At 43.8% G+C, this 144,179-nt stretch overlaps 1 protein-coding gene across 1 annotated transcript; it reads right to left on the reverse strand.

The window, feature by feature from the left end:
• Window positions 1-9,021: 9,021 nt before the first annotated feature.
• On the reverse strand, window positions 9,022-99,456 carry CYYR1 (cysteine and tyrosine rich 1). Its single transcript, XM_059724339.1, has 5 exons — window positions 99,353-99,456; window positions 97,801-97,959; window positions 94,878-94,980; window positions 13,591-13,748; window positions 9,022-9,158 (listed from the first exon to the last, which is right to left on the reverse strand). Exons 2-5 carry the CDS (start codon window positions 97,832-97,834, stop codon window positions 9,022-9,024), a joined length of 432 nt encoding a protein of 143 aa, XP_059580322.1. The 5' UTR covers window positions 97,835-97,959; window positions 99,353-99,456.
• Between the last annotated feature and the right edge of the window lie 44,723 nt (window positions 99,457-144,179).

Genomic DNA, 144,179 nt, shown 5'->3' on the forward strand with positions numbered 1-144,179 from the left:
GCCTGCAGCTACAAACAGCTGCCCCATAGTAGGCAATAACCCACTTTAGTAACAGCAACAGCAACAATAGAATAGCCCAGCACTTTCTTGGGCTTTTACATGTGGCAAGAAATTCCCACTTCTCTAATACATGGTAGGGCACCTGAAGATAGCCACTCTCACATATAGACTATGCAGGACAGCTGCATACCTCCAAGGTGTAGTTTTACAGTACATCATACTGTGTTTGAAGAGAGTCTATATTCTCAGTGGTTTTGTTTTCCTTGTTTGTTTTTTTTAGTAAATGTGCATTTTAGTGTTTGATCCCCTAGCTCTGATTCAGACAGGTGGCTTGGCTCCCCTGCAAAGGGAGGATTTAGGTACAAGGTTCCTTCAGTAACAGTATGTAATATGGACACAGGGCTTTTCATTTGCACATCTTGAGACCACCTCTCAGGTATTCTTTGCCTTGCAGTAGCATGTACAGTGTCCCCTCCCCTAAGCAGGATCCAACATTCTGGAATCACACTCGGCCTAATGAAAATAAATAACAATTAGATAGCATGTTTAATTTTCACCATATAAATACTGCCTATTTAATCCTCATGGGAGATCTGCAAGGTACACAAGCATTATTAATTTAAAGCCGTGATTCTCAGACAGGGGGGATGGCACCTTGGGGTGACATGAGACTCTTTTAAGGATGCCATGGGATGCCACACAGTATTAGCATTCTTAGGTGAGTGTCCCAGGGGAGCTGGGGTTGCAGGAGGGCCCCAGGCCAAAGGAGAGCCCCACTTACCTCTCGCAGAGCTCGAAGAGCCAGAGGAGATGGGCGCAGCGAAACCGCCATTGCGGGTGATTAGCCACGCGTATATCCAGCTGTAGCCGAGCAGCATGGGCGGGAGACACCGCCCGGCGGAAATAAAAAGCGGCTCCGACGAGGTGGCGGGGCGGCTAATGAGTAGAGGCTTGAGGGGAGAGCCCTCGCATGGAGGGGATCAGCCGCCACGCCCGGCTGCATGGAAAGTCGGGGGCGGAGCCAGGAGAGGCTCCGACAGAGTCAGCAGCGACGCCAACAACAGAGCCGGCAGGGAAGCCGGCGGTAATGCTGACAACAGAGCCAGCTGGAAAGCCAGCAGTGACGTCAGCAGAGAGGCCAGCGGCGAGGCTGACAGCAGAGCCGACGGAAGTGGTAGGGACGTCGTCCACAGAGGCTGCAGTAAAGCTGGGAGCAATGCCGACAGAGGGTCTAGCAGCTGCACCTACAGCAGAACAGACAGCAGTACCCACGAAGGAACCGGAGACAGGCGCAGAGAGAGCAGCGTCGGGGCAAGCCGGCGCTGAGATCAAGGAGTGAGCCTTCATGAAAGCCTCGGAGAGGAGGTAACAGGGGGTGTGGCCAATGGGGCCTTGTTGGGCCGCACTGGAGGGCAGCCGAAGACCCAAAGCGGGGCTGGACAGTTGACCTTCGTGGCCCACAGCAGCCTTAGGAAGAGGCGGGGACTAAATACTCTAGTGGGGCGAGCCACCAGGGCTGTGGAACCCAGGCCCAGGGGAATCCATGCGGCCCATAGGCCAGAGGCACCCTTTGGGGCCTCCTGGCCCAGTAGCTTAGGGGCATTAGTGGTCACGGTGGTGGGATTGGCACGTCATGTCACAGGGTGATTAATATAGGACGGTGGAGAGTCTAACTTGAGGGACCAGGTCTGAGGACTTTATGGACCATACACCAAGGCCCGAAGACTCAGGCACGCAGCTGGCAAGCCATGGGTAGAGATTGGGGAAGAGCTGAGAACACCAAAGGGGCCCGAAGATCGGCAACCCAAGGTGGAGAGTGGCCGGGGTATAGGGGAGGTCGGAACCCCGTGAGTGTCTGCCGGGAGGTGTGATGACCCTGGAGGCTGCCCCAAAGGGGAACTCCTCCACTGAAGCAACATTCCAAGTCGTGGCAGGCCAGTTAAGGGGACCCCCTGACGTCAGCAGGGGTAGCCTGTGGGGTCTACCCACAAGCCCAGGACAGGCGCGGTCCATAGTCCGGGCTAATGCCACACGGGAACGCTTAATCGAACATAGGTGGGCACCGTGTACAAATGTGTCCACAAGATAAACACAGAGATTTCAAGTAGGAATTCGTAGCATCAAAATCATCCTACCCTTTTATGGTCTTTCTGAGTTCTTTGCAATAGAAGAATTTTGCTGTTATTTTTCCACAGTAAAAAAAAAAAAACAAGGGTAAAAGCTATGAGCTGGCACTTTCTGATGGGTTTAGTTCATAACGTGATTTTTAAGAAATGCCCAATAAAAATTAAATTACTCAAATGAGTCTGAAAAGGTACTGATCTAAAGATTGACATCTGCTTCATTTTGTTATCTTTTTTCCTGATTTTGATCTTTCCAGATCCCTCTTTGGACTATTGTCACTGTATCTTACAGCCATATTTTTCCATTTTGTTTTATCATCACAGTGTATATTAGGGGACTGTGCTTGATGGCCCAGGGGGCCCCTTCCAGCCCCATGTTTCTATATTACTTTTTCTTATGGATGAGATGTAAAAGCAAGATCTTGACCATGTGATTTCCTTATACCCCAAAACTCCTTTTGCAAAATGGGAATGATAGTGTCTCCTTTTTTTACCCTTTTTCTGCTTCATCTGCTTAGACCACAAAGTCTTAAGGGTAAGGGCTATTTTGGAGTGTAGAGAGACAAAAACTACCACAATAGGGTTCTGACCTTTGTTGAGGCCTGTAGGCATATGTTATTGCAATACGATCTTAAATACTATTGTGTTTTATTCCAGGGACAATTACATTTGAAAGACAACTGTGTGTAACTAGTTAGTAAAGCATTCTGGGACCTACTGGGATGAAGGTACTGTAAAATACTGTTGTTATTATTATTCTAATATATGGCCATCAGCAGTTTATGATCTCATTACATAAAAATTGTTGCTGTGGTTTAACAAAACCTCCTGGGAATATTTGCTTTAAATTGAAAAGATGTATTTTTACAGTACCAAGAACACTGTTTATATTGATCTAAGCCTTTTATGAAGCTTTATAATCTTTCCATAGTTAAATGATTGAAAATCTGGCCTCCTACTATGTTAAAATTACTAAATATTCTCTGTTATATCTTTCAAACTAATCAACATTAAAAAAGTAAATCCTTTCATTTTTCAATATTTAAAAAAGGTTTGTAATAGCATTAATGATCCATTCATTGTGGTGTGCCATTTAAGTCATAATATTCTAGTACATTAACTTCCCTTGGCTTTGCCCCAGCCTTTTAGCTCCAGTAACTGATCATTACCTAATTTGTAAAGTCCCCCAAATAGGTCATTATTGCTTAAATAGATTTCTCTGCTGTTTGGAATATATTCTTGGTGCAACAGAAAGCCTGATGTCTAATGGGAAAGAGGGGTGGTAGACAGCTTATTTCATGAAGAGATTTTAAGAAATATCCAGTAAAAATTAAGTTAGTGAAATTAATCATGGTTTGCAATATATGCTAACATGTGATTGAAGGATTGCACAACCTTCTCTCTCTTTCCACAAAGGATGATTCATTGTCTTTGGCTTCAGCAAATATGCAAGTCTCACTGATAATTCATAGTTTCCAGTGCATAGCAATAACCTTACTTAGGCATCATCTAAGTGAATGTACTAAATAGAAAAACCAAGTGAAAGTAGCCAATTGTACCACTGACATGGGTAACTTGCCCATTTGGCTAGTGCAAGAACTATGAGTCATAGTTCTAATGCAGGCTACAATGGCAAAGGTCAAAATATATCAACTCAAACTAGTGATACTGTCTTTTTGCCAAATTAGAAGACCAAAGGCCAATTATCTATTGTTATCCACAAAATACCTTTTAGTATTCTTTCTGTCATTAGACTGTAATGTAGGACATTAGACTGAAGAATGTGAAAGTAGATATGGTTTAGTGCAAGCTATCTCTACTTTAATTTATTCATCCATAGGTTAGTCAGAATAGGAAGAATTGCCTTTCTGCTTATATTGTACCAGCACCTCAGTTTGTTTTCTGAAGACTGTTTCCATTTAAGTTATTGTCAAAGCTCTAAGTGCCAAACTGCATATACATTTGGCACCATATGCTTTGAAAAGGTCTGCTTTTCAACTTATTTATTGTTAAAATTCAATCTGACTGGTAGGAAGGGAACAGCCTTGTGTTTCATTTGGCATTCAGGGATAGCAAGATAAAATATGTATCAATTATGAGACTTTGAATCATCCTCCGCTGTAGCCCCAAATACTTGTTGAGAATGTTAATTAATGTACAAGTATACATACTGAAACTCTCACCTGCTGCATCTCCCATCCAACAAAAGTGTCTTCTGTGATATGAGTCAAATGATGCATAAGACTTTTCACCCAAATGCCTTTGCTGACATGAGTCATTTATACAACTTGGATGTCTTAACAGCCATAATCTTGATAAAACTCAATAATCAATAAGTGTGGCAGCTTCTTGACCAATGATTTTTCATTATATTCAACAAATACATTTTTTCCTAAGAAATCAAAAGACACATTTCAATCCTTTGTGTGATTTCTGACTTGTTCTGATTGATGTTGCTATGAAAGGGATCCTTAATATTAGGGGTGCCTCACAAAGTCATTTAGTCCAGCTCCCTGCTCTTAGTCCCTGACTAAGCCATCTCAGGCAAGTGTATGTCCAACCTGTTTTAGAATGCTTGACCACCATCATAGTCAGTACATTCTGCCTAATCTCCAACCAAAATTTCCTCTGCTATTGCTGGAACAGCAATAGGCCATTATTCCTAGTTTCGTCTGTTATGGTCACAGAAAAATGCCCATTTCCATCCTCTTTGTAAAAGCCTTTCAGGTATTTGAAGACGGTTCTCAAATTTCCCCTTGGTCTTTGCTTCTCCAGACTAAATAACCCTAGCTTTTTCCTCATAAATCATGGTTCTCAGGCCCCTGCTCATATTTTGTCACTTTGCTCTGGACTCTTTCCAATTTGTCTGCATCTTTCTTTAAGTGTGGGCCTAAAACTGGAGACAGTACTCCAAGTGAGGCTTTACCAGTGCTGAACAGAGCCGAAGAATCATTTCTCTTGATCTGCATGTGACACTCCTGTTCATGCAACCTAGTAGTTCGTTGGCTACTTTTGATAGCAAGAGCACACTGTTGGCTCAAATTCAGCTTATGGTTTACTGTAACCCCCAAATCTTTCTCTGCAGTACTACAGCCTAGCCAGTCATTCCCCATGCTGTATATGTGTATGTGTGTATTCTGTCCCAGTGCAGGACTTTGCATTTGCCCTTGTTGAATCTTACCCGATTGATTGTGGACCATTTTTCCAGTCTTTCCAGGTCATTCTGGATCCTAGCCCTGCCCTCCAAAGTGTCTGTGTATGTGTATATGGACACTGCTGCAGGAAAAAAAAGAAATCCAAGAATGGTAGAAAGGAAAAAAACCACATTTCATTCATGCCTTACTTTGCCTTTGAAGTGTTATTAGATGCAATCTACTGCAAAAGCCATATAGTCCCCCTGTGGTATTCTGTTGTAAGGAAGGGGGTTCCTGCAGATAAGATGATGCTTGCTGCGTTATTCATGCTGATCACCAGCACAAACTGGCGTACTGGCAGCTGCCCCATAATCCCAACAGATGGCTCTGAGTGGAGGAAGCCAGAAGACTATAATCAGAACAAAAAATATACTTGGTGGTAGGATTCCAATCCAGGAATAGCTGTCTCTAGTGAGTGGCCACTTTAATGGCTAATGTTACTTCCTTCAAAATACTTATTTCAAAGAGTTACCTTTCAAAATAAAAACACCTCTGACTTCGTGTTCTTTGAGCTACAAAAAAAGAGAATTATAATGAAATCTGCACCGCATAAAAGACTCTAAGAGACTAGCTATAAACAAATTCTGGGGGATTGCCCAAAGCCTTCTATTGGGTTAAAAATTGTGAGGAATTTTGCACGGTTCTAAATTTGGCTAAAAGCACTAAGCATTCGGCAGAGAGCAGTGGCCTTTTATGCTCTTGCATGGGCTTTTCAGTAAGCTACGTCTACCTAACTTGGAAGGGACAAATAAAACTACAAAGCATAGTGGAAGGTAGCTAACAAAGCCTTGTGTTCACCATGGACTTAACTCTATGAATACCTGTAAGCATGTAAGTACTTTCAAACTCATGAGATCAATTACGTTTTTTTAATTACAAAATGCTGAAGTTTCTTACTGAATCAGTGTCTGAGTCCCTGAAATCTGTCTAAGGCATGAGTCAAAGCTCACTGAAGTCAAAGAGAGTCTGATCTAGGGTCTGAATCACATCATGGGAAAGACAACTTTCTTTTTACTAAACACAGGACTGCATATGAAAGTGTCCAGCTCAGAGAAAAACGTAATTATGATTCTTAGGCATCATGGCTAAGCAGGAGTTTATATGGATAAAAAAAGCCTGTTTCCACAGCATTGTGAATCCTATGTCTTGTAATTTTCCACCTTTACATAAGTTGTTGAACATACAAATAATCAAGGAAACCATAAAAAGGCCACAGAATAGCTGTTATTTTCCATAACAGTAAATTTACATTTTCTTTTGTCCTGGTACTTTTTTTCCCTAGCACTCTTTGATGAAAGACATTCATGATTAATGCCTGAAGAACAAGTCTGAAAGAGGAGATTGGGACCACATCCTGTACATATATACATACATACATATAAAATGAAGCATCTGTCTCTCTGTCTGTATGTTCATGTATAACCTGAGAATGGCTGGTCCTATCTACTCTAAACCTTCCAAAATCACTGAAAATTATAGGTGGGTTATATTTCACTTGACTCTTTGGGGGCTTCCAGTGACTAGGATTACTTCGCTTCTCAGATAACAAACTGGTACCATTTCATTCTGGATGCAGTGAATTCAGTTCAACTGTCATTATTATAAAATGAAGTGTCTGTCTGTCTGACTGTATGTATGTTTGCTTATAACTGGAGAATAGCTAGTTGTGTCTACTCTAAACTTTCCAAAATCACTGAATACCACCTGAAGAAAATTATAGGTGGGTTATTTTTCACTTGATCCTTTTTGGGGCTTCCAGTCACTACTTAAGGGAGCAATGCTTTTCACATGGACAGTTATATGTGGCTTGCTCCAGAGTTAGTAGTCGAAAAGGGTTGTATATACTGGCACCAACAGGAAACATCATGAACATTATTTACAAAGAAGTTCTATAATAAAGGTCATTAATTGGGATGTCATTTGAAATGTTGCTCCATGTTAAATATTAACTATTAAATATGTTCTTTAAAAATAAACAATATTTTTGACCTAAATATGTTGTACTAAGTTATTTGAAAATAAACAAACACTGCAATTACAAAAATAATAATCTGGGCAAAGAATGGGTCCTTCTGCTAGTAGACACACACACACGCTTATTTTGCTTCTGGGTATAGTTTTTAAGTTGGAGGGCAAATCCAACTCCGATCTACTTCCTTCCTTCCTTAGTCTAAGGAGCCCAATAACGGTTAAGTCATTAATAAGAATCACTCTCTCATCTTTCTTGCTGACATAAATTTCATTCATCTTGCAACCTATATGTAAAGCTGGGAAAAACTCTAGTCTTCTTATAAGACAATGAGTAAAATGGATACACTGGGCACCTATACATGTGCATTGAGGCTGCTCTGATGCACTGTAGGAGCAGACTTGATTAACTGAGTCTGCTGGAGTGCGGTAATTACTATGCTTCAGCAGAGTCCAGCATCATGTGTATCAGTGTCTCTGTGCTAAAAAATGGCGGCAAGGGCACTTTAACTAAATCGTCTGTTAAATGAACTTTAAAGTGCTCCCACTGCCCTTTTTCAGCATGGGGACGCTGATACACGTGACGCTCCTGGCGCTTTAATTAGAGCACCCCCTCCACCGCCTGGAGCACGTGTATAAATGTCCAATATTTTGGAATTTGCCTTGTTGCTGAATTAGTGTTGCTATAAGAAGTATGCCAGTAGGCATTTTAAAGGCTTTATGTAGGAGAAATGAAATGTTCTAGAACAATTTGTGACATGAGTGCACCAAATATAATTTATAATTTACTTTTTTAAAATTCCCAAGAGATCGTTAACAAATAAGCCCAATGTTCATGGTATCTCCACTTGTATTTTGCTTTAGGTTGGCTATTATCTTTTCCAGAAATGCATGATTAAAAAAAAGATCATCTTCAGACAGTTTAGTTATCAACAGAATTGTTGGAGAAATCTTTCAAGCTCTAATAATTGGTTGGTACTTTTCCCTCCAACACTTCTTTTTTTTTTAAATTTTGTTGAATTCGAATTTAGTCTCAAAGTGAAAGAATTACCTGGTAACCAAAAAGAAAAAAAGGGGGAGGGGGAGAGAATAAAACCCAGCACACAATATGCTCAGTGAATACAGTTTTTAAATCCACATAAAATATTAATCTATAAATTGTAGTGAAATCTACGTATAAAAATATTCCATATGCATATCTTTTAGGCTATATGCAAGTCTTGGATCTCCCTAAATGTAGGCACTTGAACTATTCTGTGATTTAGTCAATGGTAGCTGTTATAGAAGTCATATTTTGGTTGCTAAGTGCTTTTAACAAAATTTCTCCTTATAATACAGCAATCAGATCCTATCTATTCATAATAGACAGAACATCTTATACTCTTATTTTGGAACAGAAATTCATAAGTAAACATTATTTCAATTTGTTTTAACAGGTTGCTAAATAAAGACAGCAGAATTTTGGATAAGGCTAAGCATTTTTTGGTCAGATGCAAGTCCAAATAATTGTTTCTTTTATCATGTCCTAAATTAATTGTGAAACAGTGGCCTTAAATAGGCCATAATTTTCTTCATCCTTTAGAAGTCATCCTGAGCCATGGTAACTGTTCTCAGTTACATCAGTACATGGCTGTGTCTGTTGATGTGGGCCCCATCCTATTTCCTCCTGAGCCAAAAATATTTGTTCCTAGTATACTGGCTGATTCAACAGATTATCTGTATCCATTTAAAGTCAGTTAATATTTTCTTGAATATCCTGGATTAGGAGGGGGTGATGGATACTGTAGTGAAGTCTGTGGAACTGGAGTGTAAGGTGGAGGTAAGTCAGCTGGATATTCCATCTCACATTCATAACTATAAGGTGGAGAAGCCACTGAAATGGAAACAGAAGCTCGCTAGTTTGAGAAATGTGAATTAACCCCCAGATATGATTTGGGTTATGTGAGGGACGAAGCCTGAAGTCTGTCCTCGAGTATTTTTTAAGACTTAACCTAAGTAAGAACAGGATGAAAAACAGTAGAAACAACAGGGTTTGGAAAATATAGCTGAGGAAATATACTAATTGATAGAGCTAGTTAACATTTTTAAAGTTCTATTAGAAAAGTTTACAAAACAATATTTTAAAATCAATTCTAAATTCTGGTTATCCTGTTTGAACAAAGTCTAATCCACCAATGATTAATCTGTTCTTACTCTTATGTATATCATGCTAAAACCTGAAGGCCCCAACTGAGATCAAGGGTGAACCATACTAGTCCCTTTGCAAACTCAAAGAAGAATACACTCTATGACCTATCTTTAGTTCTTTCCAGCCTCACATCTTATTATGGAAATACCCCACCTGTCTGCATTTAGTGCTCTCAATGGAACATCAAGTGGGGTCACTTGGGAGTGTCTACACAAGTTGCTATGGCAATGTTGTTACTGTACCATGATGTAGTACTTCCTTTCAGAAGGAAGTAACAGCCCATGCTGCACTGTACACGTGGCGCAAGGTTATTTTTAGCAGCTACTTCAATGTAGCTGCACGCTATACCAGGGAAGCACATCACTATGGTGACGTATCTGGTATCTGCTGGTCATGCGTAGGTGCCTGCAGATACTACATCATCGGAGCACATTGCTACAGCGATGTAGCATCATGTGTAGGCAGATAAGCCCTTAGAGGACTAGATGCAGAAAGCCTCTTTGAGAGGACAGAAACTGATGCATTTTCTTGTTGGGGAAAGGAGATTCAGATCCAAGTATATACACCTCTTATCCAAAATCTGCTCAGAGCTAGAGTTAAGGATGAAAGGAAAGTTTTCCTCAGCTTGCCACCCATATCAAAAACTGTCCCTATCTAGACATGGGGAAATAGTGTTTCAGAATCTACCCCATCCTCTAAAGACTGCTCCTTCCCTCCATAGATATTTAAAGTGGGGATGGATAAAATGCAGAACTAAAGTGCCTCTTGCTGAAACTAGGTGGCCAGCAGATGAGTCACGGTAAGAACAGCTTTGGGAGGCTAGAGCCCCAGAGCCTTCATTTTGTTCTTGTTTGTACAGCTTCCAGTGATTGTTAGATACTAAGGAAGCTCTTTAGTAATTCATGGCTCAGAATCCCAATGAACCCTATAGTTTGTTTTCATTACCTCTCTCTCCAAATTAGTCAAAGCAATGTTGCCATAATGAGGGGATGATTACAGCTAGGTTTATTGTCTCTGGAATGCAAGAGGGTCAGGGTGAAGCAAGATACATTAAGAAGCTGATGACTGCAATAAGGATGCATATACAAATGCAAACTCTGTACTTAAATGGGAAGACTGCCAGAAAAACATATTGTCTGGATTTGTATTATTTTTGAGCAACATATTGCCCTACCTGGTGGACAATCTCTTTAGGGGAATCCTGAGGGCAAGAGGGAGGTTGTTCTAATAAAGCACCGTTGATTTTACTCCTTGAAGTTTGTGAAAGATGTAACTGAAAATCATTAGCACATTAATTTCAATTACTTTAAAGTTGGAGCAGACGGTAGGCTGGTATTACACTACTACCATATTTACCTGAACCTAAGATGACTGAATTTAAGACAACTCCCCAGTCATTAGATTCTAGACATGGGAAATTCTAACATTTAATTATCAAAACAATTAAACAATACACAAATAATTAATTATTATTATGACAGACTTATAACAATTAATTTCATGTTACAATTTCTCTTGTTTAAAATATAATCCTTGGTGGAGCATCTTACACTTGGCCCCCGCCCCACTGCTGCAGCAGGAAAACAGCAGAGAGGCAGCCAGGCAATGGGAAAAACAGACATGAAAGGGGTAGGTGGGGAAAGCGGGGGCAGGCAGGGGGAAATCAGGTGTGGGGGAGCAGACATCCTGCCCCTCATCTTTTGCCTCCCTGGTGACTACCATTCACCTCCTCCTCTTGTTGCTTTCCCCACTGATCCAGGCACAGCTGGAGCCCAAGAGCTGCTTCTGTCCCATGCTGCTGGAAGCAGCTGTACTGGGAACCTGGCTCGGCACCACTCAGATTTCTTCTTTCCTGCCCTGCTCCCTTCCCTTCTCCCCCTTCCCTCAAGTCTGTTGCTTTGTAAAGCATGGGGCAGACTGGAGATTCCTACTTCCCTGCCTGGCTCCCTGCCAGCAAGGAAGGGGAGGGGAGATGGAAAAGGTTCCGGGGAGGGAATCCAGGCAGAGCTGCTTCTTCTTGCTGCTGATCCTGTCCCTGCCCCAACTGGGCTTGCTGCTCAGCCATTTCTCACAGCTCCCAGTCATGATACTCAATTGTAAGATGAGGCTTAATTTTCCCCATGATGAACTGGGAGACTGGGGATGGGGACTTCCTCTTAAAATTGAGTAAATACGGTAATTGCTAGTTATATTATAAAAGTAGCATGGTTATACAACTGATTAATGAATAAGATGGTATTTTTAGCCTGTACAGGTTTCCCTCAATTTATACGGGTTCTTTATATGCAAATTCGCTCTTATGCAATGAGCATATTTAGACCCATAATTTGTTATATGCGAGGTAAATTCACTCTTATGTGATCAGCATAGATGCCTCCCCCACCCAAGCAGCTAAGTCTGTGGGGGAAGCGGAAAGGGCTGTAGTGCCAATCACCCCAGCCCTGGCTGCAGCGGTCCCAGGAGTGGCCAGTGCCAGCTGCCTGCAGCTGCTGGGCTGCACTGTGCTCTGCCTGTCCCCCCACGCCTGGGCTCACCACAGCTCCTGGACTGTGCTATGCCATGGTGCAGGTGGTTGGTGTCAACTGCTCCTGGGGTCGCTTCAGCATGGGCTGGGGTGAGTACAGACAAGCAAAGCCCTGGGTGGCATGGGTTACAGCACTCACTTGAGCCCGAGCTGCAGTGGCCCTGGGAGCAGCCGACACCAGGTGCCTGCACCAGGGCATGGCGCAGGCCAGGAGCAGAGGTGAGTGGGGACTGGCAGAGCATGGTGCAGCCCAGCAGCTTCAGGCAGCTGGTGCCAGCCGCTCCCGGGGTCACTGCAGGCAGGACTGGGGTGAGTGCTGCTCTGTTCCCTCTGCTTTGCCGCCTTTTGCAGCTCCGGGAGTGGCACCCCTCCCCCACCCCCTTCACTAGTCCCAGCCTCCCTCCCTCACTGCCATGGGAACCTATTCCCATTTGTTACATTGTAAAGTCGCTTCACTTTATGCAAATTCAATTTATACGCCATTCTCCGGGAACACATGTACAGCATAAATCGAGGGAAATCTGTAAACATCTTGGGACAGGAAATGTCTCATGTTATAGGAATACAAATAATCAACAACAACAGTAGCAAAGAATCATATTCAGAGAGCTCTCAGCAGAAGGGCCTCTCTCTGCTACACATCAAGGAGCACTCTTTTCCCAGCACCTTGCAGGTGGCACACAATGCCTTATAAAATCAGGGCTTTGAATCAATCAGAAGTTTCTACTGTTTCTATTTCACAGGAGCATTTTACCTAGCCATGACTGTGTTTGCAGAACTCCAGCCAATCTGCTAGATAAATATCAGTTATTTATTTTCTTTTAACTCTGTTTTTAAAGACTACTCGCAGAAGCCAGGCCCTTAACAGGATATTTACAAAACAGGACATTTACATCCTGCTGAATGTCTTGTATGGCCTGCTGCCATGATCATTATTCTTTAGAAATGGTCTTCCTGGTCAGCTGTTAAACTACAGTGCACAATTTGCTACAGAAATTAGAAGTACTGCTGAACAACCAAACATTCACATTTTCCAGTCTCAACCCCATTTGTAATAGGTTAATGTCTTTGGTAGTGTGCTAGATTAGTTGAGAGATGCTGCTATTATTAGGTTGTTAATTCCCTCACCTAACCACAGACCTTCTTTAATCCCACCCACTTCTTGATTATTCCCTTACAAAATTCTCAAATAGTTGATTGGAGGATAGCTTTTATAGGAGTAGGTTTGGAAGCATGTCTTCACGGTACAATGAGCTGACTTTGGTGCTTTAAACAGTACTGCCCTGCTAGCCTATCCTAGGCTCATTTACCCTGCTTCTTGACAGTTTGAATTAGCCTGGCCAGAGCCCTGTGCTAGCTCATCTACATTGCTTCCCATACCTCATTCATATATGGCTAACTTGGGGGTTGCTACATGGTATAGTTATTGTAGCAAATAGATATATCATTATTTTTACTGGGAATTGTGTTGAATCATCACAGTTTTATTTTACTAATTACAAAATCATAATGATGAACCAATATAGCTATATTAAAAAGCCTTCCCCAGAGAAAACATTGTAATCTTACAAGGTGGCAATTGAGCAGCCTCACCAGGATATCTGCTGATGGTGTTAATTTGGGTAGTTCTGATGACTCCCACTTGAGTCCCATGGTTGTTCTTCATGCACATGCAGATGCAGATGGCAATCCTGGCAATCACTACCATTATAAATACTATACCAAACACAATCCCTGCTATTACTGTGCCTCTGTAACGGGAAAGGAAACATGTAGCCAATCAGTTTCCACCAAAGAGTTTAAAAAAAAGTAATTCTTTCCTCTGTATTTTTTCTTTGTTACGACTTGTAAGAATGTGTATTGCTTATTGGAAATACAACATATATTGACCCATAGCAGCAGCTAAACAGACACAAAAAAGACAAAGTTACTCAGACCATGGAGCCAGAATAGTCTCTTGGTTTTCTGTGTCTTAAATACTCTTGTTCCACTGCACTGAGTTATTTTCTAAAATATTATCTAGAATGGATTTTTTTCCTTCTCCCAAATTTTGTTTCCTTAATGTATCACTATACTTTTATCTTTAGAAAAAGGTCAAGTCTCTTTGGTGATGTATTCCACAAGCATTCCAAAGTACCCGTATATTTCCACCTGCATGTTTTTGTCATCACTATATTTTTAGGTCACTATATTTTACTAACATGCAGCAATGTGTACCTGTCCAGTTTTAGAAGAATCTTTTGTACCAAGAAGAACAGGAAACAAATTAGATTCAGTCATTCTTTCACGTGTCCTTTACTGCATTGCAATCCAAATCCATATGCATATTTTGCATGTTAAACAAGGTTTTAAATACTGTTGTAGATAAACAACGTATCCAAGTTACCTCTTTCCCAAAGTGAACTGTGTTCCACAACTGTATAACAACATATTTAGAATGAAAGCCACTTGCTTATTAACTTTCCTTATTAAGTCTTCTCTTAAGTAAACTTGGGGACTTGAGCATGCAGAAGACAGAAAGTACCCCTTAAGGTAGGTGCTAGTGTTGTTGTTCTGCGCAAGCATCAGTGAAGTATGAATGGTGCATGAGATGGTATCAATAATCTATTAATTATACTCTATTTATTTAAAGAATAGAAAAACAGCTCAGTGATCAGTCAGAAGTATTCTTATTCTGTTTATCACAGTACCTCCAGACAAGAATTGTAGGTAATACATTTCTGGACATTTCAATACCTATTTTATACTTTCTAACTTGATAGATTGATAAAGAACAAATAAACTACCCTAGGGAGCACTTACAGGGCAAAGAATACAATAACATTTTAGACCCTGAATACTATTAATATAAATAGAGTTTAAAATATGTCTTGATTTCCTATCCAAATGCCAGGCTAAGTAACTAATTTGGTTTTCAAAATGTTGATTGCCTAGTTGTTTTTACTGACCCCAGTGGAAGTTCATCATTTCTACAAAATCAGACCATTTAGGAGCTCATTTTTAGGCTTCCATTTTTTTCAGTCTTGGCAAATGTATGCAGTATAATCATTATAGTCTACACTGTAAGTGCACAAAGACAATCTGCTGTGTTAGGCCCCCTCTACACATGCAGGTAAAGGCATCATGGGATCTAATGTGCGATCCACATAATCATGTCTCCTGACATGCCACATGTACATAGCAGGAGGTGTGACTGTGGGACTGCAAATCAGATCCCATCACGTTTTATTGCTGGTGTAGGAAAAGCCTGATCCTGGGTTCCTCCTACACCAGCAAGAAGTAAGTTCCTACAGCTAGAAGTTCCCATTGCTGACGGGGCTCCCAGCTTCAGGGACGCCCCATGCATCCCTTGGCTGGGACACCACAACTCTGCACGCTCTTGGCCGTGGAAGTGCATTGGATACCTTGTGGCTGGGTGATTACACCAGCTGCAGTCTCCCAGCTCTACATATTTACACACACACACACACACACACATATATAGATATAGATCTATCTATATTCGCTCCTCAATATATATATTTTCTCATGACATGGACAACTCTTTATCATTTGTCCTATTGAGAAAACCCCGAAGTTAAATATCCAGTAAAGAATTTCCCTGCATTTTATATTACAACATGCTGCTATATCTAACATGAAATTCACTCAACAACTAAGAGGATAAAAATATTTTTTTTGCTATCACCACTGCAGGGGTTTTCAAGAAAACTGTCTTTAAGGCCAAAGGGCATTGTAAGGCAAAGGTAGACATAGACACTACACAGCAGAATCACATAGCAACAAGGAGGATTTGAAAACAGAACTTTGAAATAGAACAATTTAAAGAAAAACATTATGTAATGTCCTTTACAACGGGAAAAAAGGATATATGTATGAAGGGACATATAGAAATGGAAAATAAGTATACAGATAAGTAAAGAGGGGAGAAATACACACACACACACACACACACACACACACTTTACAGTGAAATTTTAAGAGACCATCTCACAGTAAAAATCAAGTATCCAGAAAGGCAAGTTTCCTCCTGTAATTACTGCCACCCTGGAAAGAACAACAGACCCATTTACTGATTAACATTTTGCTGGCACAAGGGTCTCCTCATCCCTTCAGACCTTCCGTTGGACTGCACAGAAGACTGCCAATACAGCAGTGGTCCAAGTTATCTCTGAACTTTAGTGCACCACACATGAGTTGGAGGGTCTTTTTAACCACTCTACATGGGTTAGAACAGAGGAGAGGTAGAGGGAAGATCAGAAAAGCAATAGAATTAACCTCTATATAGCTACACAAATGGCAGAAAGGCCACAAATGTTGTGAGCTTGCACAAACAGCTTCTTTCAGCCAGCGCCTCCTGCACTTGGTGCCCTGGCTCTGGTCAGTGGGTGTGCAGCTCTCCTGGGGCCCCAGTGGAGGGTGGCTGCTGCTGTTACTGCTGCTGCAGCATGTGCTCCTGCTGCCAGTTGCCCTCCTCCCTCTGTGCCTTCTCCACCCAGGCTTTGTGAAACAACTCCCTTTCGGCCTTGCAGATGTAATGCAGCACATGGGCTGTGATGATGACCTGGGGGAGGTTGTCCTTGGTGAACTAGAGGTGGGCAGTGAGGGTGTGTCAGCACCCCTTGAGGTGGCTGAAGGCACACTCCACTAGGGTATGGATCCAGCCCAGGCACCAGTTAAAGGGGGCCTGGTGGGAGTCCAGCTGGATTGCATAGGGCTGCATAAGCCAGGGCAGGAATGGGTAGGCAGGGTCCCTGATGAGGAGGGGCAGGACCACCACAGCACCCAGCTGCAGGTCCAGCATCCCTGGTGCAAAGCAACCACTCTGCACCAGGGTTGGCAGGGTGGAGCTCCTGAAGACATGGGCATCGTGGGTGCTGCCCACCCAGCTGGCAGTCATGTGTGTGAATGCCTCACAGTAGTCCATGATGCCTGGAGCACCATGAAGTGAAAACCCCTCCAGCTGCAGTAGGGCCAGTCACTATAGGTGGGCAGGTGATGGGGATGTGGGTCCTGTCCGGGGCCCCAATCTACTGGGGGAATCCCAAGGCATGGAACCTCACCGCCACCACCAGGGTGTTGTGCACACCTCCAGGAAAGCCTCCCCAATGGTGGCCTTGACCACACCAAAGAGGTGGCCCCTCTAACACAGGCTGGCAGGTATGGCCAGCTCAAGCAGGGTGAGGGCCAGCCAGGTATCTGCAGGGAGGGGCGGCCACATACCAGTGTCCTGCCAATCCAGGTATGGCCACAGCTGCTGCAGGAGATCCTGGAATGTGGCATGGATCATCCTGAATGCCTCCAGCCACTGCTCATCATGCCAGGGGTGCTGGACGACATGCAGCCACCAGTCCTGACTGGCCCGGCAGGTCCAGAGGCACTGCGGCTGGAGTCCCAGGAAGGTGAGGGCAGCCCTGTCGGTGGCATCCAGCAGCCCATTTTTAGCATCCCTGCCAGGGTCCAGCCAGTCGGAGGGGGTCCAGGCAGCAGGTGCATGGTGATGGTGGCTCTGGAATGGCACATGGCAGCTGGGCAGGCAGTTGCTGAATATGGGGGAGCCAGAAGGGCCAAGATGGCTGTTGGTGTGGCAGGCCAGCAGGACCAGCGCGGCAGCCAGCAGAAGCTTGGGGCACTTGTCATCACTGCCAGGAGCAGGGGCAGGGGCTGGAGCAGCCATGGCACAGGGAGGCACAGGCAGGGAGGAGAGTGGTGTCACATGCTGCCCCTGCACTGTGCATGTTGCTTCTGGCCAGGGAAGTGGCTGGTCAAAGAGCGGATAGCAGGGCTGGCTTTTTAAGATGGCTGCTGGCAGCTGTAGCTAGAGCCTTGAGCTTCCCCTGGTAGCAGCAGGGGCCTATTGCAGGGCTGCAGTACATGGCAGCAGTTTGGTACTAAGAGCAGCAAATCTGCAGCCACACCCCTGCACATGTAAACACCTGCAACTTGCAACTAAACTGGTCCCACATCAAATGCATATGTAGATGCACCCTGAAGCATGCAAATGCTTAATCATCCACAGGATAAGTTTTCTTAAGAGTAAGTGCATGTATGAAACAGCTCCCAATTTGTCATGAGCTAGAAAATTTAAACCTGACCAATAGTTTTTGTACCACTTCACAGAAGGGACTTTGCCAGTCTGATTTTGGACTCTTGTTCACCCTTGAGTTCTTCAACAACTCTACCCAGGGTTTTGCTTTATACTTGAAAGCCTTTCTTGGAGGTCTGGTTTATTAGCACAAAGCTCAAAAGGCACCACAAGAGCTTCCTTCTAGCCTTCATTTCTGGTGTAGATCAGAGAAGCTGAAAGGTTCTTAGTGAAAAGTCCCAGCAAAGACATGGCTACTACATTTGCTAGCTTGGCTCCAACCTTTCTTGTCGGCTTTTGTTCCCTGAAAAGTCACACACCCTAGATCCTGTGCTTATAAGCTAAGCCAGATCTGTCTGCTTGAGCACTACACAGCCCTTCCGATGGCTTTAAATCTTTTCTTGAATGTAGGCTGCCTGTGTATTCTCAGCAGACCTTGATTTGAATCACATACTTGTACCACAAGAACTTGGACTTATTTCCTGGACCTGGGGTGCCGACAAAATAGCATAGGTGAATCTGAAACCCAATGTTTTTGCTACACCTGGAAATATTCAAAAGACCATCTTATCTTGTGACACAAACCATCAATTTATAAATTGATTAAATTAATGTGGTTCAATCCTGCTAGCTCAGATGCAGTCATAAAGACCCTTTTGTACTGGGCTACCACGTACATCTGCAGAAAGAAAACACAATGTCATGATATGGAAAAGTAGGCAAGCAGCACTGTTGCTCAAAGATATGTCAAGGCCTGTTTTCCTAGTGGATCTTTTCTCATTTTTGGTACTATTTCAGTGCAAGAAGGAGGTGCCATTTCCACAATTTCTGTCACTCTTCTGATTTTCCTGATCTGATCATCTGTTCCAATTTCCTGTACATTTTTAGTTCTTTAGTGAATTTGTTACGCGTTGTTGGCATCACTGATTTGCTGGCTTTGAATTTCTGGAAATCCACCAATAACAAACCATGTGACACACATTTTGGTATCCTGCTACTAGAACTAATAAATGTTCTTTAAGCATTTTCTTTATTATGTTCAAAAAGAGCTAAAGGGTTGTTTTTTTTAATATTCCCTGTAAACTATACAAAATCTTTCTTTGCATTTTCATCTTCTGGTCCAGCATAATGCTGTTTTAACAACATGACTCTTTTTACTGCTAATCAGGCCTGATTCTGCTTGGTCTTTTCTACAGACAGAACTGCCACTGATTTACTGGGATTTAATATGTGAAGGTTCAGCAGTTGCATTCTTTCTTCTGCATGCAGAGGCCAGAATGATGCCACTGGGTTGTGGGCAGGCAAAGCAGACCCTGGTGCCCTAGCAGGAGCAGCTGCTTTTGAGGGGGACGGCTTCCCACAGAAGATAGACAATGTACCTCCTGCTGCCCTCATACAGGGGATTTGCCATGAAGACCCGCTTTAATTTACGGTTAGAATATGCTGTAGAAGCCCCACTGTGAAAACATGCTTGGGAGAATAATTAAATCAACATATCTTCTGGATGCCCTGGGCACAGCTCCTTCCTGGAAGAATTTCTACCATACAGTTCTCATCAGTGGCAACGCATAGGGGGTGCATAGGGATGCATGTGCACCCCCTGACTGGCTGAGCTCCCTGCTTAGGCGACAGGTGGGGGGGGTGGCGGGAGCACTGGTGCCCCCCTATGAGCACTGGCCGCAGAGTGGGAGCACCGCGGCCACTTCCAGAAGTGCTGCGGCCACTTCCAGAAGCCGATGAGTGAGATCGGCCATGAGGGGTACCCCTCTCCAGTTGGCAAGATTGGTCATGGGAGAATTCCCCCTGTTCGCTGGAGGGGCATGTGCCCGCCCTGAATAAGGTGGCACCAGTCGCCCATGGTTCTTATAACCCTGAAACAGGTCAATAGAAATCCAGCATAACCTGGACTTAATACAAGTCCAAAACTTATCCAACATGGAATTGAATATTTGGCTAGCTGGTAGCCAGTGTTTACTTCAGTGATTCTCAACCAGGATGCCATGGTGGGGTACCTTGAGATCATTTCAAGTGGCACAGGGTGCCACACAACTAGGTGTACTACTAGGTTAGCACTGCTGGGTGTACAAACATGATTCACAACCAGAGATTTCAAATAAGAATCTACAGTGTTAAGAACATTTTGACCCATTGTGGTCTTTCTTAATTCTTTGGGACAGAAGAATTGCTCCGATATTGTTCTGTAGTCAAATATGAAGTGAAAACTAAGATGTAATGGGGGGGGGGAAGAGGGGGGCTTCTCAGGGCCAATTTGCCTTTGACCTGCCCACCTATTTCTGGACCAATTACCCACGTTCTTTCCTGTCATGCCTTTTTGTTCTCTAATTAATTATCTTAATTAGGCGGGAGGCTGCCTGTTTTCTTGCCCCGATGTCAGGGGGCACTATCTGTGGCTCTATTCCTTCCCTATATCACAGCCCATGCCTCGCACATGGCATCCACTGATGTTAATCTCACCGGCCTCGCACTGGGCCCTAGAATCCTCCAGTTCAGACCCCAACTGGATCCCTCCCCTCAGATGGCCTACCTCACCCTCATTCAGGCTGCCTAGCACCCTGAAACTATTTCCCCTCTTGGGCATGGTCCCTCTGGGATCTTTGGCCACACAGGTCCTGGCCTCACCTCTAAGGCCAGTCAGGAACCCCAGGCCCTCAGCTCTGGGCATCCCTCATGGTGGGCCCCTGGCTGTTTTGACTGTTCTGGTTCTGGTCCCAGCATTGACCAGTCAAGGGTACTCTTGACTGGCCTCTGAGCCTCTAGCCCCAGTCTTTCTCCTGGGTCTGCCATCTGGCCCTATTAGCAGGTGACCCACCTGGTTGTGGGAACTGGGGTTAAGGGGCCCCAACTCACCTTTCACTGTGGTGGTAACTGGCCTAGCATTTCCTGGGGGCTTCTGCACCACTGAGAGCCCCACCAGGCCACCCATTCCTGGCAGGGTGCAGTTTTAGGTCATGCCCAGGGCCAGGAGCCTCCTAGCCATCCCCTACAGCTCCTCCCTTATCTTCCATGAAGCCTTGCAGCCAGGCAATGTTACTGACTAGCCCACCAGCAGGGAACTGATCTGTTTATATAGGCAGCCAAGGGATTTAAGATGGCTGCCACAATCAAGCACCTGCTGGCTGCTTGGCTCAGGTCTTAAAGTGGCAGGCACAAACAGTGCCCTGCTACATAAGACCTGGCATTTTTCTGAGGGGTACCTTGAGTTGAAAATGGTTGAGAACCCTGGTTTAATTCAGTTATTGGCTCACAGAATAGCAAATGCAAAAGGGCTGGCATTGCTTTGGGGCATTATTTTGCAGACTTCACCTGGGCAAAACTCCTCCTGATACCTCTTTATATTTTACATTTTAAAATCATATGATGGGGGAAGTGTTTGATTCCCCACTTTCCTCTTTAACCTATAACATGTTACTTAGGATATATCCATGGAGATAGAGGGGAGACATGAGAGAGGTTTACAAAATAACAAATGGTGCAGAGAAAATAAATAGCGATTTATTATTTACTATGTTTAACAATACTAGAACTAGGGAACATGAAATGAAATCATTAGACAGTAGGGTGTGAACTAACAAGATGAAGTTCTTTCACACAGTGTGCAATTAACTCATGGAACTCATTACCAAAAGTTGATAATTTGATAATTTAAACCAGTTCAAAAGGGGACTGGACAAATTCATGGAGGAAGTGTCCCTCAGTAGGTATTGAACATGGTAGGTAAGGGGTGCAGCTCTGAATCTGAATGTCCTAAGCCTCTGAATGCTGCAACCTGTCATGGGAGAGGAGCAGAGACTGGAAAATGCTGGACAGTTCCTGTTTACCCTCCCCTTCTGCATCCACTGTGTCACTGTGTGAGACAAGATCTTGGGCTATGTAGACCTGTGGTCTGTCCCAGGAAATGCCAGTTCTATATAAGGGGGTTTCCATGAGTCAGACCATATATGACACAGCAGTCATGCACTCCCCTGCCTGCTCTGACAATACAGCGAGCACAAAGATGTCTTTACTTCACTTCCCCTCCTCTACTGTTTTTCTGCCCAACACAGCATCCAAGAAACAGGGCCACAACCCACCTCAGCTAGTGCTCCACAAATGGAGTTTCTTTTAAAACTAAAATTCCCAAAACAAACACTTGGAAAACTTAACACCGTTGTCAACGATGATTTATTAACGTAGTGGATTTCTCATTAGTTGACCTTATTTAAGTAAACCTACAGCTGATTTAGAATTTCATCTGTTCCCTCAGTGTACTTCAGCACCAGCTCTGCTATAATTAAGGTTGAGGACCCCTTTCTATTTAAAGGTTGGATTTTCTAAATGCTCTCAAGTCCACACACTTAATTGCATTGCCTTGAAATGTGCGGTGAATCATGTAAACTGCAGTAAAGTCAGTGATCCAAATTATGGGTCACTTGATCAAGAGGTTTTTGAGATATTGCCCATTTTACCAGCTTTTTTGTGCATACTTCTGGGTAGGGAAGAGATGTCAAACTCCAACATGCATTCACATCCACCTGATTATGGTTGCTTGATATTAATCCCAGTTACTGTGCAACATCTACCTCCCCTTTTAGGAAAATTTGAAATACTGAAAAAGTTACAAAAGGAGTTTAGTTCACCTAGGGTAGTGGTTTTCAGCCTGGATGTTGGGGCACCTTGGTGTGCTGCAAGACCTTTTGAAGGATGCCATAAAATGTGAAAAGATAAGCAGATGTGAGGAGGTAAGTATAGGCTCAGGCTCATGAATGCCTGGCCCACCCCCACTGCCTGACCCCTCTGCAAGAAGGTGAGTCTTCTAATAGATACATTAGTTTTTTAAATGAGGTGCTGTTCAATTAACAAAAGCTATGAAGTGTACTTGCATCAAAGGAGGGGTACCTTGGGTTTAAAAAGGTTCAGAATCACTGTTTTAGGGCTTGTCCCAGATTAGGAGGCTGTAGCCATGTTAGCAGAGCTGTGACAGCAGAGTCCCCTAGTGGAAATGCAGGATATAGTCACATAAGGGTTTTTCTGGCAGCATAGTTACACCATCTCCCTCAGACATTAGGCAAGCTAGCAGGAACTGTTGCAGGTAGGGGTTGGGGTGGGATGCTGTTAGAAGAGCTGCATTGGGGTTGTTGAAAGTACATGGGCAAAACTGTAGAATAGTCCAAGCACAGTTCATCATACCCTAAACACTCATATGTCAAACTACCTGTAATACATACTACAGATGGAGTCAGGGATAGCCAACCTATGGCACAGGTGCCTCAAGTACATGAGGCCTTCAACAGATTAGGGAGGGGGAAGCAGCACTGCAGCAAATATGGGAGGGAGTGGAAAGCAGAGCAGCAGAGCAGGTAGGGAGCAGAAACCTGAGCAGCAGGTCAGGTGTGGCAAGGGAACTGGAGTGGCACTTGGGGAAGGGTGCAGGGCTATTTATAGTACAACTGCCCAAAAGGTTGGCCCCTGCTGAAGCAGATGCATATGCTTTCATAAGCAACAGCTCACTTTGTCAGATGCTGTCTGACATCTCCAAATTAGTTTAAAAGGTGCAGGTGCTTCAGATTGGCTACCCTGCCTTCAGCCATGTCAGCCTGAAGTCAGGCAAACTATTCTTCTCTGTAACACATATGTGTTAGAGGCAGATCCAGAAGGGATGCAGTGGCATGGCTGTGCCCCCTTTCCACAATGTAGCTTGGTGGTTCCAGTTCCCCGCAGCCTTGCACACCTGGGTGCCTTGAATTCTGGACCACACTGTGGGAACAGCAGCCAGGGAGTTTTTTAAGTCCCTGAGGCAGATAAGAATTCCACATCCCTTCTGTGCTCAGCATCCCCCCACCACTCTATTTGTATGTCTGGGTGCAAGAAGGGGAAACTTTCCCACTCCTCCTGCTGTCACCTGCTGACCCAAAAGCGAGGGAGGCCCCAGAACCACTCCTGCATTTCTTCATCTGAAGCTGCGGGGAGAGGCTCTGCAGGGAGCTAGGCTCATCTGGGGACCCTGGCAGCGGTAGGCAGGGGGGTCCCCCTCCCCACCAGGTCCAGAGCAAGTGCAGGAAGGAGGAAACTGCCACCACTGCTGCTGCTGTTCCCACCTCCCCAAGACCTGGGTGGAGTGGTGTAGGAGTAGCTGGGACAGGGGTGGTGGCTGGTAAGTCTCCTTTTCATGTGCCCAGAGGCAGAAGTGGAGGCGGTGGGGGGGGGGGGGGGGTGGAGAGGGAGAAATGGAAAAGGAGGGGAGGACCTACTGAGCATGGCAGTGAAGGAAGGCGGTGCCAAGAGCAGGAGGGGTGGAGGATTCTTATCTGATTCAAGAGCTTTAAAAAGTCCCCAGCTGCTGTTTGTGTGACTGGTCTTCCCACCCCAAGGTGGTGGAGAGGCTGGGAGCAGGGGGTGCAGTGCCAGTCACTGTTCCTGCACTCCCCTTTTTTCAAAATTTTGGATCTGCTTACACTATGTACAGAGGGATTACTTAAGAGGCTTGCCAGCCATCCCGTTTTCACAGGATGGGGGAGCCCTGTACATCTTTGTAGAAAGCCTTGGAACAAGCACACTCTGAACGTGAATCAAGCACAGACCAGGGGGAAGAGCTGAAATGTGCATGCCTATTGCATGATCATCACAGACCCTCAAGCATTTATGTACTCAGGGGAATGGAACAGATTATACCTCTCTTTCAGCTGAGAGCATCACACTGAGATGAATATGCATGCTTCACACTTCTCCAGGCCTCTCGTGCAGTGAGGGATGAATACTGGGCCCTCCCTTCCTCAGAAATCTCCTTTTTAGGATTATCCTGCATGGGGGATTTGGATATAACAAAGCAGGTTGGCATGCAAGTGTTTCATCATTATTATACCAAATAAGTAACTCTTGTCTTAACAGGGTTTTAAAATGTTTCCCCAAAGGAGTTATGGGTGCCATACACTTGCTGAGAGAAACATCAAGTGTCTGCAATGCCCCAAGCAGTGCTGTGAGTCCAAGCTATGCACTTTTCGGTTGGCAGAAGCCTCTACTTAAATCCAAATTAATTTTTAATATAGCCAAACTCTAAGAAATGCTGTCTTTCATGGATAAAGGGTGGGGCAGCAAAAGAGTGCCCAGATGTCCACACCTGGATCACCATCCTTCACTGCAACCTGAGGAGGTAATACAAATTTCAAGGCACGTGGAGGAAGCATGTCAATTTTAAAGCACTTAGAAAAGTCACATTTGAATTATAAAAGCTTCTCACCCTCCATTAATTATGTTTTATTCATATAGAATCATGTATTTAAATATGTTGCTAATGTTTGATCCTCCTCTCCCCTCCTTTGATACTCACAAGTTTAGTTATTTTTAATAGCTCAGCCAACAAAGTGCCTTGAGAAGCACATGCACTATGAAAAAGACACCAATACTGCCTTTTGGCTACATGCTGCATGTCCTGACCTTCATTCGCCTTTCTGCTGCTGGCAAACAGTCCATATTGCACGCTGTCTTTGACAGCTCAGGACAGGCTTAACACAACAGAGGGTTAAAAAGAAAGCCTTTTGTTATTTCCAGCCCATGAACACTGGGTTGCATCCCACAGCTTGTTACAAGACTGCAGATCCAGTGAAGTATAGCTATGCCATTCTTAAAGAACCTGAATGGGAATCATATACATTGCAACATAAAGGGATACATAATTATAGCTTGTTCTGATTTCAGTATAATCCTTAGATGGGCTTTTTAGACAATTTATCTTTAGAGAAATAGGAACACAGTGTGCTTACTTCCTTTATGCAAATCTGCACATGCCTCTTCTTGGCACCCAGCCAGAGTAGATTGGCTTGGCACTGGAGAACTCTACAGGGGGAAATAATGCTGCAGAGTGCTTTGAGTAAGCTGCGCTAAAGAAATCTGTAGGTTTACAGGGCATGTCCCCATGAGCTGGAACCTGCATTCCCCGGGGAACAAAGGGCAGTGGGGCACATATTTGTGGTGCTGCTAATTGTCCCTGGGGAACGTCCCTGCATGCATGCTCTGGTGCATGGCAAGTTACCCTGGGTGGAGTAGGAGAGGCTGGGGCCAGCACCTGGGATGCAAGTACGTGTGGTCCATGGTGCTACAAATTGCACATACACGCTCATCTGGACATACCCTAGGAAGTAGCAAAGGATCTGTGACATGATACATCCTTCATCCTGCTCCAGAATTCCCTCCTGTGGCCACATAACAGCAAGCCCAAGGGAGTCAGAACTATACTGCAAAGGTTATGTGTGGCTCCTGTATACCCTCCCTGAATATTAACCCTTTCCCCTCCACAGAACAATGGGAAAAAATCCTCTTCTCTGTTCCATTAAAACAGGACCTACAAAGAGAGATCAGGAAGCCCCACTGAGTTTGTTTAGCACACATCTATAAAGGCCATTATTTTCATTTGTTTCTTATAAAAACAGAAGATTGATTAGGTGCTTTTGAAAACTTTTGGATTGTGCCGGGAAATGAACTCATCTACCAACAGAAAGAGCACACATCAGAAACATCAGGGCGAGTATCCCCTGCACCCTCTCTGACTTTTTTGAAATGGAACACCTCCAGGACATAAAGGCTGGATTAGGTTGAAGGCTAGACCAGTCAGTTCTTGGACTTTCTGTCCAGTTTGCCCAAGACTGGGTCTGATGAGGTCTGGACAACTGCAGGAAAACAAAAGAGACCCCAAGTTTCATAGAAGATAACATTATTGTTTGTGCCCCTTTCAAGAATGCCACTGCACAAAGTATTAAGAATATCCCTGCCCTAAAAAGCTCACCATCTAGTTTTGTGACTAGGGTGGAGGGGGAGGACAACTGGTGGTAGGAGGATGATGCAGCACAATAACCCATTTTGCCCAACAGGCAATGGTTTCAGGCCATGACTTAGCAATGGCTAAGAAAATAAATGTTGATGAGTCCCAGCCTATCCTATGTTTGATCCTGTATTTTCATTCATAACCTGTATTTTAGACATGAGTATGGCCTCAAACTCTTGAGAGAATTGGTTCAATACTTAAGAACTTTAAGACTTGTATTGCCTTTAAATGTATTTAGAAGAAAAGAGTAAAATTAGCACAAGGGAGATACAAAACATAGCTCGTGACACAGCAATATGGAACCAGTAATCAGATTTCCACTTATAAAAAACTCCCCATTATACTTGCTTTATCATAAATTAACTGAACACTTTAAGCCACCATATATAATTCAAACCACAATATAAGAAACCCACGGACCAACATACATATCTACACAGAACCAGCAATCACCCTAAACTTAACAAGAAAGCTGTACTATACAGTCAAGTTCTTGAATACCACTACATTTGCAGTGAGGAGAATACCCGTGACTGCTACCTCACAAATCTCAAAAGGTCCTTCAGCCACCAAGGACACTCCTCCAGAGACATAGACTCCTCCAGAGACATCACACTTTTGAAAGAGCCACCTGGGTGCCATATGAAAATGTGCTGAAGTACAAAAAGAAAATCCCCACAAACCACACACCATTAGTTATGACATATCACCCTTCCCTGGAACCTACACAGAAAATCCTCAAATAATTGCAACCCATGCTAGAAGAAGACCCAGTTCTTAAAGAGATCTTTCCAGAACCACCTTCAAACAAGTACCAAACCTCACTAACCTCATCACCGGAAGCAAACTCCCTAGGACCCAAACTACACCGAATGGGTCCAGACTATGACAGGACAAGAAATGCAAAGCCTGCCAACACATCTCTACCATCCCCACTATAACTACACCACACAACAGTATCATCACCATTCTTGGATCTTACACCTGTCCCTCCAGAAATATTATATATCTCATCCAGTGCACCAAATGCCCTGATGGAAAGTATGTTGGAGAAACCAAACAACAACTGTGCACCAGAATGAACATACACCGTAAATCTATCAAAGACAAGAATACCCAACTACCTGTGGGAGCACACTTCTCACAAGACAATCACTCCCTCTCCGATCTCTCAGTTCTAATCTTCAATGGGAACTTACAAAATACCTTCTGTAGATGAGCCTACGAACTTCACTTCATAAATCTACTGGATACAAAAAATCACAGACCCAATATAGACATTGGTTTTATGACACATTACAGCCTGTCTGAACTCTGACCTGACCTCTCACATTCTTCTTTTCCCTCACCTTTTCTTCCCTTCCCTCCCCTACTTTTCTGCTCTTTGTCTCCCTAATTTCCTAATATTTCCTTCTTCATTGAGTGCCTCTTTCTTACCCTGTATTATTACATCTCCCTTTGGCCTTTCCCCCCCTGCTTTCTTCCCCCTCCCTCCCTTGCTTTACCTTTTGTTTCTCCTTTCTACCTATTTATATTTTCACTACATCCTCTCACACTTTGAGCTTCTCTCATTCCTGTTTTCTTGATCTCCAACTATTTTCTTTTTTCACTGACAGCCTCTTTTCCACCCTGTATTCTATCACTGTAATGTCTCCCTTTAGCCTTTTTGTCCCCTGCTCTCTTCTCCCATCCCCACTCTGCTTTACCTTTTGTCTTTCTCATTTCTACCTATTTACATTCTCATTTACATCCGGCCACACTTTTAGCTTCTCTCATTTTTTGGAGTCTCAGACCAGCAGAGACTCCCTATGCCTGAGGAAGGGTGACTGCACCCAAAAGCTTGCTAAAAACTTTTTTCCAACTACTCAGTTGGTTTAGTAAAAGTTATCACTCAAAGAACCTCGACTGACTGAACACTGCACTTAAATGTGGAAAAGCACTGTACCTGGTGGAGGGCTTTTTTTTTCTTTTGCTTTTGATGTCTAAAGGTTCTTGGTTTCAGTTAATAGCTAGGAAGGGAGGTGGAGGTGCAGTATCTTTTATCTCTTAACAGTTAAGGAAGAGATAGGAGCTACTTCCCAACTCCCAGCCTGTAAAGCAGTAAGGAGAAAGAGAGGTCACAGAACTATGCTGAGCTAGCTACTTCCTGGAAACATGAGTAAATAACTTATTTTTGGCATCAGCCAGGTTAGTAAATTTAAACACTTCAGAGAATCCTGTAATTATTATTGCTCTGGTAAATTTTTAGAGTCCTGTTTCTGGCAGAATTTTTATTTACATACACTTCTGAAAACATTTGGCTTCACGTATTTCTGCTAGCTTATTTCAAGAGCTATGCCAGATTTCATAGACGGTAGTCTCAAAACTCTGCTTTCAGTTCACACCCCCTGATTATACTTCTGAATTTGGTATCTGCAGGAACCCAAGCCCTCAAAAACAAAACAAAACAAAACAAAACAAAAAGCCCCTGACAAACCCATCGTGTTTCATTAGGTTTGCATTACAGTGATTTCAGTACCAAATCATTTTAGGTCACGCTCCATGATTCCAGTTTGTAACAAACCTCTGCATTAGGTAGCTGTTATATGAACATTAGATTCCATCAAGAACATTGTGCGTGGCTCTAATCACCCTCTGAAGTATTACTTGTATCAATAATCACTAATGAAAGTAATCACAAGATGTAATTATTGCCATGTAGCACAGAAGTGCGAGAATTACCTTCCTTGCTCAAGCAACAGTAGGTGACGTTGTCTTGGCCTAATCCCTCCACCATGTTGAAGAGAAGGCATGGGGCACTTTCTGCTGTGAAGCAGGAACATGTCCAGGTATGCTCCATCTGGGCAAGTATATGGCAGAGAGAGTGTAGAATAGCTTGCATCAGTCTTTGCTGGAACCCAAGCAGCTAGCTCATGCCATTTTATGCACTGAAGATGTTTTAAGTCTGTGTGTGTGAGAGTATGCACTGGGGTAAATGCTACAGATTCATGTGGTGAGAGAACAGTTGAAAGTCCTAGATAAGACAATTATTGTGAGATTTCCTGTTCTTTCCCCCCCCAAAAAAGTATTTGAATCTGAACAGCTATTGTTTAACTTCAAATGTCAAAGCTTATAGTTGTTTTTCCTTTGGAAGTGGAATTTAAAACAAAGGACTCAAAATAAAAGCACATTTTAGTTCAACAGAAAGAATATAAAAAAGCTCAAAGTGTGCATTAGTGATGACTGACTAAAAGAAGTAGGTTCTCAAGAATTTAAAGAGACTTATCCTGATACACAGAGAGTGTGTTTACACATGCATGTTTACTGCACAGTAACTGAAATCACTGCACAGTATGGTTACATATGTACATGTGCATGCCCGTACTTTGCAGTAAATATAGCGACTTACGCCCAATTAGTTATTGCACAGTAATGCACATGTAGACACCTTACTGCGCAGTAACACTGTGTGTGTGGACTGACTTAAAAGTCAGTCCACACACAGTGTTAATGTACTTTAATGCTTGCATGTGTAGATGCTGGCTTATTCCTGGTAATTTACTGCGTAGTAAATTTAAGCCGGCATAAAGGCATATGTAGGCATGCCCAGAAACACACAGACCTAGAAACAACAAGACAATTCTCAAGATGTGCTGCTATGAGTATGCAAGCTCTAATATGCTGAAAGAATCACAAATCAAAACCTGGTACCTTACTCAGATTTTTGGAAAGGCTGAATCCAACTAGAAGCATTCTTTCTTCAAGGGTGATCATGTTTGAAGACACAGTTATTTTAGAAACAGATCCAACAACTTATATAACATTGCTCACAATAACTTACTTTTCAATCTAAAAATATTTTCTACTAGATTTTTTTTCTATACCATCTCTAAATACTTCCTTGGTGAACCACGAGAAAGAAGTAATTTGGCATCTACTAACAGCTGACCAAGACAGTATTAGCCGTTAAAGGCAAAAAACCAGAAGAGCTCTGAGATGAATGAAAGCAAGCATGCAAAGAGATGGCTGATGCTATACAAATTAAGTGCTCATGGAGCAGGAATTACATAGCCAAATAGTTTTCTTCCTTTGCTGTAAAGGTAAAATTTACTTGCTATGGAGGAATGTCAATGAGACCTCTATTTCCAGAGTGACCTCTATTTCCAGAGTGACCTCTTGTGGCTAGACACACTGTTTCAATGTCCCAGGGCAACCTCTCGCAGCAAGAAGTGATTTTTCAGCATCCCAAGGTATTCCCTTCAGGTCTTTTTAGCAGTTTCATGGGGGCTTGGGCCTCAGAGAACTGCCTTGTTTGCACTGGGGACCCTTCCTTTGGCCCTGTCACCTAAGGTGCTCCAAGGCACTCCAAAACATCCATCATAGCTTGCAAATTATATATAAGCCAGCTAAATCCCTGCCCATTTTGGGACCTCTGTTCAATTCTGTCTCTTCAGCAAGCAGTGAAAGGAACACCCTATGGACTGACCCACCCTTAGAGGGAGGGGAGAGGGAGTCTGTCATTCTTGGCTCCCACCTGTGTATCCCCTTCAACCTCCTCTGCAGTCTCAGGGCACAGAATTGCAGGGGCTGCTTCTGTTAAATCCAGCTTCACTACAATAATTAACTCACCTCTATAGCTCTTTCCAGCTCTCTTTCCCTCTTGCTTCTGCCAGCCCTTTGCTTCTTGGAAGTAAGTCTAAGACTTTCTCTTTCTTAGGACCCTCTTTGAGGACTTTTTCTGACAGCCCTGAATATTCCCTGTTTTAACTTTTCTCAGCCAATAGAATTCTTCTAATGCCCCTCCCCCCCCACTCAGATGGGACAGCAGAGGTCAATTATCTCTCCAGGCACTCATCAACTCTCTCTCCTAGGCTGGCACCTTTACAAGCCATATCCAAATGCCTACTTCAACGAGTAACAAACCTGAACCCCTTAAAGGGCCTAGTCACTCCATACCAAAGACTCCAAACCACTTTTAAATTCTGTGAATCGGACAATAGACTACCAAGAGCAAAGTATATTCTACAGCAACATTTTTAGCTCTCCATCTACCTCCTGAAAGTGCTTGTTTTCTCATGTCTTTGATAAAGAATTGCTGGAAATAATATCTAGAGAAGTTCAGTATAAACAGTTTAGCTGCTTTGACCAAAACCTGCAGTTACTGGAGTCAATGGCAATGCTATCAGTCATTTTAGTGGAAGCAAGATATGGTGCTTTGTATGAAATATACTCCCACAGCCGCATTCATACAATTTTGTATCCCTGCATGGGGTAGGACCGTGTTGGAATCAGTGGCGATTCATCTTGTGTGTATTGTACTGTCTGTGACGGCTTTGACTGAATGCATTTCCATGGAATGTGCAGCCACGACTCCCGCTCAGAGTCCCACGGGGGGAACCCGAATGAGTTCTACCCTCTTCCAATCCCTGCACTTTGCTACATGTAAGGCCTTGTCTGCTCAAGAGGAGCCTTTCAACTGACTTGGATAGCCTTTGGATCAAGCCTATAGATTATGAACTCTGGCTTTGTTCCTAGAAGGATAAATTTCACCCCTTATGTCAAGAAAACCCCATTTGTTCCTTCACAATGGACGGTTCAAACCCCCCCCGCCCCCAAAAGAAAACCAAAAAAAAAAGCCAACCCTAGACGTTACTCAAAAGAGTCTATAATCCCCAATTAAAATATTTGAAATTAAAACAAATGCATTCCATTGCAGTATATGGAACAAAAAAAGCTTCCACTTTTCTTCCTTTTTTTTTTTGAAGTTTGAATTCCAGAGCTCAAGTTCTGCCCAAGAAAAGCATTTATGATTTATTAAATTCCAGTTCAAATATGATGGTTTTACTGTCTTTGGGAGTTCTGGAGAGTCGAGTAAAAATGAAACAGATGTATTTTTAGAAATTAAATTATCAGAAGAGTCTCATGGAAGATTTGGGAAAAAAATCCATATTGGAAGATTAAAGCCCAGATTTCATTAATTATTGATTTCCTAATATTTTTAAAGAAGCTGTATCTTCATGTGCATTGCCAAAGGAATAAAATAACAGCAAACTATCTTTTTTCTGAAAGCCGCACTATCTGGAATTGTATCTTGTAAATCTGAGAAATCTATCTGGGCTTTGAATTATCTGACACACATATTTTTATTGGAATTTTTGGAAAAAAGCTAAGACACTGGAAATGTAATTTTGGAGCCCAGTTAAAGAAAAAAAAAACGTTTTCCTTTCTTCTTTCCCATATACTATAAAATTCAATTCTCTTACTGTTAGAAAATAATAAGATGGACTTTGAATCCTGCAGCTACTAAAATAAAGGGAAATCTCTTCCCCATTTCATTCTTTGCTAATTGTTTTCTTCCTTGAGTTTTTCTCTTTCCAGATGCTGCATGCAAACAAGACTCATGAAGGACGGGATCATTAAAAGCATAGGGTCTAATCCTGCTCTCACTAAAACCACTGGGACTCCTACCAATAATTTCAATAACAGCAAGTCTGGCCTCCAAATACTTACCTTTCAGCATGTGTATAAATCTTTGCAGGATTCAGTCCTATTATGTAACATAATATGCTGAGATTGCAGGCAATTTTGATTATGAGGATTTGGCAAGACCAGGTAACACGTGGCTGTAATATCATAGGATTTTGAGCATGTTAATGCTTGCTGATGGAAATCATAACCCTAAAACCTCTGGGTTTTAGTCCCAGCAGGAGCACTGACACACCCCAGTCAAAATTCCCAGCTTTAGCCAACACCCGGTGCTTCTGAGGAAGGTGAAAAAAATACCTCTGACACATGTAGCAACAGGAGGGGAAAACATTCCTTCTTGGTCCCATGTGGCAACAACCAAATCCCAGAAACATGGGAACTACTCATAGTATAGCACAGTCATATTTACACCTTGATCATCCCTGACCAGCACTAGGCCACCCAAGAGTCCCAGCTGATTGGTGTAACTTTAAGCAAAAGTCCTGGATTCACCTGCTGCAGGCAGAAGCAGAGGCTGCTGCTGTCCACAACATCCAGTCTGGCTCCTGTTGAGCAATGGCTGGAGGTTGGGAAGGGGGCCACTGCCAATTGCTCCTCCTGCCTGGGGCAGGGATTGGCTAGGGTGGGCAGGCCGGGCGACCCTAGGGACCGGGGCTCGAGCATCTGCACAGAATGAGCTGGGATGGCTGCCTCCCACCAGCAGCTTTGTGCCCTGGTCCAGGCTGTGCATGGCAGCCCTGGGCAGCTGCCAGCAAGGAGGGGGAGGGTCTATTCCCAGCTGGGTCCAGCCTCTGTGCATGGGGGATGGAGCCCAGCTGTGGGCTTCTGCCCTGTCCTGCCTGGAAGCTGTGGGGTCCAGTGTTGTGTGCATCTGTGGGGTTGGTTGTGTGTGTGTGTGTGTGTGTGTGTGTGCGTGCGTGTGCGTGTGCGCGCATGCACATATACACATTGGCACCCCCCATCCTGGATTCCCTTAACAATAATATGGCCACCTTACTCTTAAACTCATTTTCCTTCTGTAAGCTGAGCATGCCCTTCAAGAAGGGACCTCTTTGTATTCTTTTTCCCTGTGACACTTCCCAGCTAGGGGTGGCCACAACCTGGTCCCTAGATGTACTTCTCCAATTTTTTTTTTTGCATTTTTACCTTGTATTCTTTGCTAATAATATATAGCAAATAAAGTACCTGTTTTCCTTAGGCACAGACAGGGAACTAAAATCCCCCTTACCTTATTCATGCATCTACAGTGAGAAAGGTTTTTCCCTGCTTTCACACACAGAGCTAAATAATCTCAGTGGGGTCCCAATTCAGCAAAGTATTTAAACACATGCTTAGTTCTAAGTGTGCAAACATTCTACCTCTCTCTGCTGGGGAGGAGGCTCTTCTCAGCCAGACTGGCTGACCTGCTCCACCGGGCTTTAAACTAAGCCTGCCGGAGGACGGGGGGACTACCACCACTGCTGGCCCACTGAGCAACACTTGCAAAGCAAGCAGGCCAAGGCACTTAAGGGAGCCCACCCCTGCCCCAGCCCTAGAGCAAGCTGCAGGCAAGGCAAAGGCCCCCAAGGGGACACTTGCATACCTGTACACCAATGCCAGGAACTTGGGGAATAAACAGGAAGGAACTTGTCCTCCTGCTCAACACAAAAAATTACGATGTCATAGGGATAACGGAGACCTGGTGGGACTCCACCCATGACTGGACCATAGGTATAGATGGCTATACCCTGTACAGGAGGGATTGAGTGGACAAAAGGGGCAGAGGTGGAGCTCTCTATGTCAAGGAGAACTACACATCCCTACAAGCTGTCATCGGCACCCAGGGTGGATGACTAGAGATCCTCTGGGTTAAAATCCGTGGGGAACATGGCACAGCAGATACAATGGTGGGAGTCTACTACAGACCTCCCTCTCAGAATGAAGAGATTGACTTGGAGTTCGCCAGGGAATTGGCTGAGGCTTCACGCTCCCGGTCCATGGTTGTTATGGGGAACTTCAACTACCTGGTCATCTCATGGGAAGAACACTTGGCAAAATCCGGATGGTCGCAAAGCTTCCTCACGTGTGTGGATGAGCTCTATCTGACTCAAGAAGTCTATGGGCCAACAAGAGGCAAAGCGCTGCTTCACCTAGTGCTGGCAACCAGGGATGACCTAATCAGTGACCTAACAATCAAAGGGAAGCTGGGTGACAATGACCACAAACTGATCACCTTCACCATCTGTGAAAAGCTATCAAGTCAGTCAGCAGTACTGAGGTCCTCGACTTCAGGAGGGCTGACTTTGACAAGCTCAGGAGACTAGTTGGTGAGGCCGTAAGGGACCATGACCCCAAAGGGAGGGGAGTCCGGAAGAGTGGTCGCTCCTCAAGGGAGCGATCCTAGATGCACAAACTAAGGCTATTCCATCTCAGAGAAAAGGCAGCAAGAGGACTAGCCAAGTTCGCTGATGACACCAAACTCTGGGGTAAAGCCTCCATGCCTGAGGACAGGGGGTTAATCCAGGCTGACCTTGACAGGTTCAGTAAATGGGTGGACGAGAACCTGATGGTGTTTAACACTGAAAAATACAAGGTTCTCCACCTTGGGACGAAAAACCTGCAGCATTCTTATAGGCTCAGCAGTGCTATGCTGACTAGCACTATGGACGAGAGTGACTTGGGGGTCAGGATTGACGACAAGATGAACATGAGCCTTCAGTGTGATGCTGCAGCCAGTAAAGCGAGCAAAACACTGGCTTGCATCCACAGATGCTTCTCAAATAAATCCCAGGATGTAATTCTCCCATTATACTCGGCCTTGGTGAGGCTGCAGCTGGAGTACTGTGTCCAGTTTTGGGCTCTACAATTCAAAAAGGATGTGGAGAAGCTTGAGAGAGTGCAGAGGAGAGCCACACGCATGATCAGAGGTCAGGAGAACAGACCTTATGACGAGAGGCTGAGAGCTATGGGACTTTTCAGCCTGGAAAAGCGCAGGCTCAGGGGCAACCTGATGGCCACCTATAAGTTTATCAGCGGTGTTCACCAGGACCTGGGGGAATGTTTGTTCACCAGAGCGCCCTGAGGGATGACAGGGTTGAATGGTTATAAACTCCTGCAAGACCGTTTCAGGTTGGACATAGGGAAGAATTTCTTTACTGTCCGAGCCCCCAAGGTCTGGAAAGGCCTGCTGCTGGAGGTGGTTCAAGCACCTACCTTGAACACCTTCAAGAGAAACCTGGATGTTTTTCTTGCTTGGATCCTATGACCCCAGCTGGTTTCCTGCCCCTGGGGCAGGGGGCTGGACTCAATGATCTTCCGAGGTCCCTTCCAGCCCTAATGTCTATGAAATCTATGAAATTCCCAAATAAGCTAATAGAGCTACACAAGCAGTTTGTTGAAACAGGGTCTAAAACCATTGCTTACTAGGCAACTAAAATGGTATTAATTTTTCTTCCTATTGCCTCACATTCCCAAATCCCACAGGACTTTGGCGCTACAAAATAGCATTAAAATTATATTGTAATAATATTCTGCTACCACCCATGAGAATTCAGGAAAAATCCAGATATTACACAGAAGATGCCTCCATAGTCTGGCCAACACCACAATACACAATTTCATTTAAAAACCATCTGGAATTGAAAAGTACTGTTCACCATTAAGTATCCCTTCCTCTACTGTTTGCTTTACTAAATTCAGATTCTGTAAGACTGCTGGAACATTACTACTTTGTGCAACAATTCAAAACTATAATGGTACCCACAAGCCAGAAGAGCTCATTTTCATGCAAATATCCTTAGTCATAAAAATAGAGAAATACTGATTTGAACTATAGTGGCAAAATCATCTGTAAACATATTTGTGTTTCTAAGTTTTGCTTGATACTTTAAGTATTGCCTTTATTTCATAGCCCACTACTAACGTATACCTTATGAGATTTCATAATAGCACGATGTAAGTCACTGGATACTATATTAAAGCTTAAAAAATATTCAAGAGCAAAGGCATCTGTAACTGCCAGACTGCTGCCAACCACAACTTGCTGTGGTTTTCACTTTGGCACATGGCCCTACAGAGCCATTTTCATTTAAATGTCACACTTTAAGGTAGCCATCTTGAGATGTCTTAGAGTGTATTTCCTGGGGAGAACAGATAGGACACCTGGAAAAGAAAAGATCTATTTAAGGAAAAAGGCCAGATTCTGTTCTTCTGTATGTGTGTGTTCAATTACTTATCCTGACGTCTATGTGAGCAGTACATATGCATCCAGTGAGAGAATTTAGTGCAAAGAGCTGACTAAAGAAAGTAGGGTCGCATGGGACTTCACACGGTCACCTAGTCCAGCCCCTGCTCGAGTTAGGATTATCCTTAAATGAATCATTCCAGCTAAGTGTCTGTCCAAACTGTTCTTGAAAATTTTGAAGGATGGAGATTCTGCAACTTCTTTAAGTCACCTGTCCCAGTGCTTAATAGTCCTGTCCTCATAGTCAGTAAGTTCCTCCTCAAATCCAACCTACATTTCCTCTGTTGCAGATTAACATCACGGCTCTGAGTTCTGTTCCCTGGGCCACAGAAAAAAAGCTCATCTCTATCCTCTCTATAGCTGCCCTTCTGGAATTTGAGGACTGTTCTCCCATCAGTCTTCTCTTCTCCAGACAAAATTACCCTTGTTCTTTCAGCCTGTCCTTATACACCAAGCTTCCCAGGCCTCTAATACTTTTTTGTCACTCTGTGTTGGACTCTTTCCAATCAGTCTGCTATTTCTTGAAGTGTGGGGCCCAAACCTGGACACACTACTTCAGTGAAGCCTCACCGGCACTGAATAGATTGAAAGAATCACTTACCTTGATTTGCAAGATGGGATGAACTGCAACCTCAGCAAGTTTGCAGATGACACCAAGCTAGGGGTGTAGTAGATACACTGGAGGGTAGGGTTAGGATTCAACACGACCTAGGCAGGCTGGTGGATTGGGCCAAAAGAAAAAATCTCATGAGGTTCAAGAAGGACAAGTGCCAAGTTCTGCACTTATGATAGAACAATCCCATGCAGCAGTGCAGGCTGAGAACTGACTGGCTAAGCAGCAGCCCTGCAGAAAAGGACCAGGGGGTTACAGTGGATATGAGTCAGCAGTTTGCCCTTGTTGCCAAGAAGGCTAATGCCATTCTGGGCTACATTAGTAGGAGTGTTGCCAGCAGATTGAGGGAAGTAATTATTCTGCTCTATTCTGCATTGTTGAGGTCAAATCCGGAGTACTGTGTCCAGTTTTGAGTTCCCCACTATAGAAAGCATGTGGACAAGCTGGATACAGTCCAGTGGAGAGCAATGAAAATGGTTTGGACGCTGAGGCACATGACTTATGAAGAGAGGCTGAGGGGGGTTTATTTAGTCTGCAGAAGAGATGACTGGAAGGGAGGGGGGTGGGGAATATGATAGCAGCCTTTAACTACCAGAAGGGTGGTTTGGAGAGGATAGAGCTAGACTGTTCTCAGTGATGACAGATGACAGAACAAGGAGTAATGGTATCCCGTTGCAGCAAGGGAAGTTTAGGTTGGATATTAGGAAAAAACTTCTTACTAGGAGGGTGGTGAAGAACTGGAATAGGTTACCTCAAGAGGTTGTGGAATCTCCATCCTTGGAAGTTTTTAAGGTCTGGCTTGACAAAGCCTTGGCTGGGATGATCTAGTTGGGGATGGTTCTGCTTTGAGCAGGGGGTTGGCCTAAATGACCTCCTGAGGTCCCTTTGAACCCTAATTTTCTGTGATTCCATGATTATGGTTAAAACAATGCAGTATGTTGTTGGTTTCTTGTCTTTTCTTATTTTTGCAACAAGAGCACCCTGTTGACTCATATTCAGCTTATGGTTTACTATAGCCCCAAGATCATGCAGAATTTAAAAAAAGGAATCAAGCTAATTTGTTTAAACGCAATCTTTTTCTTCTTGGATCACTCTTGTAAAACCAATTTTTATTTCATTACATATTTTCTTGTTTGAAGCTAAAATTCATTACCAAATTCAGCAAATGCAACTTTGGTGGAGTTGCACACATTGGTACATTTAGCCTGCCAAGACTGACTGAACATTGACTGGCAGAAGCAGTCAAAATTCGTTAACAGGAAATTTTCACAAAGGGGAATGGTTGTAGGGTTACCATATTTGCAGGTCCAAAAAAGAGGACACCTGTCATGGTGGGGGGTGGGGGGTGTGCAACAGGGGGGATATGATGGTGGGGGAGCATTGACATGATAGTGCCCTGTCCCTGCCCATTCAGTTGCCCCTCACTGAAAAGCCACATACCCCCAGCCTTGCTGCTGCCTCACACTCTAGATCCACTTACCCCAGCCCTGCCAGTGCCCCTCACTCCCAAACCACAGCACCCTGCCACCCACCCCTTGCTGGTGCCCCTCATTCCCGGCCCTCAGCCCTCTGGCACTGCCAGTGTCCTGCATACCCAGCCCAAAGTCACCCATCCCATCCCGTGCCTCTCACTCCTGATCTGCAGCCCCCTGCCCCCCCTCCCAGTCCTTCCGGTGCTCCTCACTCTCTACTCTTAGCCCCTGCCCCCCTGCCAGCCCTGCTGGTGCCTCTCACTCCAGACCTGCACCCCCCTGTGCCCCTCCCAGCCCTGACGGTGACCTTCAATCCTGACTACAGACACCTGCGCCCCCCCACCTCAGCCCTGATGCCAAAGCAGGTCCCATATTGCATGCACATACACCCACTTGCTCATTCATACTCTCTGTCTGTTTACCTGGCTTGCTGGAGCCCGTACGGGGAGCACATGACCCCTGACAGCCAGTCACCTTGCCCGTTGCTCCCAGCCCCAAGCAGCCAGCCCAGGAGAGCAGAAAACCCAGACATTTGCTCTTATTTAAAAACCTGCCTGGACGCAGCACAGCGGTCCAAAAAAGAGGACATGTCTGAGAAAACCCAGCTGTATGGTAACCCTAGAATGGTGTGCCCAATGCCCATGAAGATGGGAGAAGAAGAGGAAAGCAGGACATGTGTGTGGAAGTGGAAAATAAAAGGAACAAAATAAGGAAAGGAAGAAGCAGGAGAAGAGGAATTAAGGAAGGAGTGAAAGAATAATGAAGAAAAGGGAGATCTCAAACTGACAGAACAAAGAATGAATTCAGCATCTAATTTTCTTTTGTGCTTTTAAATTCTAGTGCACAGAAAACTCCACACATGAGCTGAATTCTCCTTTCTACAGCACAAAAAACTACACATGAGCTGAATTTAGAATGATTGTGGCCATGATTCAAGATACCACTTCAACACATACTTAAAGATAAGCATAAATCAAATAGTGTTCTTAAACTGAGGCACAAGTGCTTAAATAGAATGAGAAAAGCAGCAACACAAAAATTAGGACTTGTATATTGGATTCGTAAGAAAGGAAAATTCTATCAACTTTTTAGACTGTAGCAATTAACTAACATGGTGGCAACCCAAGGTTCTACATTCTGCAAAGTGTGGGTCCTAATCCTACTCTAGTAAAGCAGTGACAAAACTCATCAATTTCCATGAATGAAGAATTGGGCCTTTAGAACAGCGGGGGCCTCTTTGGTTGGTGTGCCACAAATTACACTGCATACCCTCAGTGACAGGGGCGACGCGTAGGGAGTGCACACGGGTGCACATGCACCCCCTGAGCATGGCACTGCCCCCCAAAAAAGGCACTGTGCCTGCAAAAAAGTGCCTGCAAGAAGTTGCTGCTCGCCACCCCACTGCCGACACCGCTGACAGCGTCTGTGGACAGTCCACAATCCCTTCTGGATGCCGCTGATGCTGCCGGCGACCTCTGCGGGTTGTTCCCTACCCCAGTCAGTACTTGCTACCCTGCTCCCCCCCACCACTGACAGTGCCGGCAGCGTCTGTGGGAGCTCCTGCTTACCACCACTGGGCTCTCGCCACCACTGCCGTGCCTCCCCTGCCACTGGGGGCACGCATCGTTCATGCTCAGTGAGTTCCAGTCCTATCCCTTTCCCCAGCTCAACCTGATGCTCTGCTTTCTGCTCCCTGCCATTCTGTCACTGTTCCCTGCTCCCTTCCTGATCTGCTGTGTGCCACATACATAGGCGGTTGCAGTCCCGGATTTACGCTTAGACTACGGTTTCATAGATTTCATTGATTTCATAGACATTAGGGCTGGAAGGGACCTCGGAAGATCATCGAGTCCAGCCCCCTGCCCAAAGGGCAGGAAGTCAGCTAGGGTCATAGGATCCCAGCAAGATAAGCATCCAGTTTCATCTTGAAGGTGTTCAATGTAGGCACTTGAACCACCTCCGGTGGCAGGCTGTTCCAGACCTTGGGGGCTTGGACAGTAAAGAAATTCTTCCTTATGTCCAGCCTGAAACGATCTTGAAGTAGTTTGTGACCATTCGACCTCGTCATCCCTTGAGGCGCTCTGGTGAACAAACGTTCCCCCAGATACTGGTGGTCACCCCTGATAAACTTGTAGGTGGCCATCAGATCACCCCTGAGCCTGTGCTATTCCAGGCTAAAGAGCCCCAGGGCTCTCAGCCTGTCATTGTAGGGTCTGCTTCCCTGACCTCCGATCGTGTGCGTGGCTCTTCTCTGGATTCTCTCAAGCTTCTCCACACCCTTTTTGAATTGTAGAGCCCAAAACTGGACGCAGTACTCCAGCTGCGGCCTCACCAAGGCCGAGTACAGGGGGAGAATGACGTCCTGGGATTTGCTTGAGAAGCATCTATGGATGCAAGCCAGCATTTTGAGCCTCACAATATGAGGGGCCTCTAAATAAGAAACCCCCCCCCGACTCAATATCAAGTTTTATAATGATTAGTTAGTAAATAAAGGAGATAAAGGAGATATGGGAAAATGACTCTTTAAATATGGAAAATTTTGCTGTAATATGAAAAAAATATACATCCATTGGATTATTTTTATTGTATGGGGCTCTTAAATTGGACATAGTTTAGGACCTCAGCATGTCAATCCAGCACTGGGCTGTCGCCACCCCTGCTTTAGAGCAGTGGTTCTCAACCTTTTGCACCTTACATCCCATCAACCATTTTGTCAAAAAGCCATGGTCCCACTATGATAGAAACAAACCCCCACAAAACTGCACTGTTTGAGATATCTGTTGATTCATCTATTTGAAGTGCAAACAACTGATTTTTTCAATTGGCAATGAGTTGAAGTCCCACTTACATGACCTTCAAGTCCCACCAGGTTCAGAAATACTGCTTTAGAGCATATCAGAGGTTTGAATAATGCTCAAAAGAAAAACACCCCCAATTACTAGAGGAGCCATTTCCAAAACTTGAAAGAAAGCAGACAACCTAAATACTTGAAAGCAGTGGAATAAGAGAGCGGCTGGAGAACATGGGAAAATGCATATGCCTCCCATGATACTGATTTCTAGAACTTTACAATGAATCATTTCTCTACCCTTTCCTTTTCTCCAGTTTTTGAACATGATTTAGTACATTTGTCAAAGCAAAGTGAGACTTAGCAACCTAGTTAACAGCATTTTTCTGTCAGCCTGTAATGCTCAAACTCTTTTACCTGCAACAACAAACTGTCACAAAGGGAAAATATTGTTGATACGAAGCTGCTAAAACAAAAGAAGAAAACAAAACAAGATAGAGAGAGAAAAGGAGTGGCATGGATAATTTAACAATTCAGGTTAAGTTTAAAAGGGTCAGTATCTTTTAAAGTTCTCACAGGTCAGGGACAGAGAATGCAATTTTGCTCCTTCTGCTTATGCAGTCCTCTAATCTAAAGGGTGCCTGTACTCAAAAGCTTGAAAAGAACAATTTTTCTAACTATTCAGTTGGTTTAATAAAAGATATCACATTTACCCAAATATCCTTGTCTGCCTATCTTCTAATTATGTAATTATCAAAATGTTTGCACAATTTGTTTGGGATGTATGACCTTGCAATCTTGTTATGCAAATTCTTCCTAAACTAGGAAATAGTGTGTGTGTGTGTGTGTGTGTGTGTGCATGCACATAAAAATACACCTCCTGATTTTTTTTTGTTCTAAAAATCAATGGATCTACTCATTTGAGTAATGTTACATAAGTATGTTCCCATCTGAAGGATTGTGATTTTAGACTGGAGCATAATCCCAGATTTTCAACTGCCATTTCCTATACAAATACTTTTTATCTAGGATCACACCAGTATTTTTACTATTTATGCCATTCCAGGATCTATATTCTCAGACCAATCAGCATCCAAGTTGACAGAGCTTTCAGCAGGTATGTGGTTACTGGAATATATAACTACTTTTAAGAATCAATTTGTTTTAAATGAGTATAAAATAAAATAAAAGCTAAGTCTCTCTGTCTTTCTAATATCCACAGCGTTCTTGAGGATTGAGGAGGGGAGGGAAGGGGATTCTGCCAGGCATAGTAGATGTTTCCAAATATGGTTAGTGCAGAAAGAGGTAATAGGCTAAAAACAGACATTGAAAATTTCCCCTGGGACACAACCTTTTATTCTGGGATCCTACAGAAATGCAAACATGTCTCACCTTAAGTACCTGTGAAGTACAAAGATAATACTTTTTCCCAGGACAACTGGAACTAATTTGAGTTAACTGCCATTCAAGCTGCATAAGGAACTGTGCTGGGCCTGTTTTGATGTGAATCAAAGCCTGGTACAATCATCCCCAAGATAAAAAGGGTGTCTACTTTTAGCCCTATTGAAGGTGCCAAAAAGTAGCAAGTGAATCATTTAAGTCCCACTGCACTTTTTACCATCTTTACCAAAGAGCTACCCTGAAAAGGTGTTTCATCTGCCTTTGGGTATCCAGGTTGTAACCGTATTGGTCTAGAGGCAAACAGGGATCAGGACTTGTGGTAAAGGTGATATCTTTTTTTCCCCCCAAAATTGAGTTGGTCTAATAAAAAATATCACCTCTACCATGAGTTCTCATTCCTTTTCATCTACCTTCAAATATTTTTACAAACCTGTTCATTCCTTTAATGGCTTTGGGGATTAGGAACAGACCCTCCCAGCACTCAGGAAGCAGATAATGCTGCTGGAAAAATCTGTTTAGAAAATGCAGTGCTTAGGCATCAATTATCAAATGATGGGTGGTCTGGAGTCTCTTCTGTAAACATTAAGTCTTGTGGAGGGAAAAAAGGGATAAATCAAATGTTTTTATTTCAAACCAGTTCCTCCCCACCCTCCCTCCACTCCAGAAGGGTTCAGGAAATTTCAGGGGGAAAAACCAGCCCAGCTGCTGGCTTCTTTACTTTTCATTCCATCCAGGAAGAGCACACACCAATTGCTGAAACTTCCTTAGCCTGACGAAGGGTTTTTGAACCCGAAAGCTTGCTTAATAATTGTTTTCCAACTATTTAAGTTGGTCTAATAAAAGATATCAGATTCACCCAAAGAACCTTGTCTGCTAGGGGGGGAAAAAAGACTTTTTTACTAATGAGAAGCTTCATTCAAGTGTTAAGACCCCAGGGTTCTTTTGTTTCTGGATAATTTTCAAGTGGCACAGTCACTTTTTAATCTAGTATTCTCTTCATTTATGTATGCAAAAGAAAAACTACTTCCTTTAGCTTATTTAGTTCCTTATGGAACTAAGCTCAATGAATACAAAATTAAAAGTAGGCTCAATCCATGCTGGTGAATGCTAGCAGTGACCAGTTGGTCACTTAAACTTAAAGCTGGTGACTTAAACTCAGAGAGCATTTAAATGCATGCCCAGAGAGGAAGTCATGATTAAGAACTCTACTTCTATTGACCTGGTTATGCCTGGATTTATAGGGGATGCCCACCAAATGGGCATCGGTATTGCCTCTAGGGCTAGGGACAGAAGTTACACATAAACTAGTTTAAGTGATCTGAAACTGGTTTAAACCTGTAACAGAACAGAAGTTCAGTGCACATCCATTTCAAAATGGCCCAAACTGGTTTAGGTATCAGACTTAATTGATTTGAATCAAATTGGTTTATGGAATTTCTGTCCCAGACCCCTTCCTGGTTCAAGTTAAATCACAGTTCTCCAGCATCCCAGGATCCTTTGCAGCACTGAGCTGGGCTGTGCTGTCTCCTTGAGGAGAGAAGGTTTGGCCAGCCCCTGCCAGACTTTTCCTCACTGGGAAAATGGGACAGCAGGCTCAGGAGGAGGGGAGGGAAGGGGATTATACCCCCCTGCTTCCCCTCTCCTCCTGGCATGGGACCCTAGCTGGGTCTGCCCAGCTTTCATTCCTGCTGTTCTGCTGGCCAGTAGGAGAGGGGGGAGGCAGGGAGGTTTAATTTCCCTCCCCCCTTTTGCCTAAGGCTGCTGCCTGGGCTGGCTCTGGCCACACCCCCTGCTGCATGAGTGGTCAGCAGGGGGAAAAGCTGGGCAGACTCCAGCTGGGGTCTCCCTACCGGTGGGAGAGGAGGGAGGTAGGTGGGTTTAAGCCCACTCCCTCCCCTTTGCCTGAGGCAGCAGCCCTGGCCATGCCCTCTGCTGCACAAGCAGCTGGGGTGGGGGAAAGGCCTGGCAGACCCTGGCTGGGGTTCTGTGCCAGTGGGAGAGGGGAGGCAGGGGGGTTTAATCCCCTTGCTGTCCCCACTTTGCCTGAGGTGCTGCCCCAGCTTGTATCTGGCTATTGTCCCCTCCCCCATGGGGACAAGCCTGGCAAGGGCTACTTCCCTTGTCCCACTTTGCCCCTCCAGGCACACCCTGGCTGGGGTCCCTGCAGGCCAGGGTGGGGTTTTAAACCCCTCCCCAATCATACTCAGCAGCCTGCCAGGGCCTGGCCACATGCTCCAGCTCAGCTTCCCTCCAGCCTTCTGGCCACTGCTGAAGGGAAGGGAGGGCCCTGGCTTCTAGCCTGGGCTACTGCAGGCATGTGGCTGCATTTCTGGAATCAAAAGTGAATTTCTATTCACTTGCTTCTTGGTTCAATCTAGGTACGTTAGACTAACCTGTGGAAAATGAATCAATTCAGGCTCAGGCTTTTTGAATGCCTGTACTTAGCTTAGCTGAATGAGAGAGAGGCTGATATTACAGGCTCACTGGCCACTATTCAGTGCCAGTGGTCCAAGGGTAGAGGTGAACAGGTCACTTTAGGATTGAGAGGAAAAAGAAAAAAAGACAGAAAAGTGCTTGAAGTTATGTATGTGCTTGAGTGCTTAGTTGGACTGTGGCCGTAAAGAATTTTTCATACAGAATCAAGATTTCTTTGCCTCTCACTTTCTCCCTTTTATGCATGTATGCATGTGTAGTGGGGTGGAAGAAAGACACTATTCAGAGATAAGTTTCCTCTTTCCTGGCTTTCAAACAGCCCCCTAACCTTGACCAACTTATCAGAAGCAAGCTCTCCCCTGCCCAATAAACATTAGGTGGAACACAGCCTTGCCTTGGCAAGAAATCATTAACCTGTCATCACATCTCCACTGCTAGTACTATCAATATCTCCCACAAAAAAAAAAAAAAATCAGAATTAATAGTTCCTACACATGCCTTTTCCAAAATACATTAACTAATGTGCCAAGTGATCCATGGTAACTACCTGGGTGAAACTAAACAGCAACTATATACCAGAATGAACTCTCACGGAAAAAATATAAAGAACAGAGACATGCACACACCATTAGGAGAACATTTTACACAGAACAACTGCTCTCTCTCTGAACTCACTATCCTCATGCTGAAGGCTGATCTATGCAACACCTTTAAAAGGCCAACTTTGGAACAAAAATTCATAAGTTAGTTGGACACTAAGAACCAAAGATTAGCACTGATATGAGTTTTATGGCACATTATATTTTGTCCAACTCCTGAATTATTTCCACACAGGAAAGGTGAGAATGATCTGCTTACCTTTTAGATAGGCCTTGATCTCCCAGTAATCAGCTGCTTTTCTTCTGCTAATTGTGTGTCTACTACCCCTGAGAATTGTGGACATTTTTACATGTGCTCCAATGCATTCTGACCAGAATGCACTGTAGCAGACTGGACTGTGTAAAACGGTATCCGGCAGGGACCTTGCATGCTGTTGGAAGCAGACTGTTTTGTACCGCCTGCAACATGACTCTGGGTATGTTGAGGAAAACCAGTATAAATCAACGCCTAGGGTGCCGACAGAAAGTCTGTCATGCAATCAGCCCCTTGAAAGTGCTCTACAGCCATGCCCTAGCAGAAAAGCATGGCTTCAGAGTGCTCTGACTGCATGACAAATTAACCCTCAGCCCAGCCCCCACTGCTGTCCCTGGAAGGAAGGGGGAGAAGGCAGGGAAGGGAGGTCCGTTTTGCGGCTCTCACAGCCACCAGAATAGACCTCCTTGCCTTTCCTTCTCCATCCAGAGACAGCAGCAGAGCTGGGAGATTAGCTCCACATTGGAGCTTGATTTCCCACTGTCTCAAACCAACAGCTAATGTCTGTTGGGCTTGGAGGACTGGTCTTACTCATGGTGCTTTCTGCAAAGCACCATGAGTTAGACCAGGGAGCTGCACATCTGTTTGTGTTCCTAGAGTTCGAGGCACATAAGAAGCAAAAAGATTGCTGCAGAGACTGAAGGTCAGAGCAAGAAACAAGCAACAGTGTTTTAAAAGAGCCACTGAAAAGAGCTTATCCAGGCAAGCAGCAGCATTTTCCCTTGAGGAGGCTTCTGCAACAGTGAACATCCTGCTGGAGAATCTTGATCACCTTAAGGGACTACCTGAACCAAACCATGTGAAGTGCTGGCAGTTTTCCTTGTACAAACAAGCTTTGCTAAGACTACTTCCCTGCAGTGACAACTTTGTGGACTCTACATGTAAAGTCTACATTGGCAGTGTATGAATCCTTCTCCATTGTGGCCGATGAAACCACCAACCCTCAAGATAACTATGTGCTGCACATTTCATTTGTACTGGGGAGCTGGACAGACTGGGACCTGCCTGTTTTTCGAACAGAGCCAGTCCACATCACATCTATCAATTTTTCTATAGATGCTCAGACTACAGTAAAGGCAATTGTCAACTATGGTTTAGAATTTAACAAGATCTCAGCATTTCTGTCTGACAATGCCACGTACATGTGCAAGGCTTTCTCTGATGTGCTCCATGGAATGCTGCTCAATGCAGTTCATGTCACCTGCATTCTGTCTTTAGTAAGTGACAACTGGTGCACACTGTTCCCTGATGTGCACAGCCTTTAAAAAAGCCTTCAAGCACTGTCCAGGCCATAAGCTCTGGTACAGGGTGCCCTTCATCAGTCTCAGTGGGGATTCATATATAACTGTGGTGCTGGCAACAGAGCCTGTGCTCACAAGATAGAATCTGTAGTTCAATGTGTCCAATACCATGCCAAGCACATGCAGCACTACCAGTAGTTCGTGAGTGAGGGCTGGAAATCATGCCCAGCACACAGCGCATGCTTAAGCTTTGTGATCTTCTGGAACAGGGAGATGTTCAAGTTCAAGTGAAGTCTGTGGCAGAAAATGCCACCTAATTCATGGAGCTTCTAATGTGGTTTGAAGGCTGGCAGACTGTAATCCACCACACACACAACAAGCTGATGGATTTGATAAGTTAGGTCAAATACATGGCATCACAAGAACTGTCAAGATGTCAATATGAAAGCCAGTGCAGAAGGGACCTATTACAGGTAATAGGTGTGAAGCAGAACCAATAACTACAGGTATGACCTGTCACTGCCACTGCAGTTCAGACAACTGGCTGCCTCCTTCCTTAGTGCTGTTTGCATTTTGGACCCCAATCAGGTGCATGTTCTGAGTCATGACTCTCAGCTACTGAAATCAATCCTTGGATGGCAGAAACAGCACGACAAGGAATGTGCTGCTTACATGAACTCTGTCAAAGACTGCCAGATGCCTGTGCCTGTGCCTATGACTTGGGACTCTTTTTGTGACTGGTTTCCATATCTGTACTTCCTAGAAAAATGCTGCCTCACCATCCCAATGAACTCAGTGGATACTGAGCATGCCATCTCAGTGTATGGACAAGTGTTCACCCTGTAGAGACAGAGAATGTCAGCAGCAACTGCCACTAGATGCTGCAGGCTAGTGTTTAACAGCTAGCATGAACTGCCTGTCTCAAGGTTAGCATTGAGTAAACTCCTTTTTACAACATCATTTAGTAAAATATAGTGATGGTATTAGGTAAAATTCATGTTTTGTATAACTTTAATTGCATAAGATATTTTAGTTTAGAGTTTAATTCAATGCTTAGATTGCTTAATAATGTTTCCATTAATGGCTTCCATGGACTTAATCAGGGTAATTATGTCATGGTTTTGGGCCATATGCCAATCTGTGGTGAGGGACAGGATTGTTGGGGCCTGTCAGCAAGGGGCACAGGGGGGAGGCCACTACAATAAGCCTGTCAAAATGGTGGCTGGCTCCATGGTTTTCCTGTGAAACTGGCCACCTGCCTCCTTGATTTGGGCAAGGCCCTACATATTGAAACACTGGGAGAGCAACAAGAGTTAAAATACAGGGGGAGGGGATGAAGGTATTTATCAGTTCAGTAACACTTGGAGTGAACAGAACAGCAAGAAAACTTGTGTAGCCTGGAAAGGATCATTCTGAAGGGAAACATGATCACCATGATAAGCAGGTTTGAACAATTTAAAAGAAGAAGAAATAACGATATCCCTTTGTCATAAAAATGAATAATCCCTCCCAGAACATTAGATTTTCATCTTCAGCATCAAACTGTGCAACCTCTTCCATGCTGTCTTCCAAATCCTACCTAGAGGACCAAATTGTTTCCTTTTCCCCATTCTTTGCAATTCTCCTGAAGAGGAACTGTGAGGAGCTTGTAGACAACTACTGTTGTCTGTACCCTGTGACATGCATTTTGAGAGGACTTTCTACGTATCTGTGGCCAAGGATGGGAGCAACCTCATGAGGGTTACTTTACCTGCACTGGTGGCTATGCAGTAGATTTGCTGGTACTGTGGGATCAGAGGGTGGGGTGGATTCCTCTCCTGCGACAGTCTCTTTGGTGTGCAGCCTGGGCACATTTTAACAAAGAAGAACAAATATAACAGATCCTACAGTGACTGGATAGATATTGGCTAGACACTGCAGAGTGGGAAGAGGATTTTTCTTTCAATCTCTCATTTAGCTGTCTGCAGACTATAAAAATGTGCTGCATCTGTCTGGCACACATTTAGGAGGTTTCCTTTTCAACAAAGATGGCAAGCTGAGGGGGTGGAACTATGGTTAGCAACAGCTCCAATGCACATCATGCATCCATGAATGCTCAGTGATGGAAACTAGCATGTGCATTGTGCAGCACAACTACTCCTTGCTGATGCACAGGAGTATATCACTCCTTGTCTGAAGTCCCTTCAGTGTTTCACTACTAGATTTCAGTACTGCTCTAAGACATCTGGTAGCCATGCCCACGTGCCTGCTGATTTTGAGGTACTATTCAAAGTTAAATCTCAAGAGTATGAAACTTGGGATAAATATCACTCTAGACTCCAGAAGTGACAGGTCAGGGTAGCAAGACATTTAGCAAGGCCAATATATATCAGGGAGGACAGACCCAGAGAAGACCAACAGCTTAGTTTCTCCCATACAGATTTATGTAAAGAAAAGGTCCATAGCCCTACCTGGCACTCTTCTCATCTTAGGAAGCGGCAAGGAGAATGCTGATTTAAGCACTGCCCACAATGTGCATGATCTGTGCGAGCCCTAGAGGAACTGTAATTCTGCTGAGCTTAGTTCAGAGAATCAATGGCTCATAGGCTCTTCTATTCCCCTCTTAATGGGGGGAAGACAAGAAAGTTCTTCAGGCTCTTTCTGTCTTTGAAATAGGAGTCAGGAACAGCAGAGGAAGGCTTCTAGTCATGCTATGAGCCAACAGAAAATTCAGGGGACCAATTTTTTACCTGGATGAGGACTGGGCGGAGGTGAACAGGGTAGTCTATCCCTACCCACTCTTTCCAGCAACTAAGAAATGAGAAAAAAAGGGGAACAGCTTCTAATTATGCCAGCAACCTGGAAGAGGAAGGAAAAAAGTAGGGTAAAGCATCCTTTCTGTCTGCTGCTCTGGCTATGGATCTCATGCACAAACTCTGGAGCTTGCTCCTCCATTGCCTGAACTGTGTACTGTTTCTTGCACCTATGCAAAGTGCTATAAAACATTTGCAGAGCAGAAGTATTTCACTTTTCACTCAGTGCAAGAGGTTGGAGGCAATGGAAACATCAGGTAAAGAGAGGATTGTATCATAAGGCTTTTAAGAGTCAAACATATTTTGGCAGAGCTTTCAGGAATCATGCTAACTTTGACATTGGGAATTGTGCACACCAGCACTATGCCATTCACTGGAATGCAACATTAGTTCCTTTACATGACCATTTACTATAAGATGCCCTGGCAAGAATTAAAATGTGTAAAATATTTATTACACGTTCAGAACTTAAGAAGATAGGAACTCTTATAATGTTGATGTAATGTACAATACCAGGTGAAGATGACAAAGCACAGGAAGTCTTGTAATATTACAATGTACTTCTGAACTATGCATAAAGCCATGTAGGTACATGACAAAGCACAAATGAATGTTGCAGAACAAGTCTGATCAAAACCCCTGACAGAGAATCTGTTTCTCCTCCTTAAACTTATGTCAGTCTTAGTCTTTTACATCATTTTTTTCTTGCTCCAAATAAAACAATCAGAAGCTTCTTTTACTTTAGGAAATATTCAGGTACTTGGCTCTTTTTGAAAAGAAAGCACTGATCTTAGCAACTAGGGAGCTTTTACTAACTCTCAGCACTGGATTCACTTCAGTCTAAAATACATTGCCAACACAAGCATGGTTTTCCAAAGCAAGTGTTTTCAGTGTCATCTGTGAGGTTTTAGTCCAATCCTTTTCCAACTAATTGCTTTGCAGGCAAAAATATTCATTCCCAATATATTTTGGAGTTGGGCAGAGGGCTGTTGACATTACACGATTCCCTATATGATTAGCCACGTAAGCTCTGAGTTGCTGGGTGAGCATTCAAAATGCAATTGCAGATTTGTCACAGGACCCCCCCTCCCCCCAATATGTCTTTATTTACCATGTTGAAGTATTGACTCAGTCAATGTTTGGCATCTGAACAAGACAGATTCCTATTCTTCCTTTTCATGAAGACTTGCGTTAGTAGTATTCTACTTAAAACATCTAAAAATGTCATAAGACAGAACACGCTTTCAAACAATTATACCTAATGTACTCTTCCATCCTTAGAAACCTGCATAATAACTAAGAAAGGTATATCTGTCACCCCAGAGGGTAATTCCATTCTATATGAAAAAGTCTTTTTGAAGTAACACTGTAGGAGAGAGAGAAAGAGAGAGAGAGAGAGTAATTTGCTTATGAAAGACATAATTCTAAATTACACTACTATTTAATTCTGTATTTTTTCTTGCTTTTACCTTACTTTTTAATACATCATGACATCTTATTTGTTATCTTTATGAGACTCCAGTTTCTGAATCACAGCCTTGAAAACGTATGCTCATCATATACAATGTCCCCCTTCCAGCATGACTGTTCATGCTGAAGCTTTAGATAATCATCCAAATTAACCCTATAACATATCTAAATTTGGCCATCTTTCTATGGATCTTCCCTTATGTACACTGGTGAACATTCAGATATTTTATAGAGATTCTGAATATTCTCTTAAATATGTCTTAAATTCAGCATTGCATTCAGTTAAATTTCTACTTCTGCATAATACCATCATAGCTATTTCTTTAGTAAACGCACCTGCGAATCATGTCAGACTGGTAGCCCAGGAGATTTATACCTCTGGTCAGAACATAAAATTCCCAAATTACTGGGTCTTACACTGAGAACTAGCTTTTGGAGTAACATGTTATAGTAGTTCAGTCTCCATGCCTATTCAAATGCTGCTTTCTGTGTGAAGACTGCTACAAGTTATACCTAGCAATACTGACAATTAGAGTGGTTTTGCCTAGTACAGTTGGACTGTCTTTTAGGAACAGGAACAAAACCACTAATTTCTTTGTGGCTATATTTCTCTCTGCAAGTCACTCAGTGTGTGTTCACACCAGGGATGCTTAGATGACATGCTCCCAGGGTGACACTTCCAGGGACTTGTGGTTAGGTGTACCTAGTGAAAAATCCTTAGCTATAGAAGTTCTTATAGTAGGACATCAGGGTTCTTCTAAGCCTTGGTTCAACATATCAGAACACCTGCCATTTTGTACAAATCCTCTTGCAATGACAACTCCAGAAGAATGGTCAGTCATGGTACTCACAAATTATTATTTTAAAATAACTTTAGTAGGTAACAGAGGTTGGAAAGCAGAACTCCAACCGTGCAATGATTAAAGTATGTGCATTACTTGATTCTGAGTAGCCCCAATTGACTTGGGTGGAACCAGTTGCATGAGTAAGGCTGTACAAGTGTTAAAATATTTGCAGGACCAAGGCATAGGTGTTATTTTAGGCAAGTGATATGATTTTCAAGGTCTGCTTGATGCCAGGGGATAAGCGATCAGACATGATAGAAATTACTGAGGAGACATTTGGTGGGCACTGACTGCCAGTAGAAAATTTCCCATCCCAGTAGTACTGGCTGTATCAGCCACCCAGTCCCTGCTGGAAGCTTCTCAAGTCCCACAGAGTGGGTGAATTAAAACAACAGGGGATCAAATGGTACATCCATATAGGAAATAATTAATGACAAAATTTGTAGTCATATATATTTTCATAACATGCAAAATCCAGAGTGACACTTCTCTTGGCACTTTCAAAATCAGGAAATGAAGCTGAGATGTCTTTTATGTAGTTTTCTGATTGTAGCCCAAGAAGTCAGGGAAGTCTGAGATGCTCCTTACTCCAGAGCACAATTGTTTCTTATGGGATATTTTTCAGTATTTTGTCTAGCTTAAATATCTTAAATGATGTAATTTTTTGCTACTCAGCCTAAACTCCCCTGTTCCTAACATCACCCCTTCCTCTTAGATATACTGCATATATGGGGCTGATTTTACTTTTTCTTTTTTGAAGGAACATAAGCCAACTCTGAGAAGAAGCAACAGTGCTAAGAGTGACTAGCAGGAGCCATTTTGTAATGGAAATTCCTCCCCTGTCTTAGCTGTAGAGGATCCTGTCTGTGCTGGAGTGTGTAACACTGGGTAGAGGTCTCCACCTTCTGAATGCTACTGATCCCAGTTCCATGAATGGGCCTACTGCCTGGCTATGCTTTAAGGAGATAAAAACAAAGCTGGAGGAATTGTGGATCAGGTTTTAAATGGATCCATTAGCTTTTTCTTCCTATGGAGAAGGGCTGCAGTAGTGACTGCCACCTATACCTGGGACAACTAGCAGTGCAGGAGGATTTGCCTTTGTTCTAGAAAATGTTTGGTTTGTTGCCACTATTAAGGCAGGTATTATTCCTCCTGTAATCTAGCTAGAGCCATGTCAGGAAAGCCGATTTAATAAACAAAAATGAGGCCCTACGTAGTTGGCAGGAAAATTTAGAATTAAATAAAAATAACACAGTTCTTCACAGGAAGGTGGGGGAAAGATTCAAAGATGGTAGGCACATGCAGAAGAGAAGGGGCCTGGCATGCCATGTGTAGCTATTTACACCAGTGTGAAGTGGGCACACAACTTGTCTCAGATCAGAATAGTGGCATAGGTTAAAAATGATTGCCCAATGTGCAGGATAGAAAGGGATCAATGAGGAAGATAGGACAACACACAGCAGGTGGAAGGAAAAAAAAACAGATTTTCTAGAGGAAGAAGAAAGCCTTCTTTACATGTTAAAGACCACCTCCCCATTTAGGAACAGTTTTAGTCACTTTGAATCCGTTTAAATCTCTCATACAATTTTTGAGAATCTAGAGATCTCCCTTCCCCACTTAGCAACCCCTATGCCCCCAAAATTACCTTTGACTTGTTGGTTTCCGTACTTAGTTGGTCTGATCTTTTTCCAAGGACTTTGGTTGAACTATACACTTCTTTGATCTTCCCAGAAGCTCTAGGATTTCTCCTTCTGATCTCATAATCAGAAGCAACAAGTTGTGGCTTGGAGAGAGAAAAAGAGTAGCAAAGCCCATAATCAGCCCTTGGAGGGGTAGACCAAAGTAAGCATCAAACCAAAGAGAGTCCTGTCACTGCCAAGCAGGGTCATCAATGATTCAGAATCCATTCCCTCCTTCACTGGAGCAAAAAGTGTTTAAAATACCAGGGAAGAAGAGGGGATGATCTCATTCCTACTGTGCCTACTGGAATGTTTTCTGATGAACCCTGTTGCCAGCTCAGGTGGAATAAAATGTCAGGACCTATGCCAAAGCACACAAACGTACCAGAACACACAAACTGGTTTCAGGAAGCCAGCTGCTCTGCCAGGGGTAAAGCAAACAAAACACAAGTGAGATCAAAGCCTTTTGTCAAAACATTTCACCAGAATCGCTAAAATTCTGATTCAAGCCACTTGCTTCCCAGGAGTAAAGAAAGGATTTCATATATCAAAGAAGGATGGAAGGATTTGTAAATCTAATTTTGTACTTATAAAGCTTTTAGGGTTCTTTTTTTCTGCAAATCCAATTAATTTCATGTTAAGAACTTTGAGCCGTGTCCTATCCTCCAACAGCAAAACTCACAGGACAAGTAACAAAGCCCACAGTGCTCCTCAACACCACTTAGAAAAGCCTCCGTGCTCTTCTCAAGATGAACGACCTCAGTTTGTAGAAGATGGCAAGAGACCTGGTTTCCAAAAAGAGTGGAGGCTCAAGGAAAGCAGCAGTAACCTCAGGTGCTGCTGATCACTTCCTCTAGTAGTATGAAGCTAATTTTGCTGGTGCCTAAATTTGTTACTCTCTTGGTCCAGTATTCAGCCCAAAGGCCATGGGACTTCCAATGGACTTCACCTCTAACTTTATAGCTACTAGAGACACTGTAATCCTAGATATTGCAAATCTTGCCTTTCCTGAGGTAGGAATTTCCAGTGCCTGGTTCCTCTTGAAGACCTTGTCTGGTTTATATCACACGTTAAATGAAACTTAGTATCAATTCTTTGTGGCCATTGGCCACACCACAAAAATCTCAAGAGAATTTGTCACAATTTGGGTTGCTTAAACAGTATCCAGAACAACATGATAGTGTCTCCATTTCTTCATGTTTCTAGTACTGTAATTCTGTCTCCTGCACACAGGTCTGTTAGTGATTTTCCGTGTTTACTTAACTAAGAATTTACACTGATTAGAGGAACTCGTTAGATAACCTCCTCTACATGCTTAAAAACAGCTAATGCAGGGCAAAAGAATACCAATTACTTAATTAATTCACAGCAGATTAATTGATTACAGTAATGTTAAAAACAAGCCGTATCACATACACACTTGCATTTTAATCAGTGTCTGCATTCAGATTTGCTAATCTGTTTCTAAACTCTGCATCAGCATTTCAAGTGGGCTGATCCTTCTCAAACGTGCAAATCAGTTCTTGCAAGGGCTAAACTCCAAGTTCATGGAGCTGACTATCTCCTTCAGGATCCGATCATTTTGTAAATGGAAGGCTTCTGAATTGATTTGCATTCACTGAGGGTATGGACAGACATCACTTTACAATGTTCTAAATACACCTTAAACCCCAAGAGTTTGGATATGTACACTGCTTAAGACCATCTTAAACTTCCTGGAATGTTTCAAAAGCACACCGGGGACATCAAGTACTATTTTGAGCCAGTTCTCCATGAACTGGCTCAACTGTATGTGGGAATACAGAGCTTTTCATGCCTAGAGTCTGGTCAGTCCTCCAGGGATTCCTAACTGCACTGCTCCTCACCTTAACACATTCAGGGCAAGGGACTGCTTTGGAATGCAAACAGGACACTATGGTCCGAACCCCAGGTCCCAGCTTTCCCCATGCAGAAGCAGGGACTGTTCTTAGGTATCCAAATCAGGTTGGAATCCTGCATCCCCTGTTCTCTTCCCTTCTGTCCTCTGCAGCACCTCCCTCCCGTTCCCCTGCCTGTTGCTGTCCCTGGCTAATCCAAGGGCAGGCAGAGTTCCTGGCAGCCAGAGTTCAAGGGCAGGTTCCTCCTCTCTACCTACCCTCCACCCCGCTTTCCCGCCACCCCTTCCCTGCCAGCAATGGGGAACCCACCTGCTGTTGTCCCCAGCTGGAGCAGGGCAGAAGCAGCTCTGGAGTTGTGCCAGGCCAATCAGGCAGGGAGAGTGGGACCACCAACAGTGGGTGGGAATGGAAGGAGAGAGGGGAAGGGAGGGGAGAAATTCTAACCTGCTCTGGGAACTGCTGTGTCCATGCCGTGGTCCACAAGTGGGGTATAACTGCACCATGGCACCCCCTCTGGATCTGCCCCTACCAGATACTTGGGGGACTGTGTGCCTTGCCCTTCTTGCTGTCCTCAGGGACTGCATGCTCTGGTGGCCCCCCAAGACCACCATGGTTTTTCAACTCCTGTCATGCCAGTCGCGTGGTCAATCTCACTTCTCTGCTGCAGACCCTGCCCTCTGGGGTGCCAGGCACATTTGGGGCAGGGGGGAAGGCTGGAGGGATTGCCAGGGGCTGCAGGGGTTGTGCAGCTGACCTCCCTTTTGCCCCAGGTGGGCTTCACACCCTGAAGTGCAGGGTCTCTAGCAAGGAGGTGAAATGGACAGGGTGGCTTTCAAGGTAGGGATGGAAAAGGGGGTGCTTTCTGGGAACCACAAGCAGGGGACCACACAGCTCCATCCAGCACCTGGCAACCCCTCTGCACACGATGATCTGGGTACTCTACTACCCCCTGTCGTGTTTTGGCAGCAGTGCAATCCCTAAAAGGTGAGGGATCTACTTAGTACCCTTGCCTGGGTCCATGCAAACACTTCTGTTCAGGGACAACTGTGAACCAGTTCAAATGTCATGTCTGTCCACACCCTGGAGGTCTACCTAGAGACCAAGTGACTGGATGTAATGAGGTCTGACCTGTCCTGAGGACTCCTTCAGTGACTCATTGTGCCACCTTGTGAAAATCACTTTGTTTCTCAGTGCCTTATTATTCCCTGTGTCTGAAATGTGAGTATCTGCTGACCTCAAAGGGGTGTTATAAACAGTGGCTGCTTGTGAATATTCTTGAGAATGATGCATAGAAGACAGACTTTCTCAGTAAAATGTATTATTATTTTTTAAAAACCCATTTAACTGCTGGATCTCATCGAGGTTTTTTGGGTAAATGTGATCATTTATTAGATCAACTAAATAGTTGGAAAAAATGTTCTTTACAAGCTTCTGGGCACAAACAGCACCTCAGACTTATTCCCTTTATTTTTCCATGTGTTGCGCTTGCAGTTTGAGGCCTTAATCCAACCCAGGACAAGAAATTTGGTTGGTGCAGTATAAGCAAAAAGTAAGAAATTCTCTACCTCATTGAGTTTACAATTTAAACACATGGTACTACTTGCTGAAAATTACACAAAGAGTCTGACAGAACAAAGACTTTAACTTCAGTCTCCTAAATCCCAGTGCCACCATTACTTTTGTTCAATAATTTCACAAAATGAATGAATAGATAATCTTAGCACCAATTAAAGAATTCAGAGGAATCTCAGAATGTTATCACTCCTATGCACTGGAAACAGGTTACGTATAATAGTAGCAAAATAATAAAAGAATGGCATTAAACAATTCATTATGAACTTCGTAAAGGCTTATCAAGATAAAAATCCTGTTACCAGAACAGCACAAATATACAATTAAGTTTTATCTTCTGGTGGAGTAACCTCATTTGTACTAAATTACTGTGATTTATCTTTTTTATTTCACTAGGTCATAAAAAATTTAACAGAGAGCTGAATAAATTGTTTAATATGTGCATTTCCAGGCATCTAGCAAAATTTCTCCAAGGATTCTCTCTCCATGGTTTTCACCCTATCATGGAATTAGTATGATTCAGAAAAGAAAACTCCATATTTACTTTAGAGGCAGTTTCTCTGTTTGGACTATATGGCTTTTTCCAGAGCTCTCTGTGAAAAGTTGTAAAACTTTCAGAAAAGAGGGAAATTGGTAAATTTGCAGAAAGTAGGATAATCATCAAAATGAGTGCATAAAGAAGGATCAAAGGAAATAATAAGCTCTATCACATAACTCTCTTATTTGTGCCTTGATTTTTGGAGGTGCTAACCATACTCTCAAATTCTATTGAAGTCAGTAGGAGCTGCAAGTACTCAGTACCTTTGAAAAATCAGGCCATTAGTGTACAAAGAGCACAGGAAGTCTTTTGACAGTTACAGTTAAAGGCATTATAATATAAGATGTGCATGTTACAAATTATGAGCTTATAGTTACTTTAAGGGCTACTAGACACAGAAGACCTTACGCTGAATTTTTTAAGACACGCCCTTGGAAACTTCTTAACTGGTATTTTTAAAAGCTACTCTTATTTATAATGCTCACCTAATGGGAAAAAAACCACATTTAATTCCGTAACTGGGTATGGATACATTGCACAGATCTATAGCAGAAGATAACTTTAGTTTCAAAGCTTACAGTTTAAGATCAGGTATAGTTAAACATCCATTTGTTAGGGGTGTATGAAGTGGGCCCTATTTGATTCGAATTCGACCCGAATCAGGGACAGTTATTCCATTTCTTGATTTGGATCACTGTTCCTGATTAGATTTGGCTGAATTTGAAGCTGAAGATTCAATGCTGATTCAGAGAATAAGCAATTTGGACATAGACACAGCTTTCAAAGTTTTTTCTACATACCTTGAGGTAGCAGGTATGGCTAGTGATCGCTGTGATGCTGGGGTGCATGGAGTATCTCACAGGAGTGCGGGGGGGGGGGGGAGGGGGCCCTCCACTTGCTCGGTGGCAAACCTGGAAGTGGACTGCAAGTACTTCCAGTTCACTTCCAGGTCTGCTGGGGAGAGTGTTGGCTCCCCTCCCCCCATGCCTCCCCATCTTGGCTGTTGGCCACAGGGGGATCTTGGGTGCACCCCCCAGACCCAGGAGGCACCAGTCACTGAGCTGGGGGGATACGGGGGAGGCCCCCCCATGCGCTTCCCGATGGACCTGGAAGTGGACCGAAAGTGCTTCTGGTCCACTTTCAGGTCTGCTGCTGACCACGCTGGGGAGCCCCCTATGCTTCTGTGGGACACTCCATGCACCCCAGCATCACAGCTCTCATGAGTCCCTTCTATCTAGAGGTATGTAGAAAAAACATTTAAAGCTGTGTCTATGTCTGAATCTCTGAATCTTTCTGAATCTCTCTGAATCGATTTGAAGGGTTCCGATTTGATTCAGAGAAATTGAAGGGTCCTGATTCGATTCAGATTTGGAGATTCAGCCTACTATTTATGTATTTATACACATGTGTATTGCAATTTGAATGTCTTTACTTAATGAATATCAGCTGGCTGCATTCTCTGTGACTGAGGGCAGCAACAAGTGAAAGAAGAGATCAAGTATTGGAAATTAAGTACTTACATGAATAAAATAACTGATTGCCTTGTGGAAGGCACATAATTCTGTGTCATAGAAGAATAAAAAACCCTATGCTCCTAAAATGATTTTCAACAGAAAATAACTAATTCTAGTGAACATTCATGTGTTTCAGAATTTGAGGTAGTTACTTGTCCGCATGCTGATTAAACTCTTTTTCAGGGTGCAGCTTCCATTTGAAAAGGGTTCCCAAAGAAGTGTTAGGTAAGAAAAGCTGTATCAGCAGGGATGCACAGAAGGCAAACTGATGACCAGAAGAAGTCATTGGGGTGAGGTGAAGGGTGGTAGAGGGAGGAGACAAAGAGAGACTCCAGTGGGATTTGAAACATCCACAGGTTCTGGGGGGGCTGAACCTGTTGTCTAGGAGCTGCTCGGGACAAGGTGGTGAGAGCAAATTCCCTTGATGTGAACCCTAAGAGAAGGATTAACTTTTGCTCCTGAGGTTATTCTCACGAGAGAGATCTAGTCCCAAACTTAACTCCAGCTGTGCTACCTGAGCTAAGTGTGCAGGGCCACAGTCTGCAGGACTCTCCACAGTTCTGTGGGGATTCCCATGGATCAGATGATACAGTGCCAGAGCCCACAGGCAAGGGGTTAAACACCCTCGCTCTATTTTGCAACATGAAAAGAAAGCATATGCTTTCACTATTCATGTCCTAATGATATATATCCAAACACCTGGCAAAAATAGCTTGATTGATACATTTCAGAAATAATAGTAGGCAAAGCAACTGCTTCGGCTTTTTGTTTTGTTTTGGGGGTTTTTTTTCTCTCTAAATCAACCCTTTGTGACATACTGGAAAGGAAATAACACATGACACATTCAGTCTGGTGTCTTGCTAATACAATAATACTAAAGAGCAAACACTATTGTGGCAGATGTGGACACGCTAGCTTCGGGGTAAGCTCACCTCCCCAGTGATCCACTTCAATCAGAATCTGAAAAGAGAGTAATTTCAAGCCTTGCAGTGTGTAGTGATCTTTGCTACCTCATAAATGATTTCAGTATGAAATATTTATATTGGAGAAAAAGGCCAGGCACATTCTTTAAAAAGTGTAATGAATTTTTAAAAATATATGAATATGATTTGGAAGAGTTTCAACTTGTTAGGCAATATTCAAATTTCAGCATTCTAGTCCTTGGTCCCCTAGTACTGCTGTAGTACAAACGCAACAAAAACCTCCGAGATGATGCAAGAAACTAAATTTAAGGTGGTCTGACACTTTGAGACTGCCATGGTTGATTCTTAATTCCTCTTAACTGACATACCCCAATCAGGTCTGAGTAGTACAGAATGAAAACAAACAAACAAAACCATCTATTTTTTCCCTTGACGGTATTTAAAAATAATTTAAAATGGTGGCTACTTTCTATAACAGTGGTTCTCAACCTTTTTAGATTCAAGCGACCCCTCAGAAAATGCCAGCTCTTAGTTTTCACATTATTTGATTAGAGAAAATTACATTTGAATATAGAGCAATTCTTCTGTTGCAAAGAACTCAAAAAGACCCAAACAGGCCAGACTGTTTTTTAACACTATGGATTCCTATTTGAAATCTCTGGGTTTTTCTTGTAAATCATATTTACGCAGTGCTAACATTGTGACACCCTCGAAAGCACTGTGGTATGCTGGTTGAGTATCAACATTCTACAGTGACCCAAAATGGCAAAGCTGGCTTTAAGACCAGAAATGACTGTTTGGGGTCCTATGCAAAACTGGAACCTTAAAAGTAAGTCAAACACTTCCCTTATGCAGCAAACCTAGCGAGAAAAGTTATTCACAACCTCCCCCCCCCCAAAAAAAAACAAACAAAACAGTTCGCAATTTGTAAAGCATAATTTTAACTATGCCATGAGATTAAAGATGAGGTCCCCAATACCTCGCTTCAAAGGAAATGTGAGGAAATCAGCCCACTGAAAACAGTAGGATCCCACTGTATAGAGCAACATGGAAAACTGTTGCCAAAGACTGCACCACTATTTGTACATTCCATTTGCACATATTAACCTTCTTAGTATTTACTTCGGTGTATACCTCCAAATTTTGTAAGAAATATTTTCTTTAAAGAACTAGTCATTTATCAGGAGAAAAGCTCAGTCTCATTTAGAGTAGAGAACTGGAGAAAGAATTCCAGATAAACATCCCTCAATCTGCAAGAGGACAGAGACTGTTACTGCTATTATTATTGGGTGTTTGCAAAGCCATTAGCTTGTGACATAGGTAGCTTTGTTTTTCAGAAATCTTTAGGTTTTTAAAATAGTTCTTATATTTGGAAAGACAAAAGTAAATTGATGTGTCATAAACTCAGTCTTTCCCTCTATCTCTGCTGCCTGAAAGCAAAATTCATGCTGTGCGGGCACAAGGTGGGCAGACTGGAGCAGGGCCACCTGGCCCACACATGGCACATCCTTGCTCCTGCACAGCAGCACCATTGCCTGCCCAGTCACCTGCCTGGCACACCATGCCGCTCTGCCTCCCTGCTGGACTCCAGACTGGGACTTTCAACCAAGCTACGGAATCTGGGAGCATCCTGGACAAACTGGGATGTATGGTCACCCTGTTTCTAAGTCTCCTGGTTTAAGTAAATAACAAAGAAAGCTTACATCTAATGTCAGAACATTGAATACTATATTTATAACTTATTTTATTTCTACAATTATAACTAACTCCCATGGCAAAGGCACTGCTTAAACACTAAGACAAATGCACTATTGGCACAAGTTAATAAGCCCTTTGAGGTCAAGAGAACTGCATTGTATTACATCAACAAGGATGGAAGAGTAAATAAAAAATATGATCCCAATGAGCAAATAAAAAAAGTTTTTCTTTGTTAAAAGTGGTTAGTCTGGCAGTAACTACTTATAGTAGCATAAGGAATATTCTAGGGAATCAAGGGTTTACTAGAGTTAATAGCTGTCTTCACCTTGGGTTATCACTACTCTTTCTGGTCATTAATTCCTGCAAAACATTACATGCCTGACTGACAGATATTGCAGTAAGAGTTACTGTATGAGGAATAAAAATCTATATTTGGTATATTTCTATCTTACTGGACACATTCTTACAAAAAATTAATCTATTCCAGTCGGTATACTGTTGATTAGGCTGACCATATATTTACTGGTTTATGTAGTAGCTGAGTGATCTATATACCATGGTTGTAGATCAAGCATGAACAATATGTTGCACTTCCATTAGCACCTTGTCTTTTACGTATAGTTGACACTTATTAGAGACTGCTTTCCTTCTACTTGATGAGGCCAGAAGTGATTGCTTTAAGGTCACTCTTCAATGACCCAACATGATCTCAGAACTGAGTCTAGTTTCTAATTTTAAAAAATCTATTTAATTCCATAAGGGCAGAAGGGGACCCCGAGGAGCACTTATGATACAAATCCCCAAGTGCCACCGCCATAAATGTTGCCAGTGGGCATTCTTGTTGGCAATCAATATTCCCTCATCCTTGGATATTTTAATTTCTGATCAGTGGTAAGATAGAGCTATAGCTTTCACAGTTACAGCTTTTACTTGATTCCAAGATGAGGTGTTCCCTCCCCCCCACTATTTACCATGGGGAAAAAATACTCAAAAAGATTCCCCTTACCTTGGAACTGAGTATGAGGCAGTGGGGGAGCAAGCAGCTGAAACTACAACTGCAGCTGCTGCCTGTTCCCCACTGCTTCTTCTCCCTGCCATCTCCTTCCTGCAGTCTCTGTTTCTTTTCCCCCTACACTGTCCTGCCCCCCAAACCCATACCCTAGCTTCAGCACCAGCAGGCTCCATCTCTGTTTCAGCCTGGGGCACAGAGGATGGTCCCAGCTCATCCTCACAGCAGCAGCGTAGTGCCAGCATGGCTGCTCTGGGGGAGGTTGGGGCTGTGCTCTGTGCCCCAGGTTGCAGCAGGCATGCGAAGGAGAGTGGGAAGGGGGGCAGAGAACAGGGAACAGAGCATTTGACCACCCCAAGGCCACCTATTCTTTCACCATTGTCTTGGATTCAGATAAATATGGCAACCGAAGTTAGAATTCTTCAGGCTGTAGGGCCACAATCTAGCTCCCAGGATAACAATGGGAGACTTTCCATTGAATTACTAGATCATCCTCTATGGTGTGAGCCAAGCACACATCGAAAGAACTAAATTCATTGGATCAAAAAAAGAAAAAAGAAAATCTGCATGGCTTTCAGTAACAACCATCTGTATTTTATTAAACACATACACACACACTAATTTAAATACTCATTGGCCCATACGCAATCATTTTAATAAGTATTACACATTATCCTAGTTAGAGTAAACATATTCTTGCCCAATAAAAATATAAAGACGTGGAAACTCATATTAGTATTGGCACACTTCTATTCTGATGTAAACACCACTGCAGAGTTATTGGTAAATAAGCAGTGATGAAGGGATATCCCACCCTCAAATTCAAAGAGGATCCCTTTTCCATAACTTGCTCTTAGTGACAGCCACCCAAAATTTCCAATTTAATCTACATCACCTCCTCTGAATCTGCCTTCCCCACTAACTGGGTGCATCTACACATGCGCCTGACTGCACAGTTGTACTGCTAAAGCAAGTACTAAATGATTGCGCAGTAACTGCCGGCACTACACAGTCCTGGCACCACATGGGTCATTTCTGACTCAAGTGCACAGTAGCAACGAGCTACTGTTGCTACTGTGCAGTATCAGCAGCATCACGGTTCATGCCTGCTGATGCTATGACCCTGTAGTGATGAGCTACATTGCCATAGCTTGTTGCTGAAGACACTGATAGGGCCAGGAGGGCTACAACTTACTGCCCAAGGGGCAAGACTGGGGCCAGCTGGGTACAAGAAGTACCAAATGGCTAAGGTGAACCTGGGCTCACTCTGGGACCCTAGGGAATCCTTTTGGCAGGTGAGGTAAAAAGAGAGGGTACCCCAAGGCACTGGAATGAAGCAGGAATTGCCTGGCAGCCACAGCCATCCCTTGGGGCCAGGTCCTGCTACAGGAACTGAGAAGCATTAGACATAAAAATATCAGCCATGGTGCATGTTTTTAAAGTTGGGCTGGATATAACATCTCTAGTTGTATTGTGCTGACTTTCTGGAAAGAAAACACCACAACAAAGGATAATTTTTCTTTTGAGTACTAGATCCTGTTATGATTTTTTTGAAAATATGATAACATCCAAAGGGGGCTGAATTTTGATATTTGTCTTCAGAACAGGTAAAGCACAGGGAATTTCCCTGTACTGTCTTGTTAGTAAGCTTTCAGGGACTAAAACGTCTAAAGATTAGAGAAATCTAATCTTCGGTCTTTTGCCTTTGTGCTGAGCTGTCTAAGTATCTGGTATCAATTCTGATGGATTTTTGTGATAATCATTGACAATTGGAATTAAACTTCCAACAAATTTCAGATAAACCAATTTGTACAACAGTGTCAACAACTGGTAACTAATTTTGAGCCAGTCCACATTTTGCATAGGTGAGCAAGAAGGGAAGTCTTCTACACCCATAGTGAAAACAAAGGGCCCCATTAGGAGACTATTATGAGAAAGATCTATTTAGGCTAAGTACAGACATTCAAAAAGCCTGAGCCTGAGTTGATTCAATCTTTGCAAGTTAGTCTAACATGCATAGATTGAACTGGCAAGCAAGTGAACAGACGTTTACTTTTGATTCCGGAAATGCAGCCAAATGCCTGCAGTGTCTCAGGCCAAAAGCCAGGAGACAGTAGAGGAAGCCCTCCCTTCCCTTCTGTAGTAGCTGGGAGGCTGGAGGGAAGCTGAGATGGGGGGGAGGAGGGAGCTGGGCCCCGGCAGGGGCTTAGTATAATTAGGGAGGGGTTTAAACCCCCACCCTGGCCTGCAGGGACCCCAACCTGGGATGCTGGGGGACTGAGAGTTAATTTAAACCAGTAAGGATTCTGGGACACAAGTTCCATAACCAGTAAAGTGTGATAAACCAGTGTAACCAGTAAAGTGTAAATCAGTTAAGTGTGATACTACATTCAGCCAGGTTTATCTTAAACTAGTTTGGCAATTTTTAAATTGGTTTATGTGCACTGAATTTCTGTTCTGTTACAGATTTAAACTGGTTTCAGATCACTTAAATTGATTTATGTGTAACTTCTATTCCTAGCCTTAGGGTTCAACTTTCATCCTGTACAGATATTAAAAAGATACACATGCTTTTATCTAGTGAAAAAAATTGCTTTGATAAATATGCAGAAAAAATACAATAATGACATTTTACTTACAAAGAAGATGATAAAGACTATCATAAAGTATGCATATTCAAAAAGGTAGACAAACTAAATGTTGTTTCCAAGCTTTCCTAAGGTTTAAGTACTTGACTTTGCAAACCTTAACGTTAAGTTATTATATATCCATATACGTGCATACAGCAAATATATTTATGTCCATCTCTACATCACTGACAGCTGACCTGCCAATGATAAACTGGATCAGCCATGGTCCTGCAGCAGTTTGGCATAGCCAACTACCAGATTCATTTATATCGTCATATAAAGTCTTGACCACTAGATAATCTACTCTGAATAGGTGAAATTCAATAGTCTGTGACAGTTATTCCTTTATTAAGTTTAATAACACAAATACATATGTATAAAATCGGATCTTTGAAAACTCTTGGCACTCTGGTGTAGTGCCCGAAGACTGGAAGAAGGCCAACGTGGTGCCTATCTTCAAGAAAGGGAGGAAAGTGGATCCGGCTAACTATAGGCCCATCAGCCTGACTTCTATCCCGGGGAAGATCTTAGAAAAGTTTATTAAGGAGGCCATCCTTAATGGACTGGCCGACGCCAACATCTTAAGGGATAGCCAGCACGGGTTTGTTGTGGGTAGGTCTTGCTTGACCAATCTCATTTCCTTCTACGACCAGGTGACCTATCACCTGGACAAGGGAGATGAGATTGATGTCATATATCTTGACTTCAAAAAAGCCTTCGATCTGGTGTCCCATGATCGTCTCTTGGAGAAACTGGCCAATTGTCGCCTTGGGTCCCCCACGATCCACTGGCTGGAAAATTGGCTCCGAGGTCGGACCCAGAGGGTAGTAATTGATGGAAGTCACTCATCGTGGTGTCCTGTGACCAGTGGGGTCCCCCAGGGCTCTGTCCTTGGACCCATACTGTTCAACATCTTCATTAACGATGTGGACACTGGAGTCAGAAGCGGACTGGCCAAGTTCGCCGATGACACCAAACTTTGGGGCAAAGCATCCACGCCAGAAGACAGGCGGGTGATCCAGGCTGACCTGGACAGGCTCAGCAAGTGGGCGGATGAAAATCTGATGGTGTTCAATGCCGATAAATGCAAGGTTCTCCACCTTGGGAAGAAAAACCCGCAGCATCCTTATAGGCTCGGCAGTGCTATGTTGGTTAGCACTGTGGAAGAAAGAGACTTGGGGGTCATCATTGACCACAAGATGAACATGAGCCTGCAATGCGATGCTGCGGCTAGTAAAGCGACCAAAACGCTGGCTTGCATCCATAGATGCTTCTCAAGCAAATCCCGGGACGTCATTCTCCCCCTGTACTCGGCCTTAGTGAGGCCGCAGCTGGAGTACTGCGTCCAGTTTTGGGGTCCACAATTCAAAAAGGATGTGGAGAAGCTTGAGAGAGTCCAGAGAACAGCCACGCGCATGATCAGGGGTCAGGGAAGCAGACCCTACGATGACAGGCTGAGAGCCCTGGGGCTCTTTAGCCTGGAAAAGCGCAGGCTCAGGGGTGATCTGATGGCCACCTACAAGTTTATCAGGGGTGATCACCAGTATCTGGGGGAACGTTTGTTCACCAGAGCGCCCCAAGGGATGACGAGGACGAATGGTCACAAACTACTACAAGATCGTTTCAGGCTGGACATAAGGAAGAATTTCTTTACTGTCCGAGCCCCCAAGGTCTGGAACAGCCTGCCGCTGGAGGTTGTTCAAGCGCCTTCATTGAACACCTTCAAGATGAAACTGGATGCTTATCTTGCTGGGATCCTATGACCCCAGCTGACGTCCTGCCCTTTGGGCGGGGGGCTGGACTCGATGATCTTCTGAGGTCCCTTCCAGCCCTAATGTCTATGAAATCTATGAAATCTATGAAAATAAAATAAGGATATTTTTCCAGGAAGGCATTCTGTTTTTCTACGTTCTCCCTTAGTAGTTTGTCTTAAAGATTATTCAATTTCATTTTTAAAAATCTGTGTCCAGGTTCTGCTTGAATTCATCTGGTTTAAGCTTCTGGCCATTGCTCTTTATTATACTCTTCTCCATGAGATGTAAAAAAGAGCCTTTTCCTTTCCTCTGAAGGCACACATATATTGCACTCATCTTTTTAATAAACTAAATATTTGAGCCCTCCAAGCCTCACTACAGACATTTTCTCTAACCCTTAAATTCTTTTCTGCACTTACAAAAATTGTTCAACATCCTTTTTAAAATGTGGACACCAGCATCCTTCTCACTAATGCCACAGAGGTTAAATAATCTTCTTACTCCTATTTACCATAACCCTTTTTATATGTGAATGAACAGTCATTTTGCTGCAGCATTACATAGGGCTCTTGCTGAGTTGTTACCCAATACGATCATTTTTAGAGTCCTTGTTTTCCAGGATACTGTCGCTAACTTCATAGGTGTAGCTTATATTACTTGTTCCTAGAGGTATAACTTTGCATTTGTTTTTATTGCCACAGGTTACCAAGAAATCTAGATGACTCCATATGAGTGCCTTGTCCTCATCTTTATTTACCACTCTGCTAAATCTATTGCCAACACATTTAATCTACAGTTATATCATGTTCTTTCCAAATGAATGAGTGCCGTGTTGAACAGCATTAGACATAGTACTGACTCCTGCTAAACCTCACTAACACACCTCAATTAAATCCTAACACCTTATTGAAAACAGAGCTCTTCCAGCCAGTTCTGAAACCATTTAAAGCACATTCTCTTCTATATTGTACATCAGGGGTAGGCAACATTTTTTGGCCGGAGTGCCGAAAAAACCACAATGTCTACCTTGGAAGGTGCCAGAGTGCCAAAGTGTCGGAGGCTGGAGCAGCTGTTTGCAGCCTCCTGGCTGCAGCCGGCCCACGGACCATGGTCTGTTTGCTGCAGGGCTTGCAGTCTCCCAGATGTCTGCTGGGAGCAGCCTGGGTTCTGTGGCTGGCAGCAGCTGCTTAGAGCCCGGGCTGGTGGTGGTGTGCTGAGCAAAATGGCCTTGCGTGCCATGCTTGGCACGTGTGCTGGGGGTCGCTGACCCCTTTTGTACATGATGACATTTCCATCCTGGTCCTGAAGGGCTGGAGCAAGCTCAACGCACAACTCCAGAAGATTGACCTTTGTTGTATGGAAATTGAGTCCACCTATGGGCATTGAAGGTCTGCATGACAATTTAATCTGATTGTTTAGTGCTAGTGATCTGCTCAAAGAATAGGAATTAGTGTGGGGGATTCCAGAGCTTTGAAAACCCACATTGACTTTCTTCACTCTTCTCTGTCTGCCTGATCTCCTTGGAAGGGCCAGCCGCTGCTTTCTTAGAGTGACAAGTCACTGATAAAATACTCTACCACAACTTACATCCTGCATTTGCCTCCAGTTACCAAACTGAGACTTGCATTAAATCAAGTAGTTGGAGCAGGATGTTATCATAGGACAAATCCATGCTTTATAACTGGCTGGATCAGAAGCCACATAACAGTAGCCTGGCAAGACAGAAGTTGTTAATGTTATAGAAGTGGTAAACTAAGGCCACTTCTGCCCACTGCTTGGGAAAGCCAGACAAATTCTCCTACAACACACTGGGAAAGATTTCAGTTTCATGCAGTACTGAAGGTTAAGGCATGGGCTAGTGCCACATGCTCTCTACAGATGACCGCTGCAAGTCATGTGTAGCTCTGCAGTGTAACCCCTTGCCTCACACTCAGGATAAATTAATCCTCAGGTGCTGATCATGTGGAATGACTCCACAATAGAATAAAAAGTAGAGAGAAAGCACAGTATCCATGAAAGACACACAGATCTCTCAATACCACAACAAGCTGGAGCAGCCAAGAGGGAGTTAGCATGCAGAATTCCCTTTTGATGAAGTGCATTTGTACCTCTGCACTAGGGATAGACATTCAAAAAGCCTGAGCCTGTATTGGTTCAATCTTTGCAGGTTAGTCTAACCTGTGAAGATTGCATTAATTTCTGAGTGAATAAATATTCACTTTTGATTCCAGAAATGCAGGCACGTGCCTGCAGTGGCTCAGGCTAGAAGCCAGGGGGCACTAAAGCAAGCCCTCCCTTCCCTTCCCTTCCTCAGCAGCTCAAGGCTAGAAGGAAGCTGACCTGGGGGTGTGGCCAGCCCTGCCCCCCACAGGTGTCTAAGTATGATTGGGGAGGGGTTTAAACCCCCACCCTGACCTGTAGGGACTCCAGCTTCCCCTCTCAGGTATGGGCACGGGGACCCTAGCCAGGGTCTGCTTGTGTGGTGGGGAGCCTGGCCAGAGACAGCTAGCATGGCCCTGCCATCTACCTGGGGCTGAGCCAAGTTGGTTCACAGGTGCTACTAAGGGCAGGTGCAGAGGCGCCAGCCCAGGCTGTGGGGGTAGGGCCCTTCCCAGTAGGCTATGTGAAGTGGCTCGTATTTGCTTCGGATTCAGATTTGGCTGACTTGGGGGACAGTGATTCCATTTGGTGATTTGAAACACTGTTCCGAATCGATTCAGCTGAATCTGACTTGGAGAGTCGACTGCTGCAGAATCTCCGAATCTATGACTCACCCAGGCCCATCCCCCGCCCACACTTCCAGCCCGGCAATAGCTGCCCTGCCTGCCTCAGCTCCCGGCACTTGGGGAAAAAAAAGCCCCGACTCACCGGGTTATGTCTGGTTGTGGGGGCAATCCCTGCAGCCCCCCGCCATGTGGGGGGCTCTTCCACAAGACCCCTGAAGCCCGGAGGCTGTTGCAGGAATGGTGAGTTCGGGGTTTTTCTTGTTTTTTTTTTTTTTCTTAAAGGGCCAGAGCTGGGGCAACCATGGTGGGGCTGGGACAGTGGGGGGAGGGGATTGGGGGGCTCATGCAGCATGGAGCAGTGGGGGGCAGCAGGGATTGCCCCCCCTCCACCTGGCAGCACCCGGTGAGTGGGGTCTTTTTTTTTTAAAGCACCAGGAGCTGGGGTGGGCGGGCTAGCCATGGAGGGGGGGAGAATGGGGGAGCGGGTGGGGGATAGGGCCTGGCAGGGGTTCCCCATGGCCCCCTCCCTCCTCCTCCTACCCTCACTCCTCTGCCCCCTACTTACCAGCATGGAGTCCTGCTCCAGCTCCTTGCTGCAGCAGGTGGGGACTTCCTGAATCATCAAAGTTCTCCAAATCTTTTCCAAAGATTCAAATTGATTCAGACCTTTTTATTGGCCCCCTGATTCAATTCAGATTTGGAGATTTGGCCATCGAATCAAGCCGAATCTCCTCCGAATTGAATCAGCACCCAAAGCTTTGCACAGCCCTACTTCCCAGCTTATGGCTCCGTGACAGCTTGGACTGGTAGCACAGGTAGCAGCTGGCCGGGCAGTGGGCTGCCTGGGGTGGCTCAGAGGCACCAGCCTCTGTGCAGCACCCGGCTGCTGCATCCACACCATAAGCTGTGCGCTGGCAGGGGCTGGCGGGGATGTTCTGCCTCCCCTGCCTCCACCTGCCAATGCTGCTGCGTCTGCTGCGCCACTCTGGGTGGGTGGGCTGGTGGGAAAGTTCAGCCCAGCAGCTTCTGCCCAGTGCATGGATCTTTGTTTTCAGCTCCTGGATACCTTCCATCTGCTCCACTCACCCACTGTGATGAACAGCCCCATGAGGATGGGCAGGGCAGATGGAAGGCAGCCAGAACTGGAGCCAGAGCTCCATGCATTTGCCAGAGGCCGCCAGGTTGAAGCTTCCACCCACCTGGACTGGTGCTGTGTGGCACAGCAGGAGCAGGAGCCATAGCTGGAGGTGAGGGGAGTAGAACAGCCCTGCCAGGCCCAGCCAGTGTGCAGCTTCCCTTCGGCTCTCCAGCAGCTCCTCTTCCTCCCACTCCTGCCCCCACTGTGCTGCTCCAGGCAGTGAGCAAGGGGGTGAAGCTTCAGCTCAGTGGCTCCTGCCCAGTGCATGGAGATCCAGCTCCAGCTGTTGGCTGCCTTCCTCCACCCACTCCACCCACCCACAGGGGCTGCTCATCACGCAGGGCAGGCAGAGTGGGTGGAAGGCAACTGGATCTCCATGCGCTGGGCAGAAGCCATTGGGCAGAAGCTTCCCCTCACCCCAGCAGTGTAGCAGGGTCAGGAGTGGGAGGAGGAGGAGGAGGAGGAAGAGTTGCCGGAGGTGAGGAGAAGCTGCTTGCTGGTTGGGTTTGGCAAGGCTGTTCGGTTCCTTTCACCTCCAGCTGCGGCTCCTGCTCCTGCCACGCCACATAGTGCCACTCCAAGCAGGTGGAAGCTTCAGCTCAGCAGTTGCAATGTCAGTTACATTATCTGAAAAACTATAAAGAAGGCAAGGTGAAAGCCTGATTTGAGGCTTTCATCATGCGATTCTAGGTTTCTCTATAAACCTAGAATCACATGAAATTATAGCAAAGGATTTCTAGAAAAAAAAAATCCCCCTTCCAAATAAAGCTGCTTCTCCTTCCTCCTATCCTTCTGCATCTGTTTGTGGATCTAGATAGTGCAATCAAGAGCTCCATGGCTCTCAACTGGGGTACCTTGTGACCCCCTCAGGGGTGTTGCACTGTAAGTGCTGCTTCCACCACAGCTAGGTAAAAGTGCCTCACACTTTTCCCAGAAACAGAAGCAAGTGGGACAGGACCTGTTGGACAAGGAAGAGCTTGCCTGACAGGCAAGCTTGCTCTCCTGCTTGCCTGTCAGAGAACCCTAAAGCAGGAGGAGCACACACGTCACAGCCTTTCCCATCTGGCTGTTTACCAGGCACACAGGGCAGTCTTCGCTATGCAGGAATTCCCCTCCCTTAAAGAAAGCTGTGGTCTTTCAAAAACAAAATGAAACTGCTTTATACTTGGCTAAATTATAGTGTTCTGAAACAAAGAGCATGCATAAAAGTTGATTTGGTTTATATAGCTAAATGATACAGGACTCGGAAAGGTCTCCTTGGTTATCAAATCCAGTCACCTCCTATTGTAGGAACGTACTATATCTCATAATAATGTTGATAAACAAGCTCCATCTCACATTTTTTATGGAAAAAAGGCAAAATGATTGTTCCTTTAATATTTTTACATGAAACAAATTATATAGAAGATAATGAAATTGTAAGGCTGCCAGATATAGATGTTAATTGCCAAAGAACCCACTACCTCTTGAAAAGTCAATATGCAGTGTATTACTTGAAACATATTGCAGGCATATGCAACAGCCTTTACACTTCCCATACAGCAATTTTGAAAGCATTATTGCAAAGCTGACATTTTATTTTATTCCTGGAAACATACACGGTCAATTATTAAATCTTAGTCAATAACATTGGAGGGGGGAGGAGGGGGAGAGAGAAGGTATCAACACATAAGGCTATGACTCGCTTTTTCTTGCATCAACACACAATTCTGCTGTTAGTTCCAAACAGAGGAGTAAGAAAAAAACTTTTCACTTTTTTATTCTATGGTTTAGTTGAATAAGAGCATCAGATAATCTACATCATAGCTGCAAAAGGAAGCATGAGAGCTAAATGGTAATTCTGAGGCCTACTTTTAAGATTCCAGAGGATGCAAATGGGCCTTAGGTCAAAGTAAACCATAGAAAGCTTCTTGTTGACAACATGACTTATATTTCTGGGTCCAACACAATATGACCCACAATAAGGTAAAGTCAATTTATTAAGATTATTAAACAGTTGTAAAATTACTCTAACATTTGATTCTCTCAGTGCAGTTCTTCATAGACAAAGATCACACTGCATAACAAGTCAGAAGATGGCACGTAAGGAAAAAGTACCCAGTCCTAGATCACAACAGGGCTATATGTTAATAGGAACACAGAGAAAATAACCTGTTGTCTCAACAGAATGCAGCATTTAGCAGAAAGATTATTATTATTTATTTAGATTAGATTGGCACCCAGAGGCCTTGTCAAGAATTAAAGCTTCATTGTTTTGGGCACTGGAAAAAGACATAAAAGAAAAACCATTCATTGCTCCAAGAGGTCTCAATCTAAATCTGTTTACACAGGGACTATGATTAGGGACAGAAATCCCTAATCATTTATTAGGGATTTATACATAAACCCCAATCATTTATTAGGGTTTATACATAAACCTGGATAAGTGATCAGAAACCAGTTCAAATCTGTAACACAACAGAAGTTCAGTACACATAAACCACTTTCAAAATGGCTGAATCTGGTTTAAGATAAATCTGGATAGATATAGTATCAGGCTTAACTGATTTAGGTTAAATTGGTTTATTGAACTTGTGTCCCATATCCCCTCCAGATTCAAGTTAAGTTACAGTTTACCAGCATCCCAGGACGCTTTGCATCTTTCCTTCACAGGGTGGGCAGGCTAGCTTTGGCCCAAACTGTCTGCTCCAGCTGAGCAGGGAGGCATGCTCTAGTGCCCCCTGGCTTCTGGCCTGGGCCACTGCAGGCATGTGGCTGCATGTCCAGAAACAAACGTGAATGTCTGTTCACTTGCTTATCTGTTCAATCTACACAGGTTAGACTAACCTGCAAAGATTGAATCAATTCAGCCTCAGGCTTTTTGACTGCCTGTATTTAGCTTTTGTGCTCTCCAATCATATCTTGGATCATCTATCTGCTTCTATGATACCTTTTACTGTAAGATCTCACTAACTCATCACCCTCTAGTCTGCTCAGTACTTGGATGAAGGTACAGTTAACTCTTACAGAACGCACTTGCCTGATGGGAGGTTGGATGTGCAACTCATATTTATATATATTCTGAAAATCCCAGATCATAGAATCATAGAGAAGTTGGGTTGAAGAGACCTCCAGAGGTCATCTAGTCCAACCTCCTGCCTAAGGCAGGATCATCCCTATCCAAGCCATCCTAGACCATCTATCTAAACCAGGGGTAGGCAACCCCTGGCACACATGCCAGAGCATGGCATGCAAAGGCATTTTGCTTGGCACTTGCACCTTGGGGAAGGGGCTGGAGCTGTGTTGCCACAACAAGGATTGGACCCCTCGCAGCTTCTCTGCCATCTGCCCCTGGCATGCCAACATCTTTCAAGTTGAGTTTGAAACCCCAAGTTTGAAACACTAGAGAATTATTGCTCCATGGAACTGACTTTTATGCTCTATCTTTGGTATCTTTATACCAGATCCCCAAATATTCCACACAAACAGCATCAGGCTCTTTTCTGCTAAAAAATGTTGCTGACCCCTGATCTAAACTCTGTAAAACTACCGTCAACCCTGACACAACACAAGATATAACACCCTAACCTGCTACAGGTAAAGCAGGAGAACCATGGCAACCAGTGCCCTGCTTCCATAAAAGGTTGCTAATATATGCTGAAGAGATCCCAGGTTAACACACCCTCCCAACTCCCCACTCTGTTTCCCACTTCCCTTCCCCATTACAAAGGAAGGTAAAAACCCACACAGTCTGTACCAATCTGACCATGGGGTAAAAATACTTCCTGACCCCAGATTAAGGGTGCTATGCATATACAAAACTGAACTAATTAACCATTATTACATTTCTTGTTTTTTTCCACTGAAATTTCAAATGTTAAAAAATACTGATAGAGTTATTCTTGTCCTGTTAATGGAAATGTAATCAGATAAAGTAGTAATAGATAACAAAATGATGCTAATTTACTCATAGCTACTCATTTTTCCTCACACTGGTTTATGGTTTCAAAACAGCAGATTAACAGATAGGGTAAGAGTGATGTTGTAGCCATGAGGGGACATGAAGAATACTTTGCATTTGAAAGCTTGTCTAACTTTATCTCAATTACATAGTTTGTCCAGTAAAAGTTACTACCATAAGAAATCCTTGCCTCTTACAGATTAAAGGTAACAGAAGACCTGGACTCCAAAGGGACTAAGGAATTCTGGGCTGTCATGTATCATCTATGTATCTGCATCGTGGTGTAATATTTATTAAGTCTGGCTCTCTGGTAGGTTTTGCTGTTCCCGAAGGAAATATTTAAATCCTTGTATCAATTAGACGTCTCAAGCCTTTAGTGCCCAAGGACAACAGCATCGTAGGAAAGAGATTAAATATTGGAATAACGTTTTAGCTGAATTTTTTTTCCTGACAGGAGGACTCTGGTAAGGAGGGCTTTAAAGGTCTGACATGCTCATACTTAAATTCTGGCTTTCATAGTTCCCCAGGGACTGCTCTTCAGTTGTGAGTAGCTGGCTGCTAATAGTGATGTGGTTCTAATCCCAGAAATGTTCTGCACTGGCTGTGAAACCCCCATGAGCCACAATAGGAATCCCAAAAACGGTTTCATCCCAGTTTACAGTTCTCTGATTTAGAAGCAACATAGCTAGTCCACAAGGCACAGTGATAGTGGATTGACAATATTTTATTGATACAGAACACTCTTCTTTTTTAAAAAACCTGATTGTGGTTTCTCAACGGGGAGGGAACCTGGAACACTCAGCACTACACACAAATTGTACCGCTTATACAAAAGGTGTCTGGTAATGGCAGCAGTAGTAGTCTTGTAATCTGCATAGATCAGTCACCACATGCTTACAAAATATCTTTGAAGTCTAATATCCAAGTGACCTTAACCCTTCAGAATCGGGCTCCATGGCAGTTTTCTGGCAGACCCTTTTCTAAATAACAGTGGATGTTATCCCTTTGTAGGACCATTTAAAACAATTCACAATGACAACTCATGTTTATCTATCTATCTATCTATCTATCTATCTATCTATCTATCTATCTATCTATCTATCTATCTATCTATCTATCGTACTAGCACAAAAAAGAAGATTTATTAAAAGTACTAAGTGATTCCAAAGGTCAAAGCTGCAGTGCTTTATTTTTCCAGCTCTAGATAAGAAAATTTCACTGAAGCTTTAAAGATAGAGGCTTCACAGTAGATAAAACTCTCTGCTTGTGGTTATAAATCTCTAAGGGGCTTATTGCTGCCCTTTAAATTAATAGTTCATTTTCTTTCATTTTTTATAGCTCACTTATGCACTCCAAACTTTGCTTCTGTCCCTTAAAAAGGGTATATTGTGATTGGAATAGAAGTTTATCTTTTAGGAAGGGTATTGTTCAAGTGCTTGTCTTATTTCTTTGTTTCCAATTTAATTTGACATTTTATAACATATTTGCAAATCTCAAGAACCTTTAACAAATACATTTCCTGTTGTCAGTATTTGATTAGTGCTACATGTTTTATTCAAGATTTCCATTCTTTTAAATAGTCCACAGCCTTAAGTGCCCAATGAAGCGCTCCCATACATAACTTCTGACTCAGAATTCCCACCATGAATAACACTGCTTCGAAACTGCAACTCCAGCATTATCTTCTAGCACAACTAGAAATGTTATGGAAGCAAAGGCTCAGTCTTTCAAGGTGTTCAGGGTTAAGTTCCCTACTTTGGTTTTACTCTCAGGGGAACTGTCACTAGTATTGCCTTGCAAAAAAAGGAAAGCAGAAGCTAAGGAAACCCTTTCCCTCAAAGCCAATAAAAGGAAGAAAGGGAGAGTCTGACTATAATGTGGACTATAAGGCAGAGGGAATGGTAAATTTCTTGAGTATTTCCTCCTCTGCCAGCCAAGTAGTTATCTTTGCTGCACCATGGTCTTTGGTCATTAGTTTTACTTTTACAGGTAGAAGGGCAAGTGTGATAAGTCTGAACTTGTTATAGACTGTGCTTTACTGCTATGAACTATTTAATTCAGCTAACCAGGGCATATTTGCTTCTATATTCTCGGGCTTGGATTAATCTTTTTGTATTATTATATAATGTTCTCATTTTAAAATGCCAGTTTATTATTAAAAAGAGAGAGAGAAGGAGAGAGAACAGGTTTATTACATGGAGGTCTCTATAGTTATTTCTATTTTTTCCATAAGGAGTCTTCTGCCATTCAGAGGGAATAGGGAAGACCCTTTCTTTTCCCACCCATGCTTAACACTTCAGTGCCCCCAACTCTCAAGCCAGATGGCAGACAGTATTCTTCCAAGTGAAGATGAGTCACATGAAACAGAGAATAAGAGTTTTCATTAACCAAAGTCAACTTCTAGACTTTATGGTTTCAGATAAAACTTGAATCCCAAGGGAATGAAATTCAGAAATAACCCTCCTCCTCTACAGACGTGCACAGTTTTTTAATTAGGATTTTTTTTTTTTTTAAATATCATGATTTTTAAGCAAGTTTTTAATGCTCAGGATTTTCAATAGTATGGCTAGGACTGTCTTCTGAGTTCCTGCTAATTGTTTGGGAGCCACACAATTTCTTTCCTAAATCAAGCAGACTTTTCCATCGTACAACCCTCGTGTTCTAATTCTGGATCTCACACTGACTTCCTGTACAGTCTTAGTCAAGAGTCAGTAGAGACAGCCATCAATGCAGACACATATTTTCCACTGCTTGATGCTGAATAGAATAATAAATGTGCTGAACAAATAACAACTAAAATTAATCTGCTTTAGGCCCTATGTAACATATCAATGTGATAACATCTATGAAAGAAAAGGTGCATCTAGTCCTGAATTTATAATCAAGCCCACAGATCAGAATTAGAGATGTAATTTGGTACTTCACTCAGAAGGAATTTGACACTTCTCTGTTGTTGAGAACAGTATTGAGCCCTCTACCAAAATGAGTACATATATCTCTTCTGCAGTGCTGGAAATAAGAAAGAAAAGCCTGAGTTTGAAACACTAGAGAACTACTGCTCCATGGAACTGACCTTTTCTCTCTGTCTTTGGCATCTTTATACCAGATCCCCAAATATTCCATACAAACAGCATCAGGCTCTTCTCTTGACCTCATGGTTCAAGCTCCACCATGCCAATTCATCCAAGGGAAACTTCTGACCAGACTTAAAATTAAAGGAAAACATTTGATTTAGCAGACCTAGGGCCCGCAATTAAACATCACTTCATAAGCATAGATCTAATGCACACAAATCTGAAATTGACTTTATACTTCATTAAAAGTGCTTGTAATCATGTGAACTTTTCAGAATGTCCCCTTGATTTAAATAAAAGGTTTGGTTTTGTTTTAAATATAATTCTAAGACTGAAGTACCATATATAAATCTATCCCTGAGCCATAGGCTGCTTAGCATTTAGTGTGGAACGTTTAAAGATTTCTGCTCTTGCACAGTTATTCAGTTGCCTCTGTATGAGCCAGGTCATCAGTCACACAGCAAACTAGTAGACACCCAACTGCATGCTATACTGCATCTTGTGTCAGGCACACTTCTCCCCATTCCACTCCCATGGTTCTCAGTCCTCAGTAGCATTGCTCCTCCTCATCTCCACCACACAAATACTGAAGCCAACTTACTAGCCAGGCTTTGTGATAATTCTACACTGCCAGGGCACTGGGACATATTCCACCCAACAATAGCTTGGCTCCCTTCCAGATGCCCAATATGGTCCACCTTTTCAAAATTCTTTGACTTTTCCTTACTTACTCAATGCCATGAAGAATGGTCAGTACAAGCACCAATCAATCACCACATCATCTCTGGATCTACCAGAGATCCAGTCAACCAGGATTTTATTGGCCATTATTTTGCCATTATTTGGCACTTCTCAACCATTTTTGAACTGCTCAAACCTGTACCAGTGAGGCCTTCACAATGGCAAAAAATGCTGTGGACAAATTCAAGCCATGTCCCACGTTGTTGACTCGCATCCATTTTCAATGCTACCTGGTGGTCTTCAGGCTTTTCATACTGGAGATGACATCACCTTAAGATGGCTGAAACAATATGCTGAAACCACATATGCTAAATAAATCAATAAAGATTTTTAAGTTCATGTTTCTACAAACTTCATAAGCAGTGCCCACAAACGCACTTTTTTGTTCTGTGTCCTGGTGAGAAACAATAGTTATGCCCATGCAGTGCATGAACCTTACAGTGCTTCTGGTCATGGAGCACTACAGCATTTTGAAGGTGCATTACTGAATGTTTGAAGGTGCCACTCTTGCTGGAGTTTATGGTCCAGAGAAGGCCCAGGTTTCATTCCTTGGAATGCATCATGAATTCTAAGTATTATTATGTGTTAGTTATTGGGAACTGCATTAAAACAATGTTTCCACCCATATCCCCCATTGAGTAATTCTCAATTTTGGTATACTCTCCCTCTGACTATCTGTCCAAACCTCCATTATCAATATCCATGAATTAGCTTAATGCACACTTCCTATTCTAGATTACCAATTGAACAGAACTATGCTGCCCCTTCCTCATGTACATAATGTTTCAGAATGGAACTCTTTGATATCAAGAACCTGAATCCACATGCTGCGCTCACAGATTCTATGCATACCCCACCCCTGCAGTTTTGCAGGCTGGAATATGCAAAATAATTTTATTTAGATCATGTTTTCTGACTCTTTCCCTCCCACTTTCTCTGTCCCTCTGCCTTCCTTCATCACAATATGCAACCCCCCCATCTTTAACAAAACCTTTTCCCCAAAATTCATGTAAATAGCACCTGATGTTTTCCTACTTAACAGACTGTCATTGCCACCATTCTGTTCAGCCTGTTCTTCTGCAAATCCATGTTAACAATCTTAAATGAAATAAGCTTTTTAAAGAGTTTTTTTAAAAATGTATCCTGTTTTCCATTTTCTTGAAATATCTAGTGCGTGTTGCATTTTTTTCAGTTTAAATAGGCCTCAAAATAAATTAGACTGAAAATGTTTTACCAAGGAACCATACAACCTTCACAACAAAAGGTATGATTTAAGCTACATCCACAAACAAGAGTGGCTTGACTGATGTCTGTGCAAAGCTTGCCACAGGGCTTGTCAAGTTTGTGGTACTGTCCTCACTAGTTCTAAGGCCTGAAACATCTCAGCTTTCATCTTCTTTTCTGTTTTTAAGCAGAAGTTCCAATACTTTTTCCTTGTAAAAATATCCTTAAAAATAGAAGCAGATCACACTAAGGATGAATATTTGTCATTGGCTTCTTGTAATTATTCTGGAAATTCAGAAATGGCCTATGGGGACACTGAAACCTATAGTCACAATCCTCTCATTTTCTTGAGAGGACTTGGCGTTGGTTTAATACCATTCATTAAAAAATTATGCTGGCTTATTCCATACCATCTTTTAGAAAAAATATTCCATATTTGTCCTCCATTATTTTTTCATTTCTCCACTTAACCTTTCTTTCCTAATCCAGGTCTACATTAGCAATGCTTTGTCAGTCTAAAATAGCATAGCAGCAAAGCACTCCTAGAGTGATAATAGCTTATTTTGGGAAAACACCACCTCCCCCCTGGGGTAGAACTGTAGCCTGTGGGGAGTGGCAGCAGTGCCTGGGCAATGGCACTGGGGTAGAGCCACAGCCTGGCATGTGAGTGACTGGCAGTGGAGGGAAATGAGGCAGCACGCCCCCCTGGTCTGTTACTTCTCAGCTGCTGGTGGCACGGATGGTGTGGGGATCCCAGTGATGACAGTGGAAACAAGTCTCACTGCCCCACTCCACCTTCCTGCACCGCATCCAGCCCACTGGGCCATGGAGGTGGCTCCTGTCTGTGCTGCTCTGGCCAGGCTACAGCCCTGTGTCTGCTGTAGGCACAGAAATCTGAGGGGGCATGGGCCACTTCCACTCCCCAACATGTTGCCTAGGCCCCCTCCCAGCCCCCTGAGGCATTGCCTATGGCCTGCCCTGCATAGACTTACCTGCAGGGATCTGCAGAGGCTGCTTTCTACCAGGCTGCCTGGCTGCCATGTGTGTGCACATGTGCGCACATGCACTTGTGCATGGTGCCCCTGCCTGTGAATGGCCTCCTCAGGTTCCCTCTCAGCCCTTTAAAGGATCCCTGCTTACTACAGCCTCCTCCCAAACACCATAAAGCCAGTGGTTTTCAAACTTTTTTTATTTGTGGACCCCTAAAAACTTTTGAATGGAGGTGTGGATCCCTTTGTATTGTAAGTACTTTTGATTGTTCATAGTAATCTTTCACGGACCTCTTAGACACAGTCTGCAAACTCCCAGGGGTCTGCGGACTATAGGTTGAAAATCACTGCCATAAGCTATTCTGGCACTATATGAGGGACATTTGCCAGCAAAGCTATCGGTCAGTGACCACATACTTTTACATCCCTGAACAATAAAGCTATGTAGACAAAACATTGAAGTGTAGACTTAGCCTTTAAATAGCCTTGGAAGCTTATGCTTCACAGAACCAGTTAATGTCTATGGTGCTACCTATCCCAACCTTATGCCTGACTTCAGACTAACATTGGTATTTTTATTAGGGATTCTAGAAGGCAGGACAATTCATTTCCTTCCAAGAGGGAAGGCAAAGGCTGTCATCACCAGAACAGACAAAATTCCAAGGTTGGCTGAAAAGACACCCTTTGTATTTATCCTTGCTGACACCAAACGTACTGCACTGCTCCACATAGCCATGAGGACTTCAGAAAGGGGCTAAAGCAGAAAAAAAAAACAGTTGATCTTCTTACCTATACTTTCTGTTCCTTAGACAAGACAAGACAACAGGTCAAAAGTAGTGAAGATAAACAGCTGATTGGTTAGGCAAGTGCTGCACAAAGGAAGATTTTTGGTTCTGCAGTATACCTACCATGGAAAGAGAAGCCTGGATGGTTCTGTCAACTTCCATCTCAGTAGCAGAGACATAATTTTTCTGGGTGTAAGTCTCACTACCGTAGCTGAATGGCTTTTCATTCATCATAAATGGGGAAGTTAATAAAGGGACAATTACTTAATGCTTGGATATATACAAAGGGAAATTAAAAGTAGAATCAGGAATTTGGACTTGTCTTTGTACATGGCATTGGGGAGACTGCGATTAGACGACTATGTCTGATTTTGATATTCACTTTCAAGAAATACTGTAGAGTGAAAAGGGCCACAGAAATGATTCATGGGCCAAAAAATAAGTGTAATAATGAGAGATATATATCCATTATTGAGAGGATTTTCCAACAGGCAGGCAGGCAGGCAGAGGGATTAGAAGATCCAATGGTTAGAAGTTAAAATTATAACCTATTAATCTTGAAACAAATGCAATTTTGTAGACATATGGGTAAATAAACAAGGGAACAGTTTATCAAGAGGTAGCGGCTTAGAGTCTTTAAAATGACACTAGGTATCTTTCTAAAGAGATCCTTCAATTCAGTCTCTTAGAAAAATTAGCAGCATCCTGGCCTTAGAGTCAATGAATCTTACCACCTCACTGTAAAAATGGAAATGATCACATTTATGCCTACTACACAGAAATGCAGTGATGATCGCAACTTGTAAATACAGGTGCACTGATAATTGGTCCATATCTTATCAACACCAATAAAAGGAAAATTGATAGTATTGGCAGCCAGCTTTTTTTGGATGATGTGGCTGATAACATCACTGAAAAATGCTACATGCATGGGCACAGCTGCAGCACGTACATGGCCAAGGATGCAGCCCAACACTGTGGAGCGCAACATCCATCTGGTAAGTCTGTTGGGGGGAAGGGGCATAGAGGGGGCTGATCGAGGCCTCTGTGGTGAGGGAGGGAGTGGGGTGGGGGCTGGGGCTGCAGCAGGGGTGGGGGCAGGTGCTGCTCAGCCAGGGCAGGGAGTGGGATGGAGCCACGAATGGCTCATTTGGGGGGCTTGGCTCCTGCCATTGCATGCACCTCCAGGGAAGGCATGGGCGGCAAGTGTCCCCGGGATTTGTGCATGGGCTAAGGGCAGGCTGCTGCTGCAGGCTGGGGCTGGGGGCAGTACCGGAATCTTCCTGGTGAGGGGGATTGGGCCGGGGCTGCACTCAGTGTGGGCAGTGGCAGCATTGAGAGGGAGGTTATGGGGTGGGCTACAGTCATCCCAAAATTCACTGTAGCACCCCTGAATGCAACCTCCCAGTGCTGCCACTGCCTGCCCTGAGTGCAGCCCCAGCCCAACCCCCCCCTCCCCGGCAGGAAGAGCCCGGTACTGCCTCTGTCCCCAGCCCACCCCAAGCACAGATCCAGAGGGGACATGCCCCCCATGCCTCCCTTGGGGGGTGTATGCAGCTGCCAGGAGCTGCCTCTCCACTTTGTGTGCCCCCAGACAAGCTGTCAGCTCTGTCCTGTGCCCCACCCCACCCCACCCTGCCAGTGCAGCACATTCCCCTGTTCCAGCCCCACTCCCTGCCTCACTGTGGGGACCTTGTTCTGCCCCCCATGCACCCTTTCCTTCCCCCCATCCCTTCACCACAACAGACTTACCAGCCAGGCACTGCTCTCCAAGCTGCTGGGCTGCATATCAGCAATCAAATTGGTATCAGCCAATATGGCTCATTAATAATTGGCCATTGGTATCAGCCCAGAGAATCTTTATCTGTGCACTCCTACTTTTAAAGTGTCATTTGAATGCAAAAATTCACAAATATGCACAAAGCCATCCAGTGCTACTGCAACTCTCCGGTCTGAGTCATATCCAGATACCTGTCCATTGCACAGTTGCTACTAGCCATACTGGATATTAGGGATGCAAGTATAGCTTAAAATATTATCTGCTTAACCTCTTACAATTATATCAGTTAAATGGTTAGCCAATAGTTCATACCTAGTTTAGTGACCTCTGGCAGGAAAAGCCCAGCCCTGGCCCCTTATGTGTTCATTATGTTCCTGGCACTGCATGGATCCCAGGCTGCTGGTAGGGAGCAAGCCTCAGGCAGAGGGTAGTTGGGTGGCTGAGCCACTAGGGGGCACTGTCCAGCTGGAGAGCCCCAGCTTCCCCTTGCCCCCATGGGCAAGGGCTGGGACTATGGATGGAGCTAGGGCAGTGGAACCTCTCCTATGCCCAGATCCTGTGCTCAGGTGCTGTGCCTACCACCCCCTGCCTGCAGCTCAATTCCCACCATGGCCTAGGACCTATGCACTTCCAGGAGCATAGCAAAGACATAAGGGGCTGGGGCTGGGCCTTTGTTGGAGCTCACTAAACACTAAACAGGAAACAGTATAAATGTAATTGTCATTTAACCATTTATACCCCCACTGGATATGAACACCCCTGAAAAATGTTGACTTCCATTTCAAGATGCTGTTAACTGAAGATCTCCTCTCCCCTGCCAGCATTATCTGGAAGCATTCCAAAGACTCATTTCATTAACCCTTCCCAAAGCCCAGTGCAAGACATTGCCATCTGCATGGACACTTATCTCTTTTGCTAATGGGTAATGCAGGAGATGAAAACAGTTTTGCAGCCCTGCCCAGTTATAGCAAGGTTATTTCTGAGAATATAATATTCCTAGCTATCTTTTCTACAACTCTACACAAGACAGGTATATTTGAGCTGTTTCAGAAACACTGCCATTTTTCTCTAGGTACAAATGAGGAAGTTGCCTTACAAAGAAGTTTTCACTGCATAGGAAAAAAAAAATACTGAAACATTATTCTCTAGGTGGGAGAAAATACTTTTTCTAATTCCCAAACAAAAGCAAGAAATCTTAGATACATGCACTTCTATCTCCAGAGGAAAGGCATCTGACAGTCTATTCTAAGATTATTTACTTTAGTCCAAAAAATTTCTGATTTGGCACAAAGGATTGAGGTCATACTTACATTGAAATACCAGAGTGTCTGTTCCTTCCAACTGTGATGAAATATGCTGTATGGAAAACTGATATACTCCCGAGGTACTAAGACCCAAATGAAGCATATAATATAATCAGCTTCTATAAAAATGTGCTATACTTCTCCTCGGTATGCTGGTTTGATCAACAGTATGTAACAAAATTATGCCTTAGGTTGCATTCTAAAAGTTAAATAGCAATCATTGCTGAAGTTCAGCATTTTACAGAATACCTACAATGGCATATGTCAATTCATTGGCTGTCACTGAATATAAACCCTGAAACCTACAGTCACCTACTACTGTGGACCTGTGCATAAACAAGGACCCAGCTGACTTCAGCAGGTTTCCATATAGGTGCCATGGTCTCTGTCAATTTATCTAACTGTTGGATTGTGCCTGACTGGAGTATACACAGGCAGAATGAAGAAATAATCCCTGGCATTTTTTGCTGAATATGAATTTTCTTTCATAGATTCATAGATGCTAGGGTTGGAAAGGACCTCAATGGATCATTGAGTCTGACCCCCTGCCAGTGGCAGGAAAAAGTGCTGGGGTCATTTGACCCCAGCCAGGTGCTTGTCCAGTCTCTTCTTGAAGATCCCCAAGGTAGAGGATATCACCACCTCCCTTGGAAGCTTGTTCCAGATTCTGGCAACCCTTACTGTGAAGAAGTTCTTTTTGATGTCCAACCTAAATCTGCTCTCTGTCAGTTTGTGGCCATTGTTTCTGGTTATTTGAAGGGGTGCCCTGGTAAACAAATTATCACCTATTCCCTGCTGTGCCGCCCCCCCCCAGTGAATTTGTATACCGCTACAAGATCCTCCCTTAGCCTTCTCTTGTGGAGGCTGAAAAGATCCAGGTCCCTCAGCCTTTCCTCAAAGGGCCTTCCTTGCAGGCCTCTAACCATATGAGTGGTCCTCCTCTGGACCCTCTCAAGGTTGTCCACATCCCTCTTGAATTATGGTGCTCAGAACTGGATGCAGTATTCCAGCTGTGTAGAACAGTAAAAGTCCATGCATGCGCCATATGACTAGAGGTGAGAAGTTTCTAGAGGATTTGAATTCTCAACCTTGATGAAGTTATGACCTACTTTTAAAGTCTGCATGCACAGTGTATAATGGTAATGCAACTGTTTATCAATGTTGATATGTCAATAAAGCAGTTATGATAATGTTGCTTGTATTGGTTTGATATAGTTTGAATTGATTGGTCCTTTTAAGTATTGCCCAGGTTTGAATTTGATTGGGTATTGCACAAAGAACGATGATTGGACCATTCGGTGAGTGATAGGTGGTATGATTAGAAGGCTGTAAGTCCTGTCCAGAGCAGCCAGCAGGAGCACTGCTCTCACTCTGGCTGACTCAGTTCTGACTCTGGGCTCTCAGGGCATGGGAGCTGGTCGAGTGCAGATTCCTTGCTGTGACCTGGTTGCTGGGATCGAGCTCACTGAGGCTTACCTGCCTCATGTTCTTTCCTTTGGGCTTCAGCTGTGGAAGCTGCAGTTGGGTAAAGTATCATTCTTTTCCTATTTGAGGTGCTGAGTACCTAAGCAGGGAAAAGCTAGAAATCCTCAGGGACTGTCAGAGGGTTTCTCCTGCTGACTAGGCTTAGTATCTTCTTGCCTGTCATCTGTGGTTTCTGGGTTGTCTGTGAAGTTGTATAGCAGTTAACTGCATAGTGACCGAAGCTCACTGTAATGTGTACTTGATTGGTTGTGTGACCAGGGACATTGGGTTTGGGATGTGAATCAGGTTATTGTCTTGTCAGGTATATGTTATTGTGTTGTGGCTTGGATGTTATGGGAATATTGCATTGCGTAGTTGTTGTGCAGGTTTTGGTGTGTAATACAGCTTGTATTGCTCAACCTACATGTGTTGTAGTGTGTAGCTACTCTCCCTAACTCTGAGTGGGGTTGGGCAGTAGATCAATGCTCAGGGGAATTAACTTATTTTAATGCCCCAAATCTGACTACCTGTGGGTCACAGAAGATTAATGACCCTCTGAATTAATTAGTTAATTGGCATCCCCATGGGTGGTCCTTCAGCTGCAGCCTGACCAAAGTCACATAGAGGAGAAGCATCATCTCCTTGGACCTGTTCGTGATGCACCTACTAATGCATGACCAAGCGTGGTTAGCTCTGCTAATTACTTTGTCACCTTGATGACTCATATTCATCTTGGAGTCGACAATGACTCCAAGATCTCTTTCTGCCACTGTGCTGCTGAGAAGGTCCTCCCCCAGCATATAGGTGTGTTGGTAATTCCTTCTCCCTAGGTGCAGCACCTTGCACTTGTCCTTGTTGAACTGCATCCTGTTCTCTGCCCACTTCTCTAACCTGTCCAGGTCTGCCTGGATTTGGTTTCTTCCCATCACTGTGTTTGCTTTGCCCCATAGTTTGGTGTCATCTGCGAATTTGGACAGAGTGCTTTCCACGCCCTCATTCATATCACTGATGAAGATACTGAATAGTACCGGCCCAAGGACTGAGCCTTGGGGGACCCCACTGCCCACATCTTTCCAGGTTGATACTGACCCATCCACCAACACTCTCTGGGTATGACCCTTAAGCCAATTTGCCACCCACATGACTGTGTAATTGTCTATAGCACAGCCATTCAATTTGTTTATAAGAATAGGATGGGATACTGTGTCGAAGGCCTTCTTAAAGTCCAAGTCGATGACATCTACCTTGACTCCTGTATCTAAGTATATAGCGACCTGGTCATAGAAAGAAACAAGGTTAGTCAGGCAGGATCTACCTGCTATGAACCCATGCTGGTTGCCCTTCAGCATTATATTACCTGCTAGACTCCTAAAAATGTGATCCTTGATAATTTTTTAAAGAGTTTCCAAGGATAGAGGTGAGACTAACCGGTGTATAGTTACCCAAATCCTCCTTCCTCCCCTTCTTGAAAATAGAGACCACATTGGCTCTTTTCCAGTCCTCTGGGACCTCACCTGAGCACCACGAGTGCTCATACATTTGTGCCAGTGGCTCTACTATGACACTGGCTAATTCTTTCAGTGCCCTTGGATGGAGCTCATCTGGTCCTGCTGATTCAAACACATCCAGCCCTTCCAAGTGTCTCTACTAGGTTGGCACTGACAATTAGTGGGATGGTGTTTCTCCTGCTTCTGTCAGTAATGCATTTGGGAGATTTGTCTAGATCCGAGTTCAAGAACACAGAGGCAAAAGACTCATTGAAGAGCTCTGCCTTCTCCCTCCTATCTGTCATCCACTGCCCTTGTCTAATCTGTAGGGGTCCTATGCTTCCCTACACCTTCTTTTTGCTCCCTACATACCTGAAGGACTTTTTGTTGTCCTTAATTTTTGTCACCAGCCTAAGTTCTAATGCTGCTTTGGCCTTCCTAACTGGCTCCCTGCAAGTGTGAGCCAAGGAGGTATATTCCTCCTTGGTAGCAACCCCCTGCTTCCACAGCCTGTATGCCACTTTTTTTGCCCTTAGGCTTTCCTGGATTTCCCTGTTTAGCCAGGAGGGCTTCTTGGCCCCTTTGCCCCCTTTTCTATGCAGTGGGATTGCCTCCTTCTGTGCCCAAAGGATCGCTTCCTTGAGGAATGACCACCCTTCCTGGACCCCCATTTTGTCAATACTCTTGAGCTTTAATGCCCACTAACTAATATCCTAAGCACAATGAAATCAGCCTTTCTGAAGTCTAGCACTTCTGCCTGCTGGTTACTTTTCCCACCCTTCGCTGCATAGTGAATTCAATCAATTGATGGTTACTACCCCCTAGGTTACCTTGTACCTGCAGATTGCCCACCAGGTCATCCCCCATAGGCAGCATCAAGTCCAGCAAGTCCTGGTGGGATCATATACCTCTTGGAGGTCCTGTATGCTGGTTAAGAAGCTACATGAGTGATTAGTTCTGGCTGTCTGCTGCTCCCAGCAGATGTCAGGGTAGTTTAGGTCACCCATGACAACAGTATCTCTGAGGGCTGCCCAGAGAATTCCAGGTCTAGCTCATCCTCCGGGTGTGGTGGTCTATGGTAAGCTCCCACTACTAAGTCCCTTTTCCCCCGACCCCCTTGTAACCTAACCCACAGTACCTCAGTTTGGCCCTCCTCTGATCCCATCTTGATTATAGAAGATGTATATTGTTCCTTAACATAGAGAGCTACACTCCCCACCCCCCAATTTTTTCCTCCACTCTATCCCGTCTGTATAACTTTCAATGCCTACTGCCCAGTCATGAGTAGGGTATCACTGGGTTTCAGTTAGCCCAACCAGGTTGAAGTTGCTGCTTGCAAGCAGGAGTACAAGTTCCTTCTGTTTGTTCCCCATGCTTCTAATATCAGCGTAGAGACATTAAAGCCCCCCAGTGGTACCCCCCTGTCCTGATGTCTATCAGGATCCTTAGTGCTTACCTGGACTGATCCAGCGCATGACTCATGGCTCTCTGAACCTAGGTTTTCATTGTCCACTGCATCCCTGTCCCCTGATGAACCTTTCCCTCCTGTCAGATGCAGGTCCATGGCATCCATTAGAGTGCAGGCTTGCTGTTCTATTGGGGGGGTGTACCTGTCCCCTGCTGACCCCTCCCTGAAAGAGAGCTGGCACCAGCTGGAGGTGCGGGTGTCGGAGTGGATCTGGGTGTGGGTGGGCCTGTTACAGTGCCTGTCCCTTCAGAGGCAGACACTTGTGTTGAACCAGCTGGTCTTGTCCATGCTCTGGAACCACTTCCACATGCTGCCTGTGCTCCTGGAGGTCATGGCCAGGCTCCACAGATGGGCACTGGAGTTTTTCTGGCTGGAACAGCACTGAGTGCCTGCAGGGGTCCTAAGCCTCCCTCTGTGGGAGGGTGGGGGGCCTGGTTTGCCTCCACAGCCAGGTCCTGACCTTCTGCCTTCAAGCCCTGCAGAGACTCCTGTATGGTTCTGGTAGCCACATGACATGCAGCCAGTTGGGGCACGCCTTCCTCCACCACCTCTGAGGGCTCTTCTATGACTGGCATTCTACATGCATGGATTCTGCCTCATGTAGGACTTGGGGGAGCTGCTGACTTTTTACCAGGACCTCCTCAGGGCCTAGGACCTCCTCCTGGCCCTGGCCAAGCTGGCTGTCTATCTTACCAGGAAGGAATCTCTGGCCGGGAGGGTCCCCAGGGACTGTGGGGCCATTTTGCTGGGTCTCCTCCATTCCTGTCTCGGAGCAGAGCACCACCGTGCAGTAGCTGCTGGCTCTCTGGCCACCTTTGAGAGTCGGTGGGTGCTGTCTGGGGTGCTCTGCTTGGTGTCCCCCAATGTTACACTTTTTTTTGAACCTTTAACCCACCTGCACATTCCCTTTTGTCAGTTTTTGTCCCCCAGAATCAATTGATGCTCTTCAGCTCTCACTGCCCCACTAAGTGGCAGCTTTTAGTGATGTAGTGGGCAACTGCCCATGTACCTGAAGGCAACAAATAGGCCTGTCAGTTGCTGCAGTTTTTTATGCCAAGTACAACTTAAAATGCAAAATTCAACATGAAAGGTCCATCTTGCCCTAATCTAGAATCTCTACTATTGATTCTAGGTAAAGCCACAGCACCATTTAAAAAAAAAAGCAAAAACAAAACAAAACAAAATGTCCACCCACCCAACCAGTAAAAATGTTCTCAGAAAGAAAATTCCAACTTGCAGTGAGACTCACAAATCAAATACACCTGTATAATGTGTTTTATCTTGCTATTGTATCAAAGTTTTTAATCAAAGAAATGTAAAGTTTCCATTTAGAACCCAAAACAATTAAAGAGTGTGGCATACAGCTTCAGCTTCATAACTCAGCATAGCTCTAGTGGCACCAGGAGCTAGGGACGGACATTCAAAAAGCAGGAACCTGAAATGATTCAATCTTTGCAGGTTAGTCTAACTTGTTTTAGATTGAACTGATTTGCAAGCAACCAGACATTCCCTTTTGATTCCAGAAATGCAAGCACATGCCTGCAGTAGCTCAAGATAGAAGCCAGGGGGAACTAGAGAAGCCCTCCCTCCCTGCCTTTTAAACTCCTCTGTCACCCTTCTCAGACACAGGCATGAGGAACCTAGCCAGGGTCTGCCCAGCTTTTCCCCCTGTTTGCTGCTCATATGACCAGCAACCCAGACACAGCTGGCTGGCATGGCCTTGACATCTGCCTGGGACTGGGGCCATGACTATAGCTGGGGCTGTGCCAAGCTGGCCCATGGGTGCTGCTGAGGGTAGATGCAAAGAGGCCAGCCTGGGGGAGGGGGTGGGGAATTAAACTCCCCTGTCTCCAGGTGGGCATGGGATCCCAGCTGAGGTCTGCCCAGCTTTCCTGCTGCTCCTGCTTAGGTGGCAGGGGGCTTGGCCAGAACTGGCCAGTATGGCCCTGCTATCCACCCAGGGCTGGGGCTGTGGCTGAGGCCAGGGCTGTGGAACTGAGCCAAGCCAGCCTGCGGGTGCTGCTCAGAGTGGATGTGCCAGGGCCAGCCTGGGTTGGGCTGCAGGGGCTGGGCCCTTCCCAGCAGGCTGCAGCTTGGGTTGGGTCTGCAGGGGCTGCTTGGCCACATTGCACCTGGCTCCCCATGCCCAGGCTGGGTGGGTCTGTCAGGGAGCTGCAGCCAGCTGGGCAGGGCCCTCCCCAATGGCTGCAACTCCACGACAGCCCAGCCTGGCAGCACAGGTTGGGCTGGCTGGGTAATGGGCTGCCTGGGTGGCTTGGAGGCAACAGCAGGCCTTGAGCCCAGCAGCTTCCTGCCATATCTGTTGCCACACCCTGTCCTGTGCAGCACCTGGTGGCTGCAGCTGCATCACAAGCTGTGGGGTGGCCAGCGCCAGGCAGGCTGTTCTATCCCCCTTGACTCTACCTGCCACAGCCACTGCCACACCGCACTGTGCTGCTCTGGGTGTTAAGTGGCCCCGTTTCTCAGTTGCTTTCCACCTACTTTTCCCATCTGGAATGATAAGCAGCCCCTGTGGATGGGCACAGTGGGTGGAAGGCAGCTGGCACTTGAGCCAGAGCTCCCTGTGCTGGGCAGAAGCCACTGGGCTGAAGCTCTCCCTGCCTTCACCTGCCACCTGGAGCGGTGGAGCAGGGGCAGGAGTGGGAGGGGGGAGTAGCTGTTGGAGGAGAGGGGAAGCTGGCTTGGGTAGGCAGGGATGTTCTGCTCCACTCACTTCCAGCTGCACCTCCAGCTGCAGCTCCAGCTGACGCCCTGTGCAGTGCTGCTCAGGGAGGGGGGAACTTCAGCACTGCAGCTTCTACCCAGTGCATGGATCTCTGGCTCCAGCTGCCATCCATTCCCTCCACCTGCCTACCCAGAGTGGCATGGCACAGAGCAGCAGGGGCAGGAGTATCAGTAGCTATAGTTGCAGCAGCAGCACCTGGAGGTGAGGGGGGGCAGAACAGCCTGCAGAGCTCCAGGAAGCTTGTAGCTTGTGATGTGGCTGCTGCTGCCAGGTGCTGCACAGGACAGGGGGCACAGCAATGGATGTGGTGGGCAGTTGCCAGGCTCAGGACCCACTGGAAACTTGAAGCTGGCCCGGGCAGCCTGATACCTAGCCAGCCCCCACCCATGCTGCCAGGCCAGGCCTTGACAGCCCCACCTGGCCTGGACGTGGGGAGCCAGGAGCAATCTGGCCTCACAACCCCCGCAGCCTCAGCCTAAGCTGCAGCCTGCTGGGAAGGGCCTGGCCCCCCGAGGCCCAGCAGCACTCATGTGCTCAGCCCCACAGTTTGCTTCAGGCTGTATATGGGGGGCCTAGCAGGGGCTGCTACCCCCCCAGCCAGGCAGACCCTGGCTGTGGTTCCCTAGTGGGAGAGGGGAAGGAGTGGGGAATACGTTCCCTCCCTGCTCCCTTTGCCTCAGGGGGCCACGCCGGCTGGTGTGTGGCCATGCTCTGCCCTTGTTCTGGCTAAAGAGCAGAGGGGTGGGGCCAGCTTTGCTGTCTGGAGCACAGCGCAGCCCAGCACTGAAAAGCATGCTGGATTGCTGGAGGACTCTGGTTTAACTTAAACCAGGAAGGGGTCTGGGACAGAAGGTGCATAAACCAGTTTGACCCAAATCAGTTAAGACTGATACTACATTCAACTACATTCAACTAAACCAGTTTTGGCCATTTTGAAACTGATTTATGTGCACTGAACTTCTGTTCTGTTACAGGTTTAAACCAGTTTCTGATCACAAACCAGTTGATGTGCAACTTCTGTCCCTAGGCAGGCAGGCTACCTCAAGCTATACAAACTGAGTATCTGGCTCTTTATTTTTGTAAATATATGGACATAAATATTTTTATTGTCATGTAACACTCAGATCTCATGCAAACATCCAGATTGCTATCAGCAGGAAAATGCTTGATATGTTTATTAACCAAACACAGCTTCCAGCAGCCTGATTTTACAGGAAGCCCACAAACACAGAGCTTCAGTTTTTTCCAAAGAGTCATAATACTTACAAAAGGACATTCCCAATGTAGGTATAATATGAACAGCAGTAGGGGGTAGTCCCATCACAGCAGTAAGATTTGCAGTCATTATCACATTGAGCAAAACAATCTCCTGCTAAATAAAAATAGAATGAATGCAGTCAAGCATTTTTCAAAAATTCTTTATACCACAGCTATAAGCAAACAGGTCACCTAATAGTTTTTTTAAATGATTTGATGCTTAACCTGACACAGTAATCTACACTCCAGCAAAACTCCTACTGGTTTAAGTTTGAGTAAGGAGTACAGATTTAAGTGCACTGTCTATTGATACTGTGCATGTTGGCTATATGGATTCTCTCTCTCATGTTTTTTTTTATGTCAAATGTCAACAGTACAGATCATCATTTTAACATCAGTGCAAAGAAAGACCTAGGACCAGATTCTCTATTTCTTAGCATTTTGTGCTGGACAAAGAAGAATATGTAAGGCTGTCTTGGGACCTGACAGTGGGCATGTCTACAAGCTCATTAATGTGCAATAGTTACTGTGCATTTAGTTTAGCACTTCCTTAATGAAGTACTAAACTAAAAATGTGCATTAACTACAGTTACTATGCAGAAGCGCCAGCACATGGGGTTTTTTGTTATGGTTACTGTGCAGTAGTTTAATAACACTGCACAGTAGCTTATTACCATGATTTTTGACTGGCATGCTACTCCACAGTGTTAATAGGCTACTGCTCAGTAAACATCTCATGTAGATACACCCTGTGTGTCCCTGATTCCCTGTTACTTTATAAAGGTGCATATTTATCCTGTCTCCTGATTCCCTGGCCAATCCTCAATTCTGTGTATGAGTTAGGGCACCTTAATTTAATCTATACCTGCTAGTGATGTCCTTCCAGTGAACTTTCTATGAGTTACGGACAACATGAGTACAGCAGCCTGGCAACAGCTCTTCCTTGCTTGACCCTATCCTCAGGTCACCCCTTATACTAGTTTAGTGAAGGGACTGGCAATCCTAGCTCTATCCTACATTAGAGCACTTCTGTGCCAGGGACATTTTCAACAAGGAAAATGATACAATATCTTTCTACTCTCTCCCCACCTTCATCCCCCACCTTTTAAGGAAAGATAAATACATGAAAAAGAAAGACTAGAAAACTCTCTTCCCCTCCCTCACAAACCCAAATACCAAAGAAATATAGCAAATTAAAGAACGAATATCCTTTCATTAGTGAGAGAAACAATAAAGGCTGACTTCTCTATATTTCTATTATCCGGGGGGGGGAGGGGGGGTATCAGTGTTTAAAGAAACAAACCAGCTCTCCAAAGTAAATGCCAAGACTCAAATAGTAACAAGTTGTACCCTGAAAAGTAACTCTGCAAAAATATCATCGCAGGACTTCATGTTTGTTGTCTTTCACTGATTTTTTGGTACAATTTTGCCCAGTTTACCCATCAGATCTGTTTTGCTAAATGTCATTACCTCAGCGTGGGCTCTGAAATCCACTCAAGTTCACATATATATATAAACATTATTCCCAGTAAAAAGATTGTACAAACCAAACTGATTCCTCACTTACAGATGTACAGCCCCAACGAGGACTTAATTTGAAGACAATGGGTTTGTGCAAGTGTAACTTTGGGTTTAATTGGGAGACATTTGCCCTCGTGCAACCACAGAACCTGCAAATTAAACCTTCATTTACATTGCCTTAATCCTTCTGGTCTTCAGCAGGGCTTCTTGAGACAGGAAGGTCAGGCCCCTAATGCGTGGGGGCAGCCAGAGTGTTTTCATATATGGCTTTAAAATGTCATGCAGGTTATTGTTATTACATGAACAACATGTAAGAACAGCTGTGTCAGATATTCTTTGAACAGCTACCTGATGCTGTGGGGTTTAACATTTTGCAATGTTTATTCCAGGGGATTGAGAGATTTAGTTCACTTGTTGCTGTGCTAGAGCAAATAAAAACCAGTGTGCTTTCTTGTATGAAAGCAGCCTCTACAAACATCCTGCACACACTCCTCTCAATCAAGGAACAGTTTTTACTTATTTTAGTATTTAAAATGATCAGCAATAATTAACTTCTGCCACACCAGAATAGCCAAAGTTATTGGACATACATCAGCCATGGTTACTGGACGTCACATCAGCCATGGTTGAGTCATAAAATATAGTTAAATCTAAACGTATACACTTTATCATATTTAAGCATGAGATTTTCAGGTTGGCAATTTCAAATATATTGATTCAAGAAGCAGATGTGGGATATAAGGACATGCATAAAGCTACTTGCCTGAATAAGGCTTCACTAGTTTTTAGTGAGGGCCACAGTATATAGACCATTTATTGGGCTAAATTCAAACCTACTCTAAGGAGGTGGCAATCAGGTTCCTGGCCTACCCTAGATTCTTTGTGAATGTCTCCCCTTACTGCAGCTCCCCTTTTCTATATGGTCACGGGAGATAGACAGCTAGGCTTTTTTTTTTTTTTTTACCTTATTGTGCCATATAGACCTTCTCAAGGTAGTTGTGTGGGACTGTGGCAAAATGGCTGTTGCTCTTCTGCACAAACACTTCCAGCATATTCCTGCTTGTGGTCCTTCAACTATACAAGGCTTATAAAAACCACACCCTCCTTTAGACACAGCCATGTGCCTAGGCCTACACCAGGGTCTGTATGGAGACTTGGGAAGGCATTAGCTGAGGTTCCAGGTTGTATTTAATCACAAATAATTTGCAAAGGTTGCATTTGCTTCTCTCACACATTTCAGTCTGTGCTGCAAGTGGCTCATTAATAAAGCTAAGGAGAAACTGGATCAAGTGAATAATTAAATAGGCCACTTCAGCAGATGCAGAGAACCAGGTAAGAGAGGGGCACTGCAGCAGATCAGCCTGTGTCTAGGGGCTGACCCTGTTCCCATTAAAGTTAACTGAGGCTTTACCTTTACTTGAACAAGAACAGGACTGAGAAGGCATGGTAGCTAGGGTTGCCAACTCCGTTTTAATCTATTCCAGGAGGTTTCATCACATGACAACACCAACATGCCACACAACGCAAACATGCCTCTATGGTTGCGTAGATCAGTTATGGTGTGTAGATTCTACATTAGGAAGACAAATGCACATGACTATTACATTTTAAAAACGCACTGGACTACTATGTTAGTCAGATCCAACATCTAATATTTATTTTAATGAATGTTCTACTCCTACCACTTATATCCAGGTTACGTCTCAGCAGTCTCCTGGAATTTATATCTAATTCCAGGGCAATCCTGCAGGGTTGGCAACCCTGATAGTAATACATCTATTAGCTCCTATCAGAGCACAGCAAACAGCATGAAAGGCCTGCTCCTGCTCCCAATAGGTACAAGGTGAGACCCTAAATCAGTGATTCCTAACCACCCTGGGGTGCCTTGAGAGCCTTTCAGGGGCGCCACTGAGTGCCACACCATGTTGGGCAAGCACAATTTACAAAACCAACCCAGAGATGTCGGCTAGGTAGGGAATCCACAATGTGGAAAGCCACGCTGAACTACTGTGGGCTTTCTGAGCTCTTCGCAACAGAGAAGCTGCCCTCTTGTCCTTCCATAGGTGAAAAAAAAAAAAAAAAAAAATCAAGTGAAGACTGTTGTGTCTTCAATCCAACCTTCCTGTGTGGTTTGTTCCCAATAATATTCTGCAGAGGCCACTGCAAACCCCAACCAAGTGGAGACTGCCAGTTCCGGGGGGGTACCTCCAGTCTCAGCAGGTTGGGAACTCCTGCCTGGACCCACTGCCCACTAAACCCAAGCCCACACTCCTTCTCAAGCACAGTACTGGGGCAGAAAAAGAGATGCCCTCCAGCACAGGGCCAGGGCAGGAAAAACTGCCCACACGCACAGGGCTGGGGCAGGAAAAGAGATGCCCACAAGCATCCCTTGTGCTCCCTGGCCCACCTGGGCACAGCTGTGGTGGCAGGAGGAAGTTGGAGGGATTATTTTCAGCTGAGTTTTAAAGCAAGGCTGTGCCAAGAGCCCCCTAGGACAGACAAGGACCAGGAGATACCACCTGGGGCGGCTCTAGGCCCTGCTACCTCCTGCTCCCTCCCCCGACTCCAGCCACTGACCTGCAAGGCCCAGGAGCTGCGGTGCTGGCCCATGTCCATGAGAGCCGGCGGTGGGGGAGCGCGAGGCAGCCCCGTGTTGTGCGGGCTCCTCACAGGCACTGGGTCTGCCCCAGCCCAGCCCGGCCCCCTGTCCTGCCTTTCCCTCCCCCTGCTGCGGGGTTTTCCCCTTCTCTGATCTTATAGCTGCCACACAGAGTCTTCGGAAAGCAGGGCCAAGTCGTCTAGTCCAGCCCCCTGCACAAGGCAGGGTGGCCCCCGACTAAAGCAGCCCAGCCAAGCCTCTGACTATCCCGCGCTTGAAAACTTCCACTGGTGGAGATGTCCCTAAAAGCCTGTTCTCAAGCCCGAGCTCCTGCAGAGTCAGAAAGTTCCTCCTCGTCTCCCACCTGCATTTCCCCTGCTGCAGCTTGAGGCCGTTGCTTCTACTCCTGTCCCTTCCAGCCACAGAGAAAAGCCCATCTTCTCTTTCATAGCCCTCTGAATGCCCAGCCCCATTCATTTGTCATGCTAGGCTGTGAATTCAGGCAAATACTCTGTGACATGCCTCTCATTCCTCAAAAAACGAACAACTCACTGCATTGTGTGTTTGCTGGTCAGCGTTCTGTTCTCTAAAGTTATATCGTGAGAGTTTTGTACATGTATATTATTTTTATTTCTATTTAAAATGGACAGGGCCCAGAGGCAAAACAAAAACAAAACAAAAAAAAACATTTACCCTCTGTCCTTGAAGAACAATATGCTCAGCTCTTGTCTTTGTAATGAGGTATATGCCCAGGAATGCACCTTGAAATATTAAAGAATGAATACACCAAAAAAAAAAGAAAAAATCCACAGGTGTTTCTGAGTACAAAAGGTCTGTTTGCTTTTGGGAGGGGAAGATGGGAGGCTTGTGAAGAAGCAAACCTGAAAGGGCCTTTGGGGAACTAGTTACTTCCCTTCCCCTAAAAGAAAAAAAAAAGCATTAATAAATCAGAACATACCCACTTTGTAAACACTGTCTTTGTTTATCAGTCTACTGCAGAGCAGATTTTAAATTTATACGAGAAGCTTTTTCTGTGTGTCTGGATTATTGAGCAGTGTGTCTTCCTTGATCTAGCAGAATAAGAGAGATTTTGATTTATTTTCTCTACTAACCATGGGTAGAATGCAGACCAGGTAGGCATAACTTCAACGGAACTGCACTTGTTCACAGCTTGTCTGAATGTAGCCGCTATTTATTCTGAAACAATCTGATTGTTTTAAAACCTTTGAAGTAGTTTGACTTCTTTGACACACACATTTCTTTCATATTTACTATCAGTACTATCAGATTTACCAGATTCAGATTTGAAAAATATCCTTTAAAAATCTACAGATTTTTATTGTTTAAAAAAAACCCAAACTAATAGTTTGTCTACATCTGTACTAATTACATCAAAATAGATTTCTGTTAGCCTTACTGCTGTTTATAGCAGATCAGATTTCAGTACTTCCTGAAGATGCTCCCATGACACTGGTGCAAATTTTCCTAGTACCTTTTAATTCTATCCTAATTTATACAAATTGAGAATCTAGTTCTCAATTCTCAAAATTTAGCTGTTGCTTTTCATATAAGCCAAGTGCATCCACTTTGAACTTATCAACACTAGAAGAATTCCCCATTCCTGAAACCTTATTTCCAAAACCAGTGCTTGAAAAAGTTAGAGCACTGGAGGCTGTATCCAGGACAATGAATGGAGAAGAGGAGGGCAAGGTTAGGATGACAGTTTAGACTTTTTCCACAATGACACAAAACATAGGAGAGATCAGATCAATGGTTCAGTATCCCATCTCAGAAAATGGTCAATGACAGATCATTTGGAAAATGGCTCTAAATGAAAAATTATGGCATACCATTAAGGGCTGTTTCACCCTGACCCCAGGCATGACTTGATTTATGTCCTGAGGAAGTTAAGGCTTGCCTATGTTTATCTAGTAAAGGATAGGCCTGCTGATATTACTGTTAATGTCTAAAAGTCCTCTCCATTTTACTGAGTTCTTTGCTTCAATACCCACTAGCAATAGGTGTACTACAGATAAATTATCCTTTGATTATAAAAGTATTGCTTTTGATTACTTGTAAATATAATTTGGCATCTCCTTCGCTCTTATTTTGAAAGCCTAAATAGGATCATTTGATATAGGGCATAATTTAATACCTGCTAAAGTTAATGAAAGTCTTCTCAGTGACTTCAATGTTAGCTGGGTCACACCTTTAATTTCTTATACCATTCATTACGTCACCTTTTACTTATCTCCTCTCTAATCTAAACAAGCCTAAGCTTTTTATCCCTCTTTAAATGTTAATCTTGTCATGCCCCTAATCGCTTTGACTGCCATTTTTTGGACATTCTCTGTTTCTGGTATATCTTTGAGATAGGATGATTATTGAACAATATTCCAGATGAAATTTCTGTATTGTTCAGAATCACTTTTTTTCATTTACATCTTTTCCACTGAATTCCTATTAAAAACATAATGCTCTTTATGGCCTTAAGCAACATATATTTGTTCTGAAAATTTTAATTGTTAGGATAATAAATAGGTGGGTTTTTTTTTCTTTCACAAACATCCTCTTTGGAGCTTCTTAATTTTTACAACTTGCTTCACAGTACTTCTATTTAACTGCTTCCTTTCAAGATCCTGTGTTTCTGCTTCTGACTTTCAGATTGAAGAAAGGACTGGATAGGGAATGGAGTTTATCAATGCAATTCTATAAATCAGCCTAGAAAATTGCAAATGAGTGTTGTTGAACATTCCTTTGAAATACTGGTTTGATCCTTATCACCTGTAGCAGCCCTCAGGTCAGGTACAAAGGCCAGCCCATTACTCCTGGGAGTCACACCTATATTACATTCCCAGCTGTTGCTGAATATTAGCTGCTTATAAAACCCACAAAAATGCGTTATGTAAAAACTATAATCTTTTTTTATGGGCCATGCTTTTTTGTTGACTGACTCTGGTTGAGAGTTTTCATTTCCTTTTTTATTTTTTTATTTTTTTTGTAATTTGTGAAAAACTTAAGAGACGTCCTCCCCATGGTCTTATGCACGTAAAAGCTCAAGGCAGCAAAGGAGGAAGTGAGCAGTATTTATTGCCTGCTAGTCAGGCAATATTTTCCTGTTTATACCATCTGGTATGACACTTCAAGCATTTACCTACAGGAAGAAAAAACAATAGAATTCCTCTGGCATTATTTCTAATAAGAGCAAGGCATTTCTCAAGAAGGCGGTATCCTTTCTGTTAGAGCACTACTGGGTGATTTATAAACCTGTGCTGACAGCACACAGCTGTGGAAAGGCTGCATTCCATTTAGCCTTGATAAACACGATTTAAAAATACAAGCACTCTCCTACTTTATTGCTTTCCCTAATGAAACATTTATTTAATAAAGCCAAACTAATCAGCAGTGCTTGGTGAAGCCTAGCAAACAGTAACAACATCTGGGGACAATTCACTAGCCATAGGGGGACTGGATATAGGTGCTAATATTGCTGTTTCCCTTCCAGCTCCCCAGTCTCATCCTCCCCAAAGCCCTCCATAATTCAAATGAAAGTCAAGTATGAAATAGTTAAGGTACTAAATTGATCTAATGCTTTCCCTTAAGTATGGACATTATAGTCAAGGATACATGATTTGGATGGACTAAGAGAGGAAACATCAATCACAAATTGAGCTAGGGAGGGTTTTCCTTTCTTTTTCAAACAAAACAAAATAAAAACATCTAGCCATTACAAGTAAGCCTAAGGCATATTGTGTACTGTTACAATAGAATTTCTTTACTAGGTAATGGGATGGAAGAGTTAATAGACCAAGCAGTCTTACCTTCCTCAATAATTTACTGTTAACAAAAAAAAAGACAGCAAAGTTTTGAATGCAATACAAGTGGCCATACCAAATGCTTCAGTATATGGCAGAGTTCTGATTCCTTTTGCCTGTAGACCAATACGGCTACAATCTGTATCCCTGAAACATGGAAAATATTGAATTTAGCCATTTTTGAAATGACAACTTCATAATTTTACAAGGACAAAAAATTCAACACCTTAAAACCTGAAAGATGACACTCTTGCTCCTGCCTTTTGTTCTGAGTTAAACTTGCATGTTCACAGAGTTCAGAGGTGCCTCAACACAAGAGAAATTTCTTGCCTAGGAGAGCATTCCCATTTACCCATCCTCCTTCGAAGTATGAATCATCATAACCAGAAGGAAACATAATTCAACATCCTGCTTACCATCTGACAACTTTGAGGTAAATAGATTGCTCTAACTTTTATCTGAGCCCAATTTGCACAAAATGAACTTTTCCAATCAGGAGATCTTACAACACCTTCAGCTCTCTTGTGAAATATAATTTTTCATTTCCACCTAGAATAAATTTTATAATTTTTGCATTCTCCTACGCCTGAAAAAGGGTGTGTGCCTGAAAGCTTGCAAAGACAGACTTTTTTTTTTGTAGATATCTAGCTGGTCTAGTAACCCTCTACCCAGAGTTCTGATTCCTTCACTATATGGCTGCATTCAGGTGTTACATTTTTATTAGGAGAATTACAGCTCTTCCTGTAGAAACCATGAGTGTACAGGCATTCACAGGTTCTCTCAGACCAAATATGGTGATTCCAAGAGAAAAAATAACCTATCTTCCCCCAGAGAAGTCCTCCTGGAAGAATGAGTGCGTATACACTTCTCTACTTCTCAACTCCTCTGAAGGACCAGAGAGAGTTGAGTTCCCCAGTTGGTGGGGAAATATAACCTACACCTTCCTGAGACCAATCACTGTGGTCTGCGGAAGGCAGAAGAGAAGCATCTGCTGCTCACCTCTTCCTGATCCAGGAGGAGTTGAGTGGTGGAGAAAGGGTCCCCTGCCTTGCCAAGGCTGGGGTCACCCCAATCTAAGGAGGGTATGTGGAACAGCTACTTCCCATCTCCTCCTCTAGATCAAGAGAGGAGGGGAGGAACAGCTACCTACTGTTTCCTGCTTGCTCCTCATACATGAGTCCACTATGTGAGGAAAGGGCAGAGGCTTTTCCTTACTTCTCAGTTGGCTCAGCCTCCTGGGCACTGGGAAGTGAGAAACCCCAATTCTCCCCCCCCCCCCCCCCCATACAAATGCTTACTGATTCCAGGTGGTAGATGATAATTTTTCCCTATCTTTTCTAGTAATCTTTAATAATTGGTTAATTTTACCCAAATATACATATTTGTACATTTTACTAGGCAATAACATTGAGGTTGTGTGGGCAATGTCATGTAGTAGAGTGAAAATCAATGATGAAGTTTTGGGTGGTGATGAGAAGCCACCACCTGGATCCTCTGGCTTGTCATTACTAGGCTCTCTTGAGTTTAGATGCCAGATTCTGGGCTTTTACCAGCAGCACTCCAGGTAAAAGAAAAAGCTCAGTTGACAAAAGGCCAGCAGAGTGCCTTCTATAATTCATAGACTTGGGATAGAAAGTGTAGCCTGGGAAAAGGAGGCTGGTTACACCAGTGGTTTTCAACCTTAGAATCAAGGCACCCCTCAACAGACTCAAGGCACCATTAGGAAATCTCAAGGCCGGCCTTCGAAAATATCAGCTTTAGTTTTCACTCCTTTTTGAGGACAGAAACATAATACAGCAAGTTTTCTGTTGCAAAGAACTAAAAAAGACACAACAGGTCTGAATCTTTTTGCTTATCTTGTTGTCTTTCTGAGTTTTTTCAACAGAAGAATTGCTGAATTATTTTACTGTAGTCAAAAAGGAGTGAAAACTAACAGCTGATATTTTCCAAGGCATGCCTTGAGATTTTCTAACAGTGCTTAGAGTCTGTTGAGGGGTGCCTTGATTCTAAGGTTGAAAACCACTGGTGTAACCAGTCTCCTTTCCCTTGGCACCCTTGAAAGGATATTAAGGCATCTCAGGGTGCCCCAGGACCATGGTTAAGGCTCACTATGCTACACTAAACACATCCCCATGGTTTCTTGGGGGCTTTTACTGGTTGACACAATTTATAGCAACTGTGAGAGTGCTCCAGTGTTATTACCTCATGATTTAGAGAGGTGTAAATGTGACTTAAAACCACTTTTTATTCCCTTTTTTGGTGCTGAACCAGGACCAAAAAGCTAATCTCCAAGGTTTGGCTGTGCATTTTTTAATGTAAAATCTTTGTAGAAAATGGACAATGTGTTTTTGGGGGGTGATAGCTGGGTTTCAGTGAAACACATTTCCAACTCTATCTCCTTTTCAATAAATGTAACAGTTTACAAATACCTAATACTGTGCTGTAAACTTCATAGGAAGTGCCAGCCTCTGAAACATTAAATGAAAATAAAGAAAAGTGTGGAGTTATGCCAGAAGGATAATGTTGAAGAGCTGTTCACAAGCAGCAGATGAATACACACTTAAAGGCAACCAACTGCTATTTCAATGAATTCCAATGCTCTATTCAGAATACAGAGCTCTTTTCTGTTTTAGCTACATCATTTTGAACAATGTCATGATAAGCCCCAATGCAATGTTGAGTCAGATTTTAAAAGCATATTTTAGGCACAGTCAAATAAAATTTTCAGTTTGATCAGAAACTGTCATAGAAGGATATGATGTACAAGGGCATAAAAGGATAGCTCTGGTTTGATAGATTTTTTTCATAGAAAGTCTGCTGTTATTTTATGTCTGCCAGTGAATCAAGTACTGTGTAGCTGTCCTTGTTACTTAGCTGTAAGTGATAAAGTATAATGAACAGTGGTCTTCATTTTTGCATCCCTGAGGTATATTTGTTGCTAACATGTTCAGTGCAGACAGCTAAATATCAGCTTTTCTACAGCACCTAGCAAAAAGTATATGAAGTCTAGAAGTCCTGCATCAGTGCCTGCTGGAATTATTGCCCATTACAGCATTCAGAGAATTTTGGCTTTGCGGAAAGATTCACTAATCAGTCCTATTCTTTGCTAAACTGCTCCATATTTTAAAATATTTTATGAAGATCATGTTAAACAAGTAAGAGTCTATATTAACTTATCTTTGGTACTTGAACATCATTGATCAGATGAAGATGCATGTTTTCATAAGTGTAAATACACTTATTTGACATTATCTATGTGTTCCACCTAATAGTGTAACAAGGAGTGGGGTGATCAGGGCATGAGGCCCAGGTGCCAAATTAAAGGGGGCAGCAGAATGGACTTAAAGGGGGTAATGCCCTACTGTGCTGTTAAATCCACAGTTGTCTGTTGCTGCTAGCAATAGGAATCAGCTGCACTGAGGGTTGGGGTGCAAACTGGGGCTGATGCTCTTTTGCAGCTGGTGGGCAACTGGGGCTCATATCCCAGTTGTCCCAGTTCTCTTGATAGCCTCATGCTCCCTCTGGGGGAGATATTGCTGCTGCATCCTGTACTGCAGCTGCTGTCTTTGGGTGCAGACAGAAGTGCAGCTCTCCACTGTAACAGAAAAGGCTTTGCAGGAAGCTTCTGAATTACAATGATCCCCCTGGATGAAACAGAAGTTCACTGTTGGTTTCAGGGGGGAGGGGAATCTAGGTGCTGGCTATAAGCCTACAGCTAGAGCTTGTTCTAGGAGTTCCCCAGCCAGTGCTGGCGTGTGGGGTGGGTGAATTGGAGACCCTCCCCCCTCCTCAGGGGGTGGGGGGGGGCAGAGCTCCAATACACCTGCCCCATCTTCTAGCAGGGGCTGAAACCCCCCCAGACTGAACTTCCTCTACTCTCTTCCCTTCTTCCCATTCTGAAAGTAGCTCCAGGCTGGATAGCAGTGCAGACGCAAGTTACAGAAGCTACTGTTTTGAAATGTCTTTATCTGACACCTCATGCAATGAAGGTTCAGATTTTCACCCAATCAGGCATTTTTGTAGTGGTCTCCAGCCATGAACTTGTGTTTGGTCATGGCAATAGATCAATTTCTGTGGCCAGATTGGGCAAAAATTGTTACTTCTTTCTGCACCCTTTGTCACTGCAGAATTTGGTGTTGCTTGTGACTGGCTGTGCCAATACTTCCCCCTGCAGCAGCTGCCCCAGGCACAAACCTTTGCAGCTATGCCTCTGCTTCTGTTAAACTCTGTAGACCAGTTTCAATGATTTCTAAATTCACAGGTCCTGGTTAAAGTGTAGGTATGAATCAAGGGCTCCAGATTCTGGAGGTATACAATTATGCCAGCATTTTAGCTGTTGCTTAACATATTCTTTAGCCTTTCTGATTATGAAAGCTTATATGGGTCTCTTGCTACTGCCATTGTAGCACATTTCCACTGGGATAATATCAAAGGAACCCTCGTGCGTGCAACTTACATTAGCTTAAAAGAAAGGAGGCCCAACTAACCCTAAACAGGAATAGTCCAAAGGGGATACAGGCTAAAGATATATATCAAGTGAAAGGCTTCTGTACCATTCCCCTTAAGTGTTCTATTCTTTGTATTAGAAATAGAAAATAAAGGCTTGCATTCAAGCATTACATAAGAGCTAATTGCAGCCTTCTACTTGCATTCCAGAGTCCACCCCTCCAAAATTGCTCTAGCGTCTATCTTTACATTTCACCTCCTTCACAGCAATGGCAACTGGGGCAAGAGCAAAGTGGATCCCATTGCTGAATTGCAGACAAGCCCCCAGACTGCCATAGTGTAGATCTGCAACTTAGCAGACATAGTCATATTAAATCAATGCCTGAGATCTGCAAAATAGATACACTTTGGGTATGTACAAATGTCAATCAGCTAGTGGAATCACAGTTCTGGTGATTGAAATGTTGAGTGAACAAATGTTCACAATACTTTAACAGATTAAAAATTGGTCGATGCAGTGGAAATCTCTGTCATTAGATGGCATTGAAGTGCTAAATGAGTGATTCTTAATCAGGGTGCTGTAACACCCTGGGGTGCCTTGAGATCCTTTCAGGGGTGCCATGGAGTATCACACCATGTTAGCATTGTTAGGTATACAGACATGATTCATACAATAGACCCAGAAATTTCCAGCAGAAATCCATATTGTTAAAAACATTCTAACCTGCTGTGACCTTTCTGAGTTCTATGCAACAAGAATAGCTCTATTATTTCTCTGTAGTCAAAAAACAAATGAAAGCTAAGAGCTGATATTTTCCAAGGGGTGCCTTGAGTCTTAAAAGGTTGAGAGCCACTGCACTAAACAATTGGGGTATAAGCATTTGAATGAATGCTTGTGTACCACCACAATCAACTGGAGATGCAGGAATGCTTTTCAAGTGTGCCTTGCTCCCATTCCTGCTTCCCTGGACAGCTGAAGAGTTGGTAAAGTTCAACCCCTTTCCACAGTCCAGAGACTGTAGAGCTGTCATATCCACCAGACGGTGCTGACAGGGGAAAGCTTCCTGCCAGCAGCAGCCCACCCTTGATCCTAACATCCACAAGCCCCCTTAACCGCCTCTGGCCAAACATGGCCCACCCCTGTGCCTGCTGTCTTGGAGACCCCTGACTGCCCCCTCCAGGCTTGACCCCACCTGCCTCTAACATTCCCAGGGTCTGCTGACTCCCCCTGCACAAACAGAGCCCACCTCTGCCAGCCCACAGACCCCTGACTCTCCTCTCCCCTCCCAACAATGACATGGCCCACACTCACCACTCCATAGCACCCAATTCCCCAACACATGGACAAGGCCTGCCCTTGCTCCTCGCAGCCTAGAAAGCCCTTGCCCCTTCCTCCACCCCCACCTCCACTGCCTCAGAGAACCCCCATAGTTCCCAAACCCACTGACTCCTCCCCTCCCCTCTTTCCCTGCATGGACATGCTGCCTCTTGTCCCTTCCACTGGGCAGATCAACTCTGCCCCCTCTGATCCCTACCAGGATCTGATACCTTATCCTTGCCTTCCCACCACATGGACATAGTGCACCTGCATTTCCACAGTCTCCAGATACTCTTAAGGCCACCAACTCACTCCATGGACACAACCTCCACTGTGTGTTCCTGGACACAAACTGCAGGGATCCTATCCCAGTTGGGACCAGGGGCCCTATATCTCCCACCCTTCATGGACACTGCTCCCCCCCACCGCTCCCACCTCTGAAACTGAAGACCACAGACTAAGCCGTCTGCATGGACACTGTCCTCCTCAACCCCCTACAGCGCCTGGGGACCCTGGACCAATGTCCCCATATGGAAACTGACCATCCCATCTCCCTCTCCCCTCCATTCTTGGATCTCAGACACTCCCTTATGGACCTTACTTGATGGGCTGTAGAACTGAAGAGCAAAGATCTTGACTGGATCTGACACCTAGTATCACAAGGGTAAGGATCCCTTGGGATGCTGGAGGGAAAACTTGACAGGCTTGAGAGAAAGCAGAACACTCTGGGTTTTCTGTCTGATAGTATGACAGCTGAGGGAGGAAGGGGGTGTTGTGGGAAGGGTGCAGGAGGGGTCCCTTTGGGCACTAGTCAATTGGTCCTGACCTATGCCCTGTGCTATTGTTACCTGTATCAGGCACTTGTATACAGGTGAAAGCAGTTGAACGTCAACTGTTTGAACTTCTGTTGGCTGATTTGAATGTTTGCATGCACCCCTTGTGGCCTCATTTCTACTGTTCCTCAAGATTCCTGAAGGATATGGAAACAAATCCTCAGGTTTGTCCTTTGTGCTCTAGAGCAGTGCTTGGGGTTTTGCTTAGTTAATTGTTTTAAATGATTCTAAGGTTGGCATTTTAAGGAAATGGCAAATCTTTGGAAATAATAACTCTTTCCCATTAGAAGCAGATATGAGTCAAGAAAAAGAAAATCTATATTCAGTAATGTCCCTAGGAATTATTACTTCTGTCTACATTGCTATTTAGATTATACATTCGTTAGTGCTTTGGTAGCTTGCAAGGTCACTGGAACTGGCATTAGAAACGAGTGTTTTATATTAATAAACTGCAGAAAAAACCCTCAGTGTATTCTAGGGATGCTACAGTGTTGAGACAGAAACTATAACTAAACACTGCTTTCCGTTTTCAACCCCTGCACTCCATTCCTAATTAAAACCCCTGTGAAAAAGGCAACAATTACTAAGGTTGAGGGAACTGAAGCACATACATTCCTATGTGAAAAAGCAGTAGCGGAACCAGAGGTTTGATGCCTCAGATGTTATGCTCCTACTCCATACTCAGTTCATTTGGCTCCTTGACACTGCTTTCTGGCACTAGATATATGAGGCAGAATACTTTAATTGTAAGAAGAGGTTTTCTCAACAGGCCAAGGTGAGAAGAAGTCAGTACGACATACCCATCTTTACCATCTTGTCATTCAAGAACTGACCTGGCATGCAAATATAAAAACCTATTACAAGAACTAGGGTCATGTTATGGTTTAAAATTCACAAGCTATGTAACCCCTTGAAAAGGAAAAAAGCACATACATTTATTTTTTGAAATGATTGCCAGAATGATATATTCTGAATATAAGCCCAGTCTGGGCAAGGGCTGAGTAACAAGTATGCTTTGACAAAAAATTTCAGAGGTTTAGTAAACCTGGGGGAAAGAAGCTGCAGCCCAATGTGTAATTCTTGTCCTTGTTACCGATGTACTTGAACTGAAGTTGAGTATTATTGTAGGATGGATATATTATGGAGAGTAATGATCACAGTCTAGTACTCCCATCCTACTTTGGTTTTGGTCTCTGTGTATCTGCACTTCAGATACCCACTGGCCACGTCCCCTAACCTTAACCTTAAGATGATGGAGGGGTCACTGCATAGTTATACAGTCTCCTCTGCAGTGAACCTGTAGTACTCCTGTGGTGGTTCTCCCCTTGGTGCCTCAGCATAAGTTTAGCAGATATACCCAACTCAGTATAAGGCAAAACCATGGGAAACTCCATTGGAGGGGCCTTTGGGTGGGACAGCTCTGCAAAGACACCATCACATGGTTCCCCTCCAAGTTATTCCCTGACTGGGTTGAGATCTAGCCTCCATGGAAAAAAGCCACAAGGCAGCTCCTCAAACCTTCTACTCAGAGGATCCAATTCTCCCCGCTGGATCTGGGCCCCAGCACATCTTTCATTCCTGACTCCTCAGCAGCTCCCTATATCCCTGTGAGCTTGCTACCATATCTTTACTAGTCCTTAGGATTCCCTGAGATAGAAACGGGGGCTATGGAAGAACAATTAGACAACTTGAGACAGTATCATCTTTTTAACCAGAGTCTAGAATGAGAGTGGGTAACATGTACATAAATCTCCAGTTCTCTGCCATCCACTCCTCTTCCTCTGGCTTGCCTAGTGTCTGTTCTGTATGCTTTAATGAACACCTGATCCTGGAAACAGTAGCATCTAAGGTCAAGACAGGAGTAGCTTATTGGCAGATTAAATTCATAACTCTCCTAGCTCTGTCATTGCTTCTGAGAGATCTTTGGCAAGTGCTTTAACCTCTGAGTGATGGAACCTCACTACCTGAGGTTGGGGATCAGTGTCAGTGTGGAAATGAAGGGAACCCCAATGTTACAGGGGCCAGGTCCAAGCCCGAGTCATAGAGGAAACCTAATCTGGCCTTCTAAGGAACTCTCTGAGGAGATCCTACTGGAAAATTCCTGCCTTAGGAAAGGATTAATAGGGTCTACAGGAACTATGGATGTGGATGCTGTTATTAATAAAATGTCCAGCAACTGACAGTCATGCCTCTTATTTTCTGATAAGACAAATGTGCCCTATATATGTGCCTTTGGAGGCTACTCTTTCTGCCTTATAGCCAAGTCCTAAGGGCTTTTAATTAAACAAGAATGTTTGAAGTGCGAGGTATTTCCTGGGGACTTGTAGCCAGCTGGAAGGAGCGCAAGCCATAAACTCCCACTGGCCACTAGTCCTAAAGCAATATGATAAATTTCAGTGCAATGCCTCTTAACTTTTGAGCTTTGTATGTGTGGGGTTTTTTTGTAATATTTTTATGGTTTTTCATTTGAATTTGGGAGGCACCTTGCATGGAATGTCATTGGCCATTTGTAGACAACACGGGGGTTTACTTTGCCCTAAATTGAAGTGGTGGTTTTTTAAAAGCTCTGCTTCATTTTAGGGTGAAGTAAACCCCCGTGTCATGTACACCCATGTTGGAGTCCAATCCTTACCTGCCTCTCCAGTGGTGGGAAGGGGAGAGCAAGCTGCTGGTGGGCAAAGCAGCCCCTGAGCTGTGGGTGGGGGAGGCTGGTGCTTCCTTCCGTGGCAGTGGCGGCGCTTGTCCGAAAGGCCTTGGACAGTCCCAGGGGGCACCGCAGCCGTGGAGGGAAGCAGGTAGGCTCTGAGGAAAAAAAAAAAAAGATCAGGCTCACTGCTTTTTTTTTTTCCCTTCTGTGGAGTCTGCCTTCCTGGGCTGCTGCCGGGCTGCCTGCAGAGTCTGCCTGTAGACTTCTTGAACTGCACAGAGTTCAATGCTTCCCTCCATGGTTGTAGGGTAGGAAACTAAAACTCCTCAGAGGTGTTTTACTTTGCAGCACCCCAAGGTCATTTGCTGTGTCCCAAAGTCATTTAAGGCACATTACGCCACCAAATGTGCTACAGTGGCTGGAATTAACACGCGCTACGCAGCCGAATTTGCAAACTCGTGCAAACAGCAATGTCATTAAAATGGTGCAAAAGGCATTTAACCCACTTTCAACCATCTTTAAAGTATCATCTACAAATGGTCATTGTTGCCAGAAATACAACAGCTGCATGGTACTCCTCTGAGTTTCTCAGTGATACCAAGTAACTTACATACCAGTTCATTCCTAACATCTCATGAAGCAGATCAATGCCTACAAAAGCTCATGTTTCTCTGAACCAGTCCATCTCTAAGGTGTCACCCTATCCTACCTTCTGCCCAAGTGATTGTAGAGATAGTTCTGACAAATGAAGGGTAGGGAAAGTACAAGGAGAAGGATATGGATATGGCAGAAGGTAGCTAGCTGTAACCAAACTGAACATATACCTTGGAATACAAAGGTACCTTCCCAAAATGAAGAGATGAAGTGAGAAGTATTATAAAGGTATAGGGAAAATCATGCACTTTGGAGCCCAGGAATAGCAAAGCATGAATATCTACTTATCTGTATCTTTGTAATAATAATAAAAGGTTACTCTGCATTCATTTGTATTTGGTTGTCTTTATTCTGTCTCTTCTAGGATTCATATGATAAGAAGTAGGCTGTTTCTTGGTAGGGTTTCCTAGAACTAAAACAGTATGGCCAGATATTTTCAAAAGTCCTCACATTCACCTCAAAGTACCTTTAATTGAGGACAGATTTTTCCAAAACATTGAGGCCAGGTTTCTAAAAACTATATAAGTACATAAACTTGCCATCAGTGTCATTATGCAAGCAAGCCAGGTACTCTCACTTGTATTTAGTGTCCTCAGTGAAGGCTGAACTTGAAAATCTAGATATAACTGGATGCTGAGTGCTTGATAATTTGGCCCTGTTGACACTATCGGTGCTGACAGAAGAGACATTTTATTGCTTGCCTGAAGTGCTCTACAGCCATGTCTTGACAGAAATGCATGGCTGCAGAGTGCTTTAAAAGTGCCCAGTTGCATGATAATCTGAACCCCCATTACATGAAGGTTCAGATGAAGGTGCTCCGAAGTGGAGAGCCTTCATTAATTTCAGTCAGTGTGCGCCAGGAGCAGTGCTGGGCTGATGCATGCCAGATCCACTCCCAGTGCTGTCTTCAGACTGGGAGGGGGAGAAGGGAGAGGAGGGATTTTCATCTGGGGTTTGCCCAGCCTGCGCTGGAGGGTAGGGGGCTCCAATCCACATGCCACACCCTCCAGCACAGGCTGGGCAAACCCCAGATAGACCTCCCTCCTCTCCCTTCGTCCCCTTGGAGGGGGACCTTGTGATGGTGTCTTTGCAGAGCTGTCCCACACAAAGGCCCCTCCAATGGAGTTTTCCATGGTTTGGCCTTATACTGAGTTGGGTATATCTGCTAGACTTATATTGAGGCACTAAGGGGAGAAGAACCACCACAGGAGTACTACAGGTTCACTGCAGAGGAGACTGTAACTGTGCAGTGACCCCTCCATAGTCTCAAGGTTGAAGTTAGGGGATGTGGCCAGTGGATATCTGAAGTGCAGATACACAGAGACCAAAACCAAAGTAGGATGGGAGTACTAGGCTGTATCATTACTTTCTGAGGTGGGGGAGGGCTCCAATATACCCACCCCATCCTCCAGTGCAGGCTGGGCAAACACCAGACTGAGCTCCCTCCCCTCCTTTTCCACCTTCCCATCATGAAGGCAGCACCCGAGCAGGAGGTGGGGGGGGGAGGGGTGGTGCTAAGGGAGAGAGGCTGCAGACAAACTGGAGCTCAACCTCCCCAAACCCCCAGCCCCCTGGACCCAACAGTGAACATTTGTTGGGTCAAGGTGGGGATTGCTGTAACTCATGGTACTTTCTGTGAAGCTCTATGAATTACAGTGGGATGCTGCACATCTGTCCATGCCCTATGACTCCAGACTCCAGTATCTGGCTTGTCTTTACACCACAGGAGGCCCTGGATTTTTTCCCCTTTTTATTTATTCACTGTGTACATGCCTGTGTTGTTTTATAATTGATTTAAAATGATATGAGACCTGACCCAACACTGCTTGCAATTACGTTAATATGAGTCTAGAATAACTTCACTGAAATCAATAGAGGTACTCTGATTTGTGCAGCTGTAACTACAAACATAATTTGCTCAGCTGTCTGTAAAAGTCATAACACATACAATGAGCACATCCTTATCGATTTCCTTTGTCACATCCGGAGTTCCTGTCTATTTAAACTACAAATGCTCTGTATTGCATTCATAATCTCCTTCCTGTCAGACATTCCTGTGATAAAGAAAGAGGCAGTTTAAAATTCTGTTAAATTATTTATGATGATAAAAGGTTATTCCTATTATTTTAATTGCTTGATTAATAGGGAGACACTCCTTCAGGGAAATCAGATGCAAGACTGAACCCAGAAAAGGTCATTTTCTCCTGAAGATTTTTTACAAAAAGCCCCTAGTTTTAGTTACATACACACCTAAAATGTTTCATTAACTAAGAGAACAAGTTCTAGTTTAGCACTGGGAAGACGTCTGTACAAAGCAATAATAAACATTAACATTCCCAATGCCATTGGGTCTCATTACCTAATGCACAGTAAAGTTATAATGATTAAAAAGTTAGAAATTTCCAAGAATTACTACACAATTATTGAGATTCCACAAACTTCTCTATGTCCCGAGCAAAAAAATACTCATGGTATCTGTAAGTGGTCGGTGACATATCTCCTGGAGCCAAGTTGTCTCTCTCCTGGAATTGTAGTGTTTTGTCTATCAAAAATTGGGGGTCTGCCATGCCTTGATGTTAGTGAGAGAGAGGTACCAAACACTTTTGGGAGACAAAAGGAACAGTTAAAGGCTCAGGAGGTTGGCTTATCTTCACAGGGCTCCACCATCCCCATACCCTGCCCTATCCACACCAGATGTTCTGGGCCTGTTATTGCTTGCCTACAGGATTGAGGGTCCAGTCCTAGTCTTATGGACTGCTTTGTCAAGGGGTCCTTTTCTAAGCTGTCTGCTTGCCCTGTTCTTCCCTGCATGGGTCCCAAGACACCCGCCTCTTAATTCTAATCCTGCCCTTACCTTCAGGGTCGGGACAGATTTACCCCTCCTTGGGGTGTAATCTTGTTCATGTCGCTTTTCTCTTCTGGAATCCTGAAGCAATTATTTCCACCCCTCAGGACTAGACTCATTGACAGAGCAATCTCCTTCATCTCTTCACTGGTTCTCTCCAGGTAAGTGTGGGGGCTGGAGCTTTCCTCGAAGCCCTAGGTTTGGTTCCTTCTTCTGTAGTCTCTTGATGTCCTCTCTATCTTTGTCCTGCTCCCCCTCTCTCCGAACTGACCCCAGACACTCCCTCAGCGTCCCTTTAAATTCCCTTTCTTCCCAGCTTTTTCCCTTGTGGTAGCATCTGATTGGCTGCCTTCTTGACTCAGCTGTTCTTTTTTGGCACGGCTTTTTTCTTCTTCTGCTGCACCGTTCCCCCTGTCTCAGGCTTGAACTCCAGCAGCTGGGCTTGCTGTGGCAGCCTTTGAACTGCTGTGGCCCCAGCTGTTTTCCTTAATTAGTTGGGGTGTGGCGTCTTTCCTGGTTTGGCTTGGTGTGGTTTCTTCGGCATCTCTGAGTAAGTTTCTTTTCTTTGTATTCTGTCACAGTACTTTTACGGGGGAGTTGACTTTTTAATTATGACCACTGCCGGATACTAACTTTCATACAGACAGGACACAGTTAATTACTAGGACACTTATTTTGCTTCAAAATGTGTATACAAACACGTTTTCACATCCAGGTGACACATTCAAATCTGTGATCCCACCTCATTTCTAAAAGCAAAAGTATCTTTCAGTGTTACAATTCTCATTAAAAACTATCAGTCTATTACACCAAATACTGGAAGGGTGAATGCTCCAAGAACTTGTATCTTTAATTCCTGGTTGGATAGAATATATTACTATAGATGTAACTGGGCAGTTCTGCACTCTGGGCAGGAGCTGCAGCTGGGCTGTTGCCCATGGTGGCACTGGCTGGGCCAGTAGCATGGCATGGTGGTTGCTATTTTCACATGCCTCCCCACCTTCTAAAGTTGGTGCCCAGTAGGGGTGTGTGAAGCAGGCTGTATTTGATTCAGATTTGGATTCAGCCTGCTTTGGGGGACAGTGATTCGATTTGTTGATTTGAATCACTGTCCTGATTCAATTTGGCTGAATCTGAAAATTTGATGCTGATTTGGAGAATGAGTGATTTGGCCATAGACACAACTTTATATGTTTTTTTCTACATACCTCAAGGTAACAGGTGCAGCTTGTGAATGCTGAGATGGTGGGGTGGATCGCGCATCCCACAGGAACATGGGAGGGCCCCCTGTGTGCTCGGCGGTGGACCCGGAAGTGGACCGGAAGTACTTTCAGTGCACTTCTGGGTCTGCCACCGAGCATGTGGGCTTCCCCATGCTCTCCCAGCTCAGTGATCAGTTGTGGGGGGACCCCAGGTGCCCCCCCAGACCCAGGAGGTACCAGTCACTGAGCTGGGGGGTGGAAGGGAGGTCCCCCGTGCACTCCACAGCAGACCTGGAAGTAGACCAGAAGTGCTTCTGGTCCACTTCTGGGTCCACTGCCAAGCACACTGGGGACCACCCCCCATGCTCCCATGGGACCCATGGGGTGGTCCCCCATGCTCCCACCATACTCAGCATTCATGAGCCACCTGGTACCTTAAGGTGAGTAGACACAGCTTTAAATGTTTTTTCTATATCCAAATCATCGAATCGCTCTGAATCAATTTGGAGGGTTCTGATTCAATTCGGAGAGATTAAAGGGTCTCCTGATTCGATTCAGATTTGGAGATTTAGCCGCTGAATCCAGCTGAATCTCCACCAAATTGAATCACTGACCGAAGCTTTGCACAGCCCTAGTACCCAGGGCTGATACCCATCTGTAGTTCTGCTGTTGCTGAAGACTGCTGACAGCAAGTGTAACCCTAAGAATTGCAATATACCCCCCAAAAACATGTTTTTGTTAGGTAGCCAATTCTGACTTACTTTCAAAATCAGAAGGTTAATGAAACTATGAGGAACATTCAAATAGTTTTACCTAGGGTTTTAGGATGCATAGCCAGAGCCTCAACTGATGTAAAGTTATGGTAGTTCCACTGAAATTAGAAGAACAACACAGATTATGGCAGCTATGGATATAGCCCTCAAGTTTGTGTATGTGCATTATCTGGAAGAGTACAAACTACAGTACAGCTTAAATAAATATCAATGAATTGAAGAGCTGGTTGTCATGGCATTGAATCTCGTTTATATTTTGGAAACAATGGTAAGAAATGACAAAAGTACAGGCATTCCTCAACTTACAACGTTTCGAGTTACAATACTTTGCACTTACAACATTTATAAATTGACACCCTGTTTCAACTTAATGACATCAGTTTTGACTTTATAACACTTGATCCAATGTGATGCCATGCCAGTGAACAAGTTCGCTGCATAGCTCATCTCCCTGGAGAACATCTGTCCAAACTTCCTTGGACACTTTTTTTAAGAAAGCAGCCAAGACTCCTGAGAAAACTCCAGCCAAGAACCCTTCAAAAAGTCCAACAAAGAGTCCTTCAAAAAGTCCAGCAAAGAGACCTTCAAAAAGTCTTTCCAAACCAATATGATTGCTATTTACAATACAAATACATTAATGTAGCTATATTACTCATCTATAATTCATCGAGTACAAAATTTTGATGAAAATAGGGTATGGGGCCTTGTTTCAGGAACAAATCCCCCATTTATAACGTTGTTTCTTATGAGAAAATTGGTTCTGAGTTACAACGTTTCAACTTAAGATGTGGTTTTCAGGAACCAATTGTGTCATAAGTCTGAGGACTGCCTGTAATGGGAACAGAGGACTAGGAATCTGCTGAAATGAGTGCTAGTCTCAGCTCATCCAAGGATTTACTTTGTGAGCTACCTAGCCTCTGTGTTCCTTGTTGAGCTGTCTGGAAATTAAATTGCAATAATACCAGCTAACCCACGGAGGTGCTTAACTCACTAGCTTAAAAGATGCCTTAGGAGTCCTGAACAGAATCTGTTATGGGGCAGGAGGGAAAACATTTTATAACTTGTGTTTTATAGCATAATAAACCAGTAAGTACAACTTTTAAATGTGTAAATTTTTTTAGTGCTGTCCGCAAGAAAGGTGCAGAAAGTAGGAATTTCAGCAAGACAAAAAGAGCATTGGAAAAGTGGCGCTGTAACAAGAAATGCTATGGAGAAGAAAGTTCTTGGTCTTCTGTCACCAGGAACAGTACAGAACAAGTGAAAAATCTTTCATAAGCATTTCCCAATCTTTCTGCCATCATTAAAACGGTATGAAAAGAAGTCACTGTGTATGTGGCACGCAGGTAAGTGCATGCTTCATGGCAGGAGTCCACCTTACAGGGATGGAATGTGTCTAAATATATCAAGAACTGTTAATCACGGGGAAGCAAAGGGAGCAGGGAATCTCCATTTGCCAGGGTGATGGCCATTTTGCCAGTTTTAACAGCTTTGGATTTTAAAAGGCTGTTTCCTGCTGGAGTTTCTCCTATATTGCCATCCTCCCCTGTTGAGTGAAAAAGAAACAAATCATGCTGAGCCTGGGATTCCAGCTGGGCCTCTTTATTTGTAATTCAAAAATTTCTTCTTATTTTTAAGGATGCCTCTGCCTAAATTCAGTGCTTCCGATAAAGCCTTGCAAATGGTCAGAAAACTGTACCAGCTCACGTGCAGTCTACTCATCCAACTTTGCCAGGATGCTCTGTGACAGTATTAAAAAACTAAAATATTCCACTGGCCCATCAAAAAGAATTACTCAGCCCCAGTGAGTGAGCAAACAGAATTTTGCAATTTTGCTCCCAGATCTCTACTACTGCCTAAAGCTTCCCCAACTCACTCATACTATAACCCTAGGTACTGATTACGTATGGATATCTGTAAAACTCTAAAAAATCAAGGCAAAAGGCTTGCAAGTCAAGAAGAGAAGTAAGAATCAGGAAGGCCAGAACCCCTAGAAGGTAGATAGGCTCTGAGATATTCTTTCAAGTAACTGTGTATATTCTTTGTGATGTTCACCCAGTGCATATATATATCACAATATGCAATGTGCAATGTAAATGCATTCAATATATCAGAGTTATCCAACTGGTAGCTTGCAGGGTGCATGTGACCCTAGAGAGGTTAAGATGAGGCCCCTGGACAGCAACTGCTCAACCCATTGCTTTGACTACAACAGAAGCAGAAGTCTCCATGCTCCCCCTCCCTCCTCTGCCCTTTGTTCCTTGGCCCCATCCCTGGAAGCAGTATAGGATAGTACACACATCTGGTGAAAAGAAAGAAATTGCTGAGAATAGCCACATTATTAACATAAGGCAGGGGGGGAGGAGGGGGGAGTTCGGTGACTGCCCTACTAACTCTACTAACTTCAGAAGGACTACTCATCTGCTTCAAGTCAAGCATGTGCCCAAAATCTCTGCTGGGTTGGGGTTTTAATACTGTAACTGTATTACAGGTCTTTAATTTTCACCATTCTTATCTGTAGATACATTATGCTCTTTAATATGGCTTGCTGTGATGCAATACATTGCAACGCAATACAACGCAGTGCAAGCATTTAACTTAACAAGCCTGTTTGTAGAAGGAACCATACTAAATAATATGCAATATCATATGCACATGGACATATACTTGGATATAGATCGTGCTCCAGCATGGAAGAAGGTCAGTGGGGTCTGAAGCATGTGTAGCAGTCTGCTATATCACAATTTGGTTAAAAAAAGAATGTTTGGCCAATGTTTTTCAAAATTATTAGTTAGTGAAAACACTTCCAATGAATTTTCCAAGAAGTGTTAAGGTTGTCTCCAATTTAGGAAAGTGCTCAAAAGCATGCTTGACTCTAAAAGATCTTCAGCACATGCTTAAAGTTTAACTTAAATGTGTTTAAGTGCTTTCCTGAATAGGGGTTAACCTAAGCACAGACTTAACTGTTTTTTGAATGGATGTAATCTAGAAATGAGTTAAAATAGATTGAACATCGTGTACAAGGAACACAACTGTAGCAGGTTGCCAGCTAACCTGTCTCTACCTGGCTCAAATCAGTCCTTGAGCCCTTTACTCAATGGTCCCAGCAATGGTCCCAGCAACGGTCTTTCTCTGGGCTCAGAGAGACATGCTGTAATGCCCTGGATTCTTCTGCTTCCCAGGGCTCAGCCACATCACAAAGCACCACACAAAACACATTTCTGGGTCAGCCAGTCAACTTCCCCTCATTTGCTAATTGATGAGCCAGCTGCAACCCCTTAGGTGGGCAGCCTGCTAACTGGCTGCCTAACTGCTCCAGGCTGCAAGCCTGTAGCCTGTTAAAACAACTTTGTGTTAAAGAATACCATGTTTACTCAAATCCAAGATGAGGTTCTTTCCCCAGCCAGCATAGGGAGAAAAGCCTCATCTTAAATTCAAGTATCAGCCTGGAGTAGGCTGTGACTTAGCTCTGGTGTTGGCCCCAGGCTCCGGGGCTGAAGCTGGAACAGCTGGGTCGAGCTTCTCACCCCCTGCTGCTGCTTTCTCCACCACAGTAATGGAGGGGGAGGAACACATTTAAGATGGCCCTCCCTAATTGGATTCTATATATAGACAATTATAACACCGCTATAATTTTCCATGTATAGAATCAAATCTTTTGGGAGTTGTTTTAAATTCAAGGTCATCTTGGATTCAGGTAAATAAGGTAACCAGGCTGGTTTAAGTGCTTTGCTAAACCATGTACTTAATTTACTAGGAGTTAAATATATGCTTAAGTGTTTGCTGAATAGGGATGAACTTAAACAAATGGTTATGTGCTTTGCTGAGTCAAGATTTAAAAACAGGCCATGTGTATCCTAGTGGAAAATGTAGATTTTTTCCTTCCCAGTGTTCGAAAGCTCCTGTTTCTAGCTGTAATGTACTATGAAAAATATCATCTTAATCCAGCTGATGGATCAGGACTGAATAATGTCCACCCTGCACCTCACAACAGCATTGGGAGAGAATTGAAGATATCTCTTTGACAAGATATTTTTAAATTCAAAATATGACTACATATTAGGCCATATGAAGCTGCTCAAGACCTTGGAATGTTAAAAGAAGTTCCAAGGGGTATGGATTAGTTGGCAGAGTGCAGGTGATGCATAATAAATTAATTTTGTTCACATAACTGTACAATTTATTGAGAGGTGCAACACATGTTTTCACATTAGCCCCCCTAATATCTCAGAACTGTAACACTTATTTGGCTCAGCTGAATAAAAACACATCGCCACATAGAAAATGGATAAGAAAATTGTATGTAGAAATTTCTTGGGCAGAAATGTCTTTTTTAAGTGGTAAACAAAAAAATTGAATAAAAGGTCTAATTGACCCTGTGTCAGACAGACTAGAGCAGCTTTTACATTGCCATTCTGCTCTATTGGGTACATAATATGCTTTAAAAAAGCTTAATTACATACTTGCTTGATAGACTAATAACTCCAGTGGGAGTCATTTTGGTTTATTAAGTATGAATAAACATGTATTTACCTAAGCTGGAACATTTCCAATCACTTGAATGAAGAATGCAATGGTATTTGCTTTCTACTTAAATATAAAAGACTTAAAAAAAAAGCAAAGTCAAGATTTCCTAGCTAAAAAAATAATCTCACAAAACAGTGAAATGATAAAATAATGATCCATCCTTCAGTACCAGTTAACCTGAAGTACTGAATACAGTCTTCAGGTTATTAATGCCCTTGAGCTAAGCAGTGAGCTCCATTGCAGAATTTTGCTAAAGGTTCTCCATTCTCATAGGGTGAGATCCACTGAACCCTGAGAAGCCCCATGCCTGCCCATCAGATGGGCTTTTAACTCTTGAGAGCCTGTATAGACATCAATACACATCTTTTCAAACATGTCCAACACTCTCTCATACAGATGTGTAAGCTATACCCCCAAATTACTCTAACACTACATTAAGGTTGCTAAGTCAAACATTCAAAAAGTAAAAATGTCAGAGTTAACGTTGTAAGTATTACCTTAATTTGACCCTCTTGTGTATATACATTTTGATACAGCCTTAAAATGTATGATCACATGAGGGCCTCTGTCTCCTTCAGTATACAGGAAGGACAGTACTCACTAAGCAAGCACCTGCTCAATATTTTGTTTCCTCCTCTCTGTTCAATGTATGGCCTAGGAGGTATTTCCTGAGAAATATTACATTTTTATTTTCCCCCTATGGTATTCACTTAAACATTTACAAATTTGCCTTCACAACATCTAATCAGATTAATAAGGTTTATTATTCTCAATTGTTACAGGAGAGAACGGGAGGGGGAGGAGACAAACAAAAAAAAAGTGAAATAAGAAAAAAAACACTTACCCACAGCAGGAGCTATAGCGAGGCGGGAGCAGGAGGAGGCACCCAGGTGGCTCATCACCTGCGCCTTTATTCAACTAAGACCAGCCGGTGATGTCATCAGTCATCACCAGCCGGAGAAAATAAAAATGGCGAATGGCAGTGAGAGAGAGAGAGGGGAACGAACTGGAGGAGTGTGCAGGAGGGCGACACACACTGGAAATCCCCTGGGAGGTGTGGAGCCTAGGGTGAAGAGCCAGCGGAGGCTCCTGAGGAGGAGTGTGTCGGCAGCGGTGGGGAACGTGCCGGTAAAAATACAAACAAATCAGAAACAGTCTCTGCAGGCTGCAGAGACAGCAGCAACAGAGGAGAGAGTGACGAGCCTGTGAAGACCCACAGCGTAACAGGTGGGAGCTGTGGGGACAATGGGGTGGAGGAGGAAGTAACCCCATGGGGAGAGCTTCAAAAGGAGCAGTGGGAAGGGCGACGGAAGAATAGGGTGCTTACCCTGAACCCGGAAGGTGAATAGCCACATCTGGCGAGACCACAGGACACCCGGACGGAGCCGGTCCAAAAAGGGGAGAAGTGGGGTAGTGCAGGGCTGGTGGAGGGAGCCGCAAAGGATAAAGGATCCACTGAAGAGGAGGCTACGGGTATACGATCCACACAGGGGTCGTACCCGGGGTAGACACCAAGGGGACAGGGCCCCAGAATCTTCAGGCAAGGGGCAACCTAGATTCTTGGCCTGATGCCAGGTGAGTTATCTTGGGGTTTTGTTGGTGATTTTGGTTTATGTTTCCCCTAGTGAAGGGGTCGAGAGGGAGAGAGGATGGGACTAGCTAAACTGAGTGCCCAGGGGGAAGAAAACAAGGACCCCTGGGCTCAATGGTGTGATTTTGTCATTTATGTTTCCCCGGGTGAAGGGGTTGAGAGAGAAAGAGAACAGGCTCAGGTAACTGGGTGCTTGGGGCAGGGACTTTGGGACTCTACATTATGATTTAATCCATGAGGCCAGGATAAGTGCTAATCAAGCACAGGTTCTTCGGTCAGGATCTCCTAGTACAAGAAGAGTCTGGGACAGGAAACAACTGCAAAACCCTTGGTTGCAGCCAGAAGAGGGACTTGGCCAATCCAACTGGCTGGTATAAGGTGGTATAAGGTGGTATAAGAATGGGGTGTAGGGGTGGTGGAGCCCCGTAAGTGACCATCGGACAGGCTGCGCACCGCTGAGAGACCCCGAGGAGGTGGCCCCCACTGGGAACATTCAAAGTCGTGTCAGGTGAGATAAGGGCAAACCACCTCGGGAGTGAACAACTACTTGGTCAGCAACAGGAATCTACGAGGCGAACACCACCCACCGCACGAAGTAAAGTGGCATGTGACCGGGTGTTTGGGGCCTGACGGCCACACCATTCTACAGGTGATAAACTGTATAGATAATAAGATCACTATTCTTCTCAGTGAGCACTAGCTTCAGATACCCAACCTCAGTCACCGTGGACCTGAATTTTCAGAGCATATAGCACTTGAAATATTCAGGTGAGAGCTACAACTGAACTGTTGCAGTTGCAATTGTGGACATTTAGCACTTCTGTAAATCTGGCCCCAGGTGTCTGAATTTGAATATCTGGAAAATGAAGAATATGCAATTAACTTCCACCTATGAAATGTGTGGTTAGAATGACTTGGAAACCCACAGGAACTCAACAGCAGAACCAAAGGTATAATCTCATTACCAAGAGTGACATAGCAGCACCTTAACCTTGAGGCCATTCATTCTTTTCTTGAAGTCCCACTGAACTAGACAGTGGTCCTGTGGTAACAATAGCATGCAATCAAGTTGTTATCACAGTGCATGAACACAAGTTAAAGTTGCTTAAGCAATAATGTGGACTACTTATGTCACAAGAAGGAGAATGACATATACTTTTTGCTTAAGGAAAACTCTTCTAACAAGGATCTAAAAATAAAACCAAATCGTTAGCAATCAGAGAGTAATATGATTTTGAGTTCTGTTTTATTCCAATTAATGTTTTGTATTGCCTTGATCACCACAGTGTCTAAGTACAGAAATGCAATAAGTGACATGATTAACATCTGACCAGGTGGTTCTCCCCAGGAAAGGGAAATTCCAGTGTTTTTTGTCTAGCTGGATTTTTTGTTTTTAAATATGTACATCTATGTATTATGTTAGAAAAGGCAACGGTAGAGGGGCCTAGATGAGCTTTATTTTTATTGAGGAAAATTCTGTTGTGCTTGAGAGGAAAAGTTGTCAACAACAATCTGTCATAACCAAGTCAGTTAAGTGATCCTGCCACAATAGAATCACCCTAAGCAACTGCCGCTATCTCCAAAATTTGGTCACGTTCCGCCTCATTAGCTATTCCCACCTGGCAGTCTGTCATTGGCTACTCTAAACATGCAAAAGTCCGTGAAGCTTCTGCCCAAGTCAGAGACCTCTGAGCACGCTGCAGAGTGACCTCGGAGAGCTCTGGACACGTGACAGAGTGAATTGGTGGCCTGATCAACCACCAATTCCTCCCCGTCATCGACCGGCCCAGACGTACCCCTTTCCTTTGCATACTCGTTTCGTCCACGGACTCGTCTTGTCGACTCGTTGCATTACCTCTGTTATCCGTAACTACGTAAACAACCTCATAGCCTGCGTCGTGACCACCAACTGCGTAAGTAAAATAATCTTTGAAACCAATACGCTGTGTCTCGCCTCTCCATCCACCAGCCCACCTGACGACCGATTAATTCGTACCCCTCAAGTCGGCTCTAGCCGTCTGAGACACAATCATCTCCCCAAAGCTTTAGGTACTCTTTTAGATATGCTGAGCCACCAAAACACATGCCTTGACGTTAAGAACTAAGATCTTGAATTTGAATTCCCTATTCTATGGAAAAGTCAGCGTACTGAGTTGAGGGACCAGTTTGATTTGTTTGGAGTTGTCTGTGTTGCTAAAGAGACATGCTGCAGCTGTCTGTCCTAGTTGTAGTTACCTAAGGATTCATGGCTTCATGCTCAATTATATTGTATTTCTATAGTTGAGATGGGAGGCAGAGGGGGAGGTGCATGGGGGTGAAGCCAGACCATCATTCACTGGGATGTTTCAGAGTGTCCCAGCCACCTAGAAAGAGAAGAGGTGGTCATATAAGAGTTTGATGTTGATAGGAGCTCTTGTATCCTGTGAACTGAATTACACCAATGAGGGTGTAAACTTCCAGTAAAAGGAAACTGCAGGTGGCTACAAACTCTTTAAAATGCTTTCCTCTGCCCACCACTATCAAAAACCTTTATTTAACTTGTGTCCTTAACCAGCCACTGGCATTGAAGCACGAAGGCACTCTGAGTATTGTAGTCAACTGTATCTGATGGCGGATAGAAAGAACTGTAGGTATGTCTATGTAGTACAATGAACTATATCAGGCTGACAAGGTTCTTTGGGTAAATCTGATATCTTTTATTAGACCAACTCCTATGCACTGTATCATGCAGATATAACTGAGTTAGCCCAAGTAGAGGAAGCACTATGGGCATGTGGTTCTCCACCTCGGCTAATTAGTCTGTGTAAAGTCCCATGCTAATATGGCTATACTGCTTCCAGGATCCAAGCTACTTTATTCAACACTGGCTCAGGCAACTTCGCATGGCACTGCATTGTGCCATGTAGCCATGCTCCATGTGGCATTTCTATATTGCTGGCACTCAGGTCATTGTTATATGATAAGTTCATTTACTGGTTCCATACAGAAGTTAAACAGGACTAGGGAGAGAAGTAAGCCTTGTAGGACCACTATAATTGTGGAGGTGCAGTTTCCCATTGTTCCTTGTGGGTGCGTCCTTTGGACTTCTGCCACTCTTTCATGGGACTGCTGTGTCAGTTGCTAAACAGACTGAGGAGGATCAGAACAGGCATAACCTTTGACAGCAGAAGAGCACGCATAAGTACCACTAAAGTTGTTTCCATCCCACATTATGGTCTGACTACAGACTACACCAACTCTGTTATATTAGCTGTAATTAGATTAGATCAACTGGATGAAATAGCAATTGGCCTTCCTTTAATTTCTCTGTGGGCTTGTACAGAATGGACACTGGTGGTAAGTGCCTAGAAATGTTGTATGCTGGATGAGTTGCACTACTAAGACTTTGAAGTTGGAAGGAAAGAGTCCTTCCCTGGATGAGGCACTGCCCTCATTTCAGTTACAAGTGGTACCAGTTGCTCCTTACCAGGGATTCTAGTTTTCTGTGATTAAAAAAAACAAAGTTCTCCAATAAAAATCCCATAAAAACTCACATTTTTCTGCAAGTAGAATGAGGTGCTGAACTTTAGTTTTCCTAGCCATAATATATACATAGGTATCAGCTGAATGCAATGTTTTATTGATACGTTTACAATTTTTAAGCAAGTTCACAGCCTGCCGGTGCCATCAATCATTATAATAAAATGAAATTAATTGAATTGCTATTTGTATTCCTTACATATACCAAATACTTCTATGTCCGTATTCTATATTTTCAAAAATGTTTTTTAAATGCACAAAAAATAAAGCGAAAATTGGTTTTATATTAACATGACTCACTTTCAGAGTTAGTCCTTCTTGTTCAAATAGAGTTGCAGCATTCCAGCCACATTTTCATCTTTCAGATGTCAAAGCTGAGCACAGAAAAGAAACCTAAGTTTGCTGAAACTTTGTTCCATATCAGCTGAATTTACAGTCTGTTGGATGAGAACCACTGTGTGTTTTGCCAGGTTGGGAACATGATCTTCAACAGCCATCCAGAAGTGAATGGGATCCTCAGCATCTCCAAATGCATCTTTGGCAATCTCTAAATACACTGGCCATTCCATGGTGCATTCATCAGACAGCTTTAATTGTGGTTTCACAGTTTCATAATCTGTACAAACAGCACCTGTTTGTTTAGGATCCAGAGCACGAACAGCATGGAGAAAATCAATTGCTGGTTGTTTATTTTTTAGCTTGTACTGTCTCAGTATATCAGCAGTGCTTTGAGCAGCTGCGGATCCATTCACATTATCAGTTGATGATGCAAGATGCTCCAGCCATGAAATGAAATCCAGGACAATGTTGTACACTTTGTGTACTTGGCATCTTTGAGACTGTAAAACATCCAGTGCTGTCACCAGGTGTCTGCAGTTCTCTGCAATGTTTTTCACAAGGTGCACATCTTGGACTGCTAACAGGCTGGCTAGTTTCTGCAGAACAGATGTATCCCTGTGTTCTGTTTGTGCATGCTCGACAGACCCATGGTAGAACTAGTAGTACTGTGCCTGGTACTTTATACAACTGAACCATGTATTCCACCTGGTCACAACTAGTTTGGATGGAAATGTTGGTGAATCAACACTGTTCATTCAGGCATTTCAGGAACAGTGTACAACAAGCTGGAGCTTTCACTAAAAGTGACTTAATCGAAGTGACAAAGAGATCCACTTGCTTAACGGTATCTCATCAAGTTTTTCCTGCCACAGAGACTATATGTGCATAGGAACATATACGTACACAGTTTGACCACAGGTTGCAAAACATATCGTTCCAAGCCTTTGCCATGTAGCTTGCACTGTGTTACAAATGCTAATATTCGATCAAGGGGGATGCTGAATTCCACTATACAAAAAATCAAGGCTTGTGAAATGGTGGCATGATTTACTTTCCCAAGGTATGCTGTCTTTACAAGCTGTAGTACGGTAATGCCAGTGTGCTTAGGAGGATCTTGCTTGAACACCTGGAATAAAATGTTGAAAACCGATCTATATTGGAAGTTGGTTGTTTCACTGGCAACCACAGCAATGGCGTTTCCTTTGAGGTCACTGGGAAGGCACTGTTTTTTCTCTTCAAAATGAGTTGGTAAGTAATGGGAATACAATTGATCAGACTTGGGAATCACACTGCCTTTCTTAATGCTCTTGCTCAAAAAATTTCAGACAACAGCTAAATCCATTTTATGCAGAACAATGTCTGCTTCTACACACCTTCAAACAAAGACTGAAGTGACAGTTTCACACTGTTCTTTAATAGTTGTAAAACACTGGAATGATCCAGTCAGATAGCATTGTTTCTTTACTGTTGTCCATGCCCCTGCTGTTTCAGCCTCTTGTTTTTGTTTCTTCTCATTTAGTTTGTTTAGTGCTCTCCATGCGTTCGACAATTATCTGCCTTTGAATGTAATCTACAGCCTTGCTGCATACAGTACAGAACAGCACATTACTATCAACATGAAATTTGTCTTTGCCAAACTCAGTGGCACGATCTTAAGGGGTGATATTTAAAGTTTTCAGCATCTTTTCATAACTTTAATTACTCATGTCTGAAGGCTGAAGTGAAATTTGAGATACATTAAAACATGAACCCCTATAATAAAAGGTATTAAATTCACCCAAGGAACCTTGTCTGCCTATGTCCTTAGACCAACACGGCTACAACCTACACCCCTGTATACACCATTGAGTAACTTTCCAATGATGGAAGCAGTTTATTGGAGTATATTTAGCTATGCAAATTTAAAATGCATCCGAAACATCAGCCACAAGAGGCGGAGGTTGTGCACATCCAATAAGTAACATTTGTACTTTCAGTAAATTTAGTTCATAGTCAATGTATGTTTTTATTTTTTCACAAAATGTAAAAAATAAAATCACAAATTTCTCATTTTTCCTTGGCAAACTGATTTCTAGGATTTCTAGGATCCCTGCTCATTACTCTCTTTCATCAGCTAGGACGGCGCGTGGTTTTGCATTGGGACTTATCAAGATACCCAGTCCCTTGTGAAAGGGAATACACTGAACTCCAGGGATCCATATGGGTCGTCTATTGACCGGCTTAGGACCTGAAGATCCATGTTGTATGAGGAATATGCAGAGTTCATTACTGCAGTCATTACTCATTTAATGCCATTTTCCATAGAAATGTTGACAAAATTTTGGAAGTGGAATAGACTGACTAGGGAAGTTGTGGACTCTTCATCACTGGAGGTGTTCAAGACAAGGTTGGGTAGATATTGGTCAGGGATGATCCAGGCATAGCTATGCCTATGTTCTATTATGGTTATTTTCCATACTTCTGGGCTCTTCTGGTTGCTGTATGGGGTCAGGAGGGATTTTTTTCTCCTCCTGCTTCTACATGTGTCACAACAGTTTTCTGAGCAAGGCTTTAAAAGTCTTGGGTGTTGACCACAGCCAAGGCTATGGATTTTGACTGGGGTGTGCCAATGCTCCTGCTGGGACTTAACATGGAGATTCCTGGCTAGAGGGTCTTGCCTCTGCTAATGATCAGACTAATCACTGCATTTGGGTTCAGGAAGGAATTTTACCCCATGATCAGATTGGTATGGACTGTAGGGGTTTTTACTTTCCTCTGTAGCAGGGGGCATGGCCTTTTTTCTTGGATCTCTCAAGTGTATCTTAACAACCTTTGTATCAGCAGGGCATTGGCTGCTGTTTTCCCCCTGCTTTACCTGTGGCAGATTAGCATGTTAAATCTTGTGGTTGTGTCAGGGTTGACTGTGTAGATTCGTTAATAGGTTATACAATAGGTTTGTATAGGATAGATTAGATACAGATGATGCTTCCTCCAGACTTCTGGATGTCTCTCCCAGTCCTACTTCTCTATGATTCTGTGAAAAGGACTGCAACCCATCTGCTAGGCCCTGGTGACAGTATAAGTGGTGGGTTCAAATTGGGTGAGGAGAGAGGGGGGCAGCCTGAGTTCCCACCCAGCAATTGGGGGTCCTAAAGGAACAACTTCCACACTCATATGCAATTTGTACAAATAGAATGGTTTATTACAGGTAATTAAATAATACATATAATTAATCCTCATTTAATCTACTCATTGAGCTATTAACCCTCCACCTATTATAACCCCAAAACAACAAATACCCCAAATACCAAACACCTCAATCCCCAAATGTTCAACAGTTCAATGTTTGCCCTCCCCTCCAGCATTAGACCTAATGTCAAAAACTTCCCTGAGCATTGAAATACCTCTGAATATCAAATGTATTAAGGACTGTCAAGTATTCAATATACCAAAGATCATAGGTCTTAAAACATCAGTTCTCTAGCCTACCGGGTTGCCATTTCAAGTGCCCACTCAAGGAGTGGGGGGAGAGAGCAGTGGGGGTTCCTCCCCAGATCACGGGGGATATGTTTTGACCTTACCTGTCACTACCTGGGAATGCCACTTACTGCTACTCTGGAGAGCAGTGCCCAGGGTTGCTGCTGCTCAGGATTACCACTCAGGGGATTACTGCCATGGCTGCTGTTCAGTGAGCATTACTGAAGATCACCACAGCTGCTGCTGCTTGGGGAACCACTGTTGCTGTTCTTGCTGACTTGCTGCTTCTACCACTGCCACTGTAAGAAGCACTGCCTGCCACCTCTCTGGGGGCACCGCTGGGTTCTTTGGCTGCTGCTTACTGCTGCTTTGGGAGAACTGCTTAGGACTATCTACTGCTGCCATCTCCTTAAGCACCACTTAGGATTGGTGCTGAGTGGCGCCTCTCATGGCATTTGGGATTGTTGCTGCTTGCTGCTGCTACAGAGGAAGCTGCCTAGGGTTGCTGTGGTGGGGCTCCCATCACTTGCTGCCATTCGGGGTAGAGCTGCCCGTGGCTGCTGCTGCTCTGGATTACCACAGCTGCTGCCACTCTAGGAGGATGTTGTTGTGGTGGGCACTTGTGGTCTCCACCGCTCTGTCACTCCTTGGCTGCTACTGCCTCTCACTGCTCAGGAACACCACTGGTGCTTGGTGAGCACTGCTTTCACTGCCTGAGAGTCTCTGCTGCTGTCTTTGAGGGTTAGCACTGACTGTGTCTCCTCTAAGATTTCAGCTTGGAGCCCTGGTAGTGAGGCAGATCAACTATCTTTCACTGCAGTGAGTTTACCAGCCTCTTCCCAAATCCTCCACTCAAGGCTTTTCCTGGGCTTTCTCCCCTATCATAAAACTGCAGGCCATCCCACTGTTAACCTCAGTCATGGCCAGTGAGACCCCTATTGCTGGTGACTCCTGAACAACAGTCTGAAGCAGAGTGTGTATACCTTCAAAATAAAATAAAATAAAATAAAATAAAATAAAATAAAATAATCAGGGAGGGGACATCTGCCAGTGATGCAAAGATTTTGCTCCTTTTGGCTCCTTACAATTACTTTTATTAAGCCCAAATCAGGAAAACGGCACAAACAAGCCCTTAATCATTGGCCTCTGCCTACCTAAAATGGATATGCAAGTTTTAAAACACCTAAAGGTCTCATGACCAACTGTGCCATAACCAGGGCTACAATATGAAAACATTGTAAGTACATATTTTTAGTCATAGTAATTCTGTATTTTGAATGGGTTATAGGGACTTTGCAATTGCATTAAGGAAGGTGCTTGAATCCTGTGATGATGAGTGGCAAGAAAGAGGGGGTTTACCTTACAGAAATGTAACAACAATGATCACACACACACTTACACATACCGCACTGCTAAGCTGTTCAGGCCTCTGTACAATAAATTATAAAGCTAAAAAGAAAAAAATACGTTACACATACTGATGTGTCAAAAATTATCATGCTACTAAATATGACGTAAATGGAGGGGAAAGAAGAGTCCTGTGTGTTATTCTTTTGCAGAGTTCTTGTAGTAGTCATCCTTAAAATACTGCTGACTAAAAAAAAAGTTATCACTGGTAATGATAGACTGGTAGAGACAGATTTCAGGGAAGCCATTTCAACACTGAACAGGTGAGAGAGCTGACCATGCAAACATGAGAGGTGATGAAAAAATCCTGATGATAACACCATCCCTCTAAGGTAAAAAGCCTGGGGAAGGGCACTGTGATACCTTGCCATGGACCCAAGCAGGCAGCTTAGCCTGGGTTAATTGCCTAGCGGGCCTGGGGCTTTGACTGGCAGCCCTAACCCAGCTGGTGACTTCAGCTGGCCAGTGCCTGGGCCTCCTTATTGCCTGGGAGAGCAGCTTCCCCATTTAGCTCCAGTTGTGGCAGCAGACTCCAGGCCAGCTAACAGTTCCTGTTCTGTTATTGGACTTTGGCTTCTGGATTGTCCCTTGGATTTGCTCATTTGGATCTAGTATCTTGGGACCTGTTTCCTGACCCCAGATTTGACCTGTGTTTTGGACTCTACTTCTGTCTTTCACATTCCTCTAGTGCCCTATCCACTAGGTCAGACTGTCCATTACCTGGTACATTTAGGGTGGTCATCATAGAGGACAGTCCGGTCGTCCTTTGTCCGTTATTCATATGAAACCGGACACCTTTATGCCCTTTACTTTTCTCTTGAAGAGAACAATAGAGGACATAAAGACATCTGGTTTCATAACAGTAGAGGACAGAGTAGCAGAAAACCAGATGCTTTTATGTCCTCTATGATGGCCACCCTAGGTACATTACATACTGAAAAGCTTGCCTATGTCTATATCAACCATACAGTTTGTTCAATAAGGGTGCCTACAGAAGTGCTCCATGCACGTTTTACACAGCCCTGTAAGTTAGAGCACTTTCATAGCACCACAGAGTTACAGCACTCTTAAACATCACAGAAGTGCAGTGTTGGTGGGATGTGGGGGAGACACACGACACTGGCCTCTGAGCCTCCCTGCACTTTCTAGGCTAGTAGGTGTCGGGGCAGAGGGGCTGTGGCCAGCAGCCCAGGCACGTGGACCGGGGAAAAGGTCGGCACGGCAAACTAGAATTAGGCACTGACGAGTAGAGGTTGATTAAAGATTGTTTTACTTACACCGTAGGTGGTCACGGTGCAGGCAGGAAAACTTTCTTGAGTTGTAGTTACAAAAAAAAACACACACGTGGAGTTTGCTAGGCTCCACCGAAGACACACGAGCGGAGTTTGCTAGGCTCCGCTAAACAAACACGAACAGAGCTCTGGATACCACTCATGGAGTTTGCTAGGCTCCGTGGACCAACCGAAATGAGAGTCCGAAAGGTGACTCTCCACGAGCGCGCAGGGTAGGGTACATCGAGGGATCGTGCGGCGACGGGGAGAGGCTAGAGGTTGATCAGGCCCCTGTATCCTCCTCTAAGGCACATGCGGAGTTTGTTAGGCTCCACAGCACGCTTAGAGTTCTTCACGAGATGGATGTGAAGTCCTCCTCCTCCCACTTGGGCGGAAACTGCTCAAGCCTCTTATACGGCTAGCAAGCCAATCGCTAGCCGCCACATGGGAATAATTTAGAAACAGCCAATAGTGGGAAACAAATTTACATACGGGTGGTGGGAACCCCTTTGCACCGGGGTTTTCTCTCTGCAACTGAGAATTGCACCATGCAAAGAAAGCTCCATGTGGCGGGAAATAATTCTGCAGTGCCGAAGCACACACAAAATCATACCCTTTGGGTCATGACAGTAGGCAGGGGACACGCCACAGCCTCCTGGGGCTTCTTCACTGGTCAGAAATTTGACTAGTGTACACGTTATTTAAAGCACTGTAGGTTGCTAAATTGCTGTAAAATACAGTGCTTCAAATATAATACCTCATTTAACAAGGGTTAATTTAAAGTGCTGTACCCTGCTTTAAAAGTGCTGTAAAGCCATGCGCGTCTATTCAGTCACAGCAATGAAGCACTTTAAATTGAGGAAAAAAACCCACACCCTAAGAGATATAAACACAAAGCATTCTTGCCTCTCTTGAACCTCTAAGAATTTTCCAAGAATTGTTCTCAGGTGAAGAAATGCTTATGTCCTATTACTATTATTGCTGTAGCATCTAAAAGCCCCTGCCATGGACCAGGATTCAACTGCACTAGGCCCTGCATGGAACTCACTAAAAAAAAATCTGATCCTGTCTTATCAATGCTCAGCCTATTCAGTATCCCCCTTTTCCATTACTCAGTTTTCAGGTTGCATCCTTATCCTTATCCTTATCCTTATTCTTATCCTTATCCTTATCCTTGCTGGTTCTAAGCTTGAGTTCTCTACTAAGGACTAGACTGGTACCTTACAATCTTCCCTAAATAAGGGGCAGTATGTATTTGTGCCGTCCCAGGAGAAGACGGGAGACAAAATTATGACTTGTTACCCTGTTATTGCATTAACTAATTTGCTGATGTACTGTAACTAGCTCTTTTTTGCCAGATCCCTGTCCCAGTCCACCAACTCTGTTTATCCCTGAGGGAGAGAGTAGTGACCCTTCAGCCTGCTGATCTGTAACACAGAAAGCCCTCTGGGTGAATAAGGGGACTCCTTATGTGAGCATTAGCTGGCTGAACCTAAACATAATAGTGATTTTACTTATATTTAAAACTTAGGCTGAACTGCTATTGACTTTAATAGTTTTGCTTGAGCAAGAACTGAGTAAAAACTCACTAAAGGCCTCAGAATTTAGCCTAGTGGTTAGCAGAAACAGCAGTGTGGTTCTTCCCTGCAGAACACCTTAACATTTACTTTCCTGTGTCCTTCAGTCTTTTTTAAAGGGTAAATAATAATAGTGATAGGATACTTGGGTTTTTGTGTGTGCCAGATAACAATGAGGTTGCCATGGAGACTTCTTACTCTTGAATACTAGTATAATTAATGTAGGCGAATTCAGCTCCTTTTATCTGCTGGTGAGTTATAAGGCTGCCTCGTCATTTTTTGCAGACTTTTTTCCTAATGAATATGCATGTTTTTGTGCAATGGAGCAGGGTATTAAAATATGAAAACAGTCTCCTGTTCTCTACAGCAATGTGGAAAATACAAAAATACAATAGGCATCTTTTCAAGCAAATAGTGAATTTATAGATGGTACGGGGAATGGATCCCTAACAACATATGCATCCTACTCTAAGTTGCTGGTAGGAAGCAGAAGGAAAGAAAGAAGCATGATGAATCACAACCTGGCATTCTCTCTTCAGCATCTTTCCCCACTAATGCACATAAAAATTCAGCGTAAAGAATATGAAACTGTTTATTTAATTGGTTCTTCTGTTGCTTGATGCAAGAGTGTCACACTCACGCCAGGCCCCGGCCAGACTTCATCAGCTCCTCCTGGGCTGGATCTGTAGGCCTGGTTTTGGGTAGCAGGGTAGGTCTGGGCCAGGCTGCAGCATGGGTCTACGGGTGTGTGGCTACAAGGAGCTGTGTTTATGCAGTGCAGAGCCAGGGGTGTGTGATGGCATGTAGAACTTTGGCCAGGCAGCTGCACGGAGCCAGGGTTGTGCAATGATGCAGAACCACATACAGCCAGAGCTCTGTACCACTGCATGCTGCTTGCTCCTCATGAATGCATGGCTCTGGCTCTGTGCTTCATGAATGCAGCTCCATGAAACCACACACCCTTGGACCCACATTAGTTCACACATATGGCACTACTGATCAGTCAGAGCTCAATGTTGCTGGGTCGCAGCATGGAGCTGGGGGTGGGTGGCTGCATGGAGCCATGTTCACGCAGCTGCACAACCCTGGTCCTTGCGGCTGACTAGTGGCCCAGTCCTCTGGCTGGTTGGCAGTCAGAGGAACATGGCAGCGGCAAGGGGCAGTGCACTTTTGGTAGCCCACCAGTAATCTGGTGGACCCAATGCTATAGTTCTGTGGGCCAGATCCAGCCCATGGCCCATATGTTTGAAGTGCTTGGCTTAGAAGGTATCTACCATGCAGGAGGATTAACACTGAACTGAAAAACTTAGTTTCTTCCATTCCACTGTAAGAAATATGGCATTCTCTAGATAAGGCAATGAAAAGCAACACACTGCTATAGATATGATGTATTGAGGCAGCTTGAAAGATTTCTTCTAGCTCCTTTTAACATTTGAAATTCATGCCCTGTCTATACTGGAAGATTTTGGTGACTGGAGTACTAATGCAACCATGACTCCATATAATACAAAAGAATTTAAGATGTGCTGTTAAGAGAAGGAGGGATTTTTAATCAAACTCTTTGTGCTAACACCTTTTTAACCTCAGCATTCATTATTGTGTATGTATAAGTGAGCTTGTGTTAACAAGTTAATGCTCTAACCCTTTCATTTAAAAACTTAAGGAAATTTCCCTTTGCAGAGATCCTGCATCAAGATGAAAGACTGGATTTTACACTGTGTCTGGATGTGTAAAGTGTACCCCTAACTTACACTACCTAACTTAAGTTAACTAACATGAGTTAACTTTGTAGTGAAGACAAGGACATTTTTAATTTTCACATGTGTAATCAGGTCAAGGTAATGGCTATGAGGAGATTATGATTTACCTTTAAACTGCCAAAGGCTTCCTGTGGGCAAGTCACTTAGCCCTGGAACAAAAGTTAGGTCCACAGGGGCCAGAACAAGAGATAATGCACTTAAATTGCTTTGAGGAAGATGTAGGTAAGATATGTATTAGGAAGAATTATTTGACAATGAGGATAGTTAAGCACTGGGCCAGATGACCTAGAGAAGCTGTGCAATCTTTGACACTGGAAGTGTTAGAGTGCCAGTTACACATACACGTTTCTGGAATTGATTAGATAGAGCAAGGTATAGGAAGACAGAGTGGTTTCATGTGGATTTGGTTTGAAGCAGAGCAGTGGATTTGGATCTGTATTTTTAATATGGTTATAGACAGAGTTCTTCAAAGGGTGAAGAAGTAGTAAGGGAAGAAGTGAAGGTCATGATGTTCAAACATGATGTGATGACCTGGTGTGGCAGTATGTACAATGTACAGTACACCAGCTCGATGTGTGGAATCTGAGTACAGAAGAATATAGGTTGGAGATCAGTAAGAGGTAGAAGTGATGGTTGTAACAAGAAAGAGGAAGCCCATAGTTGGAAGACTTACATTAAGAGAAAAGCAGTTTTTAATGTAACTGATAGATTTAATAGCTTGTCTTGGTGATTACATGTACTAGGAGGATGGGAGAGTGAAAAGAAGATTGCAGTTTGCAGAAAACTTTATAGAAGGTTGGTAGGGATAGAAATGCCAATAAAGAAACTAAATTAGTGATGTAATTGAGTGATTGAACAGGGGCAGTGAACAGAGAAATTTGCAAGCAGTTCACTGGGAGCAAAAGGCGTGAGGGGAAGAGGAACAGGAGCTAGGTATCAGATACTTCTATAGGAAGTATTTCTGTAGTTCTGTTTGTTTGGCTTGCTGAGTGTTTGTTCGGATGCCTTTGTGTTTGGCTCATTGGTGACGCGTAGGGGGTGCACATGGGTGCATCTGTACCCCCTGAGATTGGCGGTGAACCTTCTGCAATTGGCCACCGCCGACGCTGCTGGTGGCGATGGCAGATTCTCCCCCCACCCTGATTATTTGATTTTATTTTATTTGGACAGTATGCATACCCTGCTGCAGACTGTTGTTCAGGAGTCACCAGCAGTATAGGGTTCACTGGCCATGGCTGAGGTCAATAGTGGGATGGCCTGCAGTTTTTTGATAGGGGAAAGAGCACAGGAAGAGCCTCGAGTGGAGGATTTGGGAAGAGGCTGGTAAACTCACTGCAGTGAAAAATAGCTGATCTGTCTCACTACCAGAGCTCCAAGCTAAAATCTTAGAGGAGACACAGTTAGTGCTAACCCTCAAAGACAGCAGCAGAGACTCCTAGGCAGTGAAAGCAGTGCTCACTGAGCACCAGTGGTGTTCCTGAGTAGTGAGAGGCAGTAGCAGCCAAGAAGCGACAGATGCCACCGGCACCACTGGTCAGTGCTTGCCAACCCCCTCCCTGCCGTGGCCACCACCACTGTGGCCGCCTGCAGGAGGTGACCGTTTGCCACCGCCACATCCCCATCGCCTCCACTGCTGCCGCCTGTGGGTGGTCGCCGTGTCCCCCAGCCTCTCGGGACATGTGTCGTTCATGTTTAGGCTTATGCTTTCAGTAGCTGGGAGTGGCTAGCTGAGTGATTGCTGCCTGTGTCTACCAAAAGCCCTAGCAAGAGGGCAGAGCCAGTTCAGGCCCAGGAGAATCTGAAAGGAGACTCCTCAAGTGACCAGGGAGTAAGCAACAAACAGGAAAGTTCACAAGTCAGTTCACCATCCCATCTCTGAAGGAAAGCTTTTTCCTTAAATAAGAGTAACTAATGTACATAAGTTTAGAGTAAGTAGCTAAAAATCAAGAGTTAGACCAATACTTAAGCCCCTTGTTTAACTAGAGTCCAGAGCGAGGGGAGTTCACTAGAAATATTGACTGGAAACTCTTTCACTTTCCTTTACTGTAAGCTTGGTGAGAGGAAGCAGGTTAGCAGGGAAAAGGAAACCTTTCAGGACCAAGGAGCAGTGAACAGGCCACCTTACCGGGGAGTTGGCATGGGAAGGTTTGCTTGCAGGAAGAGATAAGCAGCAGGTTTGAGACCAAGGGAGATGGCTGGAGGATGTCACAATGCCTCAGCCACTGCTGTGTTGTTCTCAAAAGACCAAGGAGTTAAGCTTATAGGACATTTTTACACATGCTCCGGGTGCTTTAATTAGCAAGCTTTGCTAATTAAAAACACCAGCACATCACATGTATCAGTGTCCCTGAGCTGAAAAAATGGCAGTGAGGCATTTTGAACTAAAGCACATCGAACGTGTTTTATTTCAAAACCCCCACTGCCATTTTTTCAGCATGGGGACACACGGGGATGCTGATACACGTGACATGGAAGGCCGCTGCACCAATTTCCATGAAGAGAGCAGTACCTTGCCTACCATTCTGCTGTTGCCTCTTGCAGACCCCCGGCAAATGTAACAATTTATACATAACGCTCTTAGAGGTATCCACACATCTTCCCCCTTTACATGTAACATATCCCCAGAAAATACTAACATTGGAAGTTTAGTTTACCCATAGTTAAAGCACAATTTAACTGGTCTCTGTTAGTCTTTGTGTTGGCTTTTTAGCTCCAAGTGATCTTCTGAGTTTCTTTACATTCTCAATCTTTGTTGGTGCAGTTCTTGTTTGGTTTCCTTGTTCAGATGTCTCTACGTCTGTGTCATTTTCAAGCTCCTCTGTTGTTTCTTGTTGCTTTGATGCTTTCTCTGTTTCCTTTGGTGAATCTCATGATGCTGCTTTTCTCCCCTTTGTGAACTGCAAATATTGTCTGTTCCTTCTTAACACTTGCCCTTCCAGTGTGACTACTTGATAGGATCTGGGAGCTACCTGATGGGAAGCTAATGCTTTTTGTTTCCACGTTTGTCCATCTGAAAAAAACACCATATCTTTGCTGTGCAGTTGTGGTAAATCCCTGGAACCCCTGTCATAGTACAATTTTTGTTTGAGTTTGTCAGTTTTTTAAAATTGTTCACATCTTGCTTTTCATTCTGATGAGCATCATCACCAAGATTTGGCAGCCTGGTTTTGAATTTCCTGTAAACAGAGTTTCTGCTGGGGACAATCCATGTTTCTTGGGTGTTGCTCTGTAATTTAAGAATGACAGGTAAACATCAGTGTGTGAATCTGTAGCTTTTTTCAACAATTTCTTCACTATTTCCCTTTTCCACCAGACCATTGGCTTGTGGGTATTTAGGACTTGAAGTATTGTGATGGAATCCATATTTGTTTGCAAACTCTTTAAACTCAAGACAGTTGAATTGAGGTCTGTTCTCACAATTTGTGGAATCCCACGTCTAGCAAAAATCAACTTGATGTGAGTTATGTGGTGGTTTGTTGTGCTTTTGAGCAATGCAATTTCAGGATCGTGAGAATAATAATCCAGCACTAATACATATTTTTTTCTCCTGCATGAATGAATAAGTCAATGCCCACTTGATACCACAGAGCTCTGGGCTCCTCCATGACAATGATGGGATCTTTTCTTTGCACTGATCTGTACTTTAGCCATATTGTACAAGACTTTACAGCATCTTCTGTCATTATTCATGATGGGCCAATATAAAGCACCCCTTGCTCTCCTTTTGCATTTTTCAATGCCTAGATGCCCCTCGTATTCAGTTTAACATGTCTTTCTTAGCACTGCTGGAACAAGAAATCATGAGCCTTTGAACAAAATGCCACCCAGTACTGATAGCTCTTCCTTGAACTGAGAGTAGGGGCTAGGTATATGTTTTCCAGGCCAACCAGCACAAATAGCTGTTATCACTTTTTGCAATGTGGTGTCCTGAGCAGTAGCTTCTGCAATTAATGCCCACATTTTATGTGACAAGAATCACTCTTTTAATTAGATTAACATGTACTATGTCTGAGTCTGGAATTCTGTTATTTTCTGTTGTGTCATATGGTCTGGACAACCTATCTACAATAAGTAGATGTTTTCCTGGTGCGTGCTGTACGTCTAGATCATACATTTGCAGTTGAAAGAAAAGTCTCTGTAATCTGGGTGGCGTATCTGATAACTTTTCTTTGCTACAGTTACCAAAGGTTTATGATCGGTTTCAGTGATCACAGGCTTCCCATAGATGAATATATGAAATTTCTCATAGCCATATACTAGAATTAGACTTTCTTTCTCAATTTGTGCATATAGACACTGACTTAGAGAGTGCCCTAGATATGCTACTGGTATCCAGCTATTCCCATGTTTTTGAAGCAAAGCTGCTCCAATGCCTTCTTTAGAAGCATCTGTTGACAATTTAATGGGTCTCTTAGGGCCATAGTATTTTAGTACCAGAGTTTTCATTACTTTGTCCTTCAAGTTTTTAAATTCAGTTTCATGTTCATGTTCCCATGTTCACTGAGCATTCTTTTGGAGGAGTGATCTAAGGTGTTTGGTCTGCTCTGCTAAGTTAGGTAGATATTTCCCTACAAAATTGATCACTCTCAGTAATCTTGGCACTCCTTCCTTATCTGTAGAGGGTGGCATGTTTGTAAGGTCTTTAAGCCTTGCAGGATCAATTTGCATCCTCTTCTCAGAGAGCTTTTCTCCCAAATATGTTATTTTTTTAACTCTTAATTTGCCTTTTTGTTTGTTCAGTTTCAAACCTGCTCCACGAGCTCTTTCTAGTGCCTTTCTTAGCCTCAAGTCATGTTCTCCATAGTATTTCCCCAAACTAATATATCAACAATATAAACCATAGTTCCATCAAGACCTTCAAAAATGTGTTGCACTTTTCTGTGAAATACTTCAGATGCAAAACACAGTCCAAAAGGAAAAGTCTATGAAAGCAATACCTTCTGAAGGGCATATTAAAGGTACATAATCTAGTGCTATTTTTTTCTAGGGGAACTTGACAAAACCCAGAAGAGAAATGGAGAAATATTTAGCTTCTGCCATCTTGCCAAAAACCTCTGCTTTGGTGGGAATGGGAGAATGCTCCTTTTTGATGCACCTGTTCCTTTGCCTAGGATCCAGGCACAATCTCATGCATCCATCTTTTTTTCTATTATGACCGGTGAATGAACCGAAGGAGATGGTTGCTCTACTTTTTCTATTATGTCCATGTTGACTAATCTATCTACTTCCTTTTTAAGTTTCTCCCGTAGGACAAGGGGAACATTTCTTGGAGCATGTATGGTGGGAGTATTTAGTTCTCTTAATACTATTTTATACTCAGTCAACAGTTTCCCTATGCCTTGAAACACATTATAAAACTCTTTTTCTATATTCTTGCTTTCTAGCCCCTCAATGGCATTTATTCTCTTAATCAAACCTAGAGTTTGATTAAAAGAATCACAGTCAGAGATGTTACAGGAGTGCTTTATAGGAGAAAGATGTCAATGTATGTAAATAATGTAAGTTAGTAAATGTAAGTTAATACGTAAAATGGATCTACAGTGGTGTTAATGTATACATAGTGCTTTCCTGAACTTTGAGGCATCAACAAATTTGTTTTTTATTATGTTTTTCAGGTGGTATCTTGTGTGAACCAGGATCTCAGCTGGGGGTCTCTTGCACTGCAAAGACAGGGGAGTAAATAAATATACTCCTTCAAAGGATATAGATGATATGCCTGTTCTTATTGAAGCTGTTTGGATATCTCATTGTATTCACAACTTTAGTGCAAGGAAGGGATTTCTGCATTCTTTCCCATGAACCAAGAGCACCAGTTGGGCAGGAGCAGCCATAGTTTGGTAGAGGTTTGTGTGAGCAATTCTTAAAACTCCTTGACTTAGAGTTGGAGAAATTTTAAATGTCTAATTCTGCACCCTGAACCCTGTCTCCACCCAGGCTTCTAGAACCAGCTTCCCAAACATGGCCATGAAATACAGATGCCTTTTATTTTCATTCCTCCCTAAATTTAGTTTCTAAAGTTTTCTCTGTGCTAATTTAAATTATTCTCTTGAAAGAAAATTGTCAATTACAGGATAAACAATTGGAGCCAGCCACAGAGCTTCTGTCAGTTTTAGGAAGACTAATTATAATGACCCATATGGGACAAGAGATATGGGGGACTTCAGGAGGGATTTTCACTGACTGGCATTTTAGGATTTCCTTTCACTTAGAAAGTTGTCAGTGGAAGCATATTCTTCCCTTTTGTATGTATAGGCAGAAGGTTACTAATCGTGATTGTTGCACCAACATTAGAAGCACCATGTTTCGATTCTGACTTGGGATTATGATAATAGTTATTCCATATTCTGCTCTTCACTGCTGCCTGCTCACAGTAGTCATATGAAAGGGAAGCATCACCTTAATGCAAGGCATATTACTAATCAGCTGCTCAGATACCATGGGGACAAGTACAATATAGACAATTGGATAGTAGGAGAAATGGTGTAGTTAAAAATGTCAGTCTCTATTTTCCATGTAAGAGGACAGGACACAGTCATGATTTTTTTTAACCCATGGAAACTCCCCTCCCCCAAACCATAGGTGATGTGGGCAAAGGAGTGGCTACTACAGCTGGATTATAAACCTAGGTTAAAAGCAGAGCTGAGTTGCCAGTCTTGGTGCCTGCTACACCATTGCTCAGTGTATGCAGGATGCTGTAAGAAAGTTTAGCAAGGATGGCTGGAGCATTTTCATTATGTATATGACACCCAGATTAACACTATCAGCTTGAGTCTAATGATGCACTATAAGGGATGATGGAGCACTTACTGGAGATTGGATATGGCTGAGACAGTCCAAATGAGACTGAAATAAAGGTGGTAGATTGGGGAAGAAACTGAAAATATTTAGACTTATATTAACATCCACTGATTGAGTGAGAACAGCTGTCACTTCTGACAGATTAACAAATTAGGAGTTTTGTTACAGCTGAAGTTTCTGCTGGATGCACAGGTAGTAATGAGCAAGATGGTCTCCTCTCCATCTTATCTTGGTACTGTGAACAAGGCTGCTTCTTTCACATACTGACCTTGCTACACTTTTCCATGCCTTTGTTTTCCTGAGACTTGAGTTGTAATGCAATCTAAATGAGAATAACTTTTGACTCACTGACTGGAACTAGAATTTCACATTAACAGGATGTGACACAGAAGGGCAATATTCTGCATTGAATGCCA

This window comes from Alligator mississippiensis, chromosome 1 (assembly GCF_030867095.1).
Source record: "Alligator mississippiensis isolate rAllMis1 chromosome 1, rAllMis1, whole genome shotgun sequence".
Classification (NCBI taxonomy): domain Eukaryota; kingdom Metazoa; phylum Chordata; order Crocodylia; family Alligatoridae; genus Alligator; species Alligator mississippiensis.

Bases quoted from the DNA above. Each gene is read 5' to 3' on its own strand.
- CYYR1 (XM_059724339.1), bottom strand. From the start codon at position 97,834: ATGCCTTCTCAGTCCTGTTCTTGTTCAAGTAAAG. The intron at 94,981-97,800 runs GTAAAGCCTCAG...TTTATTTAGCAG, and splicing joins CTGTTCTTGTTCAAGTAAAG to GAGATTGTTTTGCTCAATGT. The intron at 9,159-13,590 runs GTGAGGCTGCTC...TTTCCATTTCAG, and splicing joins CACCATCAGCAGATATCCTG to TGGCTTCTCCACCTTATAGT.